The sequence below is a fragment of the Cryptomeria japonica genome, chromosome 6, assembly GCF_030272615.1.
Source record: "Cryptomeria japonica chromosome 6, Sugi_1.0, whole genome shotgun sequence".
Taxonomy (NCBI): domain Eukaryota; kingdom Viridiplantae; phylum Streptophyta; class Pinopsida; order Cupressales; family Cupressaceae; genus Cryptomeria; species Cryptomeria japonica.
The window spans coordinates 600,002,320-600,146,498 of record NC_081410.1 but is presented as its reverse complement, the minus strand read 5'-3'; positions in this window follow the sequence as shown (position 1 = coordinate 600,146,498).

The following is a 144,179-nucleotide window of genomic DNA, read 5'->3' as shown; positions in this document are numbered from 1 at the left end:
TATAGTGATTAATTTTCCTTCATGAGGAAATTTTACACATTGGTGATATGTAGAAGGAACTGCTTGCATCTTGTGAATCCATGGTCTTCCCAGAAGAATATTATAGGAGAGGTTCAAATCTAAAACTTGACACAATGTATCCTTTTCCATAGGTCCTATCTTTATTGGTAGTAGAACAGTCCCTTTAGAAGAACGTTTTGCTTCATCATAAGCCTTAATGCTTATTTTCTTTTTCGGGTCTACTACATTCTCTGAATATCCCAAAGATTTTATCAAACTTAATGCACAAATGTTTAATCTAGCTCCTCCATCTATGAGCACACGTTTGACATGAGTTTTATTTATGGAGACTTCAACATGTAAGGGAGCATTGTGAGGATGTTGCAAGGATGCGTATCATTTTTAGAAAATGATAAGCAATGAGGAGCTATGAGGTGTCCTACCATATTTTGGAACTGATCTATATCCAGATCTTTTGAAACTTTTGTTTCCACTAAAGCTTTCTCCAAAATGTCCTTATGCATAGGTGAAATCTTGAGAAGTTCCAGAATTGATATTTGAGCGGGTATTCGTTGTAATTGCTCTACTAAATTGTATTGTTGTGGATTGGGTGTTGGATCTTTTGCTACACCTAGAAAGGTAACCTTTGCTTTGCTTCTTGTGATAACATTGATTGGTTCTGAAGATGATTTTCGTTAACAATAATCACATTCACTACATCCTCATATGTATAAGTGTAATTCACCTTGGTTTTTCCTTTGTCATCTTTTAATTGGGATGATTCACCTTTGTCATAATTTGGGAGTGGAGTTTTGAAAGCCAAGTGTGATTCGTTCATTTTATGGCTATCCACTATAATGGTTCCATTATCGATTAGATCTTGGATAAGGTGTTTCAATCTCTGACAATTATTTGTTAGGTATCCTTTATTCCAATGATAGTTGGAAAAATGATTGTCATTCCACCAATTGGGATTGACTGGTGGTTCATAATTTCTTGTTTCTGGCAAAACAATCAATTTATTAGCAAGTAATGTTTTTAGAGTTGGTTCTAAAGATTCTCCAATGTTTGTGAATTTTCTTCAAGGATTGGAGAAAAAGGACTTAGCTTTGTTGTTTTCTAGATTGTTATTGCTTGGGTTTTGACTTGATAGATTGAAAATTGGTTGTTGTTGTTTTGTATTACTATTATCGTCATTCCCTTCATTGCTGACATTCGTATTCTTTGACCAGAACTTGGGTTTGTCATTATTGTTGTTGTTGTTGTTGTTGTATGAATTATTGTAAAGTTTTAGTTCTCCTTTCTTTACCATTGTGTTCTCTATTTTTAGTCCATTCTTGATCATTTTGGCAAAAGAGGGAGGACATTGCATCCTTAGTCGATAACTCATTTCACTAATAAGATTATCAATAAATATGTCCATTTTTTTTTTATCAGGTACATCTCAGGGATACTTGTTAAACATGCATTTCCATCATTGTAAGAAAATCATAAAGGATTCACCATTCTTTTGTTTGAAATTACAAAGATCTAGCATTGTTATTTCATTCCTTATATTGTAGGAATATTGTGAAATAAACCTATCCACAAGTTCTTCAAAGGATTTGATTCCAGATGCTAATCTTGAAAACCACTCCATTGATTGTCCATTTAAACTCCTAGGAAAAAGACACATAAGGTAAGTTTCATCATGAGAAAATTCCATGCTCATAGTACAAAACTCCCTAATGTGATCTTGAGGATCAGATCTTCCATCGTATTTGTCATATTTAGGAATCTTGCAATGTTGCGGAAATGGTATCATATTCAGATTTTTATCAAAAGGATATGGTCATATATCTTCTAATGAATATTTCTTGGAGCTTGTCCCATTTTGCATGTCTTGTATTTGGTGTTGAAGAGTTTGTATTTGTTGAGTAGGGTTTGATAAGGGATTATCTACATAGTTTCTTCTTGTTTCTTCGTGAGTCTTTTTGTCACTACGCTCTTTTCTTTTATCATCCCTTTCTTTCCTTTTTTCTCTGTTACTTTATTTGTTCACATCTTCATTATTTTTCTCGTCTGTGTTTTGGGTGTTACTTGTCTTTGCATCTTGTTTCAAGCTTTCCATGTTAAAGTCTTGTCGTAGTTTAGCTCCAGATTTTTCCAACATCAAGAGATATTTTTCTTTTTGTTTTGTCAACAATTTTTCCATTAGCCTATCAAATTTGAAATCTTGTTCAAGGTCTCTAATGGTGCTATTTACTACTTCTTCATCAACAACAGTAAATCCAAAAGTGTGGAATATAGGAGTATCTTCTTCCTGCATTTGTTGTTGTTTTCTAAGTTGTTCATGTTGGGCTCTAGTCCAAACTGGCATGTGATTATTTCAATGTTGTTGAAATTTCAAAAGGAAAAAGTTAATAGGTGATTATTGGTTTAGGAAGATATGATTTGTTGATCTTACCACTATTGTTTGTTCATTGGGATAAAGCATCTCTTTGTTGAAAGGCACGTCTTTGTAGAGTTTCACTGTCAAATTCTGTACCGCAGCCACGTAAGTAGTGACGAAAACGGTGTAAGAATGTCCTATGTTTCAATAAGATATTGCGATTGATATACAAGAATCTTATCCTTTTCTGAGTAGCATTATAACTAGGTTTTCTTTTCTTAAGGTGATACTTAAAAGTCATATAAGCATTTGACAATTCACAAGTTTGTTTGATTCCAAAGTTGGTGCAATTTTGGTTTTGATATGACCTAGGTTCAAAATAGGAAAGATATATCCAAGATTAGGAACCTAGTATAGATTTGATCAAGCTTCGTGATAGAGGATTTGAATATCCTGATGAGAAACTTGACAAAGATGTTGATTTTTTGCACTTAAGATAGTTGAATCGATAGCTTGTTAAATGTTGATGTTTATAGAACCTTTTGAGTATAACTTGTTGGATTAGTACCCTAGTTGTTTGAGCTAATTTGAAAAGTATGTGATGGTTTAGAGACAAACCTACTTCAAGAATTATTTTGATATTGATGTTTTGACACTTTAATTTTGGTCTTGGTGTTTCAAGTGTTGAAAAGCTTTTGTATTACCCTTTTGATCAAACTTTTTCAGAAATTTGTTGGATTTTTGCTCCCTTGTAGATGATAATTTTCTTCAATTTTTGACCATTTGGAACATGTTACAAACATAGAAGACACAATGTTTAATAAACAAAATGCACAAGCAAGTACAATCCCTATGGCAGGTTGAGACAATAGTTGTTGAATCTCATGTGGAGTTTCCCCCGAGGCTACACTATTCAAAGTGGATATTTAGATGCTTGGCCCCACTAGCTCCACCCTCGGCACTCACTTCTTCAGGGCAGCCAAGCGCTAGTTTCCATGAAATCTCCCCATGGAAAACTTTATATCTCTACTAGGAACCGTATGTATGTGAGCCGCTTCAGAGGTCCGACCTCCTACGCCAACAACTAGAAGGATTTTGGCAACTAGTACAAGTGGTTTTTAATAAAGGCTTTCTGTCATGTGGCCATACATGCGACACTTTCAGCTGTGTAAATACATAAGGTTCCCAACCTATAGAGGTTACGCTCCATAGGGTTTATGGGGAAACATAGTGTCGGTATGAACTTATCAGCACATGTTGTTTGGGACTTTCATCACAAGCACAATTTATTTATAGTGGATTGGAAGGACTCTATATTAGCCCGTTTCCACTTTAGGTCATTCCCCTCTCACTGGGCCCCTTAAGGCAACTCGGGAAGGCAGGCCCTCTAAAAGATTTAATTGCTTGAAAGTAAAGAAAGCGTAAAAGAGTGGGTTTGGCTTTTTGGTCACCCAATTAAGGGGAGAGCATATACCTACCACTTTTGAGACATGAAATGCAAGTGTTCTTTTTATCCTTTTCAAAGCAATTATTGGCTAAATCCTATTTGGAGATGTTGCTCCAACAAGCATGGTGTTCATTTTAGACCTTTTAATAAGTCTATGTGTAACTATTTTAGTGTAAACACCAAAAATGTAAGTTGCATGCTGTAAATTCATCCTCTTAGTTAAACTAGATGAACAAGATATGATATATTACTTCCCAAATGAAGACTTTTAATTAGCTAGATGATAAAATGCATAAAATTTGCCTTAAATGCCATCCTGCACAAGCATATTAGTAATTTGAAAAATCTGATTTCTTGGACATTCAGACCTGCAAGAAAATTTTGTCAGTTTTATAAACAGAAGCGCTAACCTAACATAAGTGCTATCTTTCTATTCAAAAGCACTAAACTGCAGATCAAAAGCGCTAACTTAGACTACAAAAGTGCTGCTCTGTGGATACAAAAGCGTGGTTTCTTTGACATATGCGCTAACATATGATGCAAATGCACGAACCTGTGATACAAATGTGCAAAATTTAAGACAAAAGCGCTAACCTATATGACATATGCGCTAACCTATGATGCAAATGCGCAGTTTTTTAGACAAAGGCACTAACCTGCATGACATATGCTCTAACATATGATGCAAATGCGCTAACCTATCGAACAAAAGCGTTGTTAGAATTCACACATGCATGAATCTACATTACAAATGCATTGATTTTATTTTTGTGATATTTTTAAAGGTATATGCGAGGTCCAGCCCCATGATGGGCACCAAAATGTGTGAGATTGAATTTCATCCTTAGAATGTTGCCTGTAATAAGTTAGTTTCACAAAATACAATGGAAATGCATACGGGAAATCCAAACTCCACCAATGAAACTACATGAAATACATACTAAAATAAAATATTATTTTACCTTCATGGCTTATGTCTCATTGTGTCCTAACTCCATTGTTCCTAGTTGCAGATGGTGTGCTCTCAAACAATGTACTATTGGCTTCCAAGATGGCATGTGAAGAATGGACTGATAAATTGTAGTTAACTGACACTATGATATGCAAATACTACATGGTTATGCTAAAGTGATTATGCTAAAATTCTATATGATATTTGCTATTACTATTTGCTATTTGCTTCAAAAACTCACGGATGCATATGATCAATTTAAGACTAACTTGAAGATTAACTCTCTCAACTGAAGCTCTTGATTTTATAGACTTTAAGAGGATAAGATGATGTGGCTCAGATCAACGGTCCTGATCAGATCTACAAAGTTGGATGGCTATGAGCAAAGGTGAAGGTTGAGAGAAAGGGGGAAGGAGAAGACAAGTGTCACTCATCTCACCTTGACTGGGTTGCTGACTGAGAAAATCTAGGGATGGTTGGGGAAGATTTAGGAATGAGAGGACAAGTGGAGTCAAGTCCTTCCTAAGATGTAGGGGGTGTTGGAGAGAATATAGGAAATGCTTATGAAATATGTGTACGTACACATTTTTCATTGAATTTTGGTAGTTGGAGATAAATGATGAATTAATATTTAAGAAATATTAATTTTCGTAGCCACATGTTTGATGAGTTGGCAAAGGGAAGATGAAGTGGAGATGGAAGGTGAGTTGGATAAGGGATTAAATAATTTAGAAATTATTTAATATTTGAGACTATAGGATAGGAGAAAAACTATTAAATATTGGATATTTAATTGTTTGGAGGAGATAATTAAATATTAGATATTTAATTAACTTGGTTAGAGGAATAATTAAATATTAGATATTTAATTAATTAGAAGAATAGGATAATGAAATATTAGATATTAATTAATTAGAGGAATAAGAAGATGAATTAATTAATAAAATATTAATTAATAGAAAGACATGAAAATGAATTAAATAAATTAATCTTTTCAAATTAACTATTTAATAGAAGAATAAATATTAGATAAATATTAAATAAATATAGAATATTTATTTAATTGCTCATAGCCAATTTTAGGTGTATACATTTTTCCCCTATTTGAAATGATGTGAAGACAACATTGTTTCAAAGATTAAATCAAGTCTTGATAATGCGCCTGATAGAGATTGAAAATCTTGATTGTATGTATACACCTAAAATTGGCTATGAGCAATTAAATAAATATTCTATATTTATTTAATATTTATCTAATATTTATTCTTCTATTAAATAGTTAATTTGAAAAGATTAATTTATTTAATTCATTTTCATGTCTTTCTATTAATTAATATCATATTAATTAATTCATCTATCTTATTCCTCTAATTAAATAAATATCTAATATTTAATTATCCTATTCTTCTAATTAATTAAATATCTAATATTTAATTATCTCCTCCAAACAATTAAATATCCAATATTTAATAGTTTTTCTCCTATCCTATAGTCTCAAATATTAAATAATTTCTAAATTATTTAATCCCTTATCCAACTCACCCTCCATCTCCACTTCATCTTCCCTTTGCCAACTCATCAAACATGTGGCTAAGGAAATTCATATTTCTTAAATATTAATTCATCATTTATCTCCAACTACCAAAATTCAATGAAAATTGTGTACGTACACATATTTCATAACCATTTCCTATATTCTCTCCAACACCCCCTACATCTTAGGAAGGACTTGAGTCCACTTGTCCTCTCATTCCTAAATCTTCTCCAACCATCCCTAGATTCTCTCAGTCAGCAACCCAATCAAGGTGAGATGAGTGACACTTGTCTTCTCCTTCCCCCTTTCTCTCAACCTTCACCTTTTCTCATAGCCATCCAAATTTGTAGATCTGATCAGGACCATTGATCTAAGCCACATCATCTTATCCTCTCAAAGTCTATAAAATCAAGAGCTTTAGTTGAGAGAGTTAATCTTCAAGTTAGTCTTCAAATTGATCATATGCATCCGTGAGTTTTTGAAGAAAATAGTAAATATCATATAGCATTTTAGCATAATCACTTTAGCATAACCATATAGTATTTGCATATCATAGTGTCAGTTAATCTAAGTTATCAGTCCATTCTTCATATGCCATCCTTGAAGCAACAATGCATTATCTGAGAGCACACCATCTGCAACCAGGAACAATGGAGTTAGGACACAATGAGACATAAGCCATGAAGGTAAAATAATGTTTTATTTTAGTATGTATTTCATGTAGTTTCATTGGTGGATTTTGGATTTTCTGTATGCATTTCCGTTGTATTTTGTGAAACTAACTTATTATAGGTAACATTCTGAGGATGAAATTAAAGCTCACACAACTAGTAGTGCAGTATTTTTACTAAGAGGGAAGAAATATTCATTTCTGTTTATAGTTATACACAAAAAAAATTGGAATAATATTATTTTCTGCTTCTAAGTATTTTTAAAAAAAAAGATATGCAGAGTGATACGTTAATAAAGTGGTCACTTAAAATAGAAATGAAATATTTTGCTTAAGTCTATAGTTCAGATATAAAGGAAAAATAAATAGACTTTTAGAGTGAATATTAGTATTGTATCACATCATTGTTGTTTGTTGAATTAAATGGTTTTTAGAAGAGGATTAATTGCAGTTGTAAATAAAATCATTTGTGCTATATTTATTTTTTGTAAATACTTTTACTGCTGTTATATTTTCTTTAAATCTGAAAATGCATGTGTAGTGGAAATGTCTAATGTTTTAAAATCTACATCTAACTGTTGCATTTATCCTAAAATTGATGAATAACACATTTTCTGCATTAAAGTTAAAATACATAGATTTAATAATCTATGAGAAATCTGGAAATAAATAAAGGAAATGGTTATTTATTTTAAATATGTTGATCATACCATATTTAAATCCTGAGAATAGTTGTTAAAAAAAATATATATACTCATGTATATATGTATATTTTAAAATATATATTATTGTGCTTAGTGTTAAAAAAAAAAATGTATATATATACTGTTATATATATTAACACATATATATATGTATATATATACATTAAATCATATTTTAATGTTTTTTTAAAAAAAGAGGGAGAGCAATTACGAGAAGGGTTGGGCTGGCCCGACCGCATTGTGGGGCGTAACCCATAGAGCGACTTCAGCCATCTCTGTGGGCAACAACCCACGGAGAGGCTTCGGCCATTTCTGTGGGCCGCAACCCATAGAGTGGCTGAGATCGTCTCTGTGGTTGGTGACACATAGAGGGATCGGGGTCACGTTGTGGGCCACGACCCACAATGGCGGTCTCGGTCGCCACTGTGGGCCGTGACCCACAGGCTCGGCCCGATAGACCTATGGGGTGGCACCCATAGGTGACAACCGCCCTCCATAACCGTCGTGGTCTCTAATAGCAGGGAGATTGTCAGGTTGAACAGGAAATGAAATAAGGAATTTCTGGAACACCCACATCAGCAAAATATTGGTGAGCCAGGGAATCCATCCCATATCTCATCACCCCATTCATTGTGTTGATAACGAGAGCAGCAATAGTAATAGTACTGAGTCCCTCAACCATGAAATTCAGACGGTAGATTTCTTCAAACATGCCATCCCCTCCTTCCTTTGGCCTCCATGAAACCCTTCGACCTCTCCTTTGCTCGGCCGCACTTGCACACACCCACAAACAAAAAAATAATAATAATGTTAGGGCAAGCAACCCTAACCCAATTTCGGGTTAGGGTTAGCTTGGTAGAGAATGAAGGATAAAAAGAAAAGAGGGTTAGCATAAAATAATAAACAACCCTAGTTAGGGTTCATTAAAATATTAAATAAAATGAAATGAGGGGGAATTCTATTCAAATTTTGGAAAGAATTATCCCCCCATTTGTTTATAGTCAACAAGTAGATATAATTAACCTCTATGATTGACTAGGGGGAAATTGTTTTTATTATAGACTTTATTTAGGAAATTATGTGTAAGTGCACACACACACACACACACATATATATATATGTATGTATGTATATGCTAGTTTAGAGATTTATTTAAATATTGTTGTTTGGGGTAAAAATTCTTTTCGGGATTTATTAATGAAATTTATTAAATGCATAATGTAAAACTTTAACCTATGAGGTCATTGTTGTCCAGTTATTTAATTGTTGATATTTAATATCTAAGGAATTAAATTTGACATTAATATGGGGTGATTTAATAGGAAATTATTATATTTATTTTGGTTAACTTTATTAGACGAATATAAAAAAAATATTATTCGCAATTACTCAATTAATTATTTTTAAATTCAATAGAATGTGTGTTAATATTATTTTAAATAGTCCAAGACCAATTAAATACTATATGAGATAATTAATATCTCTTGATTTAATGTTGGGGAAATTTTAATTAGGGGAAATTAATTAATTTAGTTTAATTAATTAATTAGGTAGTGACGACCCCTTTTAGGGAATAATTAGTCTACTCTAAATTATTGGCGCATTAATGATAGAGTTGAATTAAATCAACTTAGGTAACTATTATATTTAACCCTGAGTTAACCCTTAGTTAAGACAAAAACTTATCTATTCCATTTTTAATGTAGATTATTTAATGTATTTATGTTGTTTTGATAAAAAATAGAAAAAATTGCTGTTCTATTTTTGCCCAAAAGTTTGGGCATGACAAATATAAAAAACATACATAATAATTCAATACCATCATTCAGAAGAATATAAATACGGGATCAAGGACATTATAGACTCTTTCAGTAAGAATCCAACACCTAATAAAACTGATAAACTCCTAAAGCTGACCGAAAAATTTATGGAAGATATCAAGGTCATGAAGCCAGAGCATGAGGCTAGGATTGATAGGTTGGTAAATGATATTTAGGATTTAAAGGGTAAACTAAAGGGTTTGTTGGAGATTAATTAGAAGACAAATTTATAAAAGTGTGGAAGGTCTCAAAAGAGGGAACGATAAAATTGTCATTCAGAAAGCTCATCTGATCAGATCCAACCTATCTTCTAACATCAACTTGGACAAGAAGAACTAGGATGTGCAGACCTCCATGAGGCCCTCTACCAGGACCAAGAGCAAAAACCAAGAAAGGGGCAGTTCAAGATTTATCATGGAAGAACTCCAGGAGATCAATAATAGGATGATCTAGAAGAATATCGAACTCTTGAAAGATCTCAGTTAGTTATTTTTGGTTTGTGGTTTTTTCTTGCATTGTATTTTTTGTTGTTAATCTCTTTGGGTTGTTTCCCCTATTTTTGTTGTTGTTTAGTAGTTGTTTAGATTTTGGTTCAACTTGTTTTTTTTTTAATGGATTTGGGTTTCAGGTTCCTGTAAAACTAGTTTATCTTAATAAAAAACATAAACATATGCAAGAACTGAATAAACATAGGAAGAAATTTAATTAATGTAAACAAATAGGTGCACATAACTTTAACATTATCTTTATTTGTTCCTAGGAGTCGTAAATTTTTTAAAGGCTCAATGGCTCTTACAAGTTGTGTTATGCCAAGTTACCATGGATGACCAACAAATCAAGCAATATAATAATAAAACATCACAAACTAACAAGATGCATTATGCTAGTAAATCGTAGTAAGTCATATGAATTCCATTGGCCAACAAGATGTATTATGTTGGGTGATTCATAAACCACCAACACCTTGGGGAGCATAACAAATAAATAAAAACATGCTAGTAAGATACATTAAGATATTTGATCAAGGTAGGTAATATGAATTTTACTAGCTAGGAAGGTGCTTTATGCTAGGTGATTCGTAGATAACTAGTGTTGTACAAGAGAGGTATTTATAACCATTAATTAAGGGGAATTAGGACAACAAAATCACCACAAAGGGAGAACAACAACTAGATCATAACTTAGGAGGTCAAAGGTAAGGAGGCCATACGCTCCCCTTTAAATACAAACAAAATTCTATGCTAATATTTTAAGGAATCGTAAAGAGAAGGGGAACCTAAAAGAGATACACACCTCCAAAGTAGTTGGCCCTACCCCCTAGTTAATTGAGATGAAATAATAGTTCTAAGAGAGGTGTATATAGGAGTTAAAAAATGGACTTTGTTGTAAGCAACTATTCAGATTATTATCAATCTCAAGTGTATGAATATTATTTTTATATAAGAATTTTATCTTTTGATGAAGAATAGATGGGATTAAACCCATGTCATGAATCCATAACCTACCAAGAAGACAATTGTATAAAATAACATTAGGCATAACATTTTAGGATTAAGGTTCCATCAACCTTGTAAATCATATGTAATTACTCATAATATTGTTTGTAAATAATTCTAAGGGTTGGGAATATTTTGATATTTGCATATAGTCACAAATTTATTGGGTATAGTCTAAGCATTGAATCTGATCAATATTTATATTGGATTAGAGATTTCCAACAACTTCCAATAATTTTCCTATTTGGTATCATATCTTGAAGGATTTCCATTATTTTCATGTGTTTATGTGTGCATGTATGTGAGTTGCATGTACTTGCATGAACTTGAATGTTGTTTGCATGTGCTTAAATGTGTTGGATTCAAGATGTTTTCATTTTGGGTATTCCTCCATTTTGATTTCTTAGCTTGGAAATATTGTGGGGATTTGTTAGAAGGAATTGTGAACTATTGGTTATTTGTGGATTGCATTGAATAGTATGTGTGCTAACATTATTTTGCAGATTTATGAGAATGGAAGCCATGAAATCTAAATTTTGGCTGAAAATTGTTAGAGAGAATTGTGGTGGGAATTTGATGTTCATATGTGTTTCCCTTAGAATTGTTCATGTATTTGTTCTTGCATAGTAGTGATCTAGAGCTCTGGTTTGGCAATATATTACTCTTATCTTACATGGTGGTTATCTTCCATGTGGTCATGTGTAGTGAAAGGGTGTACATGTTGCCTGTGTTCTTTTAGCCTTGTAGTCATATGCAAAATAACATACTATTTGGACTAAATTATCAATTTCTTATGTTGGGGTTTTAGTTTCATCCCTTGGTTCCATGAAAGGACTATATGATTAGCCACTACCTTCCTATGAGTTGTGGAGTTGGTTATTTGATGACTTGAATGCTTCTAAACAATTTAAAAGGCTTATAGTTTTTTCTGTTTCTAAAAGCTATGGGTTTGTAGATCTATGAGATGATATATTTGATGTGATTGTCTAGATGTTGAAGTGGATTTCATATTTACATAGATGATTTTGCAAGTTTTACATGTTAACTAAAATTGAGGGTATGTAGATCTATGGTAAGATTGTATTTAGGGAAATCTAAATGATGATAGTTACATATTTTCAGGGTTGATTGAAGGGTTCTTATTGATCTATGGTTACTCCAATGTGGGTCTATCTTGAAAATCATATATAGTATTGATTCTAGTGTTTGTGTCTTGGAAATCTATATGTTATGCCTGATTATATCTATTTTGTAAGTTAATGTGGATTTTATTTGTGAGGCCATATTATGGGTCACCATTATTACATTGGTATGTTTATTATAGTGGGGAGAGGATTTTTATGGAGTACCTAATATAGTTTTTCATTTGAATCTTAGCAATATATAATAGTGCATGAGAAACTTTGTTCAATTTAAGTGAACTTTTTGTAATGATATTAGTCATGATGCCATCTATAACTTGGTATCACTTATAGAACTTTTAGTGGGAGCTTTATGTAGTTTCGTTACATGTTTTATCTTCTTTGTTAAAATATTTTGGCTTTAAGTTGTTGTTGTTGTAGTGTATAGTAAGCCATGCATATTATTTGATTAGAAGCTCTTGGATTTTGTTTTAATACTATAGTAAGAGATTGACATTTGTAGTTCTCTTGAGAAAGGATGTGTAGTATTATGTCTTTTTGTTTGGATATTATGGTTTGAATCTTCCCTTTGGGAGCTCTTAGTGTTAGGTTCTTTGATTAAGTTGGTGCCATAGAGGATATTCAATTAGGAGATGGACCTTATCATAATGATTAAAGAGCTTGATCACATAATTTAGTGAGAGTTTGTGGTAGTATGTGGATTTACCATTAGATGATATATGATCTTCTTTAGCATTTGTTGGTGTCTTGGATGGACTCTTGCATTTTGTTTTATATGCAATGAGGGTAATTTTACATCTTGGGGTTCATCGATAGGAGATGATTATCTTCATACGTTTGCTAATGTTATTTTTTGGTTTAGAGTATGTTTTTTTTATGTCATGATGTACTTGATTTTAGTTTAGAGCATTGGCATGATGCAACTTCTCTTGAGTCCATGATATGTTTCATCATTCTATAGTTGTAACTTTGATAGTGGTCTTCTTTGGTCTCTTTAGTTTTAAGTTTTCATCATTTCCTTGGAGCTTCATGATGTTGCAATGTTGTATTTGAAGTTGGCATGGAATGGTTAGTCTATTCTCATGGAGACTAAAGATACTTGTGTGAGGCTAGAATATCCCTTGTTTATGGGATCATGTATTGATATTATTACTCTTTGATGAGGATTTTAGTAGAAAAATGAAGAATAGTTCATTTGGTTATGGATGTGAATCTATTATGGACCTAAACAGAAGATTGCCCTTTATTATAGGTTTTAATGCTTAGTGTTGTGTGCATAAGACAATCTTAAATCCCACTCTTGGTCTAACTGACATGTGAATGATCTAAGAGGTATTTCTCAATTGAATATCAAATGCACTCTTATTTTTTATCTTGTCTTCTCATACATGAGTTATGACTTGAATAACTTTGATATTTTGATGGTAAAAGTGTTGGCATTTGGAGGATTTTACTATGTGTTGCATTGATGTTTTGTCATTGATGGTAATACAAAGTATTTTAGTTGTTTACCAGTTTCCAGTTGGTTCCGATAGAGTGGTTGGATTATGATATTGATTCGGTATGCTTTGGATTGTGGAATTGGTTTGGATCTGTCATTCATGTTATTTAGATGTGTATCATGAACAGTTGGTTCGGTATTTGATGACTCAGATGCTATCATTTGTTCTAGTTAGCCTTTTGGTCACTGGTAAGGGTTTTATTGGCAGAGCTTTGTTGAAGATCTTTTGATGCACGTGATAAGTGGTGTTGGTGCAACTTCTAGATGGCTATCATGTGTTGGCATTATGTGAACTGGTATGTGGACATAATGACATTGTATGATTTTCATTGATGTCAATATGTTGAAGAGGTATGAACCGGCATATGTGAGAACCAGTATAACACCGTGAATCGGCATTTGTGCCAAAGTGAAGCGGTGTGCTTGTTCAAGGTGAACCGGCATATGGTTATGAGAACCGGCACATGGAAACATTGTATGACTACCGGTTGGTAGTCTCAACTTCAGGGTTTCCGGTTGAAGTGCTTCAAGCCTGTATGGCTCAACCGGTGACATTGTGTGATGAGTTAGCATTGTAATGAAGAACAGATCATGTTGCCACATCAGTCTTGTGCATGTGAAGGATCTTGCATAAAGGAGATTGTTCCTATCTACCTCAGGAATGTGTGAAGTCTGTAAACAGTGATAACATGTGATGGGTTATCAGCCGCCATGAAATTGGTGGAAAACAAATGATGGAGAATGTCTTGAGATTGGATCAAGACTGTTGCATTCAATATAGTATGATCAACGGTCAGAATTGAACCGTTTGAATTCCTTAACCTAATACATCTAGGGTTTAGGGTTTATGCTACCGACCTATCTGTTGTCTTATAAGGTTGATGTTGTCACTCTTTCAGAGGTTGTTGGCAAAATTTGTGTGTGAGTATCCAAGAGAAGGGATATGTGATTCTTGCTAGACTAGAGGAGAGAAGTGATACTTGCAGAGTGTAAGTGCAGAAGGTGAAGAGGAGCTTAAGTGGATCTACATTGGCATTGAGTGTTGTTACCAGATCATTGAAATACCTATTGATCTCTAACCACCTCAACAGTTGGAAAATCTCCTAATAGGGTAGCCTTAACCGGCTTGTTGTAAATCCCTTAACAGGGTAACTCAAAGTTATTGAGATCTAGAAAGCTAGAGAGCTCTAGAAATCCTTTAGCTATTGAGTTCTTGAAATCCTCTAACAAGGTAACTTGTAACAAGGTTTAACCCTTAACCGGGTATTGTAGCCATCCCTTAACCGGGTGATCTCTAATAGAATCGGTTCCTAAAAGAACCTATTGTATCTATCTTTAACAGGACAAGGCTCCTAACAGAGCAGAGTTCCAAAGAGTTCAACAACAAGCTTGTGGGTATTCATCCCAATTGTGGTTTTTCCCAGTTGGGTTTCCATGTGAAAAATATGTGTGTCATGTGTGAAGATTTTATCTTGTGATGCTTTGTTATTACCTATTAAGCATATGATGGTTCTGTGTTTTATGCTTGCCAATAAAACAAGTTGAACTAGCTGTTGTGAAGATATGATGATAGATTACCTGTTCATACATAAGAGTGAAATGGCAGTGTAGTTCTGAGTTGAGTGGAAAGATAAGTGAGTAAAAGTTTTATGATTGTTTTAGTTGTTCTAGGTTTTATCGGTTGCACTCTGTTTCAAACCGGTGTCACTGTTTGCCAGTCATTTGGAGTAATTGTTGTTGAACTGGTTTAGGATTGTATTTTGCTTGTATTGATTCACCCCCCCCTCTCAGTACCAGTTTGGTACTATTTGCTTATCATTGAGTTATCATCATGATGCTATTGGTTATCTTGTTTAAGTTCCTATTGATCGGTGGTGTTGGATTTGGTTTATAGTGACCTATTTTGGGTCTAGTGTTATATAGGTTATGGACTGGTTTTTGTAACGTGTTGGTGGATGATCCCAATGCATTACCGATGGGATTTAATTATTGGTTTACATTGTTTTCAGCATAAGCCAACTTGGTTGATCATTGGATTGCGGGTTTATGTTATGAATTTATCGTATTATCTCTTAGGTGGATGACCTAATTGTTTAGGTCCCAGGTTGGTATAAATATGATGTAAGATCTCTTTGTAGATCATGTATGGGTTATGGTAAATAGGATTATTTGTATGCGAATAATGTTGTAATCATATGCAGAGGTTTTGGTCGATCATAGGTGATCGAAATGAGTTTATGGAATAGGTTTAAGGCCTCTGGTATTGAGCTTAATCGAAACTATACTTAGGCATAGTAGATTCTATTCTTGCAGTTCAATCTTCATTCTGTATTACAGTCTGATGTTTTCTGTAGTCAGTTTGGCTCCTTTTGTGATGAGAAGTGCACTCTAGGTTCTTGGCCTTCCTACATGTGTAGGACCCTTCATTTTGTAATCACATACTTACTACAAAAGTCTTATTTGACTATGGGTAGGCTTCCCACCATGGTTTTTCCCTTTTCCTGGGTTTCCACATACAAATATTGGTGTCATGTGTTGTATATGGATGGTAACTCTTATGTGATTTATGTTTATGTTTAATTTCTATATCAGTTATTTCGGTATTTGGTTTATGCATTCTGGTATTGAGCTTATGTGTTCCAGTAATAAGGATTTGAATGCTTAAAATTCTATAATCCGGTGACAACTAATTGACCCCCCCTCTCACTTGTCCTCTAGTTATTTGAGTTGTCTAACAATAGGTATCAGAGCTTGGTCCTCTATGTAGAAGCTTAAGTACTTGAGGAAGATCCTATGGCGTCTAACAGTTCAAGTTCATCTGATGTTGTTTTCTGGAGGGAAATTACTAGGCTTGATGGAACAAATTACATGTTATGGAAGATTTAGATGGAGACTCATCTGAGATGTCTTGGAAAATAAATTTGGAAAATCACTGACAAAGGGGTAACATCTTTTAATCCGGAATTTGGCAATCTTCCTCCAGCAGGTTTGGATAAAGAGCTTGAAAATGATTGTAGAGCTAGAGAAGCCCTTTTGTGTGAACTTTCTGATCAACAAATTATGGGACTAACTGACAAATCAACTGCAAAGGCTATATGGGACAAATTGGAGACTCTGAATGAAGGTGACCCTACTATTTAATTTTCTAAACTTGATGGTTACTAGGTGAGGTATGAGAACCTAAAGATGGAAGAAGATGAAAGGATTACTATTTTAATGGAGAGAGTTGATGAGATTGTTCTAGGAATTCAATGTTGTGGTGGAACTCTGAGTGAAGATGAAATAGTTTCTAAAGTATTGAGAGCTTTGCCACTAGCTTATAAGATGAAGGCTAATGCAATTAATGAACTAAGAACTATGGAAAACACCTCTATTAATAGGGATACCTTGGTTGGGAAGTTATCTTCTTTTGTGCTTGAGGAATTTGGACCTTCTGGAGCTAAAAAATTTGAACCTTTTTTTCATGCATTTACATCATCTACTAGCAAGAGAGATTGGAAATATTTATATGTGAAGTAACTAAAGGATATGAAGAAAGAAGATGAAGAGTACCTAAAATACCGATAGGAAGTAAGTATGAAGGAAAATCACCTTTTAAATGCTTTGCATGTAATAAGATAGGTCATTTTGCATCTAGATGTCCTAAAAGGAATTCAAGATTTGAAGAAAGAGCTAGAAGATATTTTAGGCCTAACTGTGATTAACAAAACAAGCATAAGTACAAGAGGAACAAATACAAATCATGATACTATGTTGATGAGGAAGGTGTGACTGATTCTGATGATGAATCGACACATGATTAGGTAGTAGATCTAGCAATGGAAAGGAATGGGTATTTTTGGATATCAAGGAAGATGATTTGGTACCTGAAGAGAATGCCCTTGCTGCTAAAATTGAAGATAAAGATGGATGGGTAATTGACAGTGGATGTTCACATCATATGACTAGAGATAAAAGGAAATTATTATCTTTGCAAGAATTTTATGGTGGTCTGGTTAGATTTGGAGATGACAAAGCATGCATGATCAAGGGAAGAGGAACACTATCATTGGATGGTAAGCATAAAATTGATAATGTTTATTATGTTTAAGGGTTAAGGAATAATCTTTTGAGTGTAGGACAGTTGGTGGATAAGGGATTTCAGTTACAGTTCAAGGATGGAAAATGCAAGATTATTAACAGATCTCAATTGGAGATTGCAACTAGTACATGGACTAAAGGTAATATCTTTCATTTGAACTCCGGTGAGAAGACATGTTTGATTGCACAAATTGATGAGATTTGGCTATGGCGTAAGAGGTTGTGTCATGTGAATTTTGATTGAATTATGAAGATCGGTTTTACTAAGGCAATTAGATATATACCTAAGATTGTAAAGCCCTATAATCTAGTATGTAAGGAATGTCAAATGGGAAAGCAAGTCAGAACTAATTTTAAGAGTATACAAGACAAATCTAATTATGTTCTCGATCTTATTCATAATGATTTGTGTGGTCCTGCTAGAATCAAAAGTTTTTTAGGGTGATACATATTTCATGCTAATCTTTGATAACTATTCAAGAATGATGTGGGTCACTTTTCTAAGGGAGAAGTCTAAAGCATTTGAAAGTTTAAAATCTTTAAAGCTAAAGTTGAGACAGAGACAGGATTGAAGATAAAATGCTTAAGGTCAGATCAAGGTGGAGAATTCACATCCAGTGAATTTAACAACTATTGTGAGAATGGGATAAGGAGATAGTTGTCTGCAACCCGGACACCTCAGCAGAATGGAGTTGTGGAAAGGAAGAACATAACCATCTTGGATGTAGCTAGAACTATGATGATGGAAGCTAATCTGCCTCATGTCTACTAGAGAGAAGTTGTAAGCATGGCAGTATACATATTCAACAAAGTTCATATCAAAGGAGACACTGATAAGAAACCTTATGAGTTATGGTTTTGTCATACACTGATAGTTAAGTATTTCAGAATCTTTGGTAGTAAATGTTATATCAAAAGAGATGATTCCATTGGAAAGTTTGATCCTAGATGTTACGAAGGAATATTTCTTGGTTATTCTAATGAAAGCAAAACATATAGATGTTATAAAAAAAGATTGCAGAGAATTTTGGAGAGCACAAATGTCAAGGTGGATGACTAGAACCGAAGTCAAATCAAAACTTATAGGAATGAATCGACAGTGGAAATTATCATAATTGAACCAGTAGCACCTGCACCAGAACAAAATGTTGAACTAGTTACTCTAGTAGTATTAGAAAATTCAACAGTAACTAAAGTTCAAGACAGAGGAACAGAAAATCAGAAGACTCCTAGGTATGTAAGGTTGAATCATTCAGAAGATCAGATCATTGGAGACAAAAGAAAATGAGTGATGACAAGAAGAAGGTTGGAATATGATGAGGTATGTTTAATTTCTCAAGTTAAACTGGCATCAGTAATTGAAGCTTGTAAAGATGAATGTTGGATGAAAGTCATGGAAGAAGAATTAGATCAGATAGAAAATAATAACACATAGACTTTAGTTCCCCGACCTAAAAATAAGAATTTTATTGGAACTAAATGGGTTTTTAGGAATAAATTTAATGAAGATGGACAACTTGTGAGGAATAAATCTAGATTGGTTTGTAAAGGATATTCTCAGAAGGAAGGAATTGATTATAATGAAACCTTTGCACCAGTAGCTAGGATTGAAGCTATGAGATTATTTCTTGCTTATGCTACACATAAGAACTACAAAGTTTATCAGATGGATGTTAAGTGTGCATTTCTAAATGGAGATCTTGAAGAGGAAGTTTATATTGCACAACCTGATGGATTTTACTTTCAGATGACAAAAACAAGGTTTGTAGGTTAAAGAAAGCTTTATATGGATTGAAACAAGCCCCTAGAGATTGGTATGCAAGATTGGATAAATATCTTTTGAAGCTTAGTTTCACTTAAGGTAATGCAGACAATAATTTATATTATAAGATCACTGATGATGACATATTGATTATTGAAGTCTTTATTGATGATATCATTTTTGGAGGTGAAGATAAGTTGTGTATGGAATTCTCTAACAATATGAAGAATGAATTTGAGATGTCTATGATTGGGGAGATGAGTTTTTTTTAGGTTTGTAGATTACTCAAACTGATAAAGGTATTTTCATCTATCAAACTAAGTATCCTAGAGAGTTGTTGAACAGATTTGGGTTGGAAAATTATAAACCGGTTGGTACTCCGATGGTTACAAGTGAGAAATTGACAAAAGAAGATGCATCTACACCAGTAAATCCTACAAGGTACAAGTCTATGATTGGAGGTTTGTTATATCTTACTCAGACTAGACCAGATATAATGAATGTAGTTTGTATTGTATCAAGATATTAGAGTGATCCTAGAGAGAATCATGAGAGTATGGTGAAAAGGATATTCAGGTATTTGCAAGGAAAAATTGAATATGGTTTGTGGTATCCTAAAAATGATGACTTTACATTATGTGAATACACAGATGCAATTTGGGCTAGAGATGTTGATGATCAAAAGAGCACATTCAATGGAACTTTATTTATTGGAAAGAAACTTGTTTCATGGATCAGAAAAAAGAAGTCATGTACATCTTTATCTACTATTAAAATCGAGTATGTTGTTGCTGCTACTAACCATACACAAGTTCTATGGATGAAGCAAATGTTGAAGGATATAAAGGTGGATTGTAATGAACTAGTAGTTATTCACTGTGATAACTCTATTGCTATTGATATATCAAAGAATCTAGTATTTCATTCTAAGACAAAGAACATATCTATCAAGTATAACTTTTTGAAGGAAAAGGTGGAAGAAAATGAAGTCAGATAGGTTTATGTGAATACTAAAGAGCAAATTGTAGACATCTTCACCAAACCTTTGCCTAAAGAATCATTTCAGTACTTCAGAGATGGATTGGGGGTTTCTGCCTCTCTAGTAGAGACTTGAGTGATTCTCATTGGCATTAGTCTGGTATGCATCTATAGAGCTATTACTCATTCCAAATTGATGTGTTGGTGCAACTACTTAGGGGGAGTAGTCAACTATGTGGTTCAGTGTATTTATGATTTTTCTTTGATGTTCATGTTAGATTTTTGGCATTGATGTCAAAGGGGGAGAGATATATGTTGAAAAAAGAGCTTAACATAATATCAGTCAAAGGGGGAGTTTGATCTAGAGCTTCATTGTAATATCATTTTGTTGGAGATTGTTGGATATCTTCCTTTGTGGGAGACTTGTTTGGCATTTCTTGGCACTTGGATGTTTTTCACATCTAGTGTTGCCATCAATACCAAAGGGGGAGATTGTTGGCATTTGGAGGAATTGATTATGTGTTGCACTGACTTTTTGTCATTGATGGCAACACCGATAGTTTTAGTTGTTTACTAGTTTCCAATTGGTTCGGTAGAGTGGTTGGATTATGATATTGATCTGGTATGCTCTGGTATGCTATGGATTGTGGAATTGGTTTGTATCTGTCATTCATACTATTTAGATGCATATCATGATCATTTGGTTTGGGATTTGATGACTTAGATGCTATCATTTGTTCTAGTAAGCCTTTTAGTCACTGGTAAGGGTTCTACCAGCAGATCTTTGTTGAAGATCTTTTGATGCACATGAAAAGTGGTGTTGGTGTGGCTTCTAGATGGCTATCAAGATGTTGTTGGTTATCTTCTTCGTGTTCTTGTTGATCGATGGTATTGGATCTTGTTTATGGCAACCTATATTGGGTCTGGTGTTATCTAGGTTATAGACTAGTTTATGTAACATTTTGGTGTATGATCCCAATGCTTTACCAAAGAGATTTAATGATTTGTTTACATTGTTTCCAGCCTAAGCTGACTTGGTTGATCATTGGATTATGGGTTTATGTTATGAGTTTATTGTATTATCTTTTAGGTTGCCGACCTAATTGTTTAGGTCCCGAGTTGGTATAAAAATGATATAAGATCTATTTGTAGATCATGTACGGGTTATAGGAAATAGGATTATCTATGTGTGAATGGATGGAAATGATTAATCTACAATCAATTTTAACAACCTCTATGATGGAAACTTACAGATGGTATACATGCATAGTCTAATTCATAGTTGGCTATCTTATTTAGTGAGGAATGATTTTTCTATATAAGCCATATTTGACATTATAATAAGGGTTCACCATTTCTTGTAAGAAAAAACACTTAGAAATCAGTGATGATGATCTCATACCTTAGTATGTATGTTCATTCTCTTAATATAAATTAAACATAGCATATTGTTCCAAGTTTGCCTCACTAAAAGTTTTATTTTCATGCAATACTTTTCTTCAATGCTATGTTTCATACCAAGATGGGTTACTGGTAATTATTAATCTTAGCTATTAATATATTTAGTGTAAGATTTGTGAGATTTAGATCATTTTAAATACTTTTCTATTTTCTACAATGATTTAAAACTAGAAACTAGACTATGTCACTTGGTGAGAAAATTTCATATATAAATAATTGGTTACAAAATGAAATAATAGAAATATTAATACTTTAGCAAACTTAAAAGGGTGCTTCTGACATGAAAATTTGAATATTATGCTCCATGTCTCTTAAAAATATGCATTAAAGAGTCTAGTGTTTTGTGCTTAATTCTTTGGAGCTTTCTAGCAAGGAACTTTAAAGTGTTGTAAATATTTGGCACATCACCTCAAATTAGGTTTTCTTATTCTTTTCTCATATCCCCTTTTCTTCCCCAAAGAAAATAAAGAGTTGGCTTCTGAAATCCTAAAGGTTGTCTTACATAGTGCAATCTAGTCCCCCATATGTAGTACTTTCCATAAGGTTGTTTCTCTTAAGCATAAGAAATAGAGATCAATAATTATTTTATGGTATGCCATGTGAGACACACTTACTTCTATATTATAAGTGGGTATATGAGCCACAAGCCCATTACAAGGTCAGAAATAACAAAGAATCCAAGCTTAATAAAACCTTTGTTGGTGATTTTAGTATGAGCAAGAGTCCCTAGTCCAAGTAAAACACCATTTCACTCTCAAAATCAAGCACAAGTGTAGATGGTGGTCCTAGGACAACCCAAAAATTTTGTGACATCATGTAATAGAGGTATCCCATTGGTTCTTCTAGCTCCTCTACCAGTTTGGATTCTTATTCCCACTCCAGTATTGAGGGATTTGCCCAAAATTAAAAGAGATGATTCTAAAACACCAGTGGAACATCTACACGATGTGCCTAATGTTTGCAAAATTCACAATATCATAAAGAAAAATATGTTAATCTTGCAGGATCTGGTAGTACTGAGAGAGGGGGCTGAATCAGTACTAATAGTAATTTAAAATCAGAAACTTATACTCATAAAAATTTCACCAAATCAGACATAGACCAACATTAGAGTATTTACTAGTATCGGTATCTGCTGGTAAACATCTGCTAAACTGATATATCAATTCTCTACATTAAGTTTTCATTAACCATGCATAAAATGAAAGTAAAGAATACCATCATATCAAAAACATTTACCATATGAACACCATGATTTTCATGTGGAAAGCCAAATAGGGAAAAACCACAGTGGGAATTGGTACCCACAAATATTTTGTACTCTTTCGGAATGTTCCATGTTAGGAGCCAAGCCCGGTTAGAAGCTTACAATGATGCCCTGTTAGGAGCATACCCTATTAGGAGTCACCTGGTTAAGGGATTTACCTCAGCCCTGTTAGGAGCTTTGATCTGTCAGGATCAACCTCGCAAGAGGATTTAGAACTCAGATATTGAGTCACCCTATTAGGGGATTTTACAATGTGAGGCCTATTAGGACCTACCTGGTTAAGAGATTTTAGTTTTTGTAATTGTTAGAGAACAACAGTGAATGATCTGTGTATAGCACTCAATTGTTTTCTTGATAAGATCCAACTAAGTTCTAAGTCTGCAATACTCTGACAGATCTTCTCACACCCTAGTTTGGCTTCACACACTTCCCAAAATCACTGACACAATAAACATCAACTGTACCAACATAAATAACCTTTACAACTAGGTTGGCATCAAAACCCTAAGACTTACAATATAGATCATCAGAGATCTTTATAACTCATTACAGATCATCAAATAGATCATTACAATCAATTACAAATCAATATCAACCATTGAATGATCATAAGTCATCACAGCAAGTCGATTTGATACAAAGTCAAACCCTTAGCTCATTCCACTAAGCACTTTGCACATTCCCAATAAATTCGCTCTCCAAACATGCCAAAACATCTTTCAAATACTTCACATTGTTTGTACCTCATTAACATCAACACATGAACTTTATATAGATTACTTCCAAACCAAAAATCATTACCACTCAAGGGAATTCTCTTCTGGTCCTTAGACCCTTCTTAAACCTTGGCAAAAACTCAACAAAAACTATAAACATAACTTCAAGTTGTCACAACATGATGTAGTTATGGTTAGATACATATTAAAATGATAAAAACTGACATTCAAAACCATAAAGCCTCATTCATCACCAATTGCCATATATGATCATAATATTTCCTAGTTTCTTGATTCTTTACCGCTAAGATCTCTCTGGTAGACCAAAAGATTTAGATGACACAATAAAACATAAGTAAACATCATTAGACATGAATAAACATTAGTTTCCATCAATGACAATAGAAATAACTGATCAGAGTCATCCATCATGGAATTTCAATCTCTTCATCACAAATAGACTTCTATCGTTTACCGTTGCAGTCCTCCAACTTCAACTCCATCACCTATATCTGTATTAGTTATTGCCAATGCCAACAAAATATAGTGCTTTGGCTACTCACAACTTCATTCAAGGGTATAGAACAGGATTAGTATACATCCTTACCCCTTAATTCAATTGGAGATTGGAATCAAATTGGAGGCCAGTTATTTTAGCAATTTACAATGAAGGAAGGTTGCTCATTATTGATATAGTAGTTGATAAATATAAATAAGGCTCAACAAGATTATATTATGGATTTTGATACAGAGCCAGAGAACCAACTAGGTGATAACCTTCTCTCACCCATAACTAATATGTCTAAATCAAGTCCTTTTGTTTGTTCAAGGTGTTAAAAAACACACCTACAAAGTACTCCACTCTTACAACAATTTTAGTGATCGAGTCCATACCGATTTATTATCTTCCAGTAGCAATGGGATGAAAACACTCTACCCTTGTGTGAATGGTAGACAATATTACAGTATTGGTGGTATGGAATCCTATTGAATTTTTTCTATTGGTGGTCCAACCAACACAAAACATCCATGAAATCTGACTATCAAATGTGTTAGGGGATACTTGTCTCACAACTATCCTACTTGTCTATTAGCCCTACCGGTAGACTAGTAGCCCTACCGGTTGAGTTATCCACACACAACTTAATAAAATTCTAAAGGAAAAGATATAATAAGTGCATATTTAGATACCTTTTATCAAGTTACACAATTACCCAAAGGATTAGATTCTAACCACAAGTTTGAAGGGTATATATCCTTACTGTCCTTCCACACCTAATTAAGCCAATTAGGCCTAATTTACAAAGAAAGTACCCCTTGTATTAATCCTCCAACTAAAAAAATACTTCTTCAAGGTGGGTTAAGTTGTCAAACCACCAAATCCAAGGTTTCAATACTTTATCCCATCTTCTTTATCTACTACAAGTGATTTTCACTTCTTTAGTTTAGGCAGTCACATAGAGATGCCCGCCTAGGGTCAATTCAATCTCTTCAAGATTGAAGCCCCCCTATAAAACAACACCAAAATATTATGGTATAATGTACCCTCTAACATTTTCCCATGGGTTTTTTGGTCCTTTGGTAAAAATGTCAAATTACGGGCATCTTTACAATGAAACCCTAGGTGTCGGTAGGGTTTGTGACCAGTTCGGTTAGTTTTTGATGGATCTCTACAACGCAATTGTTACAAGACCTAAAAATTGATTCAAACAAAAGGTAAGACTAAATTATCTAATTGGTTTCAAGAATCCACCAATCTGTACTGGTCAGTATGGATCATCAAACACGCAGAATTTCAGGAAACTCCAAATATATTGTATTGCTCCAAACTCCAAAACATTACCAATTTCAACAATTTCAACAACAACACCAATAATAGCCTTGGAATTGATCCAAGTGGGAATAATATAGCCTCCCTAATGGTTTCCATCCACTTTTCAAACTTTGGAACCCTTGGAGGATCAGTTACCCCTTTTTTACAACATTTTGCATGACAACAAAAGTTGTCAACTTGCACTTTTCAAATTTGGTGACTCCAAGGTGTATTCGGCCTATTCCAAGGATTGGTCTAATATTTCTAAGACTAATATTTATTTTTTTGACTCATTCTTGGACTCCTTCTGACCTACATGGTCATTTGTCCATGGTGGCTTATAAGATGCAACCATGACAATGCCTTACATCAATTGGGTCTTATTGACTCACAAACCTATCAACCTGTTACATATGATCATTTTCATTTCATGGGTGATATTACTCTTTTAGGCTTAATTTGTGTCTTTGGGTTCTCCTGCACCATACTCCTTAGGTGGTTGAATCTGAAGTCCACTTGAGATGAGTTCTTACAATGTAGTCACATGTTTCTTCATTTGGTCTTCATCCATCCATACTGCATCTACCTCAGGGAGTCCTTGCCATTTGACAAGGTATTGTTTGTAGACCTTATTCCTAGTTTTATTCACAATCTTGGTGTCCAAATTTTGGGTGGCCCTTGACTTGGAAAGTCTTTTAGTATGTCTGTAACAACTTCCACCAGGAATGTACCATCTTTCAGCACTGTACCTTTGAATGGTGTCACATCTGCAACACTAAAGATTGCGGATATACCTATATCTAAAGGTAATTGGATTTCATACACATTATTCCCAAACTTATTGAGTATTTGATGAGGTCCAACCTTTCTCATCATGAGCTTTGTGTGTTTCCTTTGAAAAGAAGACCATCTTGAATCAAATAATTAGAATACTCTAAATGATACCTGCTACCAAACTCAATGCATACCTTGTGGATGTCTTTGAAATCTTCTTGTGTAACATACATACCCTCAAGGGAATCAACTCCTACATTCTCCAACTGTATTTTTGAAACTACTAGTGCCCTCTTTCTAAGAGCATCTGCAACTTTGTTTGAGACACCTTTCTTGTGTTTGATTGTAAAGGTGTAGGCCTGAATGGACTCAACCAAACTTCATATGTTTATGGCTCAATTTCTCCTAACTATTTAGGAAGCTTAATTCTTGATTGTCTGTATACACAAAAAACTCTTTGGGAAGCAAATAGTGCCTCCACTTATTTAGTGCTTGAACTAATGCATACATCTCCAAATCATAGGAAGAATATTTATTTTTAGCATCATTCAACTTTTCACTAAAAAATGCAATTGATCTACCTTCCTAGCTGAGTACTGCACCTATTTCCAAATGAATTGCATCAAATTCAATCTGAAAGATTTTGTCAAAATCAGGTAAGGTAAGAATTAGTTGTTGGGATACCTTTTTCTTCAATATTTCAAATGCTTCATCTGCCTCCTTGGTCCATGAAAAGTTGCACTTTTGTCCATCCCTACTGGTCTCTAGCATTAGAGCACAAATCTAGTTGAAATTCCTGATAAAATTCCTATAAAAGGTAGCTAGGCCATGGAAACTCCTTACATCGCCAATTGTTCTAGGAGTTGGCCATGTGAGAATGGCATTCACTTTATCAACATCCATTTTTTAGATTTTCTCTAGAAATCACAAACCCAAGGTAATTCATTTCTTCCTTAAAAAACACACACTTTTCCATGTTTATCATTAGTTTCTCTTCATTCAACCTTCTCAAGACCATATCCAAATTTTTTAGGTGCTCCTCCTTTGTCTTGCTAAACACTCGGATGTCATCTAGATACACTATGACAAACTTACCAATGAACTCCTTCAACACCTCATTCATGAGTCTCATGAAAGTGCTAGGGGCCTTTGACAACCCAAATGGCATCATCCTCCATTCATACAATCCTTCATTTGTTTTAAAAGTAATTTTCTATTCATCACCTGCTCTAATCCTTATTTGGTGATAACCACTTTTTAAATCAATCTTGGAATAATATCTTGCACCTCCTAAACAATCAAGCAAATCTTCTATTTTAGGCATAGGGAATCTATACCTAATGGTTATCTTGTTAATGGCTCAACAATCAGTGCATAATCTCTATGTTCCCTCCTTTGGTGCTAACATAGTCGGGACTGCACAAGGACTCAAGCTCTTCCCTATCAAACCTTTATCAAGCAACTCTTGGAACTGCCTTGCAACTTCCTCATTTTGTTGGGGAGTCATTTTTTAGGTTGGCTTGTTTGGTAAGGTGGCACTGAGAATTAAGTCAATGCAATGGCTTATCTCCCTTATTACTAGTAGAGTTCTTGGCAACTCTTCTACAACTATGTCCTTGTATTTTCTCAATATTTCCTTCATCTCCTTAGGGACTGTCACCCTTTTCTTTTCTACCTTTCCATCTGCAGTGGGCTCTTCTTTTTGCCTTGGTACTGACATCATTGCAAAAAAACATGTTCCTTCTTCCTCAATTTCCTCGAGGAACTCTTTTCCTTCCATGATCATGATATTGGCCTCCTTCTCCTTCTGATCCTCACTATTATCAGGCAAAGGTATCAATTCAATCACATTTTTATCTTTGGTGATGGAGTAGGTGTTTTTGTATCCATCATGATGGGCCTTGAGGTCATATTACGATGGCCTCCCAAAAAGAAGATGATAAGCATCCACATCAACAATATCAAACATAATTTTGTCTTTGTATGCTCCTATCTGAAACTCAATTCGTGATTGCTCCTCTACCAAGGTTTGTTTTCCTTTAGTAAGCCAAGAAACTTTATGTGGAAATGGATGAGGAATTCTTCTCAATTTTAGTTTCTGTACCATTTCTAAGGATACTAAATTTATAGTTGAACCTGAATCTAATATAACCTTACACACCTTGCCTCTTTCTTTGCATGTGGTCGAGAAGAGAGTCTTCCTTTGTGGAGGTTCAATATTGCTTGGTACCTTCAACAATGTTCTCCTCATCATCAAGGCTTCCCCTCTTTCTCAAAGTCCGTAGGAATCAGGTGAATTGACACTCTGCCAATAAGTGTCTTGAATGAAATGTGTTCTCCTCTCCTATTGGGAGTTTGATCCGGTCTTCTCAGGGCACTTAGCTACGGTATGACATACTTTATTATAGTTGTAGCATCTGAAAGGCTCTAATATTGTTCCACCAAATATACCTCTATGATTAGGTTTTATTGTGAGAGTTGAGAAATACAACCCCATATGAGCCTGAAGATCTTCTGCAAGCTGAAAAATATGTTACAAGGAGAAGCAAGGAAGCAAAAATCTGAAAAACAAGAATAGAGAAAAATATGCTCAAAAGATGAGAGCTCAATATTCACCAAAAATGTATTGTGGTAATGATTACAATATAATGAAAAGAATAAACCTCTAATAGGTCAAGAAACCCTAAAAAGGAAAACCTAGGCTTGCACATAATAATTAATAAAAGAATTAATTATTATGCACCTAAAGTTAGCTTAAGTGTAAAAGAGATAAAGGGAACTTAAATAATTAAACAAATATTGTTTAATTAATCAAGTGAATACCCAAATACTCTAACACCCCCCTTAAGCCAGACTTAGGGAGAAGCTAAAACCTAGAACAGCTACTGAAAGCAGGAAAGATGGGTCCCGGAAACAAGGCCTGATCAGGTACCCAAATACAACCAAATCTCTATGAACCGGAGACATAGAGAAAACCATGTGGGAACAAAACTCTACTCCAAACAGAGATGGAAAAAGCAAGAAGAAGGACTGAAAAAGCCTCCAAACAAGAATGTTCCAAAAAGATAGGAACAAGAGAAGATCAAAAGAATCACTGAAACATGAATAACCTACAAACACTATCAAAGAATAACTGCTAATCTAAAGAACCTCCATTGAAATAGAACATGACTAGGTAGAGAAGACTGTGATCTGTATGAGTGCCCTCAAATGACACTACTCAAATCAGATGTCAAACAACTGAACTCGAAGATATAGATGGTATGAGAAACCAAAGCTTGAAGAGTTGATCAATCGAACCATGGAAGCATTAGAACCAATAGGACAAACCTCCCCATAATGCTGAAAAAAGGAAGAGGGATAGGTACACTGAAAAGAACAACAAAAAAGAACTACACGACAAAGAATCAAGAACATCGAAGGCACAGAGAAAGTACATAGTGTCATGGAAGGAACACTCACTTGACACACAACATGAGGCGAATGTCATGGAAGGAACACTCACTGGACAAAGGTAGATGGCAAACAAAAGGAAACATCAACCCCCTCATGGCACTTTAAAAGTAGTGCATGTACAATAAGGCACAAGATGTGCAAGATCCCAAGTAAACAATGCATGATGGCACTTTTTCTTAGTGTGTTTGCATAAAAGAAGCTACAATGATAATAATACTGGAAATAGAAAGAAGAACCAAAACCGAGACATCCTACTCAGCGAAGAGATCCCAGGACCTGAAACAACCAAGATATCCACCAGAGTGCTGAAAAGAAAAACATTGAATAAAATATTCCTAGAGTAGAATCTGGAAAGAAAACCTATATGGCTGGAAAGTATACAGAACAAACTTTCCAACAATATAAAGTTTTCAAAAAATGGAGTTTGGATGGATGCTCAAGTGATGTCTCCTGGAGTGCAAAAAAGGAACCTCTGGCTTTGACAGAAAAAAACACTATCAAAAAAGAAAAATCAAAATTTCAAACCTCCATATCTCGATAGAGCTTAGAAAGAGATTTTCGAGGATATAAGATTTGTCAAAAAACACCTCTGTATGACCAAGTTACGACCAAAACAAAAAAAATCCTTTTTAGAGCGTAAAAATGGTAATTTTTTTAATAATTTTTTTTATTTTTTTTGACGAAATTTTTTTGACGCATTTGCAGGTATAGCTGTAAGGATTTCTGTGCCTCAGAAAATGTGCCAATAAAAAAATCATGCCCTAGATACCCCTATCACCGAAAATAGGCAAATTATATATCAAAATTCATGGAATCAGCCTTCTGATTCCAACTGTGAGGTTCTTTTGGCACCAAAATGTACCAAAAAGTTAGCTACCACTAGAAATGGAAAAAATCAACTACACAAACCCCCAAATATATAGATCTGAAGAACAAGTCCCAAAATCACCTAGAGGCTCAGAAGGAAAAAATGGTCAAGTTTTATATGACCATAAGGGTTTTTGGGCCTTCTGAGCATGATGGTGAGGTCTGTTTAGGCCCTAAGTGCATAAAAAAACTTCTTGAAACCCCAGATCTATCCAATGCTTTGATACTATGTGAGAGTTGAGAAACACAACACAACAGGAGCCCAAATGATCTCTGCAAGCTGAATAACTTGTTACAAGGAGAAGCAAGGAAGCAAATAAAAAATAAAACAAATACACATAAAATATTCTAAAAAGAATGTGAGCTCAATATTCACAAAAATGTGTAATGTGATAATCCTTACAATACAATGAAAAGAATAAACCTCTAATAGGTCAAGAAACCCTAAAAAGGAAAACCTAGGCTTGCACATAATAATTAATAAAAGAATTAATTATTATGCACCTAAATTTAGCTTAAGTGTAAAAGAGATAAAGGGAACTTAAATAATTAAACAAATATTGTTTAATTAATCAAGTAAATACCTGAATACTCTAACATTTTCTTCCATTGAAACCCCCTCTTGTGTTACCATCTTCATGTTGACTTTCTTGATTAGCCTCTCCTTGTGGCCTAGGACTCTAAACTCTACCATTCATAGGTCCTCTACCTCTAAAGTTGGTACCCCCTCTACCTCTGTTATTCTGATCATTCTCTCTCTTTAACTTCTCTTCTTCTCTTAGTGCTAGTTAAAAGCACTTGTTCACTATCTCCGGTGCTAGTATGTTGATCTCATCTTGGATACTATATTTCAATCCACTAAGATATCTTGCCACTTTATCTAGTTCCTCCTCATGGTGTTTGGTCCTTAAACTCAACCTATGGAACTCCTTGGTATATGTACTCACATCAATGTATTTTTGCCTCAAACCTTGCAACTTCTTATAGACTTGTACTTCATAGTCTATCGGGATGAATTTCACCTTCACTTTTGCCAACATTCTATCCCATGAGGTTATCATACCTCTACCTTCCTTCACCCTCTTGCCTTGGAGGAAATTCCACCAAGTGAGCACTGCTCCATTCATCTTGGAATTAGAAATAATAACTTTATTATTCTCAGGGGTCTCTTTGCATTCAAAATGGTTGTTCAATGCCTTAATCCAATCCATCACTTCTTTTGCATTCATTTTCCCACTAAACATAGGGATGTCATCTTTACTTGATGAGGATTCTCTGCTAATGGACTTTAGGACCTCAACAAATTCTCTTTGATTTGTAGTTAACTCAGCTTCCTACCTTGGGGTCTCTTCTTCTCCCCCCTGTTCTTCTTCTTCACTAGAGTCACATTCACCCTCCTTTCCTTTACCTTTGTCCTTCTCTAACAACCTCACTCTCATTTCAAACATCTCTTCAAACAAATTCTTGATGACATCTTGAGACATACTCTTAGGAGGCATGTTGCTAGCCTCTCCCTCACTTCCTTCCACGGGCATACACCGAAAATCACTTTGCCTAAGTGATCCAACTCGCGCTTTGATACCAATATGATGCAGAGCCAAGCAACCAACTAGGTGATAACCTTCTCCCAGCCACAAATACTATGTCCAAATCAAGTTGTTTAGATTTTTTAAGGTGTCAAACAACACACCTACCAAGTACTCAACTCACACAACAATTTGTGTGACCGGGTCCATACGGGTTTAGTATCTTCTGGTACCGGTGGGATGAAAACACTCCACCCTTGTGTGAATGGAAGACAATCTTCCATTACTAGTGGGATGGAAGGCTATTGGATTTTTTCTATTGGTGGTCCAACCAACACAAAACATGCACGAGATTTGACTATCAAATGTGCTAGGGGATGCTTGTCTCACAACTATCTTATTTGTCTAGTATCCCTACCGACTGAGTTCTCCATACACAACTTAATAAAATTCCAAAGTAAAAGATATATTAAGGGAATATTCATATACCCTTTATCAAGTTACACAATTCCACAAAGTCTTAGACTCTAATCACACTTTTGAAGGGTATATATCCTTGATGTCCTTCCATACCTAATTAAGCCAATTAGGCCTAATTTACAAAGCATGTACCCCTTGTATTAATCCCCTGACTAAACCAACACTTTTGAAAGGTGGGGTAAGGTTTCAAACTACCAATTCCAAGGTTTCAAGACTTGATCCCATCTTCTTTGTCTACTACAAGTGATTTTCACTTCTTCAATTCAGGTAGTCACATAGAGATGCCCACCTAGGGTCAATTCAATCTCTTCAGGATTGGAGTCTCCCCAAAAAACAACACCAAAATATTATGGTAAAATTTCCCCTATAACATTTTCCCATAGGTTGTTTGGTCCTCTCGTGAAAATGTCAGATTAAGGGCATCTTTACAGTGAAACCCTAGCTGCAGTAGGGTTTGTGACCAGTTCGGTTAGGTTTTAATGGATCTCTACAACCTAATTGCTACAAGACCTCAAAATTGATTTAAATGAAAGGTAAGAGACTTCCCTAACTCATCCAATTGGTTTCAAGAATCCACCAATCCATACCCATCAGAACAAACACACAAAATTTTAGAAAACTCCAAAACATTACCAATTTCAACAATTTCAACAACAACACCAGCAATAGCCATGGAATTGATCCAAGTGGGCATAATATAGCATCCCTAATGGTTTTCAACCACTTTTCAAACTTTGGAACCTTTGGAGGATTAGGTACCCCTTTTTAGAACCTTTTGCAATGACAACAAAAGTTGTCAACTTGCACTTTTCAAATTTGGTGACTCCAAGGTGTATTCGGCCTATTCCAAGGATTGGTCTGATGTTTCTAAGACCAATATTTTTTTTTTTTACTCATGCCTATAATCCTACTAACGCATATGGTCATTTTTCCATGGTGGCTTATAAAATACAACCATGACAATGCCTTACATCAATTAGGTCTTATTGACTCACAAACCTATCAACCTAGTACATATGATCATTTTCACTTCATGGGTGATATTAGACTCTTTTAGGCTTCATTTGTGTCTTTGGGTGCTCCTACGCTAGATTTCTGTTAGGGTTTCAAGCAGATCCGAAGCAAATATGAACTAACAATTATATGCAGATTTAAATACAAAAGATAAAGAAATAAAAACAGGACATAGATAACACAGATATTTAACGTGGTTCACCAAGAATGGGTTACGTCCACCATACACAGCCGTCCAATCTTTCTTATTATCAAGCAAAAACAATACATCAACCTTACAATGCCTTAAGTATCCCAGCCGCTTATAACATGCGTTTTTAGGGCAACAAACAAAGTCGGCCTTTTTTAGGGTTTTATTACAATGTCGATTTTCATCAACAAAAAATGGCAAAAAAAAAAAATTTCTCGGGGGCTGCCGCCCCCGAACCCCTGCTTGGGGCCCGGCCCGGCCCCGGACCCCAGCGAGGATACGTGCTGAGTGTATAGTACTTTGCTGATTAGTTGCCACATTTCAACAATCTCCCACTTGGAGATTGATACTACATGACACCACTGTACATGCAACATCCACTGGATAAAACACTAGGACTTGACTGGTATAAATTCCACAATTATTAATCAAGAAGACCAACAGAAACTGATGAATAAATTAGCTTCTCCTGTGGAACTGCCTTTGTGAACATATCAGCAGGATTCTCACTTGTGTGAATCTTCTCAAGCCATAACTGACCCTCCTCCAAAATAGTCCGGATGAAGTGGTACCTGAGCTGAATGTGCTTTGTCCTTGAATGAAAAGCAGAGTTCTTCGCAAGATGAATGGCACTCTGGCTATCAGTATACAATGGGCTATCCTCTTGTGTCTGACCCAATTCCTTCAGAAAACATTGCAACCAAATCATCTCTTTGCTGGCTTCTGTAGCAGCAACATACTCAGCTTCAGTGGTTGAAAGTGCAACAACCTTTTGCAGCCTAGAAATCCAACTGACTGCAGTTCCCCCTATAGTAAAAACATACCCTGTAGTACTCCTCCATGAATCAATATCACCTACCAGATCAGAGTCAACAAATCCACTTAGAGCAGCATTAGATCCTTTGAAACATAATGCCTTCGTAGTAGTTCCTTTCAAATACCGAAGAATCCATTTCATAGCATTCCAATGTTCCATACCCGGATTACTCATAAACCTGCTCACAACTCCCACTACATGTGCAATATCTATCCTTGTGCATACCATTGCATACATCAGACTACCAACAACTGATGAATACGGGATGTTAGACATTTTATTAACCTCTTCCTGTGCCTTTGGGCACATCTCCTTAGTCAATTTGAAATGACTAGCCAAAGGTGTACTAACTGCTTTTGCATCCTGCATGTTAAATATTTTCAACACCTTCTTTATATACTCACTTTGGGACAAATTCAAGGTTCTATTTTTCCTGTCCTGTGTAATCCTCATACCGAGAATTTTCTTAGCTGCACCCAAATCCTTCATAGCAAATGACCTGGCTAATTTCTGTTTAAGATCATTTATATGTTGCATGTTAGACCCAACAACAAGCATGTCATCAACATAAAGCAACAAGATAATATACCTGCCATTATCAAATCTCTTAAAATATACACAATGATCAAAATGACATCTATGATAACCGTGTTCAGCCATGAAACTATCAAATTTTAAATACCATTGTCGGGGTGCTTGCTTTAGGCCATATAGACTTTTCTTCAACCTGCACACCAACTTCTCCTTACCTTTGACCTCATATCGCTGTGGTTGCAACATGTAAATTTCCTCCTCCAAATCTCCATGGAGAAAAGCTATTTTGACATCTAATTGTTCAAGATGTAAATCATCTGCAGCCACAAGACTAAGTACAGTTCTAATTGAAGTCATTTTTACAATTGGAGAAAATATTTCATCATAATCTATACCCTTTTTCTGTGCAAAACCTTTTACCACAAGTCTGGCCTTATATCTTTTCTGACCTCCTTCCTCCTCCTTCAGCCGATAAACCCATTTGTTAGGCAAGGCTCTTTTTTCTGCAGGTAAAGGGACTAAGTCCCAAGTCTTATTTTTCATCAAGGAGTCCATCTCCTCTTTCATGCCTAGTTGCCACTGTTGTTTGGCATCCACCTGCATTGCTTCTTCATATTCTTCTGGTTCACCAGAATCCGTTAATAAAATAGAATACAAAGAAGGAGAAAATCTTTCAGGGGGTCTACTTGTCCTCGTAGAATGTCTAACACTTGCAGGAGTTTGTGGGACAATCTGTTGTTGCTGAGCATCAGGTACCTATGGCATTTCATTTTCAGGAATCTCATCCAACACCACATATTCTTGTTTGTCCTGTTCATGCTTCTTTTCTTGCATCTGTTCTTTATACATAACCTTCTCATTGAATATAACATCTCTACTTCTAATTATTTTCTTATTTTCAAAATCCCATAACCGATAGCCATATTCATCTATCCCATATCCAATGAAGGTACATTTCTGAGATTTAGCATCAAGCTTGGTTCTGTTTTCTTTATCAACATGGACAAAAGCTTCGCAACCAAAAGTTTTTAGAAAAGAATAATTTACCTTTTTACCAATCCATGCCTCCTCTGGAATACCACCATCCAAAGGGGTTGAAGGTCCTCTATTTATCAAATAGACAGCAGTATGTACAGCATCTGCCCAAAAATGTAAGGACAATCTAGCATGCAATCTCATGCTCCTCGCACGTTCCATGATGGTCCTATTCATTCTCTCTGACACACCATTTTCCTGTGGAGTTCTTGGAACTGTCTTCTACTTTCGAATCCCATTTAAGGAACAGTAATCTTCAAATGCTTTGCTGTAATACTCACCTCCATTATCCGATCTGAGACACTTCAACTTTTTTCCTGTCTCATTCTCAACCAGAGCTTTCCATTTCTTAAAAGTTTCAAAAACATCTGATTTTTGTTTTAGGAAATATACCCATGTTTTTCTGGTTGAGTCATTAATAAAAATAACATAATAACAATAGCCACCAAGAGATGATACCTGAGCCGGTCCCCATACATCTGAACGTACAAGCTCTAACTTCTCATTCTTCTTCTCTTTCCCAACCTTGAGAAATCTGACTCTTTTCTGTTTACCATAAATACAGTTTTCACAGAACTCTAAATCAATCTTCTTTAGTCCTGGAAATAGATTTTTGGAGTGAAGGATTTTCATCCCTTTCTCACTCATGTGCTCAAGCCTATGGTGCCACATTATCGAATCTATTCTTGCAACATTTATTATTGTTGTCCCCGTAGTAACTTTATCTGTAGCAGCTAAGGTAGAGTAAGTGTTACCAGTACACAGATATAATGTGCCTACCTTCACACCTTTAGCTACTACTAACGATCCTTTAGTGACCTTCCACATACTATCTGAGAAGGTAACTATGCAACCTTCACTACCTAGTTGCCTTGCAGAAATTAAATTTCTTCTTAAATTAGGAACATGTCTTACCTCCTGCAGAAATCAGTCATTACCATTCTGCAACTTGATCTTTATCTTTCCTTTTCCAACAATTTGATAGGGCTCATCATCACCCAAATATACCTGTCCAAAATCACCTTGAACATAATCTAGAAAATATTTTCTATGGGGTGTAGCATGAAATGAAGCCCTAGAATCTATTACCCAGGAATCATTAACATTATCCAAATATAAGATTAAAGCATCTTGTAAAGTATTACTTGCAATATTAGCTTCCTTACTGTCATTTTCATTTTTGTCTCCTTCTTTGTTTTTCCGAGACCAACAGTCTTTCTTTAGATGACCAGGCTTTCCGCAGTACCAGCAATCTTTCTTTCCTCTAGATTGAGAGCATCCTTTCTTTGACTTCCCTCGTGACTTCTCATTCCCAGGGCCTTTTCCTCTTTCCTTTGATCTTCCTCTGTTCTCCACATTCAAAACACTACCCGATGATGTTGGAGTCTCACCTGTGCTTTTCCTTCGCATTTCCTTGCTTAGGATAACACCAACAATATCATCAAATACCAAAGTATTTTTACCAGAGACAGAGTTGCTTACAGTCATAACCAAGCTATTCCAGCTTTTTGGCAAAGAACATAAAATCAAGAGAGCCCTAACCTCTTCTGCAAAGGTAATTTTTACCGAAGACAATTGACTGGTAATTGTATTAAATTCATTTAAGTGCTCCGCTATAGATCCTCCCTCCCTCATTTTCAAATTAAACAAACGCTTCATAAGAAATACCTTATTAGAAGCTGAGGGTTTCTCATATAGCTTAGCCAATGTTACCATCAAATCTACAGTCATTTTTGCTTCTATTATATTGAATGCTACAGACGACGCAAGGCACAATCGAATGGATCCCAGTGCCTTTCTATCTAAAATGTCCCACTCTTCATTTGATATTGTGGTCAGTTTCTTTGCCTTTCCTTCCAATGGCCGCCACAAATCCTTTTGATACAGGTAATCCCCCATCTGCATTTTCCATAACTGATAATTCTGGCCATTAAACTTTTCGACCTTGAATTTGGAATCCTCCATTGCTCCCACTCAAATTTGAAAGTCCTGCCAATTTACAGAAAACCTCGCTCTGATACCAATTGTTAGGGTTTCAAGAAGATCTGAAGCAAATATGAACTAACAATTATATGCAGATTTAAATACAAAAGATAAAGAAATAAAAACAGGACATAGATAACACAGATATTTAATGTTGTTCACCCAGAATGGGTTACGTCCACCATACACAGCCGTCCAATCTTTCTTATTATCCAGCAAAAATAGTACATCAACCTTACAATGCCTTAAGCATCCCAGCCGCTTATAACATGCGTTTTTAGGGCAACAAACAAAGTCAACCCTTTTTAGGGTTTTATTACAATGTCGGTTTTCATCAACAAAAAACGGCAAAAAAAAAAAATTTCTCAGGAGCTGCCGCCCCCGAACCCTTGCCCAGGGCCCAGCCCGGCCCCGGACCTCGGTGAGGATATGTGCTGAGTGTACAGTACTTTGCTGATCAGTCGCCACATTTCAACAATTTCAACACTATGTTTCACAAAACTTGGCAAAGGGTCCTAGTGTTTGCCCACACTCTAGTGGATATGGCTTTGTTATTTTCTACTTAAAATATTTTAACTTCAATATTTTTATAATGATTCAAATAATTGGAGGTAAAATATTGCTTAATGTATATGCTTAGGTATTAATTACTAAGAATGACTTGATAGATGTCGATAAACTCTCACCTAGACTGTGTTAAACACTGTCAAATGAGAGGGGGGGTGAAACAACATATATTAAAACAATTAATTTATCCATTCATTTCTCATTCATTCCAATCATTATATGGGAAAACTTAAAGAACTGAAACAATAGGGTAAACACACATGAACACCAATATTTTATGTGGAAAAGCCAATGAGAACCATCCCACTATATTAATAAATGTTACAAATTTTTAGGCTCAATATCAAGGAATCTCACTACTTGTGAGTTGGACTTTCATGAATAAGGTGCACAACCTTAGGCAAGAATACAACAGACTTGAATAACATTGAAGATAACTTATTTAGGGCAATATACAATAGATCTAATTAAAAAGATTAATAACTGTTGAATTGAATAGAAGTGCTTCCTCTAAAATGATGATTGCAGTTTGCTATTGTTACACATCTATAATTGACTTCATCACTACTTAACTGCACTTGCAAACCTTCACACTTACAAGATAAATCATACTTTATATACAATTCACAACCAAATAAATATTAATTAGGTCAACCTAACAAGATGTAACATGTAGGCTATAGATAATAGATTGAAAAATATTCTCCAAAGAAATATAGAAAGAAAATGAAATTTGTGAGGTATTACACCATGTTGACATTCCTTCTTATCCATCCTAGATCAATGCATACAACTTTGCGCACTACTGCATAGACCAAAACTGCAAAAGTTAGCTCCAAAGGATAGAATAGTTAAAGTACACCAACCAAAATTACTCAAAATATGATGCAAACCAACAAAAATCTTGTGGAAGTACAAAATAGCATCACTTGACATCAATATAGGTAAATCATTTAAGTGACACCATGAAAACAACTAAAGATAGATGAATGTAATGCATTCCTATAAACCATCACAACTTCAACTATAGATCAAATGAGAGCATACAACCTAGGATATATCAAGAATTTCCATCCACCAACATCATATTACAACCACAATCAATGATGAATAAATACAACACAATGCATACCATACAAAATAAACCCCATTTGATAGACTTTTCATCAAATAATAAAATTTAGCCAACTTCAATCATGGACCACATAATACACCTCCAAATTTCTAGAAAAATCACAAGAAAAATAGATATGCCATCTAAATCAACCACAACCATTCTCCACACATTTGCATGAACTCATAACCAATCCTTTTATAGTGCATTACTCTAGAACACAATTGATCAACCTCCCAAACCAAGTCATCATCAATGACAACACAAACTCATATTTGCAACAATATCCCCCTTTCTCATTGATGACAACACTTGTACTGAAAACACTCATACCAAGTCCAAACTATTATCATATCACTCCACTGAAACACTTTTATCTTTTCGTAGTGAATTTTTTCCCCCTTTGACATCAAGGGCAAAGGGCATCTCCTCAACACAACACAAACTCAATGAATATATGCAACTCCCCCTACCAACATCAAATCTCCCTTAGGGTATGAACAAAATACAAAAAAAAAATTGAATCCCAACATTCTTCTATTCATCTATATATAACTATACATGAACAAAAATATCTTACTAGCAAAAATCAAGGAGTTTGCATGGTTGGGGGTATAATACCCTTATGAAAAAACTATAGATGAGACCAAGTGGTCTTCCATCATTCTTTGCAAAGGTCAAAATGTTGTGTTATATTTTCCTCTTTAAAAGAAGATCCTTTGCCTCACTATATCTACCTGAAACCTTTACTGCTTTATCAAACTTCCGAGAGTTGTCAAGAAGTCTCACCATGTTGGTGATCTACAAATCTACAAAATCTCTCACAAGACCAAGCTATGTCTTAATCTTGTCCTTCTGATCACTTAGTAGATTTAATTGTATGTACAAATTCTCAATCTTAAGACTTCCATTACTATCAACATCATTCTTCAAGTCTATAGTACTAGATAACTATGGAATCTGTTATTCATAAATATCTATCTATCCATTAATGTCTTTAGTAGATTTAGGACATAGGTGACAAAAGCTATATGTTGTCACTAAATTCTTTACACTCTTCTCAAACATACTTATGCCTTCTTGTAGCCGGTTGTGTGCATCTACACACTTATTCATTAATGGATTTAATCACTTCTCCGCTACCCTCTTTTCAACATCTTTCAAAATTGTTTCTTCCAAGTTAAAAGAATGCTCTTTTAATTCATTAAGAAACACCTATAGCTGCTCCGCATCACTCAAAGTCTTATCCAACATAACTTCCAAAATTTTCTCATAGAGAAAATTTATTGTATATTTGGTCAACTTTGTACTTTGCATCTATGATTTGATGAACTTTTTGTACATAGAGTGATGAAGTAGATCACCCATGTTTAACATGTATAGGGGGCACAATCAGTTAAGGTCCATTTGACCTTGTGTTATAGGTGCCTGAAGTACCTCAGTGGTAATTACCAGTTCAAATTAGATATGTAGGCTCAACAAAAATAAAATAGAATCTCCAAAAGGTACAAAAGATTCTCCACCATACATGGTACTTCTTTCATCCTCCATCTTCTTATCCTCTTCTTATTTCTTCTTAGGAATCTTCTCCTTTTCTTGTATTTTCTTTGGCATTTTTTTTTGCAACTATTCCCAATATTCTTATCAGTCTCCATGTGATGATCTAGACTAGTTCTTGGATCTCCATCACGACCTAATTATTCATCATTTTTCTTCTTTGAATCAACTATAATACTGTCAACACCAAGTGTATTGCCTTCCAAGCTATTTTTTGTGTTTTTCTTCACCATAGGAGAAGATGAAGTCTTCTTTATCTCTTTTGTAGGCTTAACTACCACATCCTCAATCTACTTAACCATCATCTAATAGTCATCTAGATCTTCTCCCATAATGATATTAACTATTTCTTTTGTTCTCAACATTGTATTAAGAGCCTACATAATTTTGGCTTCATCTCCCTTGGATAAAGACTATACACCATATCTAAAGTCCATGTCCTCAGGTTGGATTCTTTCATCAGTTCATCCTTCGTTCTTCTTGTTAAGGCTTATAACAAATCCATAGGCACCTTATCTGCAATATCATTCACATTCTTGTCAAAGGTTATCAAATATTGGATAATAACCTTTTCTATCTTCTCCTTGTAATTGGATATTGATGCTGCTAGGATGTGTTATTGTCATTGATGTTAACATATTCCTGTGTTGCGGTATTGGAGAGAATTGTTCTGGTGATCTGGTGATTACAGTGAGTTGATATGATTGGTTTATCTACTTGGGATGTTGAATCAACTAGAGATACTTCATTTTTAATTTATTCCCTGATTCTATATGGTGATTTGATCGATTTGAGGATTCTAGTATGGAGATTAGTTTTTAGTGTTCAATGTTGCAGTGTTTTGGTGTTTGATCCGTTGTGCTCTAGTATAATTATATCTTAATTTGCAGATTTGGTAGAGTTTCTGGGATGTTCATGTGTACCTTCATTTCAGATGGCTCATGATTTGATGCTATACAAGCTATCTTTCTTATCCAAGTTGTTGTTGATAAGTGTTCTTGTATGTTAGTGTATTGATCGATGAAGATTTGAATAAGTGGTGTTGGTGCAACTATTGCGGATGGTTCTAACATGCTTTTTGATGTTTCCTAATCATTTTCTATTTGTTTTGGTGGTCCGCATTAATTCTTGTGTGCATTATTGAAGATCTTCTGAGTCTGGTGATATTATTCATGTTACACGATATTTTTGGTGGTGTAGTGTGTTGTGGTTGATCTTGGTGAGATTTCTGGTGGTGGTACATTTGTCGAGAGTTGATTTAGTTCCATGCTATGTTGTCTATGACATTGTATTGGTTATGTAGTTAATTTATATATCATGTGATGTAATTTTGTAGTTAGGTGTTAAGGGTTTGGCCGACCTTGTAGTCAGGGTTAATGATTTGTATAAATGGGTAAAATATTCAAGTAATTTGGGTGTCATTATTGATTCTACATTATTAGAGAGTGGTGTATGTGTGAACAAGTGAATTTATCTTTCAGTATGGTGTATTGAGCATAGACTATTGTAGAGCAAACAAGTGTGCTTAACTATAACTATCATCATGCATTAGTAGATGTTATCTTTGTAGTTCATCTTAACTAGATTGGAGTCCAAATATTTTTGTAAGGTAGTGAACCTTCTTTGAGGGTTGAAGCCTTCTAGGTCATTGTAATTTGAGCAATGAGCTCTAGGCAATACGCCTTAATGCATGTGAATTTTCCATTTTAATATTTTCACATTACTACTATAGAGTATCATCTTATTGTGGGTGGGTTCCTACTATTGTTTTTCCCTTGACCATGTTTTCTACATCAAAATATTGGTGTTATATGTGTTTCTATTATTGTTGTTATCATTATTTTTGCTATAGTTGATCAGATATGAGATTGTTCTTAATTTGTTTAATCTGATGAAAACTGATTCAAACCCACTCCCCCTCTCAATTTTCCTTCCTTGTTGTTGCCAACAACTGGTATCAGAGCTAGATCCTCTAGAAGAAGCTTAACCGCTTGAGGAGATCCGAGATGGCAACCTATGTATTCAAGAAGGAAAGTCCTAGATTTTATGGAAACAATTATACTGTTTGGAAGGATCGAATGGAAGTTCATCTGAAGTGTCTTGGACAAGATTATTGGAAGATTACAAAGAATTTCTACAGTGTTCCTTCGAATGGACTGGTTACTGCTAATGAAATCAAGGAAGCTAAACATAACATAAGAGCTAAGGAAGCATTGCTGATTTCCTTGACCGATTCAGTGATGACTAATGTGATGGGTTTGAAGATTGCACATGAGATCTAGAAAAAGTTAGAGACCTATTATGAAGGAGATGCACAAGTTAAAGTTTCTAAGTTGCAGATTTTTAAAGGGAAATATGAGACATTCAATATGGGAGAAGATGGGAATATAACATCCTTTATAGCTAAGGTGAATACAATTGTTATGAATATTATATGTACCAGTGGAACCCTTGAGGAAGATGAGATTGTTGATCCTTGCCTCCTTCCTACAAAGCTAAAGTTGCTAGTATTGATGAGATCCAAAGTGTGACCACTGTGACAAGAGACATGTTGGTTGGTAATCTTGTTGCATATGAGTTGAATGAATTTGGAGAATCACATGGTAAATCTGAGACTACATTTAGAGCCTCTATATCTAGGAAACAAAAGTATGATCCAGAAGAGAGTTCATCTAGAGTTCATTTAAAGCCTCTATATATGGGAAACAAAAGTATGGTAAAATTGAGACTCCATTTAAGCCTCTAGGGTTTCTTGGAGATTGCCTAAAGGATCTGGTAAGTATGATGGAAAGTTACCTTTGAAATGTTTCTCTTGTAATAAGATAAGACATTTTGCTTCTAGCTATCCCTAAAGAATGTCTAGATATGATAAGCAGGATAAATTTGAAAGGCATGACAATGGTTGTTCACATCATATGACGAGTGATAAAAACAAATTTGTGAGTATGGAAAGGTATGATGGTGGTATAGTGAGATTTGGAGATGATAAAGCTTGTGTGATCCATGATAGAGGTTCTATTTCCTTTGACAGTAAGAATAAAATTGATGATGTCTTATATGGTTAAGGTCTAAAGCATAATCTTTGAAGTGTTGGACAGATGGTTGACAAGGGATATGATTTGCAATTCAAGAATGGTAAATGCAAGATTCTAAATGCCTCTGGTATAAAGATTGCATCAGGGACTAAGACTAAAGGTAATATCTTTCACTTGAATGCTAGTGTGAAAAGTTGTTTGATTTATTAGATTCATGAAAGTTGGTTATGGTATAGAAGGATGTGTCATGTTAATTTTGACTGCATGATAAGGATAAGTTCTACTCAAGCTGTTAGAGATTTGCCTAAGATTGTAAATCCTTCTAATCAGGTATGTAAAGAATGTCAGTTCGGAAAGCAAACAAGAACATAATTTAAGAGTAAGTTGTATACATCTAATGGATTATTTGATCTTGTTCATATTGACTTGTATGGTCATACAAGAGTGAGAAGCATGAAGAGTGATAGGTATTTCATGTTGTCTATTGATAACTACTCTAGAATGATGTGGATTACCTTTCTAAGTGAGAAATCGGAAACATTGGAGAAATTGAAGATATTGAAAGCTAAGGTGGAGACTGAGATAGAATTAACGCTGAAGTGTCTAAGATCTGACAGAGGAGGAGAATTTACATCCGATGAGTTTGATGCATTTTGTGAGAGGAATGGAATTAGAAGATAGTTATCTACTCCTAGAAGACAGTTATGCTACTAGAACTATGTTGATTGAAGGAAATGTTGCGCAAACTTTTTAGAAAGAAGTTTTTAGCGTTGTTGTTTACATATTCAACTGGGTGCATATTAAAGGTGTTTCCGATAAGACTCCTTATGAGCTATTGTTTGGTCATGTTCCTATAGTTAGATATTTTGGAGTTTTTGGAAGCAAATGTTATATCAAAAGAGATGAGGATATAGGGAAGTTTGATACAAGATGTGATGAATGAATCTTCCTCGGTTATTCTACTAAGAGAAAGGCCTATCGATGTTACAATAAGAGATTGAAGAAGATAGTGGAAAGTGCAAATGTGAAGGTTGATGAATGTCATGGAAAGTAGATCCAAGCATGCAGATATGAGATTGATGATCAAGATAGTGTTCCTAAGCCTATATAGACTAAGATCTTAAAGCAGAATTCTTTGGTAGAAACAGTTAATCCAGATATTTTTGTTGTCGATGAAGAAGATCAAGAGCCTGAGAATTAGAACAATCAAAAGACTATGAGGTATGTGAGATTGAATCATTCAGAAAATTAGATTATTAGTGATAAGAATAAGGGTGTGATGACTAGAAGAAGGCTTGCTACTGAAGAGATATGTTTGATTTCAAATATTGAACCTAAGGATGTTGATGAAGCATGTGAGGATGAGAACTAGATAAAAGCAATGAAAGAAGAGCTAAATTAGATTGAGAAGAATAACATAGGGGAGATTGTTTAGAGACCTAAAAATAAGAATGTGATTGGTACTAAATGGGTGTCCTTGGATAAACTGAATGAAGTTGGCAAAAAGGTGAGAAACAAATCAAGGTTGGCATGTAAAGGATGCTCTCAGATGGAAGGTATTGATTATGAAGAGAATTTTTCTCTTGTAGCTAGAATTGATTTTTTTAGACTTCTCCTTGCATATGCTTCTTATAAGAATTTCAAGGTTTACCAAATGGATGTCAAGTCAGCCTTTTCGAATGGAGATTTGGAAGAGGAATTCTATATTGAGAAACCAAATGGATTTTCTTTGTCAAATGAAGGAGACATGGTGTGCAAATTGAAGAAAGCATTGTATGGACTAAAGCAAGCCCCTAGAGCCTAGTATGATAGATTAGACTAGTACTTGATGAAGTTGGGATTTTGTAAAGGTATTGTTGACAGTTACTTATACTTTAAGATTGATAAAGATAACATTATCATTGTTGAAGTATTTGTTGATGATATCATTTTTGGAGGTGATGATGTTTTGAGCATGAAGTTTGTTGATGATATGCAAAAGGAGTTTGATATGTCTATGATAGGTGAGATGAAATTCTTCTTAAGATTGCAGGTTACTCATACTGGTAAAGGTATTTTCATTTCTCAATCTAAGTATTTGAAGTAATTGTTGAAATAGTTTAGGTTAGATGATTCTAAACATGTTGGAACCCCTATGGTGACATGATGCAAGTTGTCTAAGATTGATGAATCTCAAAAAGTGAATCAGACTTTGTATAGATCTTTGGTTGGTGGATTATTGTACTTGATTCAGACTAGACCAGATATTATGCATGTTGTTTATCTTTCTGCTATTTTTCAAACTGATCCTAAAGAGTCTCACGTTACTGCTATGAAGAAGATTTTCAGATATTTAAAGGGGATTGTTGATTATGGTTTATGGTGTCTGAAGAATGATGATTTCATGTTATGTGCCTATACTGATGCTAATTGGGTAGGTGATGTAGATGACTGGAAGGGCACTACCAGTGGAAATATCTTTTTGGGGAAGAATTTTGTATCATGGGCAAGTAAGAAACAAGATACTATATCTCTATCTATTGCTGAAGCTTAATACACTTTTGTTGCTAGCAACTGTACTCAGGTAGTTTGGATGAATAAAATATTGAAGGATATCAGAGTTGTGTATGATGAGCCTACAATTATTTATTGTGACAATTCAAGTGCTATTAATTTTTCCAAGAATCTGGTACTGCATTCTAAAACAAAGCATATATCAATTAAGTATCACTTCTTGAGGGAGAAGATCAATGATGAAGTAAAATTGGAGTATGTATCTGCAAAGGATCAAATTGTAGATATTTTGACTCAGCCTTTTCATGTAGATACATTTATCCATTTAAGAGAGAAGTTAGGGGTCTCTGCCCCTCCCAATGAGATATAGGTTCATTGAGATGCATCAACCCGGTGGACTTCGTAGTCTTATCTTCTTATCCAGGTTGATGAGTTGTTACTACTACTCAACTAGAGTAGTCATTGTGTTAAGCTAAGTTGTGAGTTTATCCTAAGGGGGAGAGATTTTCCTTCTTAGAGGGAGAGAAAATTGATTTGCATTTTTTTCTTTGGCATTGCTATCAAAGGGCGAGAGAAGCATGTGAAAAATTGTCTTATCTTTGGAGCTTTATGTGCGTGATCTTAGGGGGATTTTGCTGGAGTTTTCTAATGGTGATTTATTCATTTTCATTTATTATTTTCACATTCATAAGTTTCCATCAATGCCAACAAGGGAGATTGTTGGATATTATTGCTACTAGGATATGTTGTTGTCATTGATGTTAACATATTCCTGTCTTTTGGTGTTGCAGAGAATTGTTTTGGTGATCTAGTGATTGCAATGAGTTGATCTAGTTCATTTATCTATTTGGGATGTTGAATCAACTAGAGATAATTCATTCTTTATTTATTCTATGATACTATATGGTGATTTGATCAAGTTGAGGATTCTGGTATGGAGATTGGTATTTTAGTGTTAAGTGTTGCAATGTTCTGGTGTTTGATCTATTGTGCTCTAGTATGATTATATTTTGTGTTGTGTATTTGGGAGAGTGTTTAGGATGTTCATGTGTAACTTTATTTTAGATGGTTCATGATTTAATGCTCTGCAAGCTATCTTTCTTATCCAAATTGTTGATGATAAGTTTTCTTGTGTATTAGTGTGTTGATCGATGAATATTTTAATAAGTGGTGTTGGTGCAGCTATTGTGGATGGTTATAACATGCTTGTTGGTGTTTTCTAATCATGTTTTATTTGTTTTGGTGGTTCACATTAATTCTTGTGTGAGTTATTAAAGATCTTCTTGGTTCGATGATATTCTTCATGTTATGCGGTATTTATGGTGGTGTAGCATGTTGCTATTGTTCTTGGCGAGATTTCTAGTGGTGGTGTATGTTTGGAGAGTTGATTTAGGTCCATTCTATGTTGTCTACGATATTGTATTGGTTCGGTGGTTAGTTTATGTATCGTGACATGATGTGATTTTGTAATTAGGTGTTAAGGGTTTGGCTGACCTTTTAGTCAAGGTTCTTGATTTATATAAATGGGTAAAATATTCAAGTAATTTGGGTGTCGATATTGAGTTTATATTATTAGAGAGTGGTGTATGTGTGAAAAAATGAATTTATCTTTCGGTATGGTGTATTGAGCAAAGATTGTTGCACAGAAGACAAGTGTGCTTAATCGGAATCGTCATTAGGCATTAGTAGATGCTATCTTTGTAGTTTATCTTAACTAGATTGTAGTCTGAATATTTTTGTAAGGTAGTGAACCTTCCTTGAGGGTTGGAGCCTTTTGGGTCATTGTAAATTGACTAGTGAGCTCTAGGAAATGTACCTAAATGCATGTGCATTCCCCATTGTAATATTTTCACATACTACTGGAGAGTGTCATCTCATTATGGGTAGGTTCACACCATGGTTTTTCCTTAATCGGGTTTTCCATGTAAAAAACTTGGTGTTATGTGTGTTGCTATTATTGCTATTATAATTCTCTTTGTTGAAATTGATCAGATCTGAGATTATGCTTAATTTGTTTAATCCAGTGAAAAGTGATTCACCCCCCTCTTAGTTTTCCTTTCTTGTTGCTACCAACACTTGTCTATCAAAGAGGTATCCTTGTATAACCCTACAAATGTTAGCATTATGGATTAATTTATTATGTGTTGCATTGATGTTTTGTCATTCATCTCAACACTAGCTGTTATGGATGGCTACTGACAAACAGGTTTTGGTTACCGGTAAATGATCTAGTGTTACTAGCAAAAGAGACTATCTGTTGGTAACTTCTGGCATGTTTGGATCAATGGAGTTTGTTTGATTTGATGTGTTACATGTTCCTGCAACATGTTTTGGTCAGTTGGTATTGATTTGGTAATCATATGCTATCATACATTCTTGTAAACCCTTATTGGCATTGGTTTAAGGTTTTACCGGCAGAGCTTTCACTGAGGAATCTTGACAGGATGCATAAGTGGTGTTGGTACCGCTTCTAAATGGATTTCAGGATGTTGAAGATGTTCTTTGATCGTGCTTCAACTGCTTGAAGACATTGCTTTGGAGTGGTGGACCCAAAATTGGTCTGGTACCTATCTAGGTTATGGACCAGTATCATGTTAACATGTACTCTACACGTTACCGGATGTTTCAGGATGATTTATGGATTTGTTATTATTGTTTTGGTCTTAAGCCGACATGGAATATCATTGTAATATGGATTTATGTAATGATCTTACTATAATATCTTATAGGTGGCCGACCTAATTGGATTAGGCCTAAGGGCTGGTATAAATGAATGTAAGATCTCATTGTAGATCGGGAATCATGGTCATGAATTGTAATATATTATGTGAAGGATTTGGTTGATCATAGGTGATCAAATTGGGATTAAGGAAGAGATCAAATGACTCTAGTATTGAGCTTAATTGGGACTGTAATCAAGCATGGTAGATGCTATCTCTGGAAGTTCATTATTCTAGATTGATATCCATTTATCTTGAGGTGGTTTCAATCTCTATAGTCAGTGAGACTCTTTTGTAATGAGCAATACACTCTAGGTAGTGTGCCTTCCTGCATGAGCAGGCCCCTTATTGTATCACATACTTGCTGCAGAAGTATCATCTGACTATGGAAAGGCTTCCCACAGTGCTTTTTCCCTTTCCAGGTTTTCCACGGACAAATCATGGTGTTATGTGGTATGGTTTCTTTTCATTGATTATTTGTTTAATTGTTGAGTTGCATTGTTTACCGGCATCTGTGTCTACTGACATCTATTTTTGCTTTACTGGTATTTAAATATTTATGTGCACTGTTTTAAGGTTGTATTGTGGATTAAATGTTATAATCTATTAATAACTGATTCACCCCCCCCCCCTCTCAGTTGTTCACCGGTTATCCTAAAAATTCGTATCAGAGCTTTGGTCCTCTTTTGCAAAAGCTTAACTGCTTGAGGTAGATCCTATGGCAGCTAACACTTCTAATCCACCAACAATTATTTTTAGAAGAGAAATCCCTAAGCTTGATGGAACAAATTATGGGATATGGAAAATTCAAATGGAGACTCATCTTATATGTCTTGGCAATGATATTTGGGAGATCACTGAGAAAGGATACACACCTTATGATCCGACATCTGACAACCCTACTCCTGCAAACCTAGATAAGAATATTGGAAATGATTGTAGAGATAGAGAAGTCCTCTTATGTGCACTTACTGATCAACAGATCATGGGATTGATTGATAAAACATTGACAAAATTTATGTGGGACAAATTGCCAACTCTGAATGAAGGTGACCCTACTGTCAAAATTTCTAAACTTGATGGTTACTGGGTAAGATATGAAAACTTGAAGATGAAAGATAGTGAAAGAATTGTTGTGTTTATGGGAAGAGTAAATGAGATTGTTATGGGAATTCAATGTTGTGGAGGATTTCTAAGTGAAGATGAAATAGTTTCCAAAGTCTTGAGAGCCCTTGCACAATCAATGAAGGCAACTACAATTAATGAGTTGAGAACAATGGAAAACACTTCAGTTAATAGAGACATTCTGATTGGGAAATTATCTACTTTTGAGCTTGAAGAATTTGGATCTTCTAGAGCTATAAAGTCTGAACCTGCTTTTCATGCATCATTATCATCATCATCTACCAGCAAAAGTGATTGGAAAGTCCTATATGCAAAAGAATTGAAAGACATGAGGAAAGAAGATGAAGAATTTAAGAAACTTGATGCCTTATTTGCTAGAAGAGTACCTAAAGGTCCGACATGAAGTAAGTATGAAGGAAAAGCACCTTTTAAATGTTTTGCATCTAGATGTCCTGAAAGGAATGCAAGGTTTTAGGAAAGAGTAAAGAAATCTTTTAAGCCTAACCAAAATAGATATAGATTCAAGAAAAGTAAACAATGCTACATAGCAGATGAGGAATGAGTAACTAATGACTCTGGGGATGAACCGACAAAAGACTCTGCTAGTGGATCCGACAATGGAAAGGAATGGTTGTTCTATGCTTTAAAGGAAGATGAACGAGAACTAGCTATCAAGAATGAAGAAAAGGCCCTGGCAGAAAAAGTTGAACATAAGGATGAATGGGTAATTGATAGTGGATGCTCACATCAGATGACTGGGGATAAAGGGAAATTTCTATCTCTGCAAGAATACAATGGCGGTCAAGTCATATTTGGAGATGACAAAGCATGTATGATCAAAGGTAGAGGTACTATTTCTTTGGATGGAAAGCATAACACTAGTAATGTCTATTATGTAGAAGGTTTAAAGCATAATATTTTGAGTGTTGGTCAATTGGTGGACAAGGGTTTCCAACTTCAGTTTAAAGATAGAAAATGCAAAATTTAACAAGACTAGTTTGGAGATTGCAACCGATATTCAGAGTGGAGGTAATATCTTTCACGTGAACACTGGTAATAAGACATGTTTGATTGCTCATATTGATGAGAGTTGGTTATGGCATAAGAGGTTGTGTCATGTTAAGTTTGATTGCATTGTTAAGATCAATTCAACTAAGGAAGTTAGAGATATACCTAAGATTATGAAGCCTCATAATCTGATATGTAAGGAATGTCAATTGGGAAAGCAAGTTAGAAGTTCTTTTAAGAGAATACATGATAAATCTAATGATGTACTTGATTTGATTCACACTAACTTATATGGTCCAGCAAGGACTAGAAGCTTTCAAAGTGATAGGTATTTCATGTTGATTATTGATGACTATTCTAGAATGATGTGGGTGAATTTTCTAAGGGAGAAGCCTGAGGCTTTTGAGAAATTCAAGATCTTTAAAGTAAAAGTTGAAACTAAAACTGGATTGAAAATCAAATGTCTAAGATCGGATCAAGGAGGTGAGTTTACTTCACATGATTTTAACAGTTATTGTGAGACAAATGGAATCGGGAGACAATTATCTACACCTAGGACTCCTCAACAGAATGGAGTAGTGGAAAGAAAGAACAAAACCATTTTGGATGCAGAAAGATCTATGATAATGGAAGCCAAATTGCCTCATATCTACTAGAGAGAAGCAATGAGTACAATAGTCTACACATTCAACAGAGTTCACATTAAAGGTAAAACCGATAAGACTCCTTATGAACTATGGTTTGGACATACACCTACTGTTAAGTATTTCAGAATTTTTGGAAGTAAATTCTATATCAAAAGAGATGATTTAATTGGAAAGCTTGATACTAGATGTGATGAAGGGATATTTCTTGGTTACTCAATTCAAAGAAAATCATATAGATGTTATAACAAAAGATTGTAGAAAATTGTGGAAAGTGCTAATGTGAAAGTTGATGAGCAATAAAAAAATCATTTTATATCATATTATAGGGAACCAACAATGGAAATGATCATAACTGAACTGACAATGCCTCAACCGATACAGGAAGCCGAGACAGTTACACCAACACAATCATAAAAATCAACAATGACTGATGATCAGAGTACTGAACCTGAAGTTTAGAAGACACCAAGGTATGTAAGATTAAATCATTGTAAAGATCAAATCATTGGAGATAGGAACAAGGGAGTTATGACTAGAAGGAGACTGGCTAATGAAGAGGTATGTCTTATTTCTCAAGTTGAACCAGAAACTGTTATTGAAGCTTGTAAAGATAAACACTGGTTAAAGGCTATGGAAGATAAATTAGATCAGATAGAGAAGAATGAAACTTAGATGTTAGTTCCCTGGCCTAAAAATAAGAATGTTATTGGAACTAAATGGGTGTTTAGGAATAAACTGAATGAGGATGGTCAAGTTGTAAGAAACAAGGCTAGATTGGTTTTTAAAGAATATTATCAAATGGAAGGAATTCATTATGGTGAGACATTTGCACCTGTAGCTAAAGTTGAAGTTATTAGACTATTTCTTGCCTATGTAGCTTATAAGAACTATAAGGTTTATCAAATGGATGTTAAATGTGCATTTTTGAATGGTGAACTTGAAGAAGAAGTATGCATTGAGAAACCTGATGGATTTTCACTGACAGATGATAAAGATATGCTTTGCATATTGAAGAAAGATTTATATGGATTGAAACAAGCTCCTAGAGCTTGGTATGCAAGGTTAGATAAATATCTTGTGAAGCTTGGTTTTACTAAAGGCAGTGCTAATAGTAATTTATATTATCAAATTAATGATGTTAATGTTCTGATTATAGAATTATTTGTTGATGATATCTTTTTTGGAGGAGAAGATAAATTGTGCATGGAATTTGCTAACAGTATGAAGAATGAATTTGAAATGTCCATGATTGGTGAGATGAAATTTTTCTTATGTTTGCAGATTACTCAAACTGACAAAGGCATTTTTATCTATCAAACTAAGTATCTGAGGGAATTGTTGAAGAAGTTTGGTATGAATAATTCCAAACCAGTAAGTACTCTTATGGTGACAAGTGAGAAATTATCTATCAAGGATACTTATAAACTGGTAAATTAGACATGGTATAAGTCTATGATTGGTGGTATGTTATATCTAACTCAGACTAGACTAGATATTATGAATGCAGTAAGTAATCCTAAAGAAAATCATGAATGTGCAGTAAAGAAGATATTCTAGTATTTGCAAGAAACAACACAATATGGCTTATGGTATTATAAAAATGATGATTTCACTTTGTGTGCATTGTAGAAACCCTCCCCGATCAAGCTCTGGTTAACTCAGTTGACCATGGTTGACCTTACTAATAAATGCTATAATTCAATGGGATGGGCTATGTTAGACTAATAGATTGGTGAGAAAAGTAATTGAACTAGGTTATGAAATCATTTCACCTTGAGGTGTACATTTTAATGTGTTATGGATAAATAGCTTTATATTATTCTAGAATGGGATAACTTTGAGATGATGTATGTCATTATTGGATTTGCAAGACTTTACTATGATGATAGAAATAGGAGCCATGTCTTATGTATGGATCAAAATTATGAGGATTATGATAATTACTTATGTGGATTTATTTTGATATAAGATATATTGATTTTGCTTAATGTCAATTGTATGCAGAGTGTTTGACGTGTATTCTTATTCATGTGTTTAATTTTATATGAGGTTATTTGGAATTACTAATGTGTAATTGAGATGTGTAGGAAAATTATCCATGTGACCATAGAAATACTATGGAGAACCAAACCTAGACCTATGTACGTTCGTAAAACCAGGGGTTGTCTATTTGGAGAGACAACACCCCGTATGTATTGTATTTTATTTATGAAAGTAAATGATGCACATGTGTTAAATTGAATTATTAATTTGTGTAAATCCAACAAGAGACAGATTTCATGTGTAATTTTGTAATGTATTTTATTGTGTCACTTGAAACATGTGTTGATTTATGTCTTGAATTTTGACTTGTCTCTTGAAGGGAGTTGTTTCAACCATAGCCTTTTCAAACATTTGAATGTGTTTCTAAATTTTCCTTGGGTAGAAAGTCTTTGGAGTGGTCAACTGACCCAAAAGTTAACATCAGATGGGTTTACAAGGGGTCAAATGGATTCCTAGGGGTAGTTTAAAGGTGTTTCCTAAAGTCCATAAGGTATACCTATGGGTTATGAGTATTTCTAGGCATGTGTCTACTCCCATGTGATTGTTTAGTCACCTCAAAAATTGGGTTTCCTAAGGTGAGCGAAAATTCAAATTAGAAGGTGCCATCTAGGTTAGATAACCTTCATTTTTTGATGTGAGATCTTTTTTCCCACTTTCTCTTACTTTTTCCTTTTTCAGTTTTAGAAACCTATGAGAACTCTCACTGAGGTCTTTTTAGGCAAGAATGAGAGACTTTGTGGGTAATCACCCACTCTCCATTTTTGGAGATCATGCAATTTTGAAAAGAATAGGTTCTGGGATAGAATTTTGGCTAAGTGTAGAAGGAAGAATTGTTGAATTGGGTTGCTCATCCTCAAACTAGTTCTAGCAAACCTTTGGCCAGATTGAAGGTCAGTTCATCTTCTCCTTTTGTTTCTTTTTACGTTGCATGTTTATGTTGGAAAGATTGTTTGTATGTAAAAATTGATTTCTTGTATTTTCTTTTATGAAAATTATTATGCGTCATATCTTTTATTCTTTTATACATTTCCTATGATTTGGGAGTAACCAAGGCCTTCTACTCTTGGGAGAGTAGAATGGTCTTTTGGGTGGTAGGAGTTTGATAGCCCTCGAGTGAGAGGCTCTCATTATGAGAGTCAGCTCAAGGGGTGTATATGTGACCCTTGTTGCATGACCTGGTTTATGCATTTGGGGATCATAAGGGGAGAAAGTATGGCATGAATGCCTTGGGGGGCATAAGGATGTGGGGTTAATGAACTTATGAATATATCTTTGTTTGCCATGAGGTGGCTTTTCTATCTACCATTCATGCAGTCTCCTCAATGTATTTGGTCCACTACTACCCATGTAAAAACATCACATTTTATGATGAAGCGTAGCCTTGGTTGGGAAAGTGTTGTTGTGTGCTTTTCCCTTGCTTGTTGTGTTTGCATGTGTGTAACCTGTCTAGGGCTTGGTTCTCCAAGCTCGGGGGTGGCTTCTAGTAAGCCTAGGCTGGGAGGTGAGCTCTCTATGGTCAAAACCTTATGATTTATTTGCAGGATAGCTTGGAAAGAAAAGAAAAAGACAAGTTTGAAAGTTGCTGGTTTTACTTGATTTGTAGAAAAAGATTAAGGAATGAAATACCTTATTTTAGTTGCAGCAATGAAAAGGGAAAGCTATATGTTGTGTTTATTTTGAAAAAGAAATGCATTCATTTTATTTAAAGTCCTCATTTAATAGAAATGAGAGACTAGATGGGTATCTCACCCCTATGTAATGTTGACTATCTTGTATTCTAAGTATTCTTTGAAAGAAAAGTATTATTTTGTCACAAAATGAAATGTTTATGTTGGATTTTAAGTTATGTATTGTTCTTGAGAGAATATTGGTTGTATACATGTTATTTTGAAAATAAATGTTCATTTTATCTCCTTATGCATAGTAAAATAATGGAAACGATTAAAGTAATAAACTTGCATGTTAGTAAGAGAATATTAATCATTTAGTCATAATTATTTATTTCCAAATACAAATCATGGTTTAATAGGTTTAACATGTCTATCTCTAAGGTTAATTTAAATGATTCCAGTCTAATATAGTTGTTGTTAAAAATTATTGAATTTTGTCACTTTATTTATTTGTAGTAAATAAATCTAGAATTAGTAATCCATCTCTAAAGTTAGTAAATAGATTGCCAATAGAAAAAAGAAATGCTTTATTTAAATCTGTTAATTTTGAAAATCTACTTTAAGTGATTTTAGAAAAAATAAATATAAACAGAATGGTTAAAGTAATAAAAGAAATCTGGCCTATTTCCATGATGTCCATACGTGGTTAATTTTTGCATAATTTTAGGAAGCAAAGAAACTAGTTTCCAATTATATATATATATATATATATATATATATATATATATATATATATATATATATATATATATATATATATATATATATATATATATATATATATATATATATATATATATATATATATATATGTACATGTACATGTATATATATATATATATTTACTCTACTAAAAAAAATTTATTTTTCTTTAAAAGAAAAAAGAACATGTTATTGGTTTGGGCCGCAACCCATAGTCGGGGAGGCTTCCCCCCCCCCCTGTGGGCGGCGCCCCACAGTGGCGGTGTAGCTGGATTGCGGGTCGCGTCCCACAGTGGTAGCCAAGGCCACCTCTGTGGGCCGTGACCTGCAAGCTCGGTTGTGGGGAGCCCCCACGACCTCCACCACTACCGCACAACCATGAAACCCTCGTGGCCCCTGTGCAATGACTCCGCCATGGCTCTCATGGCTCCACGTTGCAAATTCGACCTCCTCTTCCTTGCAAAACAATAAAACCCTAACGCAGTTCGGGTTAGGGTAGTTTTGGGTTTTTGTAAAAGAAATAAATAAATAAAAAAAGGAAGGGTTAGGTTATAACAAGAAAACTAGGTTATCATAATTTTATAATATTTTTGTTAGGGCACATGGGGTATTTTTATATTAAGATTTGTTTAGAAAATAAATGTCCACATATACAAATATATATGTGTTTTATGAATATATATATATATATATATATAGTTAAAAATATGAGTGTATAAATTCAACTTTAATTTAATTAGTTTATTTAAACATTGAATATAATGTTTTAAACTTTAAATTATTTTGGAGTAAATCTTTTAGGAAATTTATAATGACTTTGTAAGTTATTTTGGCCTTAGGGGATTATTTGTTTTGTTCACCTAAATTTAGGCTTGACGAGAATAAACTTTATAGGGCAAATTTTTATTATGGAGTTAATTAGCCCTTTAGTCAAATTTTAATACACATTTTAATTACTGTTAAATTTAAATATAGGTGTTTTAAAAATCTAAGTGCTAGAGTTAATTGAATTAATTCCTATAGTGAATGGAATATTATTTGAGATTAATAATATCCCTTGTCAATTAATTTAGAGATTTTTGCATAAATAAATTTATTTATTTATTAAATGGTGAGATAATAATAATTTCTTTGGAAGAGGATATTGTGGTGGAATTATATATATTTGAAAATAAGTCCAAGACCTTGATCTTGCGAACTCATTTAGCCTAGATGGAATCTTATACTAAATAAAGCAATTAACATTTTAACGTTTGACACTTCAATTTTCAATTGCTCGATTAATTAATATTATTATGTTAAAATCATATTCATAATTGATTTATAGACGGAAGATTTAATCAAGTATAAAGGAAGGATGTATTATCACGGATGGAGGAAACTTGTTAGGAGATAAATAATTATTATTGAATCAAGTAATTATATTAAAGCCTATTTAGTAGAAGTCGGTCTAATTAAGAATTATAATTTGCAACTATAATAAAAGGGACATTCGATGTGAATTTATTATTGTCCTTATAAAATCATTTTGTTCCATTTGAATATAGGAGTTATCGTAATTTGTTATGTTAGGAATATCCTAACTTTGTCGTCTAGGAGTTTTATAGAAACCTAAGGATTCTAGATAAATTTGCTCTATTCATCGCTCACGTTAGAAAAATGTTTTATTATAATTTAAGATTCCGCTTGGAACAACGTGTTAAGTTGTCACATCTAATTAAGCATAGGTTGCATATAATTAAGTGTTTCAAAAAAAATTTGTTGTTTGGGTTTTTGCCCAAAAGTTTGGGCATGACATTTTGGTATCAAAGCCCTAGGTTCATACACTGGTGAACATGGGCTACATTTATAACTTAGTTGAACTAAACTATGGCTTCAAAGTATAACACCTAGGTGGAAACTTGCGAAATAACAAAGTGAAACATAAGTGAAAATTCTTCTAAATCAACAGATCAACATATATCAATTCAAGGGGTTCCAAGGGTCACTAAAAGCCCTAAAATTTGAAACTAATTAGTCATAATGTTTATGGCATAATAAGACCCCAAAGACTACAAAAAAATTTAAAATTTAAAATATTCTTGGTATTTAATAAACGAAATTTAGATCATTAGTACTTATAAGGTTACCATTCAATTGGAACCCCAAATGCAATTATTGCCCTAACCAAATCAAGTATGAGGAGTTAATTCTACAATAAAATACCTCTGATGGTAACTAAGAGAATACCATCCATCAAGGTATGTTCTTGACTTGGCAAGTCAAGCAAGCTAGTTAGAAATAAGATGAAGGCGCAATAAATAAGATAATTGAGATAGTGACAACTCAAGTTAATTTTTTTTAGCTATGCAAAATTTTTGGTGGTTCGAGGACCACGACCACCATTTGAGACAACAATGAAGAAGAGTTAAGACGTACTCTTGCAAATATTAGAAAGAAGAATTGACCTATCCTAATGAATAGGTGCCTTAACCATGTGGTCGGGCTAGGTTGCTTATTAAGAGCATTCGTTAGACAATCCTTGTAGCAACGCAGAGAAGCTAGAGTTGTATAACCCTGAAGATAAGGACTAAAATGATGAATGATAATCTCCTTGATAAGTGGACCCTAGTAATATTATATATGAATTAACTAAGGAGAAAGGATACATGAACTCCTTGGGTTAAAGCACGTAATTGCAATAAACCCTAAGTTCATCTGTAGTTATATAATTGGAGAAAACAAGCAAAGTAAAGCCACAACTAGTTCCCTTATGGAAAGACAATCTTGGAGAAATTAATGGCAAGGAGAGTAGGGATGATTTGGGAATTGTACTGAAAAAAAAAAAAAAATCCCTATTAAAGTGCAAGGAGTGTAAAAGTATTAGGATCTTATACTCTAGGAATGAGTAACTAATATTCGTTTAGAACCTAAGGAGAAAAGTGCAACCCAATCATGGTTAGTCACTAGTTACAAGACAATATGTAACACAATTTAACTACTTGACACAACCGAAGTAGGTTTGTAAATTTATGGCACGCAAGTGTGAAGGTATGCGAAAACATTAAGTATGGATGAAATAACATGCAGATGGAAATGGCTTATGGAAAGATAGTATAGCAGTATTATAATACGGAGGTTTTAATGACGATTAGTTGGCAGTATAAGATATTTTATGAGAACATGGATAAGGAGCTAAATTATGTGGTTAGCCAAGGGATAACTTGGAAATTATGGGAGTCTTAAGACATTGGTAATTATTGGACACCCTTATGTTATACCATAATTGGGTAACATGATATTATGATGATAAGGTGGTTTATGTGGTTTGAAAGAAATTGTAAGTTGTGATATGCCGAAATTGGCTAGTAAGTAAATATAAATAAGTAATATGGAAAGAGATAACTTATTTTTTTACCAAATTTTAATTAATAGGGTGAGTCTGGTCACTTCTCGAGTGCACACCCCCTTGATATCATAAGTTGCATAGGGGAAGTAGAAGGGAATAAGTCAACTCTCCGCATTGTTTGAAATATATCATGAAATGTGTGGGAAGGAATTAGTTGTCAATCGTTATCGATTTTACTGGACAATTAGTCCACCCCAAATGGTTCTTAACCATAAGTGCTAGTAATTTGGCAACATGCTCCTTATTGACGAGAACGAAAGGATGATTAGAGGTGAAAATTCAAGGAGCTAGCAAAGATGCTAAGAAAAAAAATGATGTCCCTAGTAGAATTATATGATTACATTTTTTTTTCAAATCCTAAGTGTTCCTAAGTATACAAGTGACAATTTTGTGCTGAACTATCCACCACATGTGAGTAAGACATGAAAGTATCGAGGCATGAGTTACCACATAATATTGAACCAAGGTTTAGCATATCAAGAAAATCAATGGAAGTCCTAGAAGAATGGACAGAGGATGGTAGAGTTAGTGCAATCACCTGTTAGATATAATTATAGATGTTAATAACCATAAATAGATAACAGATTATGTCAGAAAGTGTTGCTTACGATAGCAATCACATGAAGGTTAAAATGGAACATGGTCTATAAAATGATTGCAATCTCATGTGTATAAGATATTTCATAAATAATAAAGGAATATAGATAATCTAAGAATATCAAGAGTCTAATAATCACTTCCTAACACACTCAGAACGTGTGATCTTGGGTGATGTGATGCGGTTACTCCCTATAGCATGGCTAGAGTGGTCATCTTATTTCGAGTTTGATTCGACAATATTTTTGACTTTCTTTGAATAGTATTTTGCGACCTAGGGGCTAGTGCTTTCTTTTTATTTATTTATTTTTATGATGAAAGGACCACTAAATTTATGTTTCTTTTTATTGGAGCTATGACACTTGCCATGTTGCTAATTTTAGTATCTTTCAATTGCCGACACTTTTTCTTCTTTGATTGGACTTGGTAAAAGTAACTTTTATTTGATCTTTTAAAGTGTCAATTGGTCATTTTGACGTTAATATAGCTAGCCCTAGTGATGTGATTTGTGTAATGTCTATCATGTTTGTTGAACCACTGATAGTGTGTCAAGGGTGAATACAGCAAGGAGTGAAATTAGGCACACAGAATAAACAAAGAATGTTATTTCAAAATAAGGTAAAGAAAGGAATATTCTCCTAAATAAAATGATTTGCGAGTAATCTAAGAGAGGAAATTTATAACAAAAATAAATAAAATAAAAATAAATATATATATATATGTGTGTGTGTGTGTGTGTGTGTGTGTGTGTGTGTGTGTGTGTGATCTAGACCCAATGAATTACAAAAGTGATGATAATGGAAGACTGGTAAATTTGGCATGTGTATGGAGATGATTGCGTGGATGAGATCAAAATAAAATAAAATAAGTATTATTAATTTTCATCACTTAGAATGGGATGGTTATGTACCTTAATGTTTGGGTATTTTGTCCTAGGTAATTTAATTAGAGTGTTTAAATTTTAAATTGGATGTTTAGACTATGTGTCTTATTGGGAATTGAATTAAATTTCCTCTCCTATTTTCTTTAACGTGATGGATTTAATAAACCTAATGACTAGGCATCTCGTGGAGATAAAATTAAACCAGATAGCTTTCCGCAAATAAAATTAAACAAAATTGCGATGCCTGGTTCTTTACAAAATTAGCTTGAGTATAATTATGGAAGTTTCAATAACGCTTGTCGTGTGAGTGAACTTGTTAATTAATTAGTATTTTTAAAAATAAAAAATCATTCCGTTTTTGCCCTAAATTTTGGGCATGATAGTTATGTACCTTAATGTTTGGGTTTTGCGAATAATGTACCTATGAAACTAAAACCTTGGTGCCTAGAAATACCAAGCATTGTGGGCCCTAGGAGTAGAAAATTTCCCTACTTATGGGTAGATTCAAAGAACTTAAACTTGATTATTCCTTGTTGCCTAAGGATCTTGGAAGAAATCATGCACCTAGGGTGGTTTACCAAATATGTAATTTACCCCCTTATGAGGCACCTTGATGTAAAATAAGTGGATTCATTATGGATAAACTGTGATGTCAATTCTCTTTAGTGGCGAGCATGGATGACAGTTGTAGTGGGATAAACATGTTTTACACAAACCCTTAATAAGTATGACTCCTAGAAATTAATAAGTAAACTATCATGTGTAACCTTGATTATGGGAGTTGATGTGTGTTATTGATATAATTTGGATGGTGCATTAACGTAAGTTGTTGAAAGATAGAATTTTGTAAACACCTACCTTAGATGGAAGGGAAATGTAAAAATTTAACCTTATGAAGATAGTAAGCTAATTAAAATAATAAGTTGGTTTTGGTAATGCATCTTTCTAGTAGGCAAGATAAGATTTAGAGTAACCTATTGGAATTGTGGGAAATGTTATGTCCCTATTTCATATTCTGCTCATGCAACTTCCATGAGTAAGTCGATCTCTAGGGGATGAGGATGTAGAGCCCCTCCCCGATCAAGCTCTAGTTAACTCAGTTGACCATGGTTGACCTTACTAATAAATGCTATAATTCAATAGGATGGGCTATGTTAGACGGATAGATTGGTGAGAAAAGTAATTGAACCAGGTTACAGAATCATTTCACCTTAAGGTGTACATTTTGATGTGTTATGGATACATAACTTTATATGATTCTAGAATGGGATAACTTTGAGATGATGTATGTCATTATTGGATTTGCAAGACTTTACTATTATGATAGAAATAGGAGGCATGTCTTATGTGTGGATCAAAATTATGAGGATTATGATAATTACTTATGTGGATTTATTTTGATATAAGATATATTGATTTTGTTTAATGTCAATTGTATTTAGAGTGTTTGACTTGTATTCTTATTCATGTGTTTAATTTTATATGAGGTTATTTGGAATTACTAATGTGTAATTGAGATGCACAGGTAAATTATCCATGTGACCATGGAAATACTATGGAGAACCAAACCTAGACCTATGTACATTCGTAAAACCAAGGGTTGTCTATTTGGAGAGACAACACCCTGTATGTATCGTATTTTATTTGTGAAATTAAATGTTGCATGTGTGTTAAATTGAATTATTAATTTGTGTAAATCCAACAAGAGACAAATTTCATGTGTAATTTTGTAATGTATTTTATTGTGTCACTTGACACATGTGTTGATTTATATCTTGAATTTTGACTTGTCTCTTGAAGGGAGTTGTTTCAACCATAGCCTTTTCAAACATTTGAATGTGTTTCTAAATTTTCCTTGGGTAGAGAGTCTTTGGAGTTGTCAACTAAGGTTTGACCCGAAAGTTAACTTCAAATGGGTTTATAAGGGGTCAAATGGACTCCTAGGGGTAGTTTAAAGGTGTTTCCTAAAGTCCATAAGGTATACCTATGGGTTAGGAGTATTTTTAGGCATGTGTCTACACCCATGTGACTGTTTAGTCACCTCAAAAAGTGGGTTTCCAAAGGTGAGCGAAAATTCAAATTAGAAGGTGCCATCTAGGTTAGATAACCTTCATTTTTTGATGTGAGATCTTTTTTCCCACTTTCTCTTACATTTTCTTTTTTTAGTTTTAGAAACATGTGACAACTTTCACTGAGGTTTTTTAAGGCAAGAATAAGAGACTTTGTGGGTAATCACCCACTCTCCATTTTTGGAGATCATGCAATTTTGAAAAGAATAGGTTTTGGGATAGAATTTTGGCTAAATGTAGAAGGAAGAATTGTGGAATTGGGCTGCTCATCCTCAAACTAGTTCTAGCAAACCTTTGGGCAGATTGAAGGTTGGTTCATCTTCTTCTTTTGTTTCTTTTTACATTGCATGTTTATGTTGAAAAGATTGTTTTTATGTAAAAGTTGATTTCTTGTATTTTCTTTTGTGAAAATTATTATGCATCATATATTTTATTCTTTTATACATTTCTTGTGATTTGGGAGTAACCAAGGCCTTCTACTCTTGGGAGAGTAGGATGGTCTTGCGGGTGGTAGGAGTTTGACAACCCTCGAGTTAGAGGCTCTCATTATGAGAGTGAACTCAAGGGGTGTATATGTGACCCTTGTTGCGTGGACCGGTTTATGCATTTGGGGGTCATAAGGGGAGAAAGTATGGCATAAATGCCTTGGGGGGCATAAGGATGTGGGGTTAATGAACAAATGAATATATCTTTGTTTGCCATGAGGTGGCTTTGTGATCTACCATTCTTGCAGTCTCCTCAGGGTATTTGGTCCACTACCACCCATGTAAAAACATCACATTTTATGATGAAGTGTAGCCTTGGTTGGGAAAGTGTTGTTGTGTCCTTTTCCCTTATTATTTTTGCATATGTGTAACCTGTCTAGGGCTTGGTTTTCCAAGCTTGGGGGTGGCTTCTAGTAAGCCTAGGCTGGGAGGTGAGCTCTCCATGGTCAAAACTTTATGATTTATTTGCAGGATTGCTTGGAAAGTAAAGAAAAAGACAAGTTTGAAAGTTGTTGGTTTTACTTGATTTGCAGAAAAAGATTAAGGAATGGAATACCTTATTTTAGTTGCAGCAATGAAAAGGAAAAGCTATATGTTGTGTTTATTTTGAAAAAGAAATGCATTCATTTTATTTAAACTCCTCATTTAATAGAAATGAGAGACTAGATGGGTATCTCACCCCTATGTAATGTTGACTATCTTTTATTCTAAGTATTCTTTGAAAGAAAAGTATTATTTTGTCACAAAATGAAATGTTTATGTTGGACTTTAAGTTACGTATTGTTCTTGAAATAATATTGGTTGTATACATCTTATTTTGAAAATAAATGTTCATGTTATCTCCTTATGAATAGTAAAATAATGGAAATGAGTAAGTAATAAAGTTGCATGTTAGTAAGAGAATATTAATCATTTAGTTGTAATTATTTATTTCCAAATACAAATCATGGTTTAATAGATTTAACATGTCTATCTCTAAGGTTAATTTAAATGATTCTAGTCTAATATAGTTGCTGTTAAATATTATTAAATTTTGTCACTTTATTTATTTGCAGTAAATAAATCTAGAATTAGTAATCCATCTCTAAAGTTAGTAAATAGATTGCCAATAGAAAAAGAAATGCTTTATTTAAATCTGTTAATTTTGAAAATATGCTTTAAGTGATTTTATGAAAAATAAATATAAACAGAATGGTTAAAGTAAATAAAAGAAATCTGCCCTATTTCCATGATGTCCATACGTGGTTAATTTTTGCATAATTTTAGGAAGCAAAGAAACTAGTTTCCAATTATATATATATATATATATTTATTTATTTATTTTATAAAAATATATATATAATTTTTTGTAAAAGAAAAAAAAACATCTTATTGGTTTGTTTCGGGGAGGGGTATGGGCGGTGACCCCCTGTGCAATGCCTCCGCCATGGCTCTCTTGACTCTACCTTGCAAATTTGACCTCCTCTTCCGTGCAAAACAATAAAATCCTAACCCGGTTCGGGTTAGGGTAGTTTTGGGTTTTTGTAAAAGAAAGAATTTAAAAAAAAAAGGAAGGATTAGGTTATAACAAGAAAATTAGGTTATCATAATTTTATAATATTTTAGTTAGCGCACATGGGGTATTTTTATATTAATATTTGTTTAGAAAATAAATGTCCACACATACAAATATATATGTGTTTTATGAAAATATATATATATATATATATATATAATTAAAAATATGAGTGTATAAATTCAACTTTAATTTAATTAGTTTATTTAAACATTCATATTTTATAAACGGTTATATAAACATTGAATGTGATGTTTTAAACTTTAAATTATTTTGGAGTAAGTCTTTTAGGAAATTTATAATGACTTCGTAAGTTATTTTGGCCTTAGGGGATTATTTGTTTTGTTCACCGAAATTTAGGCTTGACGAGAATAAACTTTATAGGGTAAATTTTTATTATGGAGTTAATTAGCCCTTTAGTCAAATTTTAATACACATTATAATTATTGTTAAATTTAAATATTGGTGTTTTAAAAATCTAAGTGCTAGAGTTAATTTGATTAATTCCTATAGTGATTGAAATATTATTTGAGATTAATAATATCCCTTGTCAGTTAATTTAGAGATTTTTGCATAAATGAATTTATTTATTTATTATATGGGGAGATAATAATAATTTCTTTGGAAGAGGATATCGTGGTGGAATTATATATATTCAAAAATAAGTCCAAGACCTTGATCTTGCGAACTCATTTAGCCTAGATGGAATCTTATACTAAATAAAGCAATTAACATTTTAACGTTTGACACTTCAATTTTCAATTGCTCAATTAATTAATATTGTTATGTTAAAATCATATTAATAATTAATTTATAGACGCAAGATTTAATCAAGTATAAAGGAAGGATGTATTATCATGGATAGAGGAAACTTGTTAGGAGATAATAATTATTATTGAATCAAGTAATTATATTAATGCCTATTTAGTAGAAGTTGATCTAATTAAGAATTATAATTTGCAACTGTAATAAAAGGGACATTCGATGTGAATTTATTATTGTCCTTATAAAATCATTTTGTTTCATTTGAATATAGGAGTTATCGTAATTTGTTATGTTAGGAATATCCTAACTTTGTCGTTTAGGAGTTTTATATAAACCTAAGGCTTCTAGATAAATTTTCTCTATTCATCGCGCACATTAGAAAAATGTTTTATTATAATTTAACATTCCGCTTGGAACAACCTGTTAAGTTGTCACATCTAATTAAGCATAGGTTGCATATAATTAAGTGTTCCAAAAAAAAATTTCTATTTGGGTTTTTACCCAAAAGTTTGGGCATGACATGCATATATTGACTCAGATTGGGTAGGAGATACTAATGAAAAGAAGAGAACTTTTGGTGGAGCTTTCTTTCTTGGAAAGAAACTGGTTTCATGGATCACCAAAAAACAATCATGCATTTCTTTATCTATTATAGAAGCTGAGTATTTTGTAGCAACAACTAATTGCACTCAAGTCTTGTGGATGAAGCAAATGTTGAAGGATATCAAGGTAATTGTAGTGAACCGATAGTTATCTCCTGTGATAACTCTACAGCTATTGACATGTCTAAAAATCTTGTATTTCACTCTAAGACTAAGCATATATCAATAAAGTCAATTCGATCTCCAATGATCTACCAACTCCTCTGCATGAATGATATTACATTTATTCACATATTACATTCTTTGACCATGACCTCTTACATAAACCATGATGATCTACAATGAGATCTTACACCTATTTATACAAACCCTCGACCATAAACAATCAGATTGGCCACCAGACAATAAACCAATTACATTCATGTCAGCCTTAGACAAAAAAAGTAATATCAACACATAAGACATCCCAAAAATTCATCAATAGGTCCTATCCACGCGTTACATTAAAGTCGATCCATAACCTATATCAACCGAGACCAAGTATAGGTCCACATGCTTCAACAATAATCTCCAAATGCCAAGTCTCGAACATGATCACCAACAACATCCTTAAACTCCATCATTAGCTTCACCAACACCATTTATGCAATTCATCAAAGATCTCCATCAAAAGATCTATTGGTGAAACCCTCACCGGAACCAGAAACCAATCTTCTAAGCAAGCAGGATAGCATCCAATCATCAGACCAAAACCAATTGACCAAATATGAGTATAAGTATCATGAACAAGACAATTCCATGACCAGATTATATCGAAGCTTGTTAGATCATACCAGATCCAAGTTAACCAGAAACCACTTAACCTACCGGGACCAAAACAGTGCTGGTAAATTATACAAACAACTAGTGTTGACATCAATGACAAAACATCAATGCAACACATAATCAATTCCACCAAATGGCCAAAAATCTCCCCCTTTGGCATTGATGCCAACACTAGATGTGAAAAACATCTAAGTACCAAGAAATGCCAAACAAGTCTCCCCGTGTTGAAGACAGACAACAATCACCCATATATAACTCTGAATATCTCCCTTTTACTTTTTAGATCTCTCCCCCTGTGACTTTTTCTTTTTCTTTCTTTATCTTTTTTAAATCAATATCTCTCCCCCTTTGACATCAATGCCAAAAATCTGATAGAAATATCAAAGCAAAAACATAAGCCTCTGAATCTCAAATTTAACTACTCCCCCTGAGAAGTAGCATCCCACATCAGTGCTAGAATGAATAGTATCTTAGATAATGCATGTTAGACTAATGCCAAACTACATCAATCAAGTCTCTAACAGAGGGGTAAAAACTCCCAATCTGTCTCTTAGGTACTCAAATGATTACTTGGATAACAATTTAGTGAAATATCTACAATCTTCTCTCTAGTGTTCACATAAACTTGTCTAACTTCATTTGCTTCCACCTTCTCCTTCAAAAAGTTATACTTGATAGATATGGTCTTTGTCTTAGAATGAAATACCAGATTCTTTGATATATCAATAGCAGCAAAGTTATCACAGTGGATAACTACCAGTGCATCACAATCCACCTTTATATCCTTCAACATTTGCTTCATCCATAAAACTTGTGTATAGTTAGTAGCATCAACAACAAACTCATCTTCAACAGTAGATAGAGAAGTACATGACTGTTTCTTTCTGATCCATGAAATCAACTTCTTTCCAATAAAGAAAGCTCCACTAGAGTACTTTTTCGGTCATCAACATCTCCAACCCAATCAGCATCTATATATGAACATAAAGTAAAGATGTCATCCTTAGGGTACCACAAGCCATATTCTGATGTACCTTGCAAGTATATAAAAATCCTTTTTATTGCCATCTCATGATTTTCTCTAGGATCCCTCCAAAATATTGATACAATACAAACAACATTTATAACGTCAGGCCTAGTCTGAGTTAAATAAAGCAGACCTCCAATCATATATTTGTATCTTGTAGAATTTACCGGTGTAGAAACATCTTTTCTTGTCAATTTCTCACTTGTAACCATGGGAGTACTTACCAGTTTAAAATCTCCCATACAAAATTTCTTCAATAATTCCTTATCATATTTAGATTGACAGATAGAAATACTTTTGTTAGTCTAAGTAATCTACAAACCTAAGAAGAATTTCATCTCACCAATCATAGACATCTCAAATTCTTTCTTCATATTTTTAGAAAATTCTATGCATAATTTATCTTCACCTCCAAAAATAATGTCATCAACAAATACTTCAACAATCAATATATCATCATCAGTGATTTTATAATATAAATTATTGTCAGCACTGGCCTTAGTAAAACCAAGCTTCAAAAGATATTTATCCAACCTTGCATACCAAGCTCTAGGTGCTTGTTTAAATCCATATAAGGCTTTCCTTAACCTGCAAACCATATCTGTATCATCTGATAGTGAAAAAACATCAAGTTTCTCAATATAAACTTCCTCATCAAGATCCCCATTCAAAAATTCACATTTAACATCCATTTGATAAACCTTGTAGTTTTTATAAGCAACACAGGCAAGAAATAATCTTACAGCTTCAATCCTAGCTATAGGTGCAAAAGTCTCTCCATAATCAATTCCTTCCTTATGAGAATATCCTTTACAAACCAATCTAGCCTTATTCCTTATAACTTGACCATCCTTATCAGATTTATTCCTAAAAACTCATTTAGTTCCAATATTTTTATTTTTAGACCAAGGAACCAAAGTCCATGTTTTATTTTTGTCAATCTAATTTAATTTTTCTTCCATAGGTTTCAACCAATGTTCATCTTTACATGATTCAATTACTGATACCGGTTCAATTTGTCAAAGTAAACATATCTCATTAGTTGTTAGTCTTATTTTTGTCATCACTCCATTGCTCTTATCCCCAATGATTTGATATTTAGGATGATTCAATCTCACATACCGAGGAGTTTTCTGACTTTCTATTCCTCTTCCTTGTTCTTCAGCTACTATATAGTTCTCTGATGTTGCTAGAGTAACTGGTTCAACTCTCTATTCTAGCAAAGGTGCTACCGGTTTAGATATAATCATTTCCACTAATAGTTGTAATACCCTAAAAATGGTCATCTAAACTATGAGCCCCTAATCTCGACAATATCACCAAGGTCCTAACCAAAGGCAATTAAATAAATCTTGAGCACACAATTAATTCTTTAATCATCAAATGTCACATGGCAAAATTAATCAACCAATATTAATTAAATATTTATTTAACTAATTGATCATTCCAAGTAAATCATTTTAAACAATTGTCTTAATCATTTTATTAAATCCTAGCATATTTAATTAAATAAATCAATTTTCCATTAAATCATCAAAAAGAGGAATTAATTTGAAAAATAAAAACAATTGCCATAAATCTTCAAAAAAGGAAACAAATCAAGAAAGAGTAATTGAAAATCATGAGCACAAATCTTTAAAAAAGGAATTAATTGACAAAAAAAGAATTAAAATTTGAGAAAAGAAATCAATTGGAGATAATCTTGAAAAAACAAATTAAAAATTGATAGATAATCTCAAAGAAAGTAATTAAAACAATTAAATCTCAAAATTGAATGAAATAGAGAATAAATCAGTGTTTTCCTAATTTTATCTTAATTTTAGTTCAATTTCCTTTAAAACTGAGAAAAGCATCCAATCACATCAATTCACTTGGATTGTGCTTCCTCTTGGAAAATCTTGACCGCTCATCATTATTTGATCTCAGCCTTTGGTTTCTTTTTGAATTTTCTATAAATTCAGGCTCTCATCTCTCATTCAAAGATCCTGAAGAATATATTGTTATTATGTTGTTTTTGCTCTAGGTTCATTGAGAATTTGCATTGAGATATTGCATATTAGTTATTTGATATTACTGAAATCATGTTAGATTAATCTTGCATATCTAGCTTAAATCTTGCATCCATTTAGCTCATATTCATGCTCATATAGATTTAAAATCCTTCGTTTAGGTGTTGTGTAGTCACACGATAGCTTATCAATCTGAGAACAATCTAATCTCGCATCTACTAGAAGGCAATGGGTCACTTTGTAATGGTTTATTATTCATTAATTATTGATTTACTTACAATGCATCTAATGATTTAATTGAAGTGTTGTGTATTCCAGATACAGGTCCACTTTTCACCGACACATTTTTGGCGCCCATCGTGGGGCTTGAGCCTACGACTACACGATTTCTAATGTTTCTTGAACAAATTTAATGTTTGGTTTTTATAACTAATGAACATGTGTTAAATTTGCAAATAAAAATCTTTCTTTTTGCTTGTTCTTCTATGATAGTAAAAAATGGTCTCTTTTTGGAGGGCATAACTTTTTATTGAACCATTGGATCTAAGCCAATGTTTGATATGTTGTTGGAAACCAAGTTTTCTATAGTTTCACTAAAGAGATTGGCCTAATAATATCAGGTTTGAAAGTTAGGAATGACAGAGTGCAATACTATCATTTTACTTATTCTTTTGTGATAGTAAAAAATGGTCTTTGTTTGGAGGGCATAACTTTTTATTGAACTGTTGGATCTAAACAAAATTTTAATATGTTTTGTAAAACCAATTTTTCCACATTTCCACCAAAGCGAGTTTTCTAATTAGCTCTGGTTGAAAATTTATAAACAATAGAGTGGAGTACTATCAAAACTGTCATAACTAGGATAGTCATAAAAATGAAAATTTTTGTTAGATTAGTTTAATTTACAGTTTGCAAGCTAGAATTTTCTTTTGATGATTTTTTTTATTTTTTTGGAAACTCATTTTGGGCTTTTAATATTTGCAGGCCTGCTTGACAAAGAATTTATCAATCAAACATACACCTTTCAAAGAATAAAAAACAACATGACTAGTGATGCGTTGGTTTTGTAGGTTGTCTAAAGAGAATCGACCAAATATCGTGTATTCTTTAAATTAATTTTTAGGCACTTAAATTGCTATTAGGTTAAAGAACAAATTTGTCTTTTGTGTTTTCAAAAAAATCTGAGAGGTACGAGAGTATGCTCTTGTCTTTTACAGACAATCAGAAATCTAGACCTTCGAAGCTTTTTTTCTAAGTTTTGAGATTTGTGTACCTTTAGTGGGCCTGTCACAGTGGGAAAAAGTAATCACCCTATGAGAATGACCAAAGTGAGTACAGCTAGACCTGAGCATTCCAACTCACTATAATAAATAGGCCTTTGGTGATTAAAGTCTCAGAGGATGGGATTATTTGAGTTTTCTGTTTGAGATCTCTCATATCGAGCATTTTGTAGGCTCTCACGGTCTCAATCACGTTTATGTGACTACAACTCATTTTGGTACCTTGTCGGGCTATAGGCCTCAATCATGCTTGTGTGACTTCAAGGGGTAATTTCAAATGGAATTCCTGACTAAGAACTATAAGATAGAAGCTACCTAATTCACCTCCAAAAGGGGGATAATCTTTGTGCAAGAGAGATAGTAACTCTCCCAAGAAACTTGCCATATCGTGCCCCTATTAGAATTTGGAGTCGGCTAATACGACATTGAGAATCCATTACATGAGACTCAATGACCATATTCTAATTAGCTATTGGGTGTGTACCTAAGTCAGCAATCATAGATTTTCTTCTCTAAGCCAACTTCTGTAGGGTTAGCGTTGTTAGGATTCCCATAGATACTGAGAGGGGAGGTGAATCAGTATCTAACTGGTTATAGAATTTTCTTAACTTAAAACATGTAGAACATATTAATACTGTATACTGGTAAACAAAAAGTAATGCAATAAACAATGATAACAACAACCACATGAAAAACACACCATAACACAGTAGTTTAATGAGGAAACCCGATGTGGGAAAAACCTCGGTGGGATTTGTGACCCACAATATTCACTTACTAGCCAATAAGAGAATATTACTACTACAAGAGGGGCCTACACATGTAGGAAGGCCAAGTGCCTAGAGCTCACTGCTCAATTACAAAATGGGAAGTCTCACTGACTTAGAAAATGGATTATATAAATCCAATGTCTTGTACTGCTTCAAAATAGCATCTACTATGCTAGATCTAGTACCGGTTTATAGCTCTGCTTCATACATAAACCCTTAACCTATAATTCACATAATAGGTCTGCCTTATTTTTCCTCATTACATTTTTTTTATTCCTCTATAATGAACTCTTATATATATGAGTCGACTTACAATGATTTTACAATAATTAACAAAATAATTTACAAACAAAATTCATGTTGGCCTTTGTGCTGGTATGCTTCCTTTCACTTCCAGTGTCGGTGGTCTATGTGTCGGTGTAGAGTCTGACCTTGCTAGTGTCGGTAAATTGTCTTGCTTGTGTCATAGGATTGTAAGGTTGCCATCAATGACAAAACCTTCAATCACCTACAATGTCTCATTGGCGTGTGCATTTGCCAACAATCTCCCCCTTTGGCATTGATGGCAACACTCATGAGAAAAATCCAAAAATTGTTATCCAAAATGAATCTTCTAGTATTGTCTTACCAAAAATGTGTACCAAAATAATGTGTACTCCCCCTAAGTTGATGAGTCATTTTACTGATTATTTTTCTCATTCCACTACTCCCCCTTTGGCATCAATGACAAAGGTTGTCAAAGTGTCAATGAGTGTGGTTTCCTGCTTCATCCTTATAACCGATTGGTTACAATCTAAAAAAGATCTGCCAAAACCAGATTCAAGCTCTCAATGACCTTTTTGTTGTCTTTTATTGCGGCCTCTGTCCTCTGAACCGTACCAGTGAGGTGTTGCATTTGCTCTACCTGTGTTTTCTGTCCTTGAATCAAGGCATCAAATATTTCTTTCCTTAAGGAGGCAAGGTAGTCCAATTTTGGACTAAGTCTCCATTTTAGATCTTTAGCCTTTCCTTTTATTCTTTCTTTCTCTCTTTCCAACTTTAATAGTTATTCCTCAAAACCTATTATCTTCTGCTCAAAAACTGATAATGAATCAGATGAATTAATGAAATTGTCAGCTAGTTGATTTATTTCTTCCTGTATCTTGCTAATTTTTTTGTCTATATCAACTGTCAAAAAGTTAGTTTTACATGTATCCCTATACAAAGTTTTGAATTCCTTCAATGTGCTACATAGTTTCGATAGAGGTGTGTCAAATTGCATTGTACACTTCTTTATTTCTTCCTCAAAGAATTTGTGTTTTTCCTTCTCTAATGTCTCCTTGAATGCTTCCTCTTTTATTTGTACAATTGTCACAGTGTTTTCAGTAATATACTTAGACAAAGTGTCAAGTTGACTCAAAGAATATTTATTATCTACATTACATTTTGATGCTATCATCTTCAAAATTGGAATGGTGTCATCTATGGCCTTGTAATTATGTGAGCTACAATTTGTTATCTTCTTTATGGAATCCAAAAGAACTTTTGTTACATTATTTGATGAGCCAATAATCTGTATTCCACCAGTGGGAGCAATATCCTTGCTTGTGGTGACCTCTGGTAGGTCAGTTTGTGTTTCCATTTCTTTAAGAAAAGGTTTGTCTTGCTCATTTGTTGCCACTGACTTAGTGTGAACCTGTTGTAGTGATGGGGCCTTTTTCTCTATGTGAGCCTGTTACTCAGTGTTATCATCTGCTGGTTTACCTTATGTATCAATAGTTACCAGTTGTGCATTAGCCATATTTGTCTTCTCGGTTGTATCCTTATCTACCACTATATTGACCTTTTGAGTATCAATGTCCACTATGTATAATACCTCAGAGTTGGGATTGGTATCCTCTTGTGGTATGTCCATACTTTCACTATCCGGTTGATTGTCAGTGCTAACAATCGGTGGAGTATTTAGAGGTGGTGGGGATAAGTTATCTTTTATTTTTATGCTAGGTGGTCCACCAACCTTGCCTTTTCCCTTATCCTTATCCTTCTGATATACTTTGATGTGTTTGGGTTTTCTATATTCTTCTTGCTTTTCCTTCTCTACAAGGAATATGTCCCATGCATTTGCAGTTTCCTCTACAACCTCATTTACTCTACTAACCATAAGTGCTACATGTCGGTGTGCAATTGAAAATACTGACCAGTTAGCTTCTGAGATCAGATCATCTATCTCTTTTGGTGAGTTGACTGGATAAACAACAAGTAGTTTTTCAATTTTCATTTTCTTATCAAGCTCTACAACAGCTTGCCAACTTGTTTCAAGTCTTTTAAACAGTTCTGCTAGCAATTCATCTACAACTTGGATTAGAAATTTCTTGTAAATGTCCAAGTGTAGAATTACACTATTTTCAACTTTCTCCTTGTCATCAACTGATAATGAATCACATAATTTATTGATGTTTTTCAGCTATCCATCCTCTATTATTTCATCTAGTAGTTTGTCAATTGGAGCAATGTTTCATTGAGTCTTCTTCTTGGGTGTTAACTTCTTCTTCTTTGGAGTTATCTTCTTAGCTGGGGGCCTTACTGCCTGTTGTTTCTATCTGGTTCTTCTAGGAGAAGGTGTAGATACCGGTGAAGGTTCTCTTTTCCTCACAACTCTTTTCACTTTCCGAAGAAGTTTCTATCGGTGAAAGGTGAGTTTCTGGCTGTAGTGTTTCTAACTAATCTTCAGTGATATTGGTTTGTTTAAGTACATCTTCTTTGATAGTCTTTTCTTGCCTAGATCCTCTTCTTATTGTTGCTTCTACCATCTTTACCCTTTTCTTATATTGGATTTGACTTTCAATAGTTTTAGCACTGCCAAATACCTCTTCTTTAGGTTCCTTAGGTGCTTCCAAAAGGGATTTTGCATATGTTTCAATTATGTGGTCATCAGTTTCATAACCCATTTTAGTAACCCAAATGGTTCTTGGGACAACTGCCTCCATCCATATCTCATCCTTCTTAATAACAAAGCATATTTCATCCTTATACTTATTTACAATTGCTTGTGAAAGTCTGACTCTAGTATTCATTCGGGCCTTCAATGCCTAAAAGTACTCATTTATATTCTTTTCTCTATTTTCACCCATGTTATTTAGTAAATCAGACAATTGTTTGCCTACCGGTATGTCAAATCCAAGATTCTTATTACCAATACCGGGTGCCTATTTTGTTATGTGCAGCATTAAACAGACAAGTAGGTTTCCAAATCTAAATGTCCCCTTTTCATCTTTCTTAATTTTTCCAATATTATCAATAAGCTCATCTTTCAACCATTCACACACATCTATTTTTGCATTATCCACGATCATATTATAGGCACTCTTTATGCATAGGCTAGAGACCGAGTTTAACCTATTTGCATGTGTGGTTTTATAGCCTAAAATCATGCTAACGAATCTGACATTGATGTTGGTTACATCATTCACTCTTAAAGATCTCTTGTCAGATGTTGCACCTGTTAGGTTGATCACTAGGTCATTTGAGACCTTCTTTGTCTTATTACACCTATTACCGATGGAAGGTAGCCCTATCATAGCCTTTACTACCTCTTTAGTAATTTTGTGAACTAAGTCTAACCAGAAGAATTCACCATGAACCCTGCTTAGAACTATCCTTATAACATCCTTAGGAAAATCCGGAATACTGAGAATTTTAGTGAATCCTAGGGTTTCAACTATTTTGTGTTTAGGTTTCACATTACCAGAATCATCACAAATCACAATCTTATACATGCTCTTGATTTCCTCATCACCTAATTCTTCTATGTGACAATGAATGTACATTCTAGGGTCTTCTGCAAAAACTACTCCTTTGGGGATTTGAGAAAATGCACCAACATTATCATCCTTGTTAGCAATTTTGGGAACAAGTTGAAATATGGGTCTAGGGCATTTAATCACTTTGACTACAGTAGGGTTTGCTATGAATTCAAGAACAGATGAAGAAGCCATGGATATAAATACCTTTATCTGCCTTAGGAAAAGGTTGCTTACTGAATTTCTTTGCTTCTTTGTTCGAAATGTCTTTTCTCTGGAATTTTCGCACTCTTTGAATGTTTGAATACTTGGTGAAATGAAATTGGAGCCAAAACACTGATTTATAGTGTTAATTTTGCCAACCACCACATTTAATGCTTGTCGGTTAAGTAATGACTTCACTTATCTACCAGTATAGAAGTAATTTCAACTTCTTACCATCAACTGAGGGAATAATAGCATGTTTCACATTTGATTGTTAAACCCTCAAGGAAATATTCTTCAGTTAGATGAAGACTCTCCTGCCAGTGGAATGTTACTTTGTTCTGCCAGTGGAGTGTTACTTTGTTCTGTAGGTGGAGGAGTATTCATATCAACATCTAGTTATGTTTTCCTGATCCATTGTTTTGAGAATTCCTGCTTAACTTCTTCAACTTTTTATTTACCATTCAAACTAGAACCTTTGTTATTTACCAATGAGGACTTGCTTCTACAAAATTTTGCAATATGTCCAATCTTGTTACAAGCATAACAAGTCACATTATTTTTCTGAATAGCTTTTCCATAACTTATGCTGGTTTGTGTTCTGCATTGATTAGATAAGTGTCCAAATCTTACACAAACATAACATCTCACATTCATTCTGTAATTCTCTGAATTGTCACCAACTTTGTTGCATTTAGAACATTGATCAGTGGGTGTATTGGTATTCTGATAATTTCTAGATCTACATTGATTTTCTCTATGACCATACTTGTTACAGTTAAAGCATTTGCCATTGAATTTATAAGCAGTAGGTTGTCTTACCAGTTTTCCATGATCCTGTGTGTTTGCAGTACCTGAACTTTCACCAGCTTCAAAGCCAAGACCATTAGTGTCACCATTAGGTTTTTGATTCTTCAACAAGTCACCAAGTTCTTCTGAGCTTTTCTTGAATTTTTCTTTATGTTGATTTGCAGCAGCCAGTTCTCCTTCCAAGATACCTTTTTGTCCCATGAGTTCATTTGAGTCATTATGTGCATGCATCAGATCTATCTTCAACATATCATTTTCATAACTAAGTCTTGTGTTTTCATTTGCATCATCATTCAGTCTTCTAGTCAAGTCTTCTTCATTCTTATTTCTATCTTCAATTTCTTTACAAAATCTCATAGTCATATCCTACATCTCATTCTTTGTTGTCATGTTTTCTTGTTTCATCTTATTCATTAGATCACTAAGAGTTTCCTTTTCATCATTCTCATTTTGCATCTTTTCACAAAGTTCTCTTCTCTTGTTTCTTGAAATGGTAAGATTTTCTTGAAGTTCTTGAATAATATCCTGTGTAGCCTTTAGATCATCTTCAAGTTTGATATTTTTTAATTTTTCTGCATCATAGTCTGAGAGAGCTGCTTCTAATTGCTTCATCATGTTTTCCATCTCTACCTGTGTCAAGATCTTCATCAAGCTATTAGGCTTCTGAAAATAGAGGACCAAGCTCTGATACCAATTGTTAGGATTCCCATAGATACTGAGAGGGGGACTGAATTGGTATCTAACCGGTTATAGAATTTTCTTAACTTAAAACATGTAGAACATATTAATACTGTATACTGGTAAACAAAAAGTAATGCAATAAACAAAGATAACAACAACCACATGAAAAACACACCATAACACAGTAGTTTAATGAGGAAACTCGGTGTGGGAAAAACCTCGGTGGGATTTGTGACCCACAATATTCACTTACTGGCCAATAAGAGAATATTACTGCTACAAGAGGGGCCTGCACATGTAGGAAGGCCAAGTGCCTAGAGCTCACTGCTCAATTACAAAATGGGAAGCCTCACTGACTTAAAAAATGGATTTTATAAATCCAATGTCTTGTATTGCTTCAAAATAGCATCTACTATGCTAGATCCAGTACCGGTTTATAGCTCTGCTTCATACATAAACCCTTAACCTATAATTCACATAATAGGTCTGCCTTATTTTTCCTCATTACATTTTTATTCTTCCTCTATAATGAACTCTTATATACATGAGTCATTTTACAACTTGCCAAATCAGCTTACAATGATTTTACAATAATTAACAAAATAATTTACAAACAAAATTTGTGTTAGCCTCTGTGTCAGTATGCTTCCTTTCACTGCCGGTGTCGGTGGTCTATGTGCTAGTAAATTGTCTTGCCGGTGTCATAGGATTGTGAGGTTGCCATCAATGACAAAACCTTCAATCACCTACAATGTCTCATTGGAGTGTGCATTTGCCAACAAGCATGTTGTGATTTAATTATTATACATCTTGCCTATTTTCAGTATTTTCATCCCTGAAACTAGAACAAAAATACTAAAACTAGAGAAAACAAATCAGCAACTCAGTGATAAACTGTCCATGTCCAAAACTGGTCTCTGTCAAATATCAAAAACTTAGTCCTTATCAAAAACTGGTCTTTGTCAGTCATTGAAACTTTGTCTGTCAAAATCTCATCTCTGTCCAATCCTCTATCGTTGAATTCCTAATTTTATCAGTCTCGAATAGTCAAACTTGCCTAAACCAATCTACAACGAGCATAAAAATGGTCATCATCCTCCTGAGCATAAACAACCTTGATAGTGTACCCATGTTGTTGCATTGCATGATTTTGTAGATCATCTCTCAGCTAGTTCAAACAATATCTTATCAAACCTAAGTTAACTTAGATAATGTCTTACACAGGATAGATCGTTCATGAAACTAGACCTGATCTTAGTTACTTCTCTCAAATCACTATGTTAAACGAACAACTAGCTCCAATTTGATCTTGACTTCTGCAACACATCTAGCTCTTAGTCTCGTCGGTTGTAAATGCCTGTTCAAACGAGAAGCTCTTCTAAATTTTTTGACAAAAGTAAGAATCCCATGGCTACCTTAGCTCCAATTCCCATGGCTACCTTGGCTCAAATGCTTCAAGATATCAAGAAAGAAATATATGACATGAAAATCCAACAAAATAAATCAATGACTCCATTTGAAAAACAAATGCATGATATCAAGAGATGAGAAATTGATGCCTTATAAGAGAATGGTGGATGATCTCAAGAAATACTTTACCTTCGTATCATTTTAGCAGATCCCCAGATTAGCAAATAGAGCAATGGATGCAATGGCCACCTTGGCATCTATACCACAACTATAGGAATCTAATTTTTTCTTTGAATTTCTAGTGGAAGAGTTACATTATCCTGCCTATGATTCTCCCATGTCCCAAATGGTCCGTTCTATTATTGGACATGACTCATCTCGCTATAGCCATATTTACTCTTACCTGTGTGACCAAGTTGTCCCTGCTAATCTTTCCCAAAATGAAAAAAGAAACTTAATCCAAAATGTGTCATGGTACTTCATCATTACTAACAACCTATTTAGGCGAGGTTTAGATAGTACTTTGCTTAGATGTCAAGAAATTGAGGAGTCTCAACACGCATTATCCAAAGTCCATGAAGGTGTTTGTGGATCCCATTCAAAAGGTTAAACTTTAGCACGAAAACTACTAAGGGATGGCTACTACTGACCAGACATGGAGAAAGAAGCTATAAAATTTGCTAAAACCTATGAAAAGTGTCAGCTACATGGGCACCTTATACATGCTCCAGTAAAGGATCTCATACCCTTTGTTACACAATGGCCCTTTCAACAATGGGTATTTGATCTAATTGGCCAAATATATCCTACTTCATCTAACGAACACAAGTTTATTATAACTGCCACTGAGTGCTTCACTAAGTGGGTAGAAGCGGTTCCGCTCATCAAACCAACTGGTAAACAAGTAGCTCTGTTCATCCTTAATTATATCATCTGTAGGTATGGTATACCTTTATCCATTATAACTGATAATGGAGGATAGTTCAAGAACAAAGATCTAAATGAACTTTGTGAAAAATTCAAAATAAAACAACACTAGTCATCTATGTACTACCCTCAAGGTAATGGACAAGCCAAAGTATCTAACAAGAATCTGTTGACTATCTTACACAGAACAATTTATAAATCTGGAAAGGATTGGCATTTGCAGCCCAATCCTGCCCTGTGGGCTTATAGAACAAGTATTAGAACACCTACTGGGACTACACCTTTTTCTTTGGTGTATGGGTCCGAAGTAGTATTACCTATTGAAGTAGAAATACCGTCTCTAAGAGTTTCTTTGCAAGGTCTTGTTACTGATGAAGACTACAAAATAGCTAGATTGCAAGAACTCGAATTGCTGGATGAATGTCAGCAAGTGGTGTTTGATCATCTAAGATCATATCAAAAGAGAATGTCTAGAGGTTATAACAAAAAGGTTCGACAATGAGAATTTTAGGTTGGAGACCTTGTTCTAAGAGAAAATACTAAGAATCAACAGTTTCAAGACAACAAAGGGAAGTTTGAACCCAATTGGCTGGGTCCCTACATCATTACTACAATGTTTGGCTCTGGTGCCTATCAACTCTCAACATTAGAAGGAGAACAGCTTCGTGAACCGACCAACACTATCCACCTGAAGAAATTCTTCACCTAAATATTCTCTGCTCTAGCAGCCTTTGTAGCTAAAAAGTCCTGAAGAAATCCTAAAAATCATAAAATGTCTTGAAGAAATCCTAAAAATCATAAAATGTCCTGAAGAAATCCTAAAAATCATAAAAAGTCTTGAAGAAATCCTAAAAAATCATAAAATATCCTGAAGAAATCCTAAAAATCAGAAAAAGTCCTGAAGAAATTCCAAAAAAAAAAAAAAGAAAAGAAAAAAAAGGGAAAAAGAGAGAAAATGCCTTGGTGAAAACCTAGTAAATAGGCACCTTGGTAAAAAAAAAAAGGAATCTCTACCAAGCAGGTGAAAACCTGGCAAACAGGCGCCTCTTGTACTCAAGCACTCCATCTATCAATGCAACGTTGGCATTCCCACTTTCATGCAATTCTTTGATTTTGTTTGTACATAACTTTTAGTCACTTTTGTGACATCTTGGTTCTTTTAAAACCCTCATATCTTGAAACCAATCACTAACCTAGTCTTAGTGTAATCGACTGATCAATTTACACGTCCTAAGCAGTATCAACCAAGTCATCTTTATGTCAGTGATACCCGGTCATCCACTCTGAGTCGGTCAACTGTCTCCTGACTACTGAAGAATTTTATCAGTGAGTACACATGCAAAACAAGACTACTGAAAACAATCACTAAATTGTTTGAGATATGCATGAAATTTTGTTTGTGTGTTGTCTTTTACATTGGCTTTTACTTATTATTCCCTCTGAGTAACTCGAGGAAGTCTATCTTGACTAAGAGGAGCAAGGATTGGGGGCATAATATTTTCTTTGTTTTCTGCTTGTAGGAATGATTCTGATGATCTGAAAACATCTAATCAACTTGGTGTTTATGATAAGTGCCTTCAAATTAAGGTGAAATCACCACACATACCTCGACTCTGCTTATTTGAATGTTACAGGGAGGTTCCCATCATTTCTTTGTCTGTTTTGAGGGAATTTCTTTATCATGCAATCCAGGTCCCTATGAAATCTGTCTAAGGATATGAATGAAAAAAAGGTCATTGTGGATAAGATAATTAATATTGCACATGAAAAGAAAGGAAGTCTAATATGCCTGCTATGTTTGTTAACGCTCAGTGATGAAACTTAAGCATTCCAAATCTAGTGACTAGGTTTCAGTTGCATCTCATTTTGCATCTCATCTTGCATTTCATTCTGTATCTTGTGAATTTAGAGTGATTTCGGTATGGTAACACTGATTTCTTTATCTTCTGAATGATAAGTTGGAAGCATCATCATTACTCAGCTAAGTGATCTCTTTTTCATCATTGTTTCTCTGATCAAGTACTTGTGTATTGAGATGTTAGCTGCATACATGAGCATCTTCTATAGACCCATACATTTCATTTATACTTATTTTCATTCATATTATTGCATGAAGAAAAATAAACATTTGCATTACTAGTTACTCATTCTCCTCATTTATTTGCATCATCATTTATTTGCATAAAAAGAAACAAAAATAAACATCCATATTCCATTTGCATTCATTCATCTATACTGAAAAGATATGTATACATATAGAATAAAGCATATAAAACAACATCTCATATCAATCAACACAATTACGATGAAATGAAATCAGGAGCTCGTAAATCGACTGTCCTGAGTCCATTTTTCAGGATTGAAATCGAAATCTGATGTCAATTCTCTAATCAAAATTTCACGATGTTGACCACTTAGCACTTTCATCAACTACTCATTCTCTTCTTCAATTTGCACTCAATTTCTTGTTAATCAATGCTAAATCTCAATTGAATTCTCACATTAACTCTGATTTTAATCTTCAACATTAATTTTTGTGCTCAAATAACTTATCATCGCTACAAAAAAAAAATTGCCTACAATCACTACGCAACCCTCCCTATCTTTCGATTTCGCTCCCGAGGGGGCATACTCATGACCTTGAAGTCGAGAATTTCTTTCAAAAATCTTCATTATAAGTCGAGTAGCTAAGCTTCCTCAAATCAATCTCTAGGGGCATATTAGTTTCATCACTTCAAATCAAGCTGATATTGTCTTCGTCTGAATCAATCTCTTAACGTTAACCAATTTCATCGCTTTTCATAAAGCTGATTATTTGTTTAAACTCAATTAAGGGTTTAAAGAGTTTCTTTGATCACACACTCAATCTAAGCAGGTGTTCAGTTTCATCGCATCGAGTCAAGCTGGACAGTTTATCTTCGCTCATCGTATCTTGATCCATCAAGTTCAAGATCGATTTTATCTTCGCTCATTGTGTCTAGTTCAATTAGGTTCTAGATCAGTAAGATCCGCTTCTTGATCAATCAAGTTCAAGTTTCGTATCTTTTCTCTCTATCGTTCCTAGTTCAATCAAGTTCAGGATCGATATCACTTTAATCAACTCTGTTCAGCTTCATTGCTTCAAATCAAGCTAAACACCTCGCTCTTCATCTAGTTCATGATCAATCAAGTTCAAAACTGGTATCTCCTAGACATGAAGTATTCTTTGAACCAATGCACTCCTTGCACATTAATTCAAATACGGGCAAATGTAATACCCTAAAAATGGTCATCTAAACCATTAGCCCCTAATCTGGACAATATCACCAAGGTCCTAACCAAAGGCAATTAAATAAATCTTGAGCACACAATTAATTCTTTAATCATCAAATGTCACATGGCAAAATTAATCAACCAATATTAATTAAATATTTATTTAATTAGTTGATCATTCCAAGTAAATCATTTTAAACAATTATCCTAATTATTTTATTAAATATCCTAGCATATTTAATTAAATAAATCAATTTGCCATTAAATCATCAAAAACAGGAATTAATTTGAAAAATAAATAAAAATTTCCATAAATCTTCAAAAAAGGAAACAAATAAAAAAAGGAATTAATTGACAAAAAAGAATTAAAATTTGAGAAAAGAAATCATTTGGAGATAATCTTGAAAAAACAAACTCAAAATTGGTAGATAATCTCAAAGAAAGCAATTAAAACAATTAAATCTCAAACTTGAATGAAATAGAGAATAAATCAATTTTTTCCTAATTTTATCTTAATTTTAGTTCAATTTCCTTTAAAACTGAGAAAAGCATCCAATCACATCAATTCACTTGGATTGTGCTTCGTCTTGGAAAATCTTGACTGCTCATCATGATTCGATCTCAGCCTTTGGTTTCTTTCTGAATTTTCTATAAATTCAGGCTCTCATCTCTCATTCAAAGATCCTGGAGAATATATTGTTATTATGTTGTTTTTGCTCTAGGTTCATTGAGAATTTGCATTGAGATATTGCATATTAGTTATTTGATATTACTTAAATCATGTTAGATTAATCTTGCATATCTATCTTAAATCTCGCATCCATTTAGCTCATATTCATGCTCATATAGATTTAAAATCCTTCGTTTAGGTGTTGTCTAGTCACTGGATAGCTTAGCAATCTAAGAGCAATCTAAACTCGCATCTACTAGAAGGCAATGGGTCACTTTGTAATGGTTTATTATTCATTGATTATTGATTTACTAATCATGCTTCTAATGACTTAATTGAAGTGTTGTGTATTCCAAATACAGGTCCACTTTTCACACACACACTAGTTCCTTCTCATAAACTCTGATTAGACTTTTGTTCAGCTCATCTACTTTGACATTAGCTCTCTCCACAATTCTCTGCAATATCTTGTTATAACATCTATATGCTTTTCTTTCATTAGAATAACCAAGAGATATGCCTTCATCATGTCTATCAAATTTCCCAAAAGTATCATCTCTCTTGATATAACATTTACTACCAAAACTTTTGAAATACTTAACTGTAGGTGTATTGCCAAACCATAATTCATAAGGTGTCTTACCGCTTTCTCCTTTGATATTTACTCTATTGAATTTATAAATCATTGTACTCATTGCTTCTCTCTAGTAGATATGAGGTAGATTAGCTTCCATCATCATTGTTGTAGCAGCATCCAATATAGTTTTGTTCTTCCTTTCCACAACTCCATTATGTTGAGGTGTCCGAGGAGAAAAATATTGTCTTCTTATACCATGCTTGTCACAAAAGTTATTAAACTCACCGGATATGAATTCTCCACCAAAATCTGATCTCAAACATTTAATCTTAAATCCCATCTAAGTTTTCAATTTATCCTCAAAGATTTTAAAATTTTCAAATGCTTCAGATTTTTCTCTCAAAAAAGTAACCCACATTATCCTAGAATAATCATCAATGATTAGCATGAAATATCTATCACCATGAAAACTTTTAACTCTAGCAGGGCCACATAAATCAGTATGAATAAGATCAAGAACATCATTTGATTTATCTTGTATACTCTTAAAAGGGGTTCTAGCCTGTTTACCCATTTGACATTCATTACATACCGGATTATAGGGATTCAAAATCTTAGGTATATCCCTAACTGCCTCAGTTGAATTGATCTTCACAATGCAATCAAAATTCACATGACATGGCGTTTTATGCCATAGCCAACTTTCATCAATCTGTGTTATCAAACATGTCTTCTCACTGTAGTTTAAGTGAAGTATATTACCTTTTGTCTGTGCACCGGTTGCAATTTCCAAGCCAAATCTGTTAATGATTTTTCTTTCTCCATCCTTAAACTGTAATTGAAATCCCTTGTCTACGAATTATCCAACACTCAAAATATTATGCTTCAAACCTTCAACATAATAAATATTGTTATTATTGTTCTTGCCATCCAATGATATAGTTCCTTTTCCTTTGATCATACATGCCTTGTCATCTCCAAATCTAACTAGTCCACCGTCAAATTATTGCAAAGGCAAAAAATTCCCTTTATCTCTAGTCATATGATGTGAACAACCACTGTCAATTACCCATTCATCCTTATCCCCAATTTCAGCAACAAGTGCCTTTTCTTGAAGTACATTCTCTTCCAATACTGAATCATCTTCCTTGATAGCAAGGAACACCCATTCCTTCCCATTGCTGGATCCACTAGGAGAGTCTTCTGTTGGTTCATCATCTAAATTAGTAATGCCTTCCTCATCCACTATGTAGCATGATTTATCTATGTTTTTCTTGTACTTATATTTGTTTTGATATCCAGGGTTAGGCTTAAATGATCTTCTAATTATTTCTTCAAATCTTGTATTCTTTTTAGGACATCTAGATGCAAAAAGACCAATCTTATTACATGCAAAACATTTAAAAGGTGCTTCCTTCATACTTACTTCCTACCGGTCCTTTCAGTACTCTTCTAGCAAATAGTGCTTCAAGTTGCTCAAACTCGTTTGCATATAAAGATTTCCAATCTTGCTTACCGATTGTAGATGTAGATGCATGAAAAGCAGGTCCAGTCTTCATAGCTCCAGAAGATCCAAATTCCTCAATCTCAAAAGAAGATAATTTCCCAGCCAAGGTATCTCTATTGACAGATGTATTAGCCATTGTTCTCAATTCATTAATAGTAGTATCCATCATTTTGTAAGCTAGTGGTAGGGCTCTCAGGACTTTATAAATAATTTCATCCTCGCTCAGAGTTCCACCACAACATGGAATTCCCATAACAATATCATTTACCCTTTCCATGAATGTAGTAATCTTTTCATCTTCTTCCATCTTTAGGTTTTCATATCTCATCCGATAACCATAAAGTTTAGCAATCTTCACTGTAATGTCACCTTCATTAAGAGTCTCCAACTTATCCCATATAGCCTTTCCAAATGATTTATTAGTTAATCCCATTATTTGCTAATCAGAAAGTGCACACAAGAGGGCTTCTCTTTCTCTATAATCATTCTCAATCTCCTTGTCCAGGTTTGTGGAAGGAGGATTTCCAGATCGTGGAATATAGGGTGTGACACCATTCTGTGTGATCTCCCAAATCTCCTTACCAAGACATATCAGATGAGTCTCCATTCAAATCTTGCATACTGTGTAATTTGTTCCATCAAGCCTTGAAATATCCCTTCAAAAGATAGCTCCAAAAGAACTAGATGAACTTGAACTATTAGTCACCATAGGATCTTCCTCAAGTGGTTAAGATTTATGTAGAGAGGACCAAAGCTCTGATACCAATTGTTAGATAGTTCAAATAACTAGAAGACAACTGACAGGGGGGATGAATTAGTTGTCACAGATTACAGGAATATTCAATAATTAAAACTTTAATATTGGAACCCAAAACAATAATACCAGAATAGCAGTTAATCAATTAATCATAAACAATAATCATAGAATAAAAGCCATCCACATAACACCAAGATTTGTACATGGAAAACCCGGTAAAGGGAAAAACCACAATGGGAATCCTACCCACAGTCAGATAATACTTATGCAGTAACCATGTGAATTACAATGAAGGGGCCTACACTTGTAGGAAGGCCAACAACCTAGAGCACACTGTTCATCACAAAAGGAGCCTCATTGACTACATATAAATCTAGACTACAATCCAGAGAAGTGTTGAAATATAAAAGATAGCATCTCCTATGCCTAAGTATAGTTCCAGTTAAGCTCAATACCAGAGGACTAAATCCTCTTACATATACCCAATTTGATCTCCAATGATCTACCAACTCCTCTTCCTGAATGTTATTACATTTATTCGCACCTTACATTCCTTGACCATGATCTCTTACATTAACCATGGTGATCTACAATGTGATCTTACATGTATTTATACAAACCCTCGACCATAAACAATCAAGTCGACCACCAGACAATAAACCAATTACATAATTACAAACCATGTCAGCCTTAGACCAAACAAGTAATATCAATACGTAAGACATCCTAGAAATACATCAATTGGTCCCATCCACACGTTACATTAAAGCTCATCCATAACCTAGATCAATTGGGACCAATTATAGGCTCATCCATATCCAATAGCATCCTGAAACTCCATCAAAAGTTGCACCAAGACCACTTATGCAATTCATCAAATATCTCCATCAAAATCTCTTCCAGTAAAACCCTCATCGGAACCAAAAACCAATCTTATAAGCAAGCAGGATAGCATCCAATCATTAGACCAAAACCAATTGACCAAATATGAGTATAAGTATCATGAACAAGCCAATTCCATTACCAGATTATACCAGAGCTTGTCGGATCATACCAAATCCAAGTTAACCAGAAACCACTTAACCTACTGGGACTAGAAGGGTGTTGGTAAAGCATCCAAATAGCTACTGTTGACATCAATGCAACACATAATAAATTCCACCAAATGGCCAACAGTATGTAGGCTAGCTATTTGTTTGTGATAATGTTTGAGAGGAAGAGCAAAAGTGTCAAAGAGATCAGAAACCACTAGAGGTGAAGTTGAGCTACTGGTGTAGTGTATGCTACCGGATAGTAGCTGGAGAAGGTTTTACCAGTAAGAGTTTATTCTAGTATGAGGATTTTTTGAATGAAGAGCATGAACTGACTCAATGTCGGCAGGTTTAATGTTAATGTGTTTGATAGGTGGATGCTAGTTGGTAAAAAAGGCAGAGGTCGATGTGTGCATCACTAAGGCATGGTAGGTGAGGTTGTTGTAGAGTTGGTCAATATTTAAAGGACTATGAGTGTTATGGGTCCAGTTGCAAAGGGGTTGTGGCTTGAGGCAAGAAGTCTCTAATCGGATCCATGGATTTCATTGATCGATGCAAGATGTCTGGATACGTATTGAAGTAGGTGAAGAAAATCATTGAACCATTTATGGCAATTGACAAAAAGATGAGTCAACATATTGAATGTAGACTGCTAAAGATGGAAGGCATGCACTGGAAGGCACGATGTTGGTAGTGATGTACAAGGAATCATCTCTAAGAAATGAGTTGAGGAGATTTTATTGGATGTGGTATGGCTTGTTGGTCAAAGAAGAAACCCTAGTCACCTTCTATTTGAATTGATTCTTGGTGGGAAAGCTTCAGTTTAAGTATGATGACCTAAGACAGATAGTGAGTGCTTCTAAAGTGTGAAGGATAGAGTGAAATTGTTGTTTGAGAGTAGAAGAGAAAAACATATGAAGTGTTTGTGAGTGAAGATTGTACCAGTAAGGAGAAGTAGGGACAAACAGTGTAAGGAACAAAAAATAGAGAGTGTAGAATGTAGAGGTGACAAACTGACTAAGATAGAACTTAATAAAGTGTGATCAAGCGTAAGTTGAATTCAGCAGAAAGAGGGAGAGAAAACTCACTAGATATGTTCAGTTGTAGTGTGTGTGGAGTGATCATAAACCAGTAAGATTGAAACTGGTAGAGCAGAGTATTGAAGGGTTGAAAAACTTCATTTGCAATAGGGATCTCATTTGTGTATTTGATATTTCATATTGTTTTCACTGAATAGGTGCTTAGTGCAGGAGTTGTAGCTCCTTTAGGTTGTAGCCTATAAATTGTGTAGGGGTTGGTGCTCCTTTGAGTTGGTGCTCATAAATCAAGGGTTGGTGCTCTAAAATTTGTGATCAAATCTTTTCATTGTGAGGTTGGATTGGAGCTGAAGATCTCCAACACCTATTCTCACTGATGTTTTTTGTACATTGGGGTTTCCTCGTACATCTGGTGATATGTGTTGTATTAATATTTTAGATATTTCTCCTACACACCTTGTTTTCATTTCTTTGGTAACTGGTCCGCATTTTGTTTATTTCATATTGAACTGGTATAACTTTGATTAAGTAAAAATTGTTTAAATCACTAATTAACCCCCCTCTCAGTGATCCATTGTGTCCAACAATTGGTATCAGAGCCTAGGTACCCTATTTTGTCAAAGTGTTCTCTAGCTTGGGTAGATCCTATCAAGTGTTCACAATGGAAAGAAATGAATCGGCCTCCTCAAAAGCCCCTATGTTTGATGGTGTCAAATATGCCTTTTGGAGTAAAAGAATGGAAACTTATTTATCCTCTCTAGTTTGTGATGTATGGATGCTGGTTGTGAATGGGTATATAGTTCCTATTAATCCTCCTATTGTTCTAGATGCTAAGAATGAATATTAGATCAATGCTAAGGAAAAAAATGCTATTCCAAGTGGGCTATTTGATAATGAGTTTGTTAAGGTCATGCACTACTCATCTACCAAAGCAACTTGAGATAAGTTGCATAAAATATTTGAAGGCGATGCTAAAGTCAAGGAAGCCAAGTTACAGACATTGAGAGCACAACTTGAGGGCTTCAAGATGAGAGATGAAGAGAATATTGCTGACTATCTCCAAAGGATTGATGAAACAACAAACACCATTAGAGGGCTTGGAGAAGAAATAAAAGATGAGGTGGTAGTGAAGAAATTACTTAGATCCCTCACACCTAGGTATGATACAAAATTTTCTGCAATAGAAGAAGCAAAAGATTTGAAAGTCTTTCCAATGGATGAGTTGTATGGATCCCTAAATGCTTATGAAATGAGGACTGCTAGTACTGAGGCTATGAAGAAAGAAGCTACAATCAAAAAATTAAGAAAAGGAAAAGAAGAATCAACTCATGATCAAATAGGTGAAGACTCTGATGATATCATGGCAAATGTTTCTAGAAGACTCAAGACGGGTTTAGGAAAATACAAAGGTAAGTTGCCCCTGAAATATTTCAATTATGGAAAGGTTGGAGATTTTGCTACCAAATATCCCTATGGTGATAAGATTGAAGATAATCAATCATGTGGTAGCAGATCATATGGTAAGAATAGGAAGAAGAATGTTTACTAGCATGGTAGAATAGGTAAGCAGAAGTAGAACAATCTTTACACACATGAAAATGATACCACGGATGAGGAGAGTGTCTTAGATGATTGTTGCAGTGAAGATGAAGTCAGTGCAACCCTCTTCATGGCTCAAGAGGTTCTGGTACCTGAAGAAGGAGAAGAGGAAGAGCAAGAAGGAGAAGTAGATATTAAAGCAGAGATCATCAATACCTTGGAAGAGCTAAAGAAAACAAGAAGCGATCTGAAGAAGGTGAAAAGGGCTACAACTGAAGAACAAGAGATGTTAGAGAAATCTCTTGAAGAGCCCAAGAAAAAAATTGTAGATCTAAAATTTCAAGTGGAAGAAGCCAAGAGGATCTGTGAACTTACTAGCACCATCTTGAGTAAAAAGGAGAAGAAGCATCAAAACCTAGAAGAAGAAATTGTTAAGCTCCAGAAGGAATTAGAGAAAAGAAAGGAAGAAATGAAAGTGTTAAGCAAATATGAAGGAAGCACCAAAGCTTTAGACAAGATGTTGAGAAAATAGAAGCAATCTAAAGATGTTGATGGCTTAGGATTTGAAGAGGGTCAAAGTTCAAATAGAAAAGACACATCTAGTAAGGAGATATTGTTTACTTATTCAAATGAAGGTGAAGAGAAGAAGACATTCACAATAAGCAAAGATATCAGTAAGAAGACATATGCAGATGCTGTTAAGAACCATCACACAAATTGATATACACAATCAATGGACCAGAGACCATAATTAATGCACCAACATGCAGATCCAAGGAGAAATGCAAGAGCTGATCATGAAGGATTCACTTGAGTTAGCAGTATGAAACAAAGACCCCTACTGAGGCATTCATTTGCACGACCAAGACAATCTAACCAGTATGTTCCAAACTTTCATGGTTATTGTCACTGGTGTAATAATTTTGGTAATAGAATGGGAGACTGTAGTAGAATAAATGTAAACCCCACTTTTGAGAGTAGAAACTCATTTGTTGCATTACAAGGTACAAACATCACCTGTTATTATTGCAATGAGTTTGGTCATAAGAGTTATGAGTGTAGGAGAAATGTATAGATGTCCTACAAGAATGCTTTGGATACATATTTCAATGCTAATGTAAAGTGTTACAAGTGTCAAAATTTTGGTCACATAGAAAGGCATTGCAAGTTGAGAATTGGCAAGCAAAAGAAAACAATACCAGATCAAAAGATAGAGACTAAACCGAAACACAAGATGACAGAAGAGGAGAAGAAAGGAAAAAAATAGGTTTGGATAGAGAAGGAGAAGAACAAGAAATTGTCAAGCTTGATTGTGCAGACTGCTCTACATGCTGAAAGGAAGAATTTATGGGTAGTTGATACTGGCTCTTCAAATCACATGATTGGAGACAAGAAAAAGTTTATCAAGCTTGATGATTGGAATGGTGGTTCTGTCTATTTCAGTGACAACTCCCCCATCAAGATTAAAGGTCGTGGTACATTGAATATGGATGGAGAGCTTAAGGCTCATGATGTGTATAATGTGGAAGGACTAAAGAATCATCTGCTGAGTGTAAGTCAGATGTGTGAAAAAGGGTACAAGTTCATATTTGACTCTATAGGTTGTTAGATAAGAAAGTAGAGTACAAGTCAGGTTGTGGCAGAAGGAAAGAGAACAAATGGTAATGTCTACAATCTGAAGGAATGCTATGAGTCCCAGTGCATGATGGGACATGTTGATGAAAGCTGGTCGTGGTAACACATAGTAGGCCAACTGAACTTTGACAATCTAGTTAAGATAAGCGAGAACCGGTATGTAAGAAACATTCCAAAAACAACTAAACCAACAAATGCGTTTTGTGATTAATGTATCAGAGGCAAGAAAATCAAAGTAAGTTGCAAAAAAAAAGAGTACAATACCTCAAGACCTCTAGAACTAGTGCATATAGATTTGTGTGGGCCAACAAGAACAAGGGCTCTGATCAGTGAGAGATACTTCATGATATTCATTGATGACTACTCAAGGATGACTTGGGTGACTTTTTTGCATGAAAAACCAAAGGCATTTGAAAGATTCAAGATTTTTAGAAGGATGGTTGAAAATGAAAGTGGACACCGATTAAAGTGTTTAAGATCAGACCGAGGTGGAGAATATTCTTCGAATGAGTTTATTGACTACTTCATGATATTCATTGATGACTACTCAAGCATGACTTGGGTGACATTTTTGCATGAAAAACCAAAGGCATTTGAAAGATTAAAGATTTTTAGAAGGATGGTTGAAAATGACAGTGGACACCGGTTAAAGTGTTTAAGATCAGACTAAGGTGGAGAATATTCTTCAAATGAGTTTATTGACTACTATGAGAAAAATGGAATCCAGAGACAATATTAAGTAGCAAGAACACCACAACAGAATGGTGTGGCAGAAAGAAAGAATAGAATAGCAAAGGAAATGGCTAGAACAATGTTGAATGAGTCTAGCATACCGGATACATACTCGAAGGAAGTAGTTCATATTGTTGTCTATATATTAAACTAGGTACAACTAAGAGTAAATAATAGAATGACTCCTTATGAGTTATGGTATGACCAGAAACCACCACTCAAGCATTTTAGAGTGTTTGGAAGTAAGTGCTTCATCAAGAGAGATGCTAATGAATTAAGAAGTTTTGATTCCAAAAGTGATGAAGGAATCTTCTTGGGTTACTCAACCAAGAGCAAAGCCTACAAATGCTACAACAAGAGATTGAGAAAAAAGGCTGATAGTATAAATGTGAGAATAGATGAGGACCTACATAAGAAAGAATCTACACCGGCACCCTATATTGATGCTTCAGATGATGAGCATTAAGATCAATATGACAATGGATCAGTAGAAGAAGCACCAAGCAATAACTCCAACTAGTATGTGCAGAAGAACCATTTGGAAGAACAAATCATAGGAGATAAAAATGAAGGTGTGTAGACCAGAAGGAGACTAGCTCAGAACGATGAGTAGGTAAATTTCTGCCTCATGACAAAATTAGAACCCAAAACTTTTGATGAAGCCAGTAAAAGTGAGAAATGGGTAGATGCCATGGATGAAGAGTTGAAACAAATTGAGAAGAATCAAACATGGGAACTTGTTCCTAGACCGACAGACAAGAATGTCATAGGTACCAAGTGGGTCTACCAAAACAAGATGAATGAAGAAGGAAAAATAATATGGCATAAAGCAAGGTTAGTTTGTAAAGGATATGCTCAAGTGGAAGGTATTTACTTTGAAGAAACCTTTGCACCAGTTGCTAGGTTAGAGGCAATATGAATGTTTTTAACTTTCTCTACTTATAAAGGATACAAGGTTTACCAAATGGATGTTATCTCTGCATTTTTGAACGATAAACTTGAAGAAGAAGTGTATTTGGAAAAATTGGAAGGATATCTATTACATGATGATGAGAGTTTTGTATGTCAGTTGAACAAAGCCTTGTATGGTTTGAAGCAGGCCCCTAGAGCATGGTATTCTTGGTTAGACATGTACTTGAAGGAACAAGGATTCCAGAAAGGGAATGCAGACAACAAATTGTACATCAAGGTAAATGGAGACCATATGATCATAGTCATTATGTATGTGGATGACATTATATTTGGTGGAGATGAGGACATCATGTGCAAAGAATTTGTAGATTAGATGAAGACAAAATTTGAGATGTCCATGTTAGGTGAGTTGTCCTATTTTCTTGGTTTGCAGATCTCACCGCAAGAGAAGGGAATTTTTATCTCTCAAACCATGTATCTTAAAGATATGTTGAAGAAGTTTCAAATGGAGGACAACAAACTAGTAAGTACTCCCATGGCTACCGGTTGTAAATTGAGAAAACTAGATGAGTCACCGGAAGTTGAGAAAACACTGTATAGGTATATGATTGGTAGTCTGTTATATCTAACAACATATAGACCAGATATTGTGCAAGTTGTTTGCATGGTAGAATGATTCCAAGCTGCTCCTAAACAGTCTCACTTAAATGCAATCAAGAGAATTTTTAGGTATTTTCAAGGAGCTATCAGTTATGTCCTGTGGTATCCAAAGAAAGGAGACTTCTATTTGCAAGCTTATACTGATGCAAATTGGGCAGGAAGTATTGATGACTGGAAAAGCACAAGTGGAGGTGCTTTCTACTTAGGAGACCAGCTAGTGTCATGGCACACCAAGAAGCAAGACTTAGTGTCATTATCCACTATTGAGGCTGAATATACAAATGTTGCTACATGTTGTTCACAAGTGCTATGGATGAAGCAGACATTGAAGGACATACAAGTAGAGATATTGGATCCTATTCCAATATGGTGCGATAACTCAAGCTAAATCAACATCTCCAAGAATCCAATAATGCACTCAAGAACAAAACACATTGCAATCAAGTATTACTTCTTGAGGGAGAAGGTAGCGGACAAGGAGGTCATAGTAGAATATGTTCCAATTGATGAGAAGATTGTTGACATATTTACAAAGGCACTTCCTTTGGGTTCATTTGAGTACTTGAGATACAAGATGGGAGTTGTCCCACCATCCAGTTGCACTTAAATGTCAAGGATGATGTATGGTTGAGGGGGACTCAATAATTGTTACTATCTTTTGGCTCTTGAATCGTGAAGCATGGACACAGGGGGCGAATGTGTCCTAACTAGATGTAGACAATGGAGAGATTATGGGTAGACTCTAGCAGTATGATTGGTGTTAGACTAAGGTTCCCTTTACCATTTTTGTCAAAGAGAGAGAAACCGGAATAGAAAATGTTGACATCAATGCCAAAGAGGGAAATTGTTGGCATTGAGTTGTCATTGATGTCAACTATTATTGCAAGCTAGTGGTAGGGTATGTCAACCCACTATGAAGAAGATTGAACTGGCATAAGTAAGATTAACATGAAGGCATGTTAACAGGTATGGTGGAAGACAAGAAATTATTGAGTTTGTCAGTCACATCACCAGTAAGAGGTGATATGAAGTTATGTGTTGGCATGACAAGTTGTAATCAATATGTAGGCTAGTTGTTTGTTTGTGATGAAGAAGCAAAGTGTCAAAGAGATCACAAACCATTAGAGGTGAAGTTGAGCTACTGGTGTAGTGTATGCTACCAGATAGCAGTAGGAGAAGGTTTTACTGGTAAGGGTTTATGCCGGTATGAGGATTTGCTGAATGAAGAGCATGAACCGACTCAATGTCAGTGGGTTGATTGCTAATGTGTTTGATAGGTGGATATGTATTGGAAAAAAAGGAAGAGGTCACTGTGTGCATCACTAAGGCATGGTTGGTGAGGTTGTTGCAGAGTTGATTGACATTTAATGGACTGTGACTATTATGAGTCTAGTTGCAGAGGGGTTGTGGCTTGAGGCAGGACGTATCTAATCAGATCAATGGAGTGCATAGATTGATCTAGGATGTCTAGATACATATTGAAGTAGGTGAAGCAAATCATTGAACCATTTATGGTGATTGACCAAAATATGAGTCGACAGATTGAATGTAGATTGTTAAAGATGGAAGGCATGCACTGGAAGGCATGATGTTGGTAGTGATGTATACGCAATCATCTCTAAGACATGAGTTGAGGATATTTGATCAGATATGGTATGGCTTGTTGGTCAAAGAAGAAACCCTAGTCGCCCTCTATTTGAATTGATTCTTGGCAGGAAAGATTCAGTTTAAGTATGATGACCTAAGACATATAGTAAGTGTTGTTGAAGTGTGAAGGATAGAGTGAAATTGTTGTCTGAGAGAAAAAGAGAAAAACATCTGAAGTGTTTGTGAGTAAAGATTGTACTAGTAAGGAGAAGTAGTGAAAACCAGTGTAAGGAACAAACTAGTAGAGAGTGCAGAATGCAGATATTACAAACTGGATGAGATAGAACTTAATAAAGTATGATCAAGCATAAGTTGAATTCAGCAGAAAGAGGGAGAGAAAACTCAACAAATATGTTTAGTTGTAGTGTGTGTGGAGTGATCACAAACTAGTAAGATTGAAACTGGTAGATCAGAGTAAAGAAGGGTTGCAAAAATTCATTTGCAACAGGGATCTTATTTATGTATCTGAGTTTTTTATATTGTTTTCACTAGGTAGTTTCTTAGTACAGGGGTTGTAGCTCCTTTAGGTTGTAGCCTATTAATTGTGTAAGGTTGGTGCTCCTTTGAGTTGGTGCTCATAAATCAGGGGTTGGTACTCCTTGGGTTGGTGCCCTAAAATTTGTAATCAGATCTTTTCATTGTGAGGCTGGATTGGAGCAGATGATATCCAATAGCTATTCTCATTGAGGTTTTTCCCACATTGGATTTTCCTCATACATTTGGTGTTATGTTTTGCATCTTCATGTGTGTGTTGTATTAATATTTTAGATATTTCTCCTACACACTATGTTTGCATTGCTTTGGTAACCATCTGCATTCTGTTTATTTCATATTGAACAGGTATAGCTTTCATTAAGTAAAAAATGTTTAAATCACTGATTCACCCCCCTCTTAGTGATCCATTGTGTCAAACAATTAGAAGATATGATGCATTAGGAAAGTTTGATCCTAGAAGTGATGAAGGAATATTTTTGGGTTATTCTACTAAGAGCAAAGCATATAGATGTTATAACAAAATACTGAATAGGATAATAGAGAGCATAAATGTCAAGGTGGATGAGCATGGCAATAATCAGATCAGATCATTTGATTATGGACCAAAAGATGAATTTATTAGACCTGAATCGGTAATGCAAGAATTAGCTTAGAACAGTGAACCAATGACACTGGTAGCATCAAAAAAACAGTGACAGATGAACAACATAATGAGTCAGCAAATCAAGAAAATTCAAAGACTCCTAGGTATGTGAAACTAAATTATTCTAAAGATCATATATTTGGGGATTATTGCAAGGTGTGCGCCCTTGGTTTCCTTGTGTTGTGTACTACAGTGCTTGGGTTTGTGCCATGGCAAAACTACCTCCTATAGGTTATGTTGGTTTCATGGCTTAGTAAGAAACAATCATGTACTTCATTGTCTACAACTGAAGCTAAATATGTTGCAGCTGCTACAAACTGCACTCAAATTTAATGGATGAAACAAATGCTAAAAGATATAAGGGTAAGTTATGATGAGCCTATTGTTATTCACTATAATAATACTACTGCTATTAATATGTCAAAGAACCCAATATTTCATTACAAATCAAAATGCATTTCTATAAGGTATAATTTCTTGAAGGAAAAGGTTGAAGAAAAGGAAGTCAGATTGGTTTATGTGCCTACTAAGGAACATATTGCAGATATTCTAATAAAACCATTTCCTAAAGACACTTTTCAATATCTCAGAGATCAATTAGGGGTTACCAACCCTCTGGAAGAGACTTAGAGATGCAGGAATGCATCAATCTGGTAAGCTTATCATATATTTTATTTGATCTGGATTGATGAAGATGGTTCTACTACTCATGGTGAGTAGTCAGCTATTTGGTTCAGTATTCTTGGTCTGGTATCCATCCTTTTTTATTGATGTCAAAGGGGGAGAGGTGATATTCATGTGAAAATTAGTCATATCTTTGAGGGAGATTGTTGGCATTCCTTGGCACTTGGATGTTTTTCACATTTTGTATTGCCATCAATGCCAAAGGGGGAGATTATTGGTAGTATGCTAGATTTGGTTAAGTGTTTTCCTTGATGACAACAGTGTATCCCTATTGGATCTATCCTAGTTAGTCTTGGTGATCTTCTTGGTTTTGGCTGTGATTCTGATCCGGTACGATCAGATCTCTAGATTCAGTTTTGGATTCTTATTCTAGTTGGTTATATACTTTCTATACTCTATTGGTTCATGATTTGGTTCTTTGGTTGTTATCTCTTTTGGTATTTATCGGTACCGGATAGTTTTTGGCTTTATCAGCTTGCCTCTGCTATCCTAGTTAGCTTTATCAGTATGCATTATTTGGTGACTTGGTCAGTAGATTTTGGGTCTAGCTTATGGAATCAGTCTCTATCATGTTGAAGGTGTTTCTTGATCATGTTCTGAGTATTTGGTGACTTTGCATTGGGTGACATGTTGTTATGATGGTCCTATTTAGATCTAGTTGAACTTGTTATTTCACTGAGGGTTTCTACCAGTTGGTGGTGTGTGTTGGATTTTGGTAGATATAATTGTTTGAATACTTGATTTAGGTCCATGCTATGTAATGTAAATCACAATACTAGTCTAGTGGTATAATGAGATGTAATTTTTATAATTATGGGTTTATGGGTTTAGGGTTTAACCGACCTTGTTAATAAGGTTGATAATCTGTATTTATAGGTGACTTATTCATGTAACCTGGATAGCGATGGGATGGATGGTTATGTTTCCATTATCAAAGGAAGGATTATGTGTGAATAAAGTTATATCATTTATGCGAAGGTTGGAAAGGTTTTGTATTGCAAAGTAGACATCAGTGCTTAACCATAAATGTATCAAGCATTAGTAGATGTTGTTAGGACCCGGAGGCAACTAAGAGGGGGGGGGGTGAATCACTTGTCAATTAATTTCAACCCAAATATAACTTAATCAAACTTGATAGATAATATCAGTAAACCAAACTTAATGCCGGTGGACAGGTTAGCAGTTAATATTTGTTAGATCCCAGAGACAACTGAGAGGGGGGGGGTGAATCAGTTGTCAAATAAATTCAAACCAAAAACCAATTAACCAACTTAATGCTTAATACCGGTAAGATAGTGTTAACAGCAAATTGCTATACCGGTAAGGATTAATGCATGAAACATAAACATAAAGTCATCCACAACACATAACACCAATATTTGTATGTGGAAACCCTATAAGGGGAAAAACCATGGTGGGAAACCTTACCCACAATCAGATGATACTACTATAGATAGTAAGTGTACATAAATGGGGTCTACACATGCAGAAAGGCCAATAGCCTAGAGCTCACTACTCAATCACAAAATGGGAGTCACACTAACTACAGTTGGATGGTTAAATCCAATAAGAATGCACTACACAAAATAACATCTTCATATGCTAGATTCAGTACCGATGTAATGCTGATATGCTTCTACAAAAACCTAGCTTCACCTTCAAATTATGTCTTCATGTATACCTCTGCTTAATCTCACATATATCTTCACACAATTCTTTTTCACATTCTACACTTGATCTTACGAATAAGATCTTACATTTATACCATAACCTAAGACCAATTTTAGTAGGTCGGCTCTACAAGATATTACAATAAAAACATTTTACATACAATATAATATCTGATGCAATAACCGATTAAACATGTCGGCTTAATGCATTTACATTAATAATAAATCATCTCCATAATGTGCAATGTTGATATGGAAAAGATAAACCTGCCAGTGTAACCCTAGATAATCCTAGACCTATTTGCCGGTAAAAGAAAATATGTAAATATAAATATACCAATGATTAATTCTTCAAAATAAAGTGTCCACACGATGTCTTTGACATTACCAAGTGTCTTCCATATCATTCCAATTGCCCATGAACATTATATCCTACCGGTGAACTATATACCAGTAACTGTGCAATAGTTATTTGCTTGCCGGTGAATGTTGCTGGATCTCCAAAGTGCTAGTTTTTCAGTAGGTGTTGACATCAATGACAAAACCATACCAAAATACCAACAATATCCCCCTTTGGCATTGATGGCAACACCAGATGGAAGAACCATCAAAGTGCCAAAACAGAAATGCTGAATACCAAAAACCAACAATCTCCTTAACAACAATAAGATTTATTTTCAATACAAATCTCTCCTCAAAAGATAATGTGTTTTTCCATAGATATCTCTCCCCCTTTGACATCAAATGCCAAAGTTACAAAAATCAAGTTCATACAAAATACCAACTACTCCCCCTGAGCAGTAGCTTCCTCATCAAAGACCGGAGTAAAAGATTTGTCTTTCAATTATGTCGGTTGATGACAATCATCAACTATCTAAGTCTCTACCGATAGTGGTATGACTCCAAGCTAATCTCTGAGATATTCAAAAGTCTCTTTAGGCAAAGGTTTTGCGAAAATATCTGCAAGTTGTTCTTTAGTATTCACATAGACTAGTTTTATTTTTTTTTCTTCAACTTTTTCCCTTAGAAAATTCAGTTTGATAGAAACATGTTTTGTTTTAGAATGTAATACTGGATTCTTAGATATATCAATTGTTGTAGTGTTATCACAATATATAGTAATAGGTTCCTTGCATTTTACCTTTATGTCTTTCAACATTTGCTTAAGCCATAGTACCTGTGTATAGTTAGTTGTTGCTGCAACATATTCTGATTCTGTTGTTGATAAAGATGGACAACTCTGTTTCTTACTCAACCAAGAAACTAATCTCTTTCCAAGAAAGAGTGCTCCTCCAGTGGTGCTTTTTCTATCATCCACATCTCCTGCCCAATTTGCATCTGTGTATGCACATAGGTCAAAGTTTTCATCTCTAGGATACCATAATCCAAATTTTGCTATGCCTTGTAAGTACCAGAAAATCCTTTTTACTGCTGATTCATGATTTTCCCTAGGATTACTTTGAAATCTAGAAACAATACATACTGCATTCATAATATCAGGCCTGGTTTGTGTCAAATATAGTAAGCCTCCTATCATAGAATTGTATCTAGTTGGATTAATAGGTGTAGGTTCATCCCTTTGAGATAATTTGTCATTTGTAGTCATAGGTGTGCCTACCAATTTAGAGTTCTCCATCCCAAATTTCTTTAGTAATTCTTTCAACTACTTAGATTGACTCAAAAATATACCTCTATCAGTCTGTGAAATCTGTAATCCTAAAAAGAATTTTATTTCTCCAATCATAGACATTTCAAATTCTTGCTGCATTTTAATAGAAAATTCCTTACATAATCCATCTTCTCCTCCAAAGATTATATCATCAACAAATACTTCAATAATCAAGATGTCATCATTAGTTATTTTGTAATATAAATTGCTATCTGCATTTCCTTTAGTAAATCAATACAGAGCTTTTCTTAACCTGCAAACCATATCATTGTCATCTGTCAAGGAAAATCTATCAGGTTGTTCAATATATACTTCTTCTTCAAGATCTCCATTCAAAAATGCACATTTAATATCCATTTGATAAACTTTGTAGTCCTTGTGAGCTGCAAAAGCCAAGAATAATCTAATTGCCTCAATTCTGGCTACCAGTGCAAAGGTTTCACTGTAATCAACTCCTTCTTTCTAAGAATATCCCTTACACACTAGTCTTTCTTTATTTCTGACAACCTTACAATCTTCATTAAGTTTGTTTCTAAATACCCATTTGGTTCCAATTACATTTTTATCTTTAGATCAGGAAACTAATGTCCAAGTATTATTTTTCTCAATTTGTCCTAATTCTTCTTTCATAGCTTTAATCCAAAATTTATTTTCACATGCCTCATTGATAGATGATGGTTCAATTTGAGAAATAAGACATACCTCTTCATTTGCCAATCTTCCTCTTGTCATAACTCCTTTAAATTTGTTTCCAATTATCTGATCTTTAGAATGATTAAATCTTACATACCGATGTGTCTTAGTTTGTTGTTGTTCTTCAATTACTGTGGAATCCTTTGATGATATCGGGGTAACTGGATCTTCATTCTATACTGGTGGATTTAGTGTAGGTTCATTTGTCACAATTTCTATTGCTGACTCAGTGTCTATATACCTTGAAGTTCCTCTGAAATGTTCATCAATCTTTACATTTGTACTCTCAACAATTTTCAGCAATCTCTTATTAAAACATATATATGCCTTGCTCTTAGATGAATAACCAAGAAATATTCCTTCATCACTTCTAGGATCAAATTTGCCAATATACTCATCTCTTCTAATATAACATTTACTTCAAAAAATTCTGAAATATTTAAGAGAAGGAGTATTACCAAACCATATTTCATGAGGGGTCTTACTGGTTTCACCTTTGATGTGAACTTTGTTGAATGTATAGACAGTAGTGCTAACTACCTCTCTCTAGTATACATGTGGTAGATTTGCTTCTGATAACATACTTATTGTTGCATCCAAGATAGTTATGTTTTTCCTTTCAACAACTCCATTCTGTTGTGGTATTCGAGGTGTTGATAATTGTCTTTTGATTCCATTCACTTCACAGAATGTATTTGTAAAGCGGAAAAATTGAACCCTAGTTGTTCTCCCCTCCCCAACTCCAAGGAGAGAGAAGGGAGAGTCACTAGGGTTGATGGTTTTCACTTAGGAGAGACTTTACATTCAAAAGAGGGGTTGAAACCCACAAGATCCAATCCCACGCAATGCAAGATTGGATTCTATATGAGTTTCAAGGGTTAAGACATCAAGGATACCCTCTTTTGTAAAGAATGTAGATAGAAAGATTGAACTAGGAATGCATGTAAAGTAGGAAAGATTCACTTATAAACAGAGATAGGGATACGGGATGAAGTTGTGGACCTGGAATTAGCAGTAAAATGTCGAGACGGTGTTGTTCTGCAAATTTGAGCGAAAGTTGACGGGACGATGGCGCCCGGCATGCACACGGTCCTTCGAAAAATCCGCGAAATGAAGGGGGATATGCGAAGGTGTAATGTATGTAGTATGTTGTATGTTGTATGTGATCTCCTCTTCAATGGTTGAATCCTTGTCTTGAATGCAACACTTAGCCTTGAATGGAGACTTAGAATGCTCAATTGCTTGGAGGAATGCTTGAATGCTTGAATGTTTGAATGTTTGCCTAGCGCTTTCGCCTCTTGTACACATATGTCCCTCTTATTTTCAACCTCCTAAAATGGGAGAGGAAATGTAGTTTATATACTTGTCAATTAGGGCTGATAGACTGATTTTCCCGACCTTAGGCCGACCAAGAAACATTATTTTCCAATTTGCAAACTTAAAGACCCGAAGCCCCATAAGAGACCGGGCCCAAAATAGGGCCAGGGACTAGGGCGTTGGGCACCATGGTCCTGGGGGACCAGGGCATTGGGCGCCATGGTCCCACCTCCAGGGACAGCAGGGTGCAAGGAGGATCAGGCCAGGGTGCTGAAAATTGCAGTTTTTGATGTCATGAACATGTTTCGGGGTCTCCATTCATGTTCTATGTTGCATTGCCATCGTGAAGACCCAAATGCAGTCGAAATTGCAAGTGTCACAATTTTAGGACACTAAATTTAGCCCCCACTTTAGTGGGAGTATAAGCGTATGCTCATACTTCCGGTAAAGTACAAGGAAACAACATTGAAAAACTTTCACCACGTCAAGGAGGTAAGATATGCCAAGCCCGCAGTGGACTAAGGATCTTACGACTTCGATTGACAAAGTAAAAGGGAAGATCATGAGGGAGAACCATGACTATCAGTAGTAAGGTTCCCTCACTATGAGTCATGCAAGAAAGATATCAAAAATTTTCAAGGCAAAGCAATATTTGTCAAAAATTTTCAAGTATCTTGAAAAGATATGGACGGGATGTATGCCCCCCTACGTTAAAGCGATCGCACACACCTCACCAGGGGTGATTGCTTTAAGGTAGTGATACATATAAGAAATGAGAAAGGAGCACGTTATCACAAGGATTTAGCCCCTAAGTGTGAGATAAGCCCAAGGATAATAGACACAAAACACAAAGCACGAGGTGACTTCGCTTTCCTCGGGGTCAGTATGCTATATGATAATTCATGTATATTATATGTATGTATGCATAATTGTTCTTCATTCCCCAATCAAGGAAGGTCACCTACAAGAAGGGAACACATGTGTCTTCTGAGTCAACATGAGAGAGACCAAAAGAGATCTCAATGTTTTGCATCATCCTCAAGTAGACAACACTAAGGACAACAAATAGAAGAATGAGAATAACACATAGAAGAAGTAACAAAAGAGAGGAGGAGAGAGTCTGCTATGCTAATGAACTATTCTAGCACGTCATCTACCCCTCGATCTTGCTGATCAATATTTCGGGAAGGTAGGAAACAAGCTAGAGGAGGAACATCCAACATAGCAGATGGAGCTATCACAAGATCCAAACAAGGGCTATGTTCATATCCCAAGCCACGGTGTTCTTGTCTAGGAGCTAGGATAAGTGCTTTAGAAAATGCGTTAGATAAATGGTTATCAACATCAACATATTCATATTCACTATCAGAATGAACAGGAGTAACATTTTCATCATGAATAACATTTTCATCCATATCATCATCAAGATTTTTAAAAATAGGATCTTTAACTCGCACAGGATCAAGGCCATCATGCATCTTATGTTTAGGAGATTTTGGCTCAATCGTCGGCTGAGGAGAAAATGGAATAATATTAGTTGAAGGTGTTTTTGGGGATTGCAAAGTTTGAGAAGCAACTGCCTGAGCTCTAAGATGACACTTTCGTCGGCGTTCACGTGCAGAATGATTTCGTCTAGTCTTAGTAGGAAGTTGTGAAGATTGAGGAGGAGGAATGTTCTCATCCTTATCACTTGGGTGTTTAGGTTGTGGTCTCTTAGGTTGAACAATAGGAGAAGAGGGAGGTCTCTTCTCTCCATAACAGGAAGGAGGAGGAACTGCTCCATATAAGGGAGGAATATTTGGTTTAGGAAGGAGACCAAGTCCATCATGACGAGGAGGTATAGGTCTACTTTTAGAAAGTTTATTAGATATAGGCATAATCACATTCATAGGGATGGGTTGGGAATCTTCTTGAGGAAAGATATTAGTTTTATCTTTCAAGGGAAGAACTTCCTTCTCAAGAACGATAGGAATGTCAAGTTTGGGTGTTCTAGGTTCACATAGACATAGGATCATATCTTTTTTCCACTTTTGATAAGATTTAAAAAGATGATCACTTCGCGGAGGAAGAGATTGAAATTGTTTAGGCCAAAAGTAATCAATAGGAACGCTAGAAGTTCTTTCAGCTGGTTTAAAGAGACTATGATTGACAGTAACAACTTCACCATTATGGGGAAATTTCAAACACTTATGAATAGGAGAAGCAATAGCTTTCATGGAAGATAGCCAAGGATAGCCTAGCTTCACATGAAATTGTTCAGATGATGGAATAATAGCAAAGCTCATATCAAGGGATTTGTTATGGATCTCAATAGGTAATGTAATAGAACCAATTGTAGGAGAAGAAAATGCATCAAATAGTTTCACAACCACATTTGTTTCATCATAGATCACTTGATTCAATTGCAAAGTAAAAAGGAATTCTTCAGTAATGATATTAACTATACAAGAAGGATCAATAAGCACTCCACGACAAGGTGTATTCTTGACTTTTGCAACTATATATAAAGGACCATCAGGTGCCCTGATAGTTTCACTGGAATCAAAGGTGATGGAAGGTTCTTTAGGGATTTTCTGCTATTCTACAAAGTTAATCACATTCAGAGTCATGGACACAAGATCATCAGGTGAGATAGAGGAATCATTAGTATCAATCGCATTAGAGGTATGAGAAGGCAATGGATTAGTAAAAATCTGAAGATTTTGGTTAGGAGGAGCTATAGATGTGTTGCCTTTATCATTCACACTAGAAACAGAGATAGTATTACTATCAATCAAATCTTGAATTTTACCTTTTAAAGCAAAACATTTTTCAGTATCATGCCCAGGATGACGATGAAATTGACAAAAAGATTTGTTATCAAAATAGGGTGAATTAATCTTTACAGGATCAATTTTCCTTATAGGAGGAAGAGTAAGCACATTTTGTTCCAATAACTTATTCATAATACTATGCAATGATTCATTCAAAGGAGTAAACTTTCTTTCTTTCCTGAAAAACTTAGAAATAGGAGGCACACCTGATGCCGCATTCACATTGTTGTTGATGATGTTTTCATTGAATTTAATGGACTCTTTGTTTGGTTTAAACTTCCCAAATGGTTGTTGACTATTATCACCCTTATCACTCGGAGCCATAGGATTTGCTTGTTCCATTTGACTCACAGTCAGTTGATAATTGTGAAGAGTTGCGCACAACTGTTGGAAAGAAGTAAACTCAGAAAATAGAAGTTTTTCTCTAATGTCTTTTTGTAAATTAGAAATAAAGATTCTTTGAATATCATTGTCAGGTACTGGAAAAGAAATTTGAGCATACAAATGCTTATATCTACCAATGAAATCAGTCACTTTTTCTTTAACACTTTGTTTACAATGCATTAAATCAATCAAAGTAACTTTAGGACTTATATTGTTTTGAAATTGTTGAATAAAAGCATTTGCAAGTTGTTCGAAAGAAGTAATAGAATAGGAAGGCAACGAGCAATACCATTGTAGGGCTTTCTCTCTTAATGTTCTAGTAAACAGTTTTGCAAGCAACCTTTGGTCATAAGCAAAATCAGTACATATTGTTTGAAAGGTCTTAACATGTGTTAGAGGATCACCCTTACCATTATAAAGCTCCAAATGTGGAATTTCAACCTGTTTAGGGGGAATAGCTCGAACAATGTCAAGAGAAAGTGGGTTCGCAACATCAAATGTGGGCACACTAAACTTAGATTGATTCATAGAGGCAATTTGTTGCTGTAAAAAAGAGACAGTTTGTGCAAGATTGTTAATGGTCGCTTCAGTCGAAGAGTTCATATAAGACGTGTTAGATTGTGATGGAGATGTTATGTTATTGAAAGAAGGTAGAGAGTAAGGTGGTGGGACACTATGATAGTTATTCATAGGAGATGATTGGAAAGGAGGAACACTACAAGGAGGAATGGAAGGGTTAAATGAATTGCCCCCTTGCGTCATGTTCATTTGTGGAGATATAAGAGGAACACTCATTGAAGGAATGAATGAAGAAGTTGGATTGAATGAAGGAAGAGGGTTGAATGAAGAAGAAGGATTGCCCCCATGATTGGTGATCATAGGAGGAATGTCTTGTATTGAAGTAGTCATTATGTTTGATGTAAAAGTAGGTATACTAGCAATAGAAGTTGTCAAAGGAATAGAATGATTAACTTGAGTAGGAGGTTGTGTATAACCTAAGGTTTCGGCACAACTCTTCATAGGCATCACATTCGAATCCACAATGTGTGCAATACCATGCAAAATATCAATTCCATTCTTATCACTTTGAATCATACGTTTTAGACCCTCAATTAAAGGAAGAGCTTCACTATCAGGGTATTCTTGAGACATCCAGTGTCGAAAATCATCAAATTGGTTATTCAATTTTGAAAGTTGTTCTACAGAAACCTCATGGAGAGCTTCTTCATCATTAAGAGGATTAGAGGAATTACCCATGTCCTTGTTAAAAAGGCCATTCAAATTAGGTTCCATCTCCTCAGTAATTAAACCTTGGAAGGACTTAATTCTAAGGCTTCGTCTAACAGGAATAGTGTAAGTAGGGCTTATTGTTGTAAAACTCATACACTAAAGAGAGAGAGAAGATTTTGAATTTTAGAGGTAGCAAATTTCAATAAAATTAGCCAATCTCCTAGATTTAAGTTGTTAAATGCAATCAGGACAATCTCCCGAAATTTTGGAAAAAATGTCCGGGACCGTGGCGAATGGAGTGCACACAGTCCTCGCAACTTTTTTTGAAATTTTCAGGGATGAAAGTTATGATGATTTTAAAGCTAATCTGAAAAAACTGAGTGATTTTACGATCTATAGATAGGCCAAATTAAAGTTGCAATCTCAAAATTGAACCCTACCAAGATTGTTGAAAAATGTAAAATTTTGATTTTTGAAAAAGAGGGGGAAACTGAAATTTTGAATTTTATGATTTTAGAGGGAATACTGAAAGTAATGCAAGTTTTGAAATTTAAAAGTTGACTCGATTTCATGCAAAATTCAATTTTGAAAGTGGAAATCAAAGTTGTTGCAATTAAACACTTAATTTCAAAAGTCACAAATTGTAAAGATTTGAATAAAGCACTGAAATTTCGAATGAATGCCAACACACTTTTCAGATTTAGGATAGTAAGAAACACAATTTTAACACAAATTTCAATTTCAATAATTTTTGAATGATTATAAGCCTCAATCCAAGCAATCACTAGATCAACTTTGACTTTAATTTTGAAGGTGTTAAAATTGATAAAATTAGCCAAAATTCTGGATTTTAGCAGAAAAATACAGTAAGATCTAGCTCCCGAATTTTCAGAAAAAATGTCGGGGATGATGGCGCTCGGGGTGCACACAGTCCTCGCAACTTTTTTCCAAATTTTCAGGGATGAAAGATATTGTGATTTTATTGCGGAATCCAAAGTTACAACCGATTTGGAGGTGTTTTGATTAGTGAATTTATCAGTCAAATGTTGAATCAAGAAGGTTTTAAAAATTAGGGTTTTGACATTTAACCACTTAATTTTCAGAATTAAAGCACAAATATGAATTGACAATTTGCAATAGAAGGGTAGATCTGAAACAAGCATTAACAATTAAACGTTTCACAAGTTTAATTACTAAAAAGAAAATTTTAGGGTTTTTATGCAATCAACCTCTAAAATTTGCAAAAGATCAAACATGGAAATTTAGGAAAGCAAAATTTTCAGATCTAACCATGAATAATCAGAATGACGATGTTCACGTCGGGTTCACCAAAATGTAAAGCAGAAAAATCGAACCCTAGTTGTTCTCCCCTCCCCAACTCCAAGGAGAGAGAAGGGAGAGTCACTAGGGTTGATGGTTTTCACTTAGGAGAGACTTTACATTCAAAAGAGGGGTTGAAACCCACAAGATCCAATCCCACGCAATGCAAGATTGGATTCTATATGAGTTTCAAGGGTTAAGACATCAAGGATACCCTCTTTTGTAAAGAATGTAGATAGAAAGATTGAACTAGGAATGCATGTAAAGTAGGAAAGATTCGCTTATAAACAGAGATAGGGATACGGGATGAAGCTGCGGACCTGGAATTAGTAGTAAAATGTCGAGACGATGCTGTTCTACAAATTTGAGTGAAAGTTGATGGGACGATGGCACCCGACGCGCACACGGTCCTCCAAAAAATCCGCAAAATGAAGGGGGATATGCGAAGGTGTAATGTATGTAGTATGTTGTATGTTGTATGTGATCTCCTCTTCAATGGTTGAATCCTTGTTTTGAATGCAACACTTAGCCTTGAATGGAGACTTAGAATGCTCAATTGCTTGGAGGAATGCTTGAATGCTTGAATGTTTGAATGTTTGCCTAGCGCTTTCGCCTCTTGTACACATATGTCCCTCTTATTTTCAACCTCCTCAAATGGGAGAGGAAATGTAGTTTATATACTTGTCAATTAGGGCTGATAGACTGATTTTCCCAACCTTAAGCCGACCAGGAAACATTATTTTCCAATTTGCAAACTTAAAGACCCGAAGCCCCATAAGAGACCGGGCCCAAAATAGGGCCAGGGACCAAGGCGCTAGGTGCCATGGTCGTGGGGGACCAGGGCACTGGGTGCCATGGTCCTGGGGGACCAGGGTGCTGGGCACCATGGTCCCACCTCCAGGGATAGTAGGGTGCAAGGAGGATCAGGCCAGGGTGCTGAAAAATGCAGTTTTTGATGTCATGAACAAGTTTCGGGGTCTCCATTCAGGTTCCGTGTTGCATCGCCATCGTGAAGACCCAAATGCAGTCGAAATTGCAAGTGTCACAATTTTAGGACACTAGAATATTAAAGTGCTTAGATGTGAATTCTCCTCCTTGATCTGATCTTAAATATTTGATTTTCTTACCGGTTTCATTCTCAACCATTGCTTTGAACAGTTTGAACTTCCCAAGTGCTTCTGATTTTTCTCTGAGAAAAGTAACCCAACACATTCTAGAATAATCATCAATAATTAGCATGAAATATCTGTCACCTTGTAAGCTTTTAGTTCTGGCTGGACCACATAAATCAGTGTGAATTAAATCAAGAGCATTATTGGATTTTTCTGGAATACTTTTGAAACTAGCTCTAACTTGTTTTCCAAATTGACATTCCTTACAAATTGTATTCTGAGGTTTCACAGTTTTAGGTAGATCTCTAACTGCCTTAGAAGTACTGATTTTTACCATGCAATCAAATTTTACATAACATAGTCTCTTATGCCATAACCAACTTTCATCTATATATGCAATTAAGCATGCCTTTTCACTGTTATTCAAATGAAAGATATTACCGCTAGTCTGATTACCGATTGCAATTTCCAAACCAGTTCTGTTCATGATTTTTCATTTTTCATTTTTAAATTGTAACTGAAATCCCTTATCAACTAATTGACCAACACTTAAAAGATTATGCTTTAATCCTTCAACATAGTAGACATTGTCAGTGTTATGCTTATAATCAAGAGATATTCAACCCTTACCTTTGATTGAACAGGCTTTGTCATCTCCAAATCTTACTAAACCTCTATTGATAGATGATGGTTCAATTTGAGAAATAAGACATACCTCTTCATTTTCCATTCTTCCTTTTGTCATAACTCCTTTAAATTTGTTTCCAATTATCTGATCTTCAGAATGATTAAATCTTACATATCGGTGTGTCTTAGTTTGTTGTTGTTCTTCAATTACTGTGGAATCCTTTGATGATATCGGGGTAACTAGATCTTCATTCTGTACTGGTGGATTTAGTGTAGGTTCATTTGTCACAATTTCTATTGCCGACTCAGTGTCTATATACCTTGAAGTTCCTCTGAAATGTTCATCAATCTTTACATTTGTACTCTCAACAATTTTCAGCAATCTCTTATTAAAACATATATATGCCTTTCTCTTAGATGAATAACCAAGAAATATTCCTTCATCACTTCTAGGATCAAATTTGCCAATATACTCATCTCTTCTAATATAACATTTACTTCCAAAAATTCTGAAATACTTAAGAGAAGGAGTATTACCAAACCATATTTCATGAGGGGTCTTACCGGTTTCACCTTTGATGTGAACTTTGTTGAATGTATAGACAGTAGTGCTAACTGCCTCTCTCCAATATACATGTGGTAGATTTTCTTCTGATAACATACTTATTGCTGCATCCAAGATAGTTATGTTTTTCCTTTCAACAACTCCATTCTGCTATGGTGTTCAAGGTGCTGATAACTGTCTTTTGATTCCATTCACTTCACAGAATGTATTAAAGTCCTTAGATGTGAATTCTCCTCCTTGATCTGATCTTAAATATTTGATTTTTTTACCGGTTTCATTCTCAACCATTGCTTTGAACAGTTTGAACTTCCCAAGTGCTTTTGATTTTTCTTTGAGAAAAGTAACCCAACACATTCTAGAATAATCATCAATAATTAGCATGAAATATCTATCACCTTGTAAGCTTTTAGTTCTGGCTGGACCACATAAATTAGTGTGAATTAAATCAAGAGCATTATTGGATTTTTCTGGAATACTTTTTAAACTAGCTCTAACTTGTTTTCCAAATTGACATTCCTTACAAATTGTCTTATGAGGTTTCACAGTTTTAGGTAGATCTCTAACTACCTTAGAAGTACTGATTTTTACCATGCAATCAAAGTTTACATGACATAGTCTCTTATGCCATAACCAACTTTCATCTATATGTGAAATTAAGCATGCCTTTTCACTATTATTCAAATGAAATATATTACCTCTAGTCTGATTACTGGTTGCAATTACCAAACCAATTCTATTCATGATTTTGCATTTTTCATTTTTAAATTGTAACTGAAATCCCTTCTCAACTAATTGACCAACACTTAAAAGATTATGATTTAATCCTTCAACATAGTAGACATTGTCAGTGTTATGCTTACCATCAAGAGATATTCAACCCTTACCTTTGATTGAACAGGCTTTGTCATCTCCAAATCTTACTAAAGCTCTATTGATAGATGATGGTTCAATTTGAGAAATAAGATATACCTCTTCATTTGCCAATCTTCCTCTTGTCATAACTCCTTTAAATTTGTTTCCAATTATCTGATATTTAGAATGATTAAATCTTACATACCGGTGTATCTTAGTTTGCTATTGTTCTTCAATTACTGTGGAATCCTCTGATGATACCGGGGTAACTGGGTCTTCACTCTTTACTGGTGGATTTAGTGTAGGTTCATTTGTCACAATTTCTTTTGCCAGCTCAGTGTCTATATACCTTGAAGTTCCTCTGAATTGTTCATCAATCTTTACATTTGTACTCTCAACAATTTTCAGCAATCTCTTATTAAAACATATATATGCCTTGCTCTTAGATGAATAACCAAGAAATATTCCTTGGTCACTTCTAGGATCAAATTTGCCAATATACTCATCTCTTCTAATATAACATTTACTTCCAAAAATTCTGAAATACTTAAGAGTAGGAGTATTGCCAAACCATATTTCATGAGGGGTCTTACCAGTTTCACCTTTGATGTGAACTTTGTTGAATGTATAGGCAGTAGTGCTAACTGCCTCTCTCCAGTATACATGTGGTAGATTTTCTTCTGATAACATACTTATTACTGCATCCAAGATAGTTATGTTTTTCCTTTCAACAACTCCATTCTGCTGTGGTGTTCGAGGTGCTGATAACTGTCTTTTGATTCCATTCACTTCACAGAATGTATTGAAGTCCTTAGATGTGAATTCTCCTCCTTGATCTGATCTTAAATATTTGATTTTCTTGCCGGTTTCATTCTCAACCATTGCTTTGAACAGTTTGAACTTCCCAAGTGCTTCTGATTTTTCTCTGAGAAAAGTAACCCAACACATTCTAGAATAATCATCAATAATTAGCATGAAATATCTATCACCTTGTAAGCTTTTAGTTCTTGTTGGACCACATAAATCAGTGTGAATTAAATCAAGAGCATTATTAGATTTTTCTGGAATACTTTTGAAACTATCTCTAACTTGTTTTCCAAATTGACATTCCTTACAAATTGTATTCTGAGGTTTCACAGTTTTAGGTAGATCTCTAACTGCCTTAGAAGTATTGATTTTTACCATGCAATCAAAGTTTACATGACATAGTCTCTTATGCCATAACCAACTTTCATCTATATATGCAATTAAGCATGCCTTTTCACTGTTATTCAAATGAAAGATATTACCTCTAGTCTGATTATCAGTTGCAATTTCCAAACTAGTTTTATTCATGATTTTGCATTTTTCATTTTTAAATTGTAACTGAAATCCCTTCTCAACTAATTGACCAACACTTAAAAGATTATGCTTTAATCCTTCAACATAGTAGACATTGTTAATGTTATGCTTACCATCAAGAGATATTCAACCCTTACCTTTGATTGAACAGGCTTTGTCATCTCCAAATCTTACTAAACCTCTATTGTATTCTTGAAAGTTCAAGAATTTACCTTTGTCTCCAGTCATGTGATGTGAGCATCCTAATTCAATGATCCATTCATCCTTTGCTTCAACTTTGGCTGCTAGGGAGTGTTCTACCAGTTGAGCAGTAGGTACCGGTTGATCTTCTTTTATAGCAACAAAAACCCATCCATTGTCTACTGGATCCTCATCAAAATCATCAGTCACACCTTCATCAACAATGTAATAGGATTTGTCTTTATTCTTCTTAAATCTGTATCTCTAATATTTAGGATTAGGCTTGTATGTTCTTCTAGCTTCTTTTCTTAGTCTAGCATGTCTATCAGGGCATCTTGAAGCCATATGACTAATCTTATTGCAGTTAAAACATTTAAAGGGTGCTTTACCTTCATACTTATTTCCGACTAGACCTTTTGGCTTTTTTCTTGCAAATAGTGCTTCAAGTTCTTCAAGCTCTTCATTCTCCTTCCTAGTTTCTTCAAGTTCTCTTGCATAAAAGGCTTTCCAGTTTGATTTGTCAAATGATGGAGCAGATGATGTTGATTCTTTAAAGGCCAAATCAGTTTTTATAGTAGCAACAGGACCGAATTCTTGAATTTCAAAGGCTGAAAGTTTTCCAATCAATGTATCCCTAGTTACTAATGTATTAGGCATTGTTCTCAACTCATTTATAGTAGTAACCTTCATTTTATATGCTGGTGGAAATCCTCTTAAGATTTTTGAAATAATTTCATCCTCACTCAAGGTTCCTCCACAACATTTAATGCCCAAAACAATTTCATTTACTCTTTCCATAAAAGCAGAAATCCTTTCATCTTCTTCCATTTTCAGATGTTCATACTTGACCCAGAAGCTTTCAATTTTTGCAATCTTGACTATGAAATCTCCTTCATTTAGTGTTTCCAAATGATCCCAAACAGCTTTATCAATAGACCTATTTGATAATCTCATGATTTGTTGATCTGATAATGTGTTCAAAAGTGCTTCTCTTGCTTTGCAATCATTTTTTTCATCTTTAGCTAAGGTAGTTGGAGCAGTCTAACCAACTACAACAGCAATATAACCATTCTTTGTAACTTCCCAGATGTCTTTACCGATGCAATTCAGATGTGTCTCTATCTTGATCTTCCATATCCCATAGTTGGTTCCATCAAGTTTAGGACTGTCCTTCCTGAAGTAATTAGTAGACATTGGATCTCCTCAAGTTGTTAAACTTCTACAAAAGAGGACTAAGCTCTGATACCAATTGTTAGGTCCTAGAGACAACTGAGAGGGGGGGGTTGAATAAGTTTTCAAATAAATTCAAACCAAAAACCAATTAACCAACTTAATGCTTGATACTGATAAGACAGTGTTAACAGTAAATTGCTATACCGGTAAGGATTAATTCATGAAACATAAACATAAAGTTATCCACAATACATAACACCAATATTTGTACATGGAAACCCTATAAGGGGAAAAACCACGATGGGAAACCTTACCCACAATCAGATGATACTACTGCAGATAGTAAGTGTACATAAATGGGGTCTGCACATGCAGAAAGGCCAACAGCCTAGAGCTCACTGCTCAATCACAAAATGGGAGTCACACTGACTACAATTGGATGGTTAAATCCAATAAGAATGTATTGCACAAAATAACATCTTCATATGCTAAATTCAGTACCGGTATAATGCTGATATGCTTTTACAAAAACCTAGCTTCACCTTCAAATGATGTCTTTGTGTATACCTCTTCTTAATCTCGCATATATCTTCACACAATTCTTTTTCACATTCCACACTTGATCTTACAAATAAGATCTTACATTTATACCATAACCTAAGACCAATTTTAGTAGGTTGGCTCTACAAGATATTACAATAAAAACATTTCACATATAATATAATATCTGATGCAATAACCGATTAAACATGTCAGCTTAATGCATTTACATTAATAATAAATCATCTCCATAGCGTGTCATGCTAATCTGGAAAAGATAAACTTATCGGTGTAACCCTAGATAACCCTGGACCTATTTGCCGGTAAAAGCAAATATGTAAATATGAATATACCAATGATTAATTCTTCAAAACAAAGTGTCCACACGATGTCTTCGACATTACCAAGTGTCTTCCATATCATTCTAAGTGTCGATGAACATTATATCCTATCGGTGAGCCATATACCAGTAACTGTGCAATAGTTACTTGCTTGCCGGTGAATGTTGCTGGATCTCCAAAGTGCTAGTTTTTAGTAGGTGTTGACATCAATGACAAAACCATACCAAAATACCAACAATATTAATACTGGTGAAACTTACTGCATGAAACAGAAAGAGAAACAACATGCACAACACATAACACAGAGATTTGTATGTGGAAACCCTATAAGGGGAAAAACCATGGTGGAAAATCGTACCCACAATCAGATGATACTACTACAGATAGTATGTGTATACAAATGGGGTTTTGCACATGAAGAAAGGCCAACCACCTAGAGCTCACTGCTCAAAACCAAAATAGGAGTCACATTGACTACAATTGGATGGTTAAATCCAATGATGATGTATTTCTCAAAGTAGCCTCTCCAATGCTGGATTTAGTACCGGTTAAGCTCAGATAATCATCTTCAAACCTTCCTTGAACCTTCTCTATGGTATTCTCATATGATCTTCAATATTCATACATACCATGTTGCAATACCATAACCATATACCATCTCGCTATCTATTTCTTTCTTACTTACATCATCTCACAAATGAGATCTTACATATATACCAAAACCTAAGACCAAACGTGTAGGTCAGCTAATAAAGAATATTACAATTAAATCAATTACAAATAAGTCAAGATGTGATGGATCATGTCGACTCAATACAATTACAATAATATCCAATGCATAAATCATCTCCATAACGTGTCGTGCTGGTCTGGAATAGATAATGCATGCCGGTCCATCACCTAGACCAATTTGTCGGTAACAACAAATATATCAACCTGATTAGAACAATAACCAAAATACCAAAACCAAGTGTCCAAACCATGTCTTCTACATAACCAAGTGATCTCCAGATGATAACAAGTCATCCTCAATGCCAGTGAACAATATAACTTGTCGGTGAGCAATATAACCTGCTGGTGAGCAATATACCGGTGACTGTGCATAAGTCACTAAACTTGTCGGTGAACATAACCAAAGATCTCTAGAAGGATAAGTTTTGATAAGTGTTGACATCAATGAAAAAACCAATGTAACACATCCATAATACCAACAATCTCCTCCTTTGGCATTGATGGCAACACAAGATGGATCAATAAACCAACAAAATGCCATAAACCAAAAACCAACAATCTCCATAATAGATCAATACCATAAATTAAAATACAAATACAGAGAGTATATATCATTCCCCCAATGAATAATCTCTCCCCAAAGGATAATGTATGTTTTTCCATAGATATCTCTCCCCCTTTGACATCAAATGCCAAAGCAATACAAATACCAAAATATACAACCAACATAATATCCAACTACTCCAACTACTCCCCTTGAGAAGTATCTCTCCTCCATCAAAGCCAGAAAAAGGTTTTCTCTATTAATTATGTTGGTTTGATGCCAATCATCAACTGTCCAAGTCTCTACCGATGAGGGTATAACCCCAAGATGCTCTCTTAGATATTCAAAAGTTTCCTTACGCAAAGGCTTAGTAAAGATATTTGCAATCTGCTCTTTAGTATTCACATAAACCAATCTCACTTCTTTTGCTTCAACATTCTCTTTCAGAAAATTATATTTGATAGAAACATGTTTAGTTTTAGAGTATAATACCGGATTCTTAGATATATCAATTGCTTCTGAAGTATCACAATAAATGATTATAGGTTCTTTGCATTTTACCTTTATGTCCTTCAACATTTGTTTAATCCACAATACCTAAGTACAATTAGTTGTTGCTGCAACATATTCTGATTCTGTTGTTGATAATGATGTACAACTCTATTTCTTTCTCAACCATGAAATCAATCTGCTACCAAGAAAGAATGCCCCACCGGTGGTGCTCTTTCTATCATCTACATCTCCTGCCCAATTTGCATCAGTGTATGCACATAAATCAAAATCTTCATCTTTAGGATACCATAAGCCAAGATTTGTTGTGCCTTGTAGATACTAAAAAATCCTTTTCACTACTGATTCATGACTTTCACTAGGATTACTCTGAAATCTTGAAACAATACATACTACATTCATTATATCAGGTCTTGTTTGTGTCAAATACAGTAAACCTCTAATCATAGATTTGTATCTTGTCAGATTAACAGGAGCTTAATCATCCTTCAATGACAATTTATTAGTTGTAGTCATAGGAGTACTTACCAGTTTAGAGTTTTCCATATCAAATTTCATCAGTAGTTCCTTCAAGTACTTTGTTTGACATATGAATATACCTTTATCAGTCTGTGAAATCTGCAATCCTAAAAAGAATTTTATCTCCCCAATCATAGACTTTTGAAATTCTTCCTGCATCTTATTAGCAAAGTCTTTACAGAATCCATCTTCTCCTCCAAAAATGATGTCATCAACAACAACTTAAATAACCAAGATGTCTTCATTAGTCACTTTGAAATAAAAGTTGATGTCAGCATTACCTTTAGTGTAACCAAGCTTCAAAAGATATTTATCCAATCTAGCATACCAAGCTCTAGGAGCTTGCTTCAATCCACATAAAGCTTTCCTTAATCTGCAAACCATATCTTTATCATTTATCAATGAAAATCCATTAGGTTGTTCAATGTAAACTTCTTCTTCAAGATCACTATTCAGAAATGCACATTTTACATTCATTTGATATACTTTATAGTTCTTGTATGCTGCAAATGCAAGAAATAATATGACTACCTCAATTATAGCTACCAGTGCAAAGGTTTCATTGTAATCAATTCCCTCTTTCTGTGAATTTCCTTTACACATTGATCTTGCTTCATTTATGATTACCTTACCATCTTCATTAAGTTTATTTCTGAATACCCATTTAGTTCCAATTACATTTTTATCTTTAGGTCGGGGAACCAATGTCCATATGTTGTTCTTTTCAATTTGTTCTAATTCATCTTCCATAGCTTTAGTCCAATGTTTATCTTTACATGCCTCAATAACAGATGCTGGTTCAATTTGAGAAATTAAACATATCTCTTCATTTGCCAGTCTTCCTCTTGTCATAACTCCTTGATATTTATTCCCAATTATCTAACTTTCAAAGTGATTCAGTCTTACATACCTGTGTGTGTTCACTTCCTGTTGTTCTTCAGTCATAGTGGAATTCTCTAATGATGTCAGTGTGACTAGAAGCACATTCTATACTGCTGCACTCTGTATAGGTTCATTTATGATCATCTCAACTGCCAGTGCAGAATCCATAGACCTTGAATTTCCTCTAAATTGTTCATCTATCTTCACATTTGCACTCTCAATGATTTTCTGCAATCTTTTATTAAAACATCTATATGCTTTGCTCTTAGATGAATAACCAAGAAATATTCCTTCATCACTTCTAGGATCAAATGTACCAATATACTCATCTCTCCTAATGTAGCATTTGCTTCCAAATATTCTGAAGTATTTAAGAGTAGGAGTATTTGTTAGGAATCCCACAAATATTGAGAGGGGGAGGTAAATCAGTATCTGACCGATAATTAAAATTTCTCAATTTAAAACATGCAGAACATATTATAACATTGTACCGATATGCAAGAAATAATGCAATAAACATAATTAAAAGCATCCACATGAAAAGCACACCATAACACAAGGATTTCATGAGGAAACCCCATGTGGGAAAAACCTTGGTGGGATTTGTGACCCACAATATCCACTTACTGGCCAATAAGAGAATATTACTTATAAGAGGGGCTTGCACATGCAGGAAGGCCAATTGCCTAGAACTCACTGCTCAATGGGAAGTCTCATTGACTTACAATGTGGATTATAAAAATCCAATATCTTGTACTGCTTTACAATAGCATCTATAATGCCTGATTCTTCGCTTCCATTACTTCCAAAATGTCTACAATGATCTCTCTTATATATAAGAGTCATCTTACAAATATCCAAGTCGTCTTACAAGGTTTTTACAATAATAAACAAAATATAATATAACAAAAATCCTGTCGGCCTCTGTGTCGGTATGCTTCCTTTCTCTATGTCGGTGCTGGTGGTCTGAGTGTCATTGTAGAGTGTGATCTATTGATGCCGGTGAACTATCTTACTGGTGTAATGCCTTGTCGGTGTAATGCAATGCTAGTGCCATAGGATTGTAAGGTTGCCATCAATGACAAAGCCTTCAATCACATACAATGTCTCATTGGAGTGTGCATATGCCAGCAATCTCCCCCTTTGGCATTGATGGCAACACTCATGAGAAATTTCAAAAGTGTATCCAAAAATGTGAAGTAAAAAATGTTACCAAAAATGTGTGCTCCCCCTGAGCATATGATTCCTATGATATTGAATTTTCTCATACCACTACTCCCCCTTTGGCATCAATGACAAAGGTTGTCAAGATGTCAGTAGAGTTTGTAGTTTCAACCTTGTAACTGGGTAGTTACAATTTGAAATAGATCCACCAAAATCAAGTTTATACTCTCCATAAACTTTTTACTATCTATTATTGCTATCTCTGTTCTTTTAACTATACCAGTGAGGTGCTGCATATGCTCTGTCGGTGTTTTCTGTCCCTATATCAGTGCCTCAGATATTTCCTTCTGCAATGATGCTAGATAATCCAATCTTGGACTTAGTTTTAATCTCAAATGCTTTGCCTTATTCACTAGTCTCTCCTTTTCTCTTTCTAATTTAAGTAATTCTTCCTCAAAAACTGATAATGTATCAAGTGAGTTAACAAAATTATCCACAAGTTTATTTATTTCATCCTGTACCTTGCTTATTTTCTTATCTATGTCTACTGTCAAAAATTTTGTCTTGCAAGTGTCTTTGTACAGAGTTTTGTATTCCTTTAATAAGTTGCATAGTTCCGGTAGAAGTGTGTCAAATTCCCTAGTACACTTCTTTATTTGATCTTCAAAGAATTTTTGCTTTTCAATTTCTACCTTGTCCTTTAATGTCTCTTCCTTTATTTTCTCAATGTTCTCAATGATATATTTACACAAAGTATCAAGTTGTCCCAAAGAATCTTTATTGTCTATATTACAATTAGGAACAATTACCTTCAAAATTGGGATTGTGTCATCTATGGCTTTATAAGCCTGTGAACTACAATCTATTATCCTTTTGATTGAATCCAAAAGTACTTTAGTTACATTTGTTGGTTTGTGGCCTACCGAGGAGGAACCAACATTTTGAATTCCACTGGTGGAAGAAGTAACCAAGCTTCTTGTGACCTTTGGTAGGTCTGTTTGTGTTTGCATTTCTTTAAGCAATGGTTTGTGTACTTCTCTAGTTGCCGATTGCATTGTCTCTTCATGAACTTGTTCTTGTACCTATTCCGGAGCCTGTTCCTGTTGTTGTTGCTCTTCTTGTTGCACTATCTCAGTCTGAGTTCCTTCCTATTGCTCTTTGTCATCTATCGGTTTCTCTTGTGTTTTATCAGTTTGTTCAGCTACCAGTGGTTCACTAGCCATTTCAGTCTTACCAGTTGTATCTTTGTCTACCATAATGTTTATCTTTTGTGTATCAACATCTACTATGTATAAGACTTCAAGATTAGGATTGACATCCTCTACATCCATACTTTCAACTGCCAGTTGATCTTCTATAGTTGTTGTTACCGGTGATGTAAAAGAAGGTGGGGGTAAGTTGTCTTTTACTTTAATACTCGGAGGTCCACCAACCTTTCCTTTTCCTTTGTCTCTTTCTTTCTAACATATCTTTATTGGTTTGGGGTTCCTGTATTCTTCCTGTTTTTCTTTTTCAACTAGGAATACATCCCATCCATTTTTTGTTTCTTCAATCACCTCATTGACTCTTCCAACCATTAATGCAATGTACCGGTGTGCAGTAGAGAATACTGACTTTGCTTCAGCAATTAAATCATCAATTTCTTTAGGTGAGTTCACTGGGTACACAACAAGTAGCTTTTCTATCTTGATTTTCTTATTAAGTTCTATTACTGCTTGTCTCCTTGCTTCTAGTCTTTTGAATAGTTCATCTAGTACTTCATCTACAACTTCCATCAAAAATTTCTTATACATGTCCATATGAAATATAACACTATTTTCTACTTGTTCTTTTTCATCTGCAGTTAGAGTGTCATATAATTTTTCTATATTCTTCAGTTTCCCTTCCTCTGTAATTTCATTCAATAGTATGTCAATAGGAGCCAAGTTTTGTTTTGTTCTCTTCTTCTTCTTGGGTGTCAATTTCTTCTTTGGTGTAGTCTTCTTAATCGGAGATCTCACTGCTTGTTGTTTCTGTCTTGTCCTCCTAGGTGAGGGTGTGGTTGCCAGTGAGGGATCTCTTTTCGTTACAACTCTTTGAAAGTTGTAGGCATGTCACTCTCCGAAGAAGTACCTACCAATGATAGATGAGTCTCAGGCTATAGAGTTCCTAGCTCATCCTCAGTGATAGCGGTTTGTTTTAACACATCTTCTTTAATAGATTTTGCTTGTCTAGAGCCTCTTCTCACAACTGTCTCAACCTTTTTCACTCTCTTCTTAGATTGTATTTGTTTTTCTATAGTCTCAACACTACCAAATACTTCTTCCTTTGGTTCGTTTGGTGCTTCTAGAAGTGCTTTAGCATAAGTCTCAATTATATGATCATCTATCTCATAGCCCATCTCTGTTACCTAGATTGTTCTTGGGATGACTGCTTCCATCTAGATTTCATCCTTATATTTGTCAACAATATTTTGTGATAATCTAATTCTTTTCTTTATTTTGGCCTTAAGTGCTTGAAAGAAATCATGGATATTGTTTTCCTTATCTTCTCCCATATTGTTGAATAGTTCTATTAGTTGTTTACCTACCGGTATATCAAATCCAAGTTCTTTGTAGCCTATAACGGGAACCTATTTGGTTATATGTAGCTCAAACATACTAGCAGATTTCCAAACCTAAAAGTTCCTTTCTTGTCCTTCTTAATCTTGCCTAGGTTGTCAATTAACTCATCCTTCAACCACTCACATATATCAATCATTACATTATATGTGATCATGTCATAAGCACTCTTAATGCATAGACTTGAAATTGAATTGAGTCTGTTTGCATGAGTTTCCTTATACCCTAATATCATATTGATAAACCTTACATTGGTGTCAGTTACATCATTGACTCTTAGGGACCTTTTATCAGATGTAGCACTAGTTAGCTTAGTAACTAGGTCATTGGAGACCTTCTTAGTTTTGTCTGGCCTTTTACCGGTGGTTGTTAACCCTATGACAGCTTTCACAGCTTCCTTGGTGATTTTGTGAATTGCATCTATCCAGAAAAATTCATCATGTACCCTGCTTAAGACTATCCTATTCACATCCTTGGGAAATTTAGGAATGTAGAGGATTTCAATAAATCCTAGGGTTTGAATGATTTTATGTTCTAGTTTCACATTTCCAAAATTATCACATATGACAGTTTTATACATAGTTTTGATCTCTTCATCTCCCAATTCCTCTATGTTGCAGTGAATGTAAATTCTGGGGTCTTCAACATAAACAACTACTTTTGGTATTTGTGAGAAAGCACCTATATTGTCATCTTTCTTTGCTACTTCGGGAACTAGTTGAAATACGGGCCTAGGGCATTTTATGACCTTGACTATAGTAGGGTTTGCTATATATTCAAGTGTAGAGGGGGATGCCATGATGATAAATACCTTTTTCTGTCTTGGATGGATTGATTACTTGAAGTGCTTCGCCTCTTTGCTTGAAATTCCTTATCTCTACAAATTTTGTGCTCTTCGAATGTTGAAATCATGGTGAATTGAAATGGAGCCAAAACCACAAATTTATAGTGTTAATTTGCCATCTACCACATTAAATGCATGCCAGTTAAGTATTCACTTAACATTGTCTATCGGTAATGATGTAATTTCCAACTTCTTATCTCTAACCGAGGGAATAATAGCACATGTGTCATTAGATTGCCAAACCCTCAAGGAAAATTTCTTCAATTTGATGAAGAACTTCCTACTGATGGAGCATCCCTTTGTCCTACTGGTGAAGCATCACTCTGTCCTACCAGTGAAGCATTGATTGGTTCTACCGGTGGAGGAGTATTCCCAATATTTAGATTAGTTTTTCTAATCCATTGTTTTGAGAATTCTTGCTTAACCTCTTCAACCTTTTCTTTACCTTTCAAGCTAGAACTTTTGTTGTCTGCCGGTGATCCTTTACTTCTATAGAATTTTGCAATATGCCCAATCTTGTTACATGCATAACAAGTCACATTATTCTTCTGAATAGCTTTCCCATAACCTATGTCAGTTTGTATTCTGCATTGATTAGATAAATGTCCAAATCTTCCACAAACATAACATCTCACATTCATTCTGCAATATTCAGAATTGTGACCAACTTTGTTGCATTTTCAACATTGACCAGTGGGTGTGTTGATATTCTGATAATTTCTAGATGTACATTAATTTTCTCTATGAGCATACTTATTATAGTTAAAGCATTTTCCATTGAATTTATAAGCATTAGGTTGCCTTCCCGGTTTGATGTGATCTTGTGTGTTTGCAGTACCAAATATTTCACCAACTTCAAAGCCAATTCCAGAAGTGTCACCTTTAGGTTTTTGATTCTTTAGCAAGTTACCAAGTTCCTTTGAGCTTTTCTTGAATTTTTCTTTATGTTGATTTGTAGTTTCTAGTTCTCTTTCTAAGACTTCTTTCTCTCTCATCAGTTCATTGGAGTCATTCTGAGTGTACATCAGATCTGTCTTTAATAAATCATTTTCATAGCTAAGTCTTGTGTTCTCATTTGCTACATCACTTAGTCTTCTGGTCAATTCTTCTTTATTCTTCTTCCTATCTTCAATCTCTTTACAAAATCTCATAGTCATATCCTGCATCTCATTCTTTGTAGTTATGTTCTCCAGTTTCAGCTTAATTAACATATCACTAAGTGATTCCTTTTCATCATTCTCATGTTGCATTTTTTCATAAAGTTCTCTTCTCTTATTTCTTGCAATAGTAAGATTCTCTTGAAGTGCTTGAATGATATCCGGAGCTACCTTCAGATCATCTTCTAGTTTGATATTTTTCAATTTTTTTGTATCATAGTCTGAGAGAGCTGCTTCAAGTTGCTTCATCAGATTTTCCATATCTACCGGTGTTTCCTCAAGCTGTTAGGCTTCTAAAAATAGAGGACCAAGCTCTGATACCAATTGTTAGGAATCCCACAAATACTGAGAGGGGGGGTGAATCAGTATCTGACCGGTAATTAGAATTTCTCAATTTAAAACATGCAGAACATATTATAACAGTGTACCGGTATGCAAGAAATAATGCAATAAACAGAATTAAAAGCATCCAAATGAAAAGAACACCATAACACAAGGATTTAACAAGGCAACCCGGTGTGGGAAAAACCTCAGTGGGATTTGTGACCCACAATATCCACTTACTGGCCAATAAGAGAATATTACTTACAAGAGGGGCCTGCACATGCAGGAAGGCCAATTCCCTAGAGCTCACTTCTCAATGGGAAGTCTCACTGACTTACAATGTGGATTATACAAATCCAATATCTTGTATTGCTTTACAATAGTATCTATAATGCCTGATCTAGTACCGATTTCTGCTATGTTCTTTACATAAAACCTTTAACCTATAATTCGCATAATAGGTCTGCCTAATATCTTTTTTTTCTTGACTTCCATAACTTCCAAAATGTCTACAATGATCTCTCTTATATATAAGAGTCATCTTACAACTTGCCAAGTTGGCTTACAAGGTTTTTACAATAATAAATAAAATATAATATAACAAAAATCTTGTCGGCCTCTATGCTGGTATGCTTCCTTTCTTTGTGTCGGTGCCAGTGGTTTGAGTGCTAGTGTAGAGTGTGATCTGTTGATGCCAATGAACTATCTTGCCAGTGTAATGCCTTGCCAGTGTAATGCCTTGCTGGTGCCATAGGATTGTAAGGTTGCCATCAATGACAAAACCTTCAATCACATACAATGTCTCATTGGAGTGTGCATATGCCAACAATATTACCAGACCATAATTTATAAGGGGTCTTACCGGTTTCACCTTTGATGTGAACTATGTTGAAAGTGTAAACCATTGTATTCACTACTTCTCTCCAATACACACAAGGTAGATTTGCTTCTGATATCATGCTTCTAGCTACATCCAGAATAGTTCTATTCTTCCTTTCCACAACTCCATTTCACTGAGGTGTCTGGGATACTGATAGTTGTCTTCTAATTCCATTCACTTCACAAAATGTATTAAACTCCTAAGATATAAATTTACCTCCTTGATCTGATCTTAACATTTGATTTTCTTACCGGTTTCATTCTCTACCATTTCCTTGAATAGGTTGAATTTCCCAAAAGCTTCCGATTTCTCGCTGAGAAAAGTAGCCCAACACATTCTAGAATAATCATTGATGATTAGCATAAAGTATCTATCTCCCTATAGACTTTTAGTTCTTGCCGGACCACACAAGTTAGTATGAATTAAATCAAGAACATTATTGGATTTCTCAGAAATACTCTTAAAAGTTGTTCTAACTTTCTTTCCCATTTGACATTCCTTACATATTGGATTATGAGGTTTTACAATCTTAGGTAAATCCCTTACCACCTTAGTTGAACTAATCTTTATAATGCAATCAAAATTCACATGATAGAGTCTTTTATGCCATAAACAACTTTCATCAATATGTGCAATCAAGCATGTCTTTTCATTGTTATTCAAATGAAAGATATTACCTCTAGTCTGATTACCAGTTGCAATCTCCAAACTAGTTCTATTCATGATTTTGCATTTACCATTCTTGAATTGTAACTAAAATCCCTTTTCTACTAACTAACCAACACTCAAAAGATTAATCTTCAAACCTTCAACATAATACACGTTGTTAGTACTATCCTTACCATCAAAAGATAGAGTGCCTTTTCCTCTAATCAAACAAGCTTTGTCATCCCCAAATCTTACTAGACCTCCATTGTATTCCTAGAGAGCTAAGAATTACTTTAATCACTAGTCATATGATGTGAACATCTAGAATCTATAATCCATTCATCCTTATCCTCAATTTTAGCTGCCAGGGCCTACTCTACCGATGGAACCATAGGTGTCAGTTGATCTTCTATTATTGCAACAAAAGTCCATCCATTTTCTGTTGGTTCTTCATCATAATCATTAGTAACTCCTTCATCAACACAATAGCATGATTTGTCTCTATTCTTCTTAAATCTGTATCTCTAATATTCAGGGTTAGGTTTATATGTTCTTTTAGCTTCTTCTCTTAATCTTGCATGTCTATCATGACATCTAGATGCCATATGACCAACTTTATTGCAGTTAAAACATTTAAATGGCGGTTTACCTTCATACTTCCAATAGGACCTTTTGGCATTTTCCTTGCAAATAGTGCTTCAAGCTCTTCCAGTTCTTCATTTTCCTTCCTGATATCTTCATGTTCTCTTGCATAAAGTTCTTTCCAATCAAATTTATTAGATGATGATGCTTTGAAGGCAAAATCTATCTTAACTATAGCAACATGACCAAATTCCTCAAGTTCAAATCCTGAAAGTTTTCCAACCAAGGTATCTCTAGATACTGATTTATTAGGCATTGTTCTCAACTCATTAATAGTAGTTACTTTCATTTTGTATGGCAATGGAATTTCTCTCAAAACTTTAGAAACAATTTCATCTTCACATAAGGAACCTCCACAACATTGTATTTCCAAAACAATTTCATTTACCCTTTCCATAAAAGCAAAAATTCTTTCATCTTCTTCCATTTTCAGATTTTTGTAACTGACTTGGAAGCATTCTAGTTTTGCAATTTTGATAGTGGTATCTCCTTCATTCAATGTCTCCAATTTATCCCAAATAGCTTTAGCAGTGGATCGGTCTGATAATCCCATAATTTGCTGATCTGACAAGGCGCTCAAGAGTGCTTCTCTTGGTTTGCAATCATTCTCTTGATCCTTACCCAATGTTGGTGCATTAGGTTGATTCAATGTAGGACCAACATAGCCATTCTTTGTAACATCCCATATGTCTTTTCCAATGTAATTTAGATGTGTCTCCATTCTGATTTTCCATATACCATAGTTGGGTACATCAAGTTTCAGACTGTCCTTCCTGAAAAAGTTAGTTGCCATAGAATCTCCTCAAGTTGTTAAACTTCTACAAAAAGAGGACTTAGCTCTGATACCAATTGTTAGGACCCAGAGGCAACTAAGGGGGGGGGGGGTGGTGAATCAGTTGTCAATTAATTTCAACCCAAATATAACTTAATCAAACTTGATACATAATACCGGTAAACCAAACTTAATGTTGGTGGATAGATTAGCAGTTAATATTAATACCAGTAAAACTTACTACATGAAACAAAAAGAGAAACAACATCCACAACACATAACACAAAGATTTGTACGTGGAAACCCTGTAAGGGGAAAAACCACAGTGGAAAACCGTACCTACAATCAGATGATACTACTACAGATAGTATGTGTATACAAATGGGCTTTTGCACATGTAGAAAGGCTAACCACCTAGAGCTCACTGCTCAAACACAAAATAGGAATCACACTAACTACAATTGGATGGTTAAATCCAATGATGATGTACTACTCAAAGTAGCATCTCCAATGCTAGATTCAGTACTGGTTAAGCTCAGATAATCATCTTCAAACCTTCCTTGAACCTTCTCTATGGTCTATTCATATGATCTTCAATATTTGCACATACCATGTTGCAATACCATAAACATATACCGTTTCTCTATCTATTTCTTCCTTACTTACATCATCTCACAAATGAGATCTTACATATATAGGAAAACCTAAGACCAAATGTGTAGGTCGGCTAATAAAGAATATTATAATTAAATTAATTATAAATAAGTGAAGATGTGATGCATCATGTCAGCTCAATACAATTACAACAATATCCAAAAAATAAACCATCTCCATAACGTGTCGTGCTGGTCCATAACCTAGACCAATTTGCTGGTAACAACAAATATCTTAACCCGATTAGACCAATAACCACAATACCAAAACCAAGTGTCCAAACCATGACTTCGACATAACCAAGTGATCTCCAAATGATAACAAGTCATCCTCAGTGCCGGTAAACAATATAACCTATTAGTGAGCAATATAACCTATCAGTGAGCAATATACCGGTGACTATGCATAAGTCACTGAACTTGCCGGTGAACATAACAAAAGATCTTTAGAAGGATAAGTGTTGATAAGTGTTGAAATCAATGACAAAACCAATGCAACACATCCATAATACTAATAGATGCTACTTTCATAGTTCATTTCTTTCTTGATTGTAGTCCGATGTTTTTTTCTAAGTTAATGAGACTTCCTTTTGTGATGAGCAGTGCACTCTAGGTTGTTGGCCTTCCTGCAAGTGTAGACCCCATTGTAATTATTCATAATACTACTGTAGAGTATTCATCTAATTGTGGGTAGGGTTTCCCACTGTGGTTTTTCCCTTTTCAGGTTTTCCACGTCAAAATATTTGTGTTATGTGTGTTGTTATTTCATGATATATCTTTCATTGTGTTGTCCTTCAGTATAAGGTTTTTAACTGAATTAATTGTTGTACTTGTGAGTAAACTGATTCACCCTTTGCCTCTCAGTTTACTGCTGATATTAAATCATTCCAATAGTATCCACATCAAAATCTACATAGGTCAAATGTAATTAAAATACCCATTTTAAAAGGAGACTCGTTGGAGAGCCTATGCCTTAGGTAGAATATCATAAAGTCACTTTTGAGAAAACTTTTAGTCCATCCATAGTAGTGAAACTATTTCAAAAGCTAAAGGAAATGTTCCCTTACAAGTAGAAGGAGTTAAAGGCCCAACTATTTGGATCACTTAATGTGGTTGAACAATTGAAGAAATCTCCCACTAACATGTCTCTACGGTACATCTATGTTATTCCAAAATAAAAATAGTTGTTGCAAGAAGCCCTAGAAGGTCATAAGAAGTCAATGAAAGTTAATTCAATTACATGGGGCACATAAATGAAGGAAAAGGACTAATTGTATGTGTACACTGCCAGTAAGCCGCAACAATTACAAACTCAAGAGAAGCAAACAATTGCCAAAATCAATCTGCAAGATCCGCAAACAAAATCATCCCATGTTACCACTGATAACCACTGTTCTAGCTAAAACCATGATTACCAGATCTTCTAACTTGCATGAAACTCATCAGCGGAGGCCACAAACTAGGAATTAGGTATATTAAATGATGAAAATCCTTTTCCAAAATTCACATAGAAAAATACACAACCAAAATAATTTGCTAACCAGAACTGTTCAGTACTAGATATCCCACTCTACTAACCAGACCTCACTGAACTTAAACAATCTTCACTCAATCTACTGGAATAATGAAAGAATGAAGTGTGAATACTAGAACTGATATAAGTTTCCATCAATGACAACATCTGAACATACATGTAGTGTCTCTTGCCAACAATCTCCCCCTTTGGCATTGTTGGCAACACTTAGTGAAAAATGACTAAATGTCGAACCAAGACCAAAATATACGCACTGCAACCAAAAATTTCTCTGCCAGATACCAAAAAGAAAAAAACCCCCCTAAGATCAACATTTTTCTCTCATCCACAACACATAACACAAATATTTTGACGTGGAAACCCAGTAAGGTAAAAACAATGGTGGGAAACCTTACCTATAATTAGATGATACTATTGCAGATAGTATGTATATACAAATCGGATCTGCACATGCAGAAAGGCCAACTACCTAGAGCTCACAGCTCAATGAAAAAATAGGAGTCACACTAACTACACAATTGGATGGTTAAATCCAATGATAATGTACTGCTCAAAATATCATCTCTAATGTTGGATTCAGTACCAGTTAAGCTCTGAACATGAGTGTTAAAACACCTTCATAACCTTCATTCAACCTTCAAAAAATTTTGTGTGATTTGCATAAGGATCTACTTATTTTTGCTCTTCAATATCCACACTCACTCATAATTACCATGATCTTCAATAAGATCTTACAATCATATATATACAAAACCTAAGACCAAATGAAAAGGTCAGATCACTCAAGATATTACATTTAAATCAATTACAAATAAGTCTTGATGCAATAAAAACATGTCGGCTCAATGCATTTACCAATCAATAAACATTCTCCATAATGTGTCATGCTGATCTAGAATAGATAATATGTACTGATCCATAACTTAGACCTATCTGTTGATAAAGGCAAATCTATCAACCCGATTAGACCGATAAGCAAAACACCAAAACCAAACTTCCAATCCATGTCTTCAACATAACCACATGATCTCTGGATGATAACAAGTCATCATCGCTGCCAGTGAACAATATAACCTGTTGGTGAACATATACCGATGATTGTGCATGAGCCTCTAACCATACCAGTGAACCATATTGCTGGTTCAATCGTAAACCAATATAACCATAACACCAAAGCAACAATGTAGACCTCCAAGAAGATAAGTGTTGACATCAATGACAAAACCAATGCAACACATGACGAAGTCATTCATAATACCACCAATCTCCTCCTTTGGCATTGATGGCAACACTAGATGGAAAAACATCTAAGTGCCAAAAACAGAATGCCAAAAACCAATAGACCAACAATCTCCCAAACATAGATCAATACAAAGTTTGTTACCAAAACCAAAAGTATATCTCTCCATCAAGGAATAATATTTTTCCATAGATATTTCTACCCCTTGGACATCAAATGCCAAAGAAGTTAAGAATTCAAAACTTAGCATTCAACCAACTACTCCCCCAGAGAAGTAGCTCTCTTCCATCAAAGCTGGAAAAACATTACTCTGTTTAGCCCCTGCCGGTTTGATGCTAATTTTCAACTTCTAAGTCTCTTTCGGTGGGGAAGGACAACTGAGAGGGGGGAGCGTGAATCAGTTGTTAACCAATTCTCAGTAATTTATAAACTAAATGCAAATTAATCCAACTTAAACTTAATGTTGGTAAACCAAAGTTAAGTGACAGTAAAATAGATTAATAGTTATAACAGTATAGGTAAAACTTGATGCATGAAATAGAAAGAGAAACAACATCCACAACACATAAAACATATATTTTCATGTGGAAACCCAGTAAGGGAAAAACGATAGTGGGAAACCTTACCCACAATCAGATGATACTACTGTAGATAGTATGTGTATACAAATGGGGTCTGCACATGCAGAAAAGCCAATTGCATAGAGCTCACTGCCCAATCACAAAATAGGAGTCACACTAACTACACAATTGGATGGTTAAATCCAATGATAATGTACTGCTCAAAATAGCATCTCCAATGTTGGATATAGTACCGATTAAACTCTAAACATGAGTGTTAAAACACCTTCATAACCTTCCTTCAACCTTCAAATAATGTATGCGTGATTTGCACAAGGATCTGCTTATTTTTGCTCTTCAATATCCACATTCACTCATAATTACCACGATCTTCAATAAGATCTTACAATCATATATATACAAAACGTATGACCAAATGAATAGGTTGGCTCACTAAAGATATTACATTTAAATCAATTACAAATAAGTCTTGATGCGATAAAAACATGTCGGCTCAATGCATTTACCAATCAATAAACAATCTCCATAACGTGTCATGCTGATCTAGAATAGATAATATGTACCGATCCATAACTTAGACCTATCTATTGATAAAAGCAAATCTGTCAACCCGATTAGACCAATAAGCAAAACACCAAAACCAAACTTCCAACCCATGTCTTCAATATAACCACATGATCTCCAAATGATAACAAGTCATCATCATTGTTGGTGAACAATATTGCTAGTTCAATAGTAAACCAATATAACCATAGCACCAAAACAACAATGTAGACCTCCAAGAAGATAAGTGTTGAAATCAATGACAAAACCAATGCAACACATGACAAAGTCATCCATAATACCAACAATCTCCCCCTTTTGCCTTGATGGCAACACTAGATGGAAAAATATCTAAGTGCCAAAAACCAATAGACCCACAATCTCCCAAAGATAGATCAATACAAAGTTTGTTACCAAAACCAAGAGTATTTATCTCCCCCAAGGAATAATTTCTTCCCCAAGGAATAATATTTTGCCATAGATATCTTTCCCCCTTTGACATCAAATGCCAAAGAAGTTAAGAATTCAAAACTTAGCATTCAGACAACTACTCCCCCACAAAAGTAGCTCTCCTCCATCAAAGCTAGAAAAAGATTTTTCTGTTTAGGCCCTGTCGGTTTGATGCCAATTTTCAACATCTAAGTCTCTGTCGATGGGGAAGGACAACTAAGAAGGGGGGGTTGAATCAGTTGTTAACCAGTTCTCAGTAATTTATAAACCAAATAAAAATTAATCCAACTTAAACTTAATGTCAGTAAACCAAAGTTAAGTGTTGGTAAAATAGATTAACAATTAAAGCAATATCAGTAAAACTTAATGCATGAAACAAAAAGAGAAACAACATCCACAACACATAACACAGAGATTTTCATGTGGAAACCGAATAATGGAAAAACCATGGTGGAAAAAATTACCCACAATCAGATGATACTACTATAGATAGTATGTGTATACAAATGGGGTTTGCACATGCAGAAAGGCCAATTGCCTAGAGCTCACTGCTCAATCACAAAATAGGAGTCACACTGACTACACAATTGGATGCTTAAATCCAATGATAATGTACTGCTCAAAATAGAATATCCAATGCTGGATTCAGTATGGGTTAATCTCTTAACATGAGTGTTAAAACACCTTCATAACCTCCGTTCAACCTTCAAATATTGTTTGCATGATTCACACAAGGATCTGCTTATTTTTGCTCTTCAATATCCACACTTACTCATAATTACCATGATCTTTAATACGATCTTACAATCATATATATACAAAACCTAAGACCAAATGAATAGGTTGGCTTACTAAAGATATTACATTTAAATCAATTACAAATAAGTATTGATGCGATACAAGATGTCGGCTCAATGCATTTACCAATCAATAAACAATCTCCATAATGTGTCATGCTGATCTGGAATAGATAATATGTACCAATCCATAACTTAGACCTATCTGGTGGTAAAGGCAAATCTGTCAACCCGATTAGACCAATAAGCAAAACACCAAAACAAAATATCCAATACATGTCTTCGAAATAACAACATGATATCCAGATGATAACAAGTCATCATCGCTGTCAGTGAACAATATAACCTGCTAGTCAACATATACCGGTGACTGTGCATAGGCCACTAACCATACCAGTGAGCCATATTGCCGGTTCAACAGTAAACCAATATAACCATAGCACCAAAACAACAATGTAGACCTCCAAGAAGATAAGTGTTGACATCAATGACAAAACCAATGCAACACATGACGAAGTCATCCATAATACCAACAATCTCCTCCTTTGGCATTGATGGCAACACTAGATGGAAAAACATCTAAGTACCAAAAACAAAATGCCAAAAACCAATAGACCAACAACCTCCCAAAGATAGATCAATTTAATGTTTGTTACCAAAACCAAAAGTATATCTCTCTACCAAGGAATAATTTCTCCCCCAAGGAATAATGTTTTTCCATAGATATCTCTCCCCCTTTGACATCAAATGCCAAAGAAGTTAAGAATTCAAAACTTAGCATTCAACCAACTACTCCCCCAGAGAAGTAGCTCTCCTCCATTAAAGCCGGAAAAAGATTTTTCTATTTAGTCCCTGTCGATTTGATGCCAATTTTAAACATCTAAGTCTCTGTTGGTGGGGAAGGACAACTGAGAGAGGGGAGGGTGAATAAGTTGTTAACCAGTTCTCATTAATTTATAAACCAAATGCAAATTAATCCAAATTAAACTTAATGCTGGTAAACCAAATTTAAGTGTCAGTAAAATAGATTAATAGTTATGGCAGTATCGGTAAAACTTAATGCATGAAACAGAAAGAGAAACAACATCCACAACACATAACACAAAGATTTTGACGTGGAACCCTGGTAAGGGAAAAACCACGGTGGGAAACATTACCCACAATCAGATGATACTATTGCAGATAGTATGTGTATACAAATGGGATCTGCACATGCATAAAGGCCAACTTCCTAGAGCTCACTACTCAATCACAAAATAGGAGTCACACTGACTACATAATTGGATGGTTAAATCCAATGATAATGTACTTCTCAAAGAATCTCCAATGTTGGATTCAGTACCGGTTAAGCTTTGAACATGAGTGTTAAAACACCTTCATAACCTTCCTTGAACCTTCAAATAATGTTTGCATGATTTGTTGGCATATGCACACTCCAATGAGACATTGTATGAGATTGAAGGTTTTGTCATTGATGGCGACCTTACAATCCTATGGCACCAGCAAGGCATTACACCGGCAAGGCATTATACCGTTAAGATAGTTCACCGACATCAATAGATCACACTCTACACTGACACAGAGAAAGGAAGCATACCGGCACAGAGGCCGACAAGATTTTTGTTATATTATATTTTGTTTATTATTGTAAAAACCTTGTAAGCTGACTTGGCAAGTTGTAAAATGACTCTTATATATAAAAGAGATCATTGTAGACATTTTGTAAGTAATGTAAGCAAAAAAGAAAGATATCAGGCAGACCTATTATGCAAAATATAGGTTAAAGGTTTTATGTAAATGACAGAGCAGAAACCGGTACTAGATCAGGCATTATAGATGCTATTGTAAAGCAGTACAAGATATTGGATTTGTATAATCCACATTGTAAGTCAGTGAGACTTCCCATTGAGTAGTGAGCTCTAGGTAGTTGGCCTTCCTGCATGTGCAGACCCCCTTTTGTAAGTAATATTCTCTTATTGGCTAGTAAGTGGATATTGTGGGTCACAAATCCCACTAAGGTTTTTCCCACATGAGGTTTCCTCATTAAATCCTTGTGTCATGGTGTGCTTTTCATGTGGATGTTTTTAATTCTATTTATTTCATTATTTCTTGCATACTGGTACACTGTTATAATATGTTTTGCATGTTTTAAGTTGAGAAAATCTAACTACCGGTTAGATACTGAGTCACCCCCCCCTCTCAGTATCTATGAGTTTCCTAACATGATTTGCACAAGGATCTGCTTATTTTCACTCTTCAATATCCACTCTCACTCATAATTATCATGATCTTCAATAAGATCTTACAATCATATATATACCAAACCTAAGACCAAATGAATAGGTCAGCTCACTAAAGATATTCCATTTAAATCAATTACAAATAAGTCTTGATGCGATACAACATGTTGGCTCAATGCATTTACCAATCAATAAACAATCTCCATAATGTGTCGTGCTGATCTGGAATAGATAATATTTATCGGTCCATAACTTAGACCTATCTTTCGGTAAAGGAAAACCTATCAACCCGATTAGACCAATAAGAAAAACACCAGAACCAAACATCCAATCCATGTCTTCGACATAAACACATGATCTCCAGATGATAGCAAGTCATCATCACTGTCGGTGAACAATATAAGCTGCTGGTGAGCATATACTGATGACTGTGTATAAAACACTAACCATACCAGTGAACCATATTGTTGGTTTAATAGTAAACCAATATAACCATAATACCAAAACAACAATGTAGACCTCAAATAAGATAATTGTTGACATCAATGACAAAACCAAGGAAACACATGATGAGGTCATCCATAATACCAACAATCTTCATCATCAGCATCAACATTAATCTTATCACCTTCATCTTAAGCTTCTTCAAGAATGTGTTTACCTTGATCTTCTTGTGGTTTCTCTAGAACCATCTCATACTAATATATTATCTTATTCTCTCTTCCTCTATTCTTGCAATTTCTTTTCTCATGTCTATAATGTCATATAGGCTATGAGGAATCTCTTACATTATTTCAATAAGATCCCTATTATATTTATTCAAGTATTCAACAGTTGCCTCTTCTATAGATCTCTTTCCAACATCGTCCAATAACTCATGATATTTGGAAATAGGTTTGAGGTTACCTTCCTTAACAATGGTTTCCTTAACCTTTCTTATAGGCATAATAGTTTCATTTGATTGGGTCTTCCTGTTGAACTACCCTTCATTGGCTGATTTACCTTCAACAACTTTATCTTCTTTGCCACTCTTCTTTATTTCTTTCACTGCATCATCTGACTCTATTTCCTCTTCATCAATAGGAATAATAAATTTGGCTTGTCCTTGTTTCCTTTGAACTTCACCAAATGATTTAGCTTGGGGCTTGGGTGAACTGACAAGTTTCTGACCACTGGATGAGGGTGTAGAACCCTTTGGCTGCTTAGGCTTGGGAATAGGGGCTTTCAGTTTAGCCTTCTTTGGCTTAACCATATCTTCTTCCTTCAGAATGTTCTTTTCTCTTTCTCTTCTGGACTGCCTCCTTGGTGATTCCCATATTATCGACCAACTACCCAACCTCCTTTTTGACATTCTTTTGTATCTCCAGTTTCTTGAACTAAGAATGCAAGCTCGGGCTCTTTTCTTTATATGTGTCAAACCTCTCCTCAGAATTGTCCACTGGTTACTCAATAGGTGCTAAGAATATGCCTCAAGTACATGTCCTTTGACTTCATATCCGATAGGAATTATCCATGAAGTCCTTGTCTCAATGACTTCCATAAGACACTCGTTAGTGTCAACCACAAAGAAGATAATATCTTGATACTTCTCAATTATCTCTTTAGGAATCCATTCTCTTCTTTGCATCGTGATTTGAAATGTTTAGAAATATCCCCAAATAATTCCATTCTAGACTGTAGCATCTCTGAGACTATAAAGTGTTTCTTTTATCTTCATTACCACTAGTCTATGATAGGCCCATTGAGCCTTTCCTACTCCTAGAATCTCATCCATGAAGTAGAAGTATACATACATAATCATAGTACTAAATTTTAACACATGCTTCTTGTCTAGATTGATTTTCTTCAAATTTATCAATGACTCTCTAGAGAACCTCACATAGATCATACTTCTTATCTTCCTTTAATATATGATAGGCATCAAGTATTTTTCTACCAGATACTAAATTGTCTCTGTTGGATTGATATAACTTGTAACCCATCACCATTGATGCGAACCTGATGTCATACTCAACAATATCATGGATTTTCATTGATCTTCTATCAAATTGTGAATCTCTTCCCTCATTTACCATCTGATTCTTCACATTTCTTATGGTAGGTACTCCACTGACTAAGCTTAAATAGTTTACTGCCTTAATTACACTTTGAGTAATCTTGTAAGGTTTATCAAGCCATATAAATTTATCATGTATTCTTCTCGAGATGTATCTAATCCACTATGGCTCATTGAACACCAGAAAATAAACAAACTATGTGAAACCCTTCTCCTTAATTGATTTGAATTTAGGTTTCAAGATTCCCATTCCATGAATCATGTGCTTTGTGTATAAATTCAACATTTGCAAACTTTAGAGCTCTTCAATATTAGAATGGGTGTAAACCCTAATATCTTCCACTTGCAATTCTCCATACATAATAAATGAAAAAGAACCATTTAGATCATCTTCCATAGATTTATAGGGATTCTTTCTAAACATTGGCATAGGCCTTTCAGTGTGATGTAGGAGCATCCTTGGACTATGAGCAATCTTGCATCAACCAAAAATATTTGCTTTTAGTTTTGTTCTTGTTGCAGTTTCTGTGTTACTTTCGGATTTTTCTGGTAGTTGTTTCTTTTGCATTGCAAATTAGATTTTTGGCTTCCAGGCTTGTTCTTTTTCATCATTCTAGATTTCCAGTTCATTTGGATTTGTTTGTGGAAAGTTATTCCTTTTGAAGCAGTTTTGGGCTTACCATCTATGTTGGAGATTTCTTCTTGTGCAGAGCAATTCCTTGGATTGCAGAACAATTTAGCACCACACACGATATTATTAGCCCCTTGGGAAACCCTCCTTTGTGGTCCACAATTCATGTTTGTTCTCTATAGAGGATATTTTCACATTTTGGGGCCAATGTATTTTACACATTTCATTTTACTTGGTAAATGTAATATTTTGTAGCCAACCCAAATGTGTTCTGGATGGTATATATATTGTTGTATGTGATCCTTTGAGATATAGAGAAGTAGTATGATGATATAGATTCATAAATTGTAATTCTGACACCTCTTGGAGGTCTACATGAATTACATTCTAGGATATACTCTGAACAGGGCATGTTAGCCTATATGTAACCTAGATATTACTGGATGTTCTATGATGAATATACGATGATGTGGATATCTGATTTTCCATTTTATATGTTTTGTGTTGTTTCTTATGTTGTGTTACTGTTGCTGCATGATCTGGACTATTCTCTTTGAGGATCCTCTAGGTCATGGATGCGTCATAGTGACATCAACTACCAATGGGGTCGCAATACCAGAGGATGCCATATTGAAATTTCAAGCTTCAAACTAGGAAAAATGTTAGCCAATAAATACCTTTCAATTGGATTCAAAATCGGACGATGAATCCTTAATTTTCTCTAAATTTCTAGAAATTATGCTCTTCTTCTCTCTACTACTCTTTCACTTTGAATACAAAGTGAGAAATGAAAGGTTTATTCGCCTTTTACCCATCACATTCCTCACTTTTGGGTATAATAATTGCACTTAACCCTAATTCTCTCGATTACTCTACATACTAACAACTCTTCTAGAAATCTTCTGTGGATCATCAAATTCTTCTAAAAAATCATCAAACAAACGTCTAAAACCTACCAAAACCAGGTATATATCTCTAGTAGGGGGTTTGAAATATTTTTCATGAATATCTCCCCCTAAGTCTCGATGCCTTAGCTTAGTTACAGGATGAGGTTCCAACACCAGAATCAAGTGCAAACTCACTTCTCGCATCATCATTTCTCTTCTTTACCCAAGTCTTCTTTATATTATCTCTGATCTCTTCAACTTTTTCTTTACTCTTCTCATCTGGCTTCGCATTCTTGTTCTTGTCTTCCAAACCTCTCCTATTCACATTTATGCTTCTACAACACTTTGCAATGTGACAAGATTTGTTCCAAGCATAACAAACATTTCCCAGCATAGGTTTTAAAATTCCTCTAATTTCTTCTTATTTTGCATTGATTAGCAACATGTCCAAACATACCACATGCATAGAATCTAACATTTATTCTATTTTGAAAATTATCCATCACAGTTCTGCATACATTTACCTTATGACCATGCTTATTGCATTTGAAACATTGACCAGTAAAAGATGAAGCACTATCGATCATCTTATTTCTACATTGACTAGCCATATGACCAAACTTATTGTAAACAAAGTAGTTAACATTGAATTTTTGAGCATTAGGTTGTCTTACAAGATGATTCCTTGAACTATTCTTCTGCTACACCGATTTGGAAATTTCACCTTTCTCAAAACCAAGTCCTTGTGTGTCATTAGGATTCTTTTGACTAGAAAGCATTTCATCAAGTCTAGCTAAACTGATTCTAAACTTCTCCTTATACTCATTTGCAGCATCAAGATAAAATTTTATAAGTACGACCTACTTTCTAAGATCTTCCTCATGTTCTCTATCATTTTGAAGGTCACTTATCAAATAACCATTCTCATTCTTGAGTCCATAACATTCTTCAGTTTTGTCTTTCAGGGACTGAGTAAGATTTTCCTCATTCTTCTTCCTTTCTTCAATCTCCCTTGTCAATTTCATTACTATAGCTTCAGTTTGATTTTTTTGAACTGCATTAGCTCTAGCAAGTTTCTCACATTCTTTAGTCTTCTTCCTTAGAACTTCTTCATTAATGTTTTAACTTTCTTTCTCCTGATGTTGATCAACAAGATCCTTTATTTTGTCTCTTAACTTGTTCAACTGATCTTTCACTGATTCAATAAAGTTTTCACATCTTTCAAATTTAAGTTTTTTACATCTTTCTGATTTGCCTTCAATTGCTTGACCTTAGCTTTGGATTGATCTAGATCATCAAGTGCAACAATTATTAGTTCTCTAAGACTACCAAAAACCATTGATTCACTTATAGGATCCACCTCAATCTATTAGAATTCTTCTGAGGAACTTAGCTCTGATACCAATTGTTGGAATCAAGGATCCAAGGAGCACTGAGAGGCGGGGGGGGGGGGGGTAATCAGTGTTCTGCAATTTCAACTTAGTTATCTAGATCTATAAACCACTTAATAAAATGAAGAAACACAAAGAAAGGAACAACAACACCATAACACCAATATTTTTACATGGAAACTCGGTTAAGGGAAAAACCACGATGGGATTCAAACCCACAATATTAGTATACTCTGTTAGAAGTATAAAATATTACAAAAGGGAATGTACATACATTCAGACACACTTCCTAGAGCTCACTGCTCAAATTACAAATAAGGGTGACAACCCTGGAAGGCTCACTTCCTTACAAAATGTTTGTAAGAGATTACAATGGAGTTTCAACTATGAAGTAGCATTAAAAATTTGCTTGGCTATAGTTCTGATTAAGAATAAAATGTATTCTTACTCAATTCTACAACACTGCTTTGTTTTGATATTTTGCTTCAATTCGATGTACAACTTTGGTACAACCATGGTCCAGTGTGTCCTCAAAGAGAACTGACCAAATCATGCAACAAGAGTAACACATCAAAAGAAACAACAAAACATAGATAAAATGAAAAATCAGATATCCACATCATGATAAAACCAGTTGCATGTAGGCTAACTTGCCAGATTACAATTCATCCGGACCTCCAAAAGCCACCAAAATTACAATTCCAAAAATCAAGATCCTCACCACTTATGAACTTCTCTTTTAAGGATCACATAAATAATATATACCCTTCGGAACACACCGAGTTGGCCACAAAAGATTACATTTACCAAGAAAGGAAAATGAAATGTGCAAATAGGTTGGCCCCAAGAATGAAAGGAAGGTCGGCTGAACAATAAACAACATCGAGAAAGGCACCAAATAGATCCACAAGCCAAGAAATCGCTCCGCATGAGAAAAAATCAACAACTAGTCGTTAAGCTCAAAACTGCTCTCAGAACTAGGAAAAGCCATTCGGAAGTGATAACTCACCAAAAAAAAATTGAAATGAGCTGACAATCTGGAATGAAGAAGAAAAGAAAGCTTGGAAACCAAAAACTCTGATCCACAATGGAAAAAACCATCTACCAGGACACAATGAAGGAAAACTCAAAAAACTGCTATCGAAACTAAACAAGAACAAAACTAAGGAAATAGTTTTGGTTGATGCAAGATTGCTCATAGACCCAAAATGCTCCTACATCAAATTATAACACATGTAGATGTGGAAATGTGCACAATTTCTCATACAGACTTCACACACTACCACAACACACAAAATACCCAATACAATCGATCTTATATATCTGCATCATAAATTAAGAACAATTTTATGTCGGCTTCAATAATACGCCACAAAAGATGAAACGTGTAAATGAGTCGGCTCAAATCCACCTTTAAAGAATATGTGGACCAAAAAAAAAATTCCACACACTTTCCTCATGACAGCCCATCAACCTTGAATATGCAAACAATCGCCAAAATCAATCTGCAAGATCCACAAACTAAATCATCACACATTACCATTGATAACCATTGTTCTAGCCAAAAACATGATTACCAGATCTTCTAACTTGCATGAAATTCATCACCAGAGGACACAAACTAGAAATTAGGCATATTACATGACCACAAGCCTTCTCTGAAATCCAGCTAAAATATACACAACCAAAATAATTCGCTAACCAAAAATGTTCGCTACCAGATATCCTGCTCTGCTAACCAGACCTCACCAGACTCGAACAATCTCCACTCAATCTACTGGAATAATGAAAGCATGAAGTGCATATACTAGAACTAATATAAGTTGCCATCAATGACAACATATGAACATACCTGTAGTGTCTCTTTCCAACAATACCGAAATAGATGGTGAATGCATTAAGACTAGAATATGATCCTTTAGATAAGGGAGTTATGTAATTAGATGGGATGAAAGCCTTAGGAAAAAATAAGAATCTCCCACTAACCTTGTACTCATTTCCTAGTATCATAGTTCTACAAGTGGTAGTAGTTGTTAGAAATATATGTTTGGTTTTCATTATTGTCAAACCCGATGATCTAGATTGGTCCAAATATAGAAAGTTAGTGTATAGAGTAAATGTTTTGCAGAGTAGTGATATGTATGTATGAAAGTGTTGCAGAAAAATAGAAGATGTGTGCATGAAAAATGGATCATATTTGTATCTGGATTACACAA